This window comes from Lissotriton vulgaris, chromosome 8, assembly GCF_964263255.1.
Source record: "Lissotriton vulgaris chromosome 8, aLisVul1.2, whole genome shotgun sequence".
Classification (NCBI taxonomy): Eukaryota; Metazoa; Chordata; class Amphibia; order Caudata; family Salamandridae; genus Lissotriton; species Lissotriton vulgaris.
The window spans coordinates 1,142,648,029-1,142,792,207 of NC_141696.1; the positions used below are offsets into that span (position 1 = coordinate 1,142,648,029).

Below are 144,179 nucleotides of genomic sequence, written 5' to 3' on the forward strand. Positions count from 1 at the left end.
AAAAAAAAAATCTGTGCCGGCAATGTTGTTTATTGCAAACCCCCCCAGTGTCTCACGGTTGTACTAAGGGGTCAGTTATTTGAAAATATCTGACTGTTGCATAGAGGGACACGTTTTTTTTTTTTTACAGGAACGCGTCGTTCAATATGGATCACAAAAATGTTAAAATCTGTAAATGATCAATAAAAAGGCTTTAGTTACACGGAAAAGATCAAAGGTACAAATTAACAGTGTAGCATGATTTTTCAAACTCGTGTGACTAAACCACTGTCATATCAACACAATGATGGGATGGGGTTATAGTGGACAACAATAACCAGCTGTAAGATATACTCAATACTGTTGAAGAAGAACGTTGTGGGGTCACAACACTGTCAACCTCGAGTTACTGAAGGACAATGGGCTTAAATCATTAAACAATTTGAAAAACTGTAAATAAAAAAAAACAGCAATATGGAAAGATCCTGTTTCTATAAGATGTGAATCAAAAAAATGCATTTTGCCTCGCAAATGTTTTGCTGTACATGATGTGTTTGCTTACCCGTCATGCATGCTGTGAGGTGCATCACTCTATTAGGGGCTTTGGTATGGCCAGAAAAAGCCTACCCCTCTCCATCACCACCAAAAAAAACATGATCTATTATTAACTTAAAGGATTCCAAGTATTGCATTGTTTCTAAAAATGACTTCCACCATTGGAGGGGGCACACCACTGTGGTTTTGACTCCCAACCACATCCAAGGAAGTTGTCAGTCGAGGAGCCGACCTACCAATTCTCAGACCACCCTTGCACACTACACAAAGCCGCAAGGAAGGCCTCCACCATCCGCAGAGCATGGGGAAGTTCGACTGGCCCTGGGATGTCTGCGCTTGCACTGTAGTTCAGCCAACTAATTACCCACCTCCCAGCTTCACAGCCCTTGAGACCACAAAATGTTCCCTTTTCTCGTCTATGTGTGGCAAAGATACAAGGGTAACCCTTCTCATCAGAGGTAGGGGTATAGGTTCATCTTTCCTGAGTGAACCTACAACCCAGAGGATTTGATTAACTACATGCTAACCCTGTTTATTCCACCTGATGGTCCACTGAAGCCTGCTTCCTTCAAATGAGGGAACCCTGGGATGTAAATTGACCCATGCTTGCCAGCTCCAATTTATATCATCACAGCACCCCTTCTTTCACCACCTACCACCAAGAGCCATGTGTTACCCTTGAAACTTCAATCTTTACTGCTTCTTATGGGGCAGGCCCTTCACAGTCCTGTACACTATTTGCACCAATAAAAGAATGAAACATCGTCACATGAGGAATGCAATACTGTCATTGCAACGAATCTCCAAAATGTAGAAAGTCAGCCTGATGAAATCAAGCTGACAAAACTTCATGGGGGAAAATGTCAGTGGTGATATACCTTTTACATGGCACGAAAATAGATAATTATGTAGGAGAGATATACTTGAATTGGGATTGAATTCCTGTGCCCAAAAATGTCTCTTACAATTCCATAAGCTATATAAACTGTAAGAAATAAAGCTAAGGGAAAAGGATCAGGGAGGAGGGTTAAGGCGGTAAACGTCCCCTAAAAAGAAAAAACAAGCATTGGCAAGACAAATAGGTCTCGCCTTTGGGACTTTATAAGTGTTTAGCCATACAACAGTTGATGTTGTTGCACCAAGGCTATTGTGCTGCATAACTAAATACTTATAAGGTCCCAAAAGCGAGACCTATTGGCTATGTCAATACTTGTTTGTTATTGTTTTCACTGCAAGATGCATTGGTTTATGTTATGCCAAGAAAATTTGGTAGGGATTCAAAGGGCCATTCCTTGAATGACTTGGCATCTCTAGCAACCATATTAATCAAAGCCACTGATAAAATTGAGCATGACTTGAAAATATGTCAAATCTATTAGCTTTGCCAGTGCTTTTTAAAACTTGGCCTAATCGTTAAATTCACCCAAGTGGGCCAATGACAATGCTGTTTGACTATGACCATTAACTGACTTTCTCAACACAATTGCCTCTGGAGAATGTGAATATGGATTGCCTACTACTCGTGGGTACAGTGGGAGGCTGTGCAGATTACAAGGACAAGATGTGTAATACATGGCGGGACTGTCCACGGACCTCACAGACAAGCTTCCCTGGTTTCCCTGATGGGAGATGTTTTAAGGCTTGGGCAAAGTGGGCTCTGGCACAGGTTCCCCAACCTTTCAGGGGGCCCTGTGATACAGACAGCCCCGTTCTGCAGGGTCTTGTCTTGGTGACCTTAACTAATTCTTTAAACAGATTGTTCCAGATATCGTTTTCTTTTAATTTATTGTTAATGTGGGTGATGTGTGAGAATATATTACAAACAATTTGCGGAAGAATGTGTTTCTGTTTCATGCAACATCCATAGATCAAAACAGGACCTCACATGTAAGAAATGGAAGGGTGTCACAGAGATTATACACAGCAATATTAGTGAGCTGCTGCTGTGTTACAATATTGAAAACACACATCACTATCCCTGAATGTTAGATGTTAACACACTAAGAACTTGGACGAGTGTGTCAGTGCGCTCGCTGTCAGTGACCTAGTCAAAGAGGACATGAAAGAGCTGAAATTGGATCATAAATTAAATGCTGTTCCGAAGAGAGGGCCCCAAAATATGTTTGGCCAAAGCCCCACAATAGCCTTAAAATGTCCCTGTGCCTGATTGGTGAGTATCTGAGCATTTTTGAATGAGTGTAGAAGTTTCCAAGTGAAGAGTCACAGAGTATGTGACTAAGAATAGGGCAGTGCGTAGATCTCCTGGAAAAGTGTCTTTATGATGAGTGATTGGAGTTCAGGTCTTCTGGACACATGAGTAAATGAGAGAGACTGGCACTCAGATCTTCCGGAAAATTGAGTGAAAGAGGGTTCATGACTCCTGTAAAGGAGGGCTGTTGGGCATGTATGCCTCCTGGAATAATACCGGAATGAGGAGTGCTCTTTCAGCAAAGCCTGAATGAGGAGTTGTTGGTGTTCAGGTCTTCTGAATGAGTGGATGAATGAGGATGCACCATATGAGGATCTCCTACAGTAATGCCTGAATGAGGAGTGGTTGGTGTCCAGGTCTCCTGGATGAGTGGATGAATGAGGATGCACCATGTGAAGATCTCCTTTAGAAATGCCTGAATGAGGAGTGATTTGTGTACGGTCTCCCCGGTGAGTAGGTAAATGAAGATGCACCATGTGAGGATCTCCTACAGTAATGCCTGAAAGAGGAGTGATTGGTGTCCAGGTCTCCTGGATGAGAGGGTGAAGGAGGATGCACCATGGGAGGATCTCCTACAGTAATGCCTGAAAGAGGAGTGATTGGTGTCCAGGTCTCCTGGATGAGAGGGTGAATGAGGAGGCACCATGTGAGGATCTCCTACAGCAGTAATGCCTGAAAGAGGAGTGATTCGTGTCCAGGTTACCTGGATGAATGGGTGAATGGGTGAATGAGGAGGCACAGTGTGTGGATCTCCTACAGTAATGCCAGAATGAGAAGTGATCGATATCCATGTCTCCTGGATGAGTGGATGAATGAAGATGCACTATTTGAGGATCTCCTACAGTAATGCCTGAAAGAGGAGTGATTGGTGTCCAGGTCTCCTGGATGAGTGGGTGAATGAGGATGCACCATGTGCGGATCTCCTACAGTTATGCCTGAAAGAGGAATGATTGGTGTCCAGGTCTCCTGGGTGAGTGGGTGAATGAGGATGCACCATGTGCGGATCTCCTACAGTATTGCCTGAAAGAGGAGTGATTGATATCCAGGTCTCCTGGATGAGAGGGTGAAAGAGGATGCACCATGTGAGGATCTCCTACAGCAGTAATGCCTGAAAGAGGAGTGATTGGTGTCCAGGTCTCCTGGATGAGTGGGTGAATGAGGATGCACCATGTGCGGAACTCCTACAGTAATGCCTGAAAGAGGAGTGATTGATATCCAGGTCTCCTGGATGAGTGGGTGAATGAGGATGCACCATGTGAGGATCTCCTACAGTAATACCTGAAAGAGGAGTGATTGGTGTCCAGGTCTCCTGAATGAGTGGGTGGATGAGGATGTACCATGTGCGGATCTCCTACAGTAATGCCTGAAAGAGGAGTGATTGATATTCAGGTCTCCTGGATGAGTGGATGAATGAGGATGCACCCTGTGAGGATCTCCTACAGCAGTAATGCCTGAAAGAGGAGTGATTGGTGTCCAGGTCTCCTGGATGAGTGGGTGAATGAGGATGCACCATTTGCGGATCTCCTATAGTAATGCTTGAAAGAGGAGTGATTGATATCCAGGTCTCCTGGATGAGTGGGTGAGAATGAGGATGCACCATGTGAGGATCTCCTACAGTAATGCCTGAAAGAGGAATTATTGGTATCCAGGTCTCCTGGATGAGTGGGTGAATGAGGATGCGCCATGTGAGGATCTCCTACAGTAATGCCTGAAAGAGGAGTGATTGGTGTCCAGGTCTCCTGGATGAGTGGGAGAATGAGGATGCACCATGTGAGGATCTCCTACAGCAGGAATGCCTGAAAGAGGAGTGATTGGTGTCCAGGTCTCCTGGATGAGTGGGTGAATGAGGATGCACCATTTGCGGATCTCCTATAGTAATGCCTGAAAGAGGAGTGATTGATATCCAGGTCTCCTGGATGAGTGGGTGAATGAGGATGCACCATGTGAGGATCTCCTACAGTAATGCCTGAAAGAGGAATTATTGGTATCCAGGTCTCCTGGATGAGTGGGTGAATGAGGATGCGCCATGTGAGGATCTCCTACAGTAATGCCTGAAAGAGGAGTGATTAGTGTCCAGGTCTCCTGGATGAATGGGTGAATGAAGATGCACTGTGTGCGGATCTCCTACAGTAATGCCTGAAAGAGGAGTGATTTGTGTCCACGTTTCCTGGATGATTGAGTGAATGAGGATTCACAGTGTGTGGAAACCCTACAGTAATGCCAGAATGAGGAGTGATTGGTGTTCAAGTCTGCAGGGTGACTGGATGAGTCGGTGAATGAGAATGCACTGTGTGCGGATCTCCTACAGTAATGCCTGAAAGAGGAGTGATTGATATCCAGGTCTCCTGGATGAGTGAGTGAAAGAGGACGCACCATGTGCGGATCTCTTCAGTAATGCCTGAATGAGGAGTGGTTGGTTTGTAGCTCTCCTGCGTGAATGCCTGGTTGTGAGGTGTGGGTGCTGTGCAGAGCTAGTGGGAGGATGTTTGAATGAGGAGTTGATGGTGTGGATTAGGTGCAGATCTCCTGGATAAATATTTGAATAAGAGATGCTTCGTGTGCATCTCTTCTGGCTGCGTGTCAGACTGAGGCATGACAGGTGAGCAGATCGTCTGGACTACTGAATGAATATCTAGCAATGTTTTCCAAGCACAGACAATAAAATCATTGAAAAGTGCAGTATTCACAGATAATATGCAGTTAACATGAACACCGATTAATAGAGAGTGCACGTCAGCATAAAACATTTTAGAATGTGGAACACTCAGATTGAAAATTCAAGTCGTTCATGTCAAAATTATATTGAGTGAACCCAGTGAAAACACAAAAGTTGAACACAAATTAACCAAGTGTGGTGGGCGTTCCATAAGGGGATTCCAATGTTCCTGTGACAGGCAATGCAAAGTGCCAGATGAATACTGTGAAAACACATCTCATGACAGAACCCATGCTCAGCTAATTTGTATCCAATATGCTGTGTGCGTGGGCCGTACCAAACTCCAGTAAGACACTTCACTCTCATCGAAACGATCACCGTTTGCACATAGTGGCCACAACAGTTAATTAAAAGTGACAAAACATTGGGATGCCAGTTTAATAAACAGGATGACAATACACTCCTGCACGGGATTGACTGAAGCTGGAATCTTCTGACTTAGTGTGTGAATGAGCAGTACGAAATTGGTGTGCAGACCCCCTGGAGTAGTAGATGAATGAGGTGTGGCTGGTCTGTAGGTTATCCGGGGGAATGTCTGAATGAAATGAGTAGTGTTATGTGTGAATATCTGATAGATTAACGACTGAATGAACACTCAGCACAGCAGTGTCATCTATGGAATGATGAGGAGTGGCCGTTCTGCAGATTTCCTGGGAGATTGCCTGAGTGAACTGAGAGTGTTGGGTGTGCAGATCTCGTGAATGAGGTGGAGCGACTGTTGCGTGTGTCTCATGGATGAGTGAATGTGTGCCTGTTGAAGAGATGCTCTGAATGAATGCATGAATGAGGAGTGCCCCTGCATAAGTCAAGTTCACAAGACGCTCTTTTACCCATGCACGTGCCCTGTTCCGCGGCGGGCGGGGCGCTGTGGTCGCAGTAGAGCCCACTCTCCTCATGGCACGGGTGCACCTCGGAGCAGCTCTACCCGGCCTGGCAGGCGTACACCGGGCAGCAGGCACATCCGTCCAGCACCACGGGCACCCCGGGCACGCAGCCCAGGTTCTCCCCGTCCTCAGCGGGTAGGGCTCGCACTGTGCGGGGCACCGCTCCCCCTCCGTATGCAGGAAGGGACGGGAGGGAAATGATCAGCCTGTGAGCTTTCCTTACAGAGCGCTGCAATATGCATCATCCAATCATTCTGGTGGAGGCAGAGGCCGGAGAGAGCTGAGAGAGGGATTTTCCCAGGACAAAAGACTGAACCTATAGGAGTATGCAATGCCCTTCTACCCTCGGGGCCGCCACACACACCGGACATCCAGTCTTGTGATGCCAGGGGCTAGAACAGCTGGATCCAGTAGGATAATGCAGATACCTGAAATATCAGCCAACCAACCCCCTTTTCCGGAACAGAGGGCAGAAGCTACTGAGTTCTGTAGATTACTATCCCGAGTTTTTTGCCTTGAAGGGCGCCCTCCGGACAGCACTTCAAGGCAATGCAAAATCACCACTTTTGCACACAGACATACACGCGCACGCAAGGACACACACTGAGTAAATAAGTGGGGGGAGTGCGGCCGAAAGCAGGGACGCGCAGCGTTTCCCTTGCGGGAGCGAGCTCGATATATGCTACCAGATGGCGCCGCTCGCGCCTGCAAGGAAATCGCCAAACGTGCACTCTTTGCCATTGAAAGCAATGCAATGTGTGCAGGTTTTTAGCGCAAAACTGAATCGATTCCATGAAGTCTCTTCCTAAGCAGCGCATGCGCGCTGCATAGGCGAGACCTAAAAACAGATGGGTTGGGGGATAATAGGAGGAACCATCCCCACTTATAGAAACAAACAACCTGAATATTATTTTGTCAAGAAAGGCCTTCCTCAGGTTTGGTTTCAACAACAAGGTGAATCCCATCCTAAAACAGAAATTCGTCAAGATTGGTTCGACAAAAGCAATTCATCAGAAAAAATTTCTTCAAGTTAGTTTTTCACCCTGAACACACATAACTGTTTGGTTAACCGTTTTTGCTCCTGCTACGTAGAATACATCTGTGTTGATAGTACTTCTTGTGTAGGGTAGTTTATCGAAACTGAGCCTTATGTTGATGCTGTACTCTGTTAGCGGGAGGTGTGTTATTTTGAACCTATACTGCATCTGCCTCTAGTAATCCTTGGAGCCACTGGTGAAGCATATTTAGTGACCCACATATGGCCTGGTGGGGTGCACTTAGAGATACAACCACACTGGTGGCGACTGGGCAAAGACCGCGAGTAGTCCCCGCCCCTTTATTTTATCACCTCGCTGCGTTTGGGGAGCGTGTGCATTTTGTAACAGAATGTTATGATTTTGATAAATAGTGCTCATGATATTTTGTAATATGTTGGATAAAATCAATGTTTGGCAACATGCATCTTTACAACAAAATATTTTTTACACCTTAATGGCACTGCCAGTTAAACACATTGAAAAACATCTACAAATGCCCTGTATAATTTGCACGCCTCTCAGCGTCATGCACCAATTCATCCACAAATTTCATCCAAGAATGGTGACAAATAAAGAAGTATTAACACGAAAAATATAATTGAGAAATATCACTTTAGAGAAGAGGGTCGTTACATGTCATAGAAAGCTGTTACGATCTGCCCATGTACTATAGTGAACCTCATTCCGGCCTGATTCACAGAACTAACTTAAGACAAAATCCTAAACTTACTACCATTTTGGTGTTCACAGAAGGCACTTACTCATTTTGGTATTCACAGAAGGCACTTACTCATTTCGGTATTCACAGAAGTTAGGAGTCCCAACTTTAGGACTCCTAAATGCCTTCTGTGAATACCGAAAGTCTTAAAGTTAGGATTTTTCTCAATTTAGTAGTAGTAAAGTTAGGACTCCTGACTTTAGGACTCCTAAATGCCTTCTGTGAATACTGAAAGTCTTAAAATTAGGATTTTTCTCAATTTAGTAGTAGTAAAGTTAGGACTCCTAACTTTAGGACTCCAAAATGCCTTCTGTGAATACCGAAAGTCTTAAAATTAGGATTTTTCTCAACTTTACTACTACTAAACTGAGTAAAATCCTAATTTTAAGACTTTCAGTATTCACAGAAGTGAATATCAAAATGAGTAAGTGCCTTCTGTGAGTATGAAAATGGTAGTAAGTTTAGGATTTTGTCTTAAGTTAGTTCTGTGAATCGGGCCCTCCCTCTCTAGTTAACTTTACAATCTGTGAATCTACTGGGGGTACTCCATGTTTATGGTAACGCCCACCAGAAGACCACTATGCTCTGCTGGATAGGGGATGCAGCCAGAGTGTACCCCTTGGCCTAGTCAAAGTTTGCTACTGCCACAGCTAAGGGGAGACTGATGTCTGATGGCACATATGTTACATGGCACTAGTCTTTTTACGTAAGCCTACAGATGGCGATGTGGAGAGAGCCTGTTAGGCCATCCTTGCAAAATATGTTATGTCATCCAAAAACAGCAGGTCCTTGCTTCTTCTTGGTATGATCAGTGTGTGCTGCAGGTTACATGGGTACTTTGTTGCTGCAAAACTGTATGCAGTGTGAATGGTGAATGGTGTCTTGGGATGAGATGCTGAACAATGCGCAAAACTTTCATGCCGGCCCCCGAATGTCAAAGAGTAACTGAGATTGATATCCTTCCCCGAGGAATTTCAGATCACTCAGCCCTGCTCCTGCATCTATGAGAATCCCTTGACACGCTTCAATCAGTGTGGTGGCTAAACGCCTGGTTTGTACAAAAACAGAGAGTTCAAAAAAGCAATAGGAGAAGAACTAAGCCAATATTTCCTCATCAACCTAGAATCAGTCCTCTCCCCGAGCACCCTCTGGGAGGCAAGTGAAGGCACTATCCGGGAAGTAGCCAGAGGCCAGATCCGGGCACAACAGCTATCCCAGAATAGCCGACTGGCCCTTCTCGTGGTGCAGGCAACCCTCTTGGAGACTGGCTTATCCAGGGTGCCAGGCGACTCGCATGGCAGGCAGCTCGCGATCACACGCGAAGAGATTAAACAAGTCTTGCTAGAATCGGCCAAGTTGCTATGACGTTCCTCTGTTGCCTGTGTGTACAGCTGGGTTGACAAGAACATGAAATTGTTGCACAGATTGGCTTCGTACCCTCTGGCGAGCTGAATAATCCCTGAGGTCCGCAACCTCTCGGGGGTCACTCAACACACATCACCCAGGATCTCACAGGCGTTCGCTGACTACAAGGCCTACCTATATTCTGCCCATAGGCCTGAAGCCTCCCTTCCGGTTATGGTTGACCAGAGAAATGTCTGTCTCTCCTGCCTAACAGACACTGAGGCAGCCGGCCTGGAGCTCCCCTTTACCCCAGAGAAATAATCAATGCAATCTCCTCACTAGCGTCCGGGAAAATGCGGGGCCCAAATGGTTTCCCACAAGAATATTACGCCCCCTATGAAGACCTACTAGTCCCCCATCTCTCCAAATTATTTCAACACATCGCAGAGGTAGGCATTACCCCCTGAAATGGAAGTGGCAACCATCGTGGGTATCCCCCAGACTCAACTGCCCTCCTCAGCCTGTGTGCACTACCACCCGATTTCATCAATTATTACTAGGGTAAAGATATATGCCACGATCCTGGTCCAACGCCTGCGTCCATTCCTTAATAAACTGGTCCACCCGGACAATGCAGCTTCATGCCAGCGCAAGCGCACCAAGCATTGCTTATGATGCCTTCGCCTGGCTCTCGTGAACTGCCAGTTACTAACACCCAACCTAACGCTCTTCCTTGTCAACTTTGAAAAAGCCTTTGACACAGCCGATTGGCTCTACCTGGAAGACGTGCTAACAATGATGGGTCTGGGTCAGCCACTTCCGTTGTTTCGTCCAGGTCCTGTACTCCAATCCCAGAACTAGAGTACTCATCAATGGGGCCGTCACGGAGGCATTTCCGATTCAGAGGCTGTCCACTCTCACCCCTCTCATTCGCGCTGATGATGGAACTCTTGGCATGCCTTATTCGTACTGATGACCTAATCCAGGGCTGGTCCTGGGGGAGCCACCTCATCGACAAAATTGCCTTGTATGCTGACGACGTCCTGCTCTTCCTGGCTGACCCGGCCCGCTCTGGCCACAGCTGTCTTCAGACCCTTCACGCCTTTGAGAGTGTCTCTGGGCTTCGGCTCAACCTGGCAAAATCGACCTTGGTACCCCTTCACCTCTCAAGGGAATGTTTGATTGGCAATCAACCATTCCCATCAGGCAGCAGTCGTTTAAATACCTGGGAATATGGATGGCCTTACTTCCCAAACTAGAATGGGCACTAAATATTACCCCACTCGTCAAGAAGCCAAAGAGGATCTCAGACGCTGGCAAACCCTACCACTAAATCCACTCGGAAAAGTGGCCCTGTTCAAGATGGCGATCCTTCCCGCTTCTTGTACATCATTCAAAACACCCCATACCACTTCCCATGAAGCTGGTTTTAAGAACTGAATAGCATGGCTACTAAGTTTCTGTGGGGAGGGGAGAGACCACATATAGCCCCCACCCGATGCTGGATTTCGCCCTTGGATGGAGGCATGAAATGGTAGGCTTCATCTGTGAGATATAGCTTGGAACCTGACTGATCTCTATCTGTATTACTTAGTCACCCGGCTGCTCATCCTTCATGGCTGGTTCAACAGGGGCTTGTCAGACCCGGCCTAAACCGAGCAAACAGACATGGACTTCCCCCAAATCCAGGCAATCCTATATGGCAGTCCAGTACCCAGAGCACTACCATTGGTGACCCGGTAGTTCTATTGGCCTGGCGTTCGGCCCTACGATATACACAATAGGATAACAAACTGAGTTAGCAAACATCCCTCTGGCAGGGCGTGTGGCTGCGAAGGTGGCAGCACTAGAGATATTCAAAAGATGGGACCACATTGATTTATCACAGTTGGGTGACATATGGGTGGGGGAACACATTAGAACGTTCCAAGACTTGTAGCGACGCTATACCCTTCATGCTACACAATTTTACAAATACCTGCAGCTGCAACATGCCTTAGCGCTCATCTATTAAATGGCACCACACTTCCTGAATTGAGTCCACTAGAGGCACAGGTCATGATGGGAAACATCGGAAAGGGGGAGTATCGCGGCTATACCGCAACCTTACTTATAATGGCCCAACAATGCTCAACCCGCTCAGATGCCAGTGGGAGGGGTGGCTGGCCCTCTGGAAGATGAAGACTGGCACAATGCCCTTATGGGACCCAAGACCATAAGCACCTCGGCCAGATTCAGCCTAATTCAATTATTCTATCTCCATACCACCTACCTTACCCCTGAGCACCTCTGTAGGGCAGGCCTATGTCCCTCACCGACTGCACGCACTGCAGACAAGAGCCGGGAGACTTTTACCACATGGTCTGGTCCTGTCTCCGCCTTACCCTGTATTGGGATACAATAGAATCCGAACTCACAAACGTCCTGGGCTGGCAGGTGCCCCATAACCCACTACACCTCCTCCTGGGTGTCATGGATGGCTTAGATGGATCGTGAGCAGATAAATTATTCCTAAGGACTGCTACCATGGTGGCCAAGCGCGACATCGCCGCAACATGGGCACAGCCTGAATCCCCAAGAGTAACTAAATGACGCAGGAGAGTAGACTGGTGTGGCGCCCAAGAGAAGCCCTTATTTGATGCCATGGGGTGCCCAGCTAAACACAAGAGGGTCCGGGACAAATGGTCAAATCAGTTGAGATGAATGGGTCTTATGTCCTTTTACATGAATTGAATGTACTGTTTATGCATTGTGGATCTGGACTGAAACGCATATCTGCGCACAACCACTGCTGGTACACACTGAAGTGCCAATGGCTAATGATCAATTGTGCTGTAACTATGTTTTTGTTCTTCAAAAAATCAATAAAGTTGATTATCAAACAAAGAAAACAGACCATCATGTTCAAGACGTTAACTAGGGATGCCCAAACCTTTACCAGTAGAACAAAACGTGACGTAAAGCACCATGCTCATTGTACTAAAGTTCTTTGTTGGTAAAATCACTACAATTATTTAGGGTTGCATCCTACATATAACTGCTCCTACTTTGTTATATATAAATAAATGAAAAAGACATGACTGAAGATTGACTGTACTTATTTAAATTACTTGTGCCATAATGCATCTGAATTTAAAACCCTCTACAACTTCCTGGTGAGAACCTTGACTCCTCTCCCTTCCTACACAATGGGAATTAACAGGAAGTACCTTGGTTATATAGTGGAGTGCAGTTGTAGGTTAAGCCCTGTTAATCCGTGGTACATCAAACTCCCAATAATGGATAATTCCCAGAAATGACTAAATGCCCAAAGGTCTAGAGAAAATGCCTTACACTCATGTAGATATTTACATCAAATATAGTCAAATTATATTTTGGCATTACAGTGTTTTGGTTTTAACTGATAAAAACCAGCAAAACCCTATCAGAGAGAAATAGCACTTATTACTTGATATAAATATGCCAAACAGACAAATGAGATGGCCGAAATGCTTACAAATAGTCTAAGCCACTGACAAAAACTCTGGGTAGCATTCAAGTCAATCTCTTTTCACACACTGTTCATCTACGGACAGATGCAGGCCTAATTCAAATCAGCTCTGGCGCTAACCCTCAATGGAAAAGTCCATCTCAAAATGCCAGGAAAGGCCTTCTCCAGAAGGGAACACAAGCAATCCCAGACCAGTTTGAGCAGTGGTAGGCTTCATCAGTGAGATATAGTTTTGAACCTGTGGCACAGTGAGCAAGGGACTCCTGCATGTCCTTGGCCTCTTAGGAAGTCACAACGTACACACAAGCAATGAAGAAAGGAGTTAATGCCTGAACACATTGCCGCATTGCTGTGGGGGAAACACCGCCTACCTGCACAGGAGACTGGGAGATCGCTGCCTGCACTTGGGACCCCACGCTGTCGGTCTCCCCTGCCGCCGCTGCCTGCTCCATCGTGCGGCCATCGAGGGGGGAGACTACAGCTCCCAGGTAGCAGTGAGGTAGCAACGCCCACTACCGACCACCATCGCGCCCGGAGGCGCTCAAAGGGAAGAGGCAACTTCGGTGGAGCGGGGGACCTGAACACATTGCCGCATTGCTGTGGGGGAAACACCGCCTACCTGCACAGGAGACTGGGAGATCGCTGCCTGCACTTGGGACCCCACGCTGTCGGTCTCCCCTGCCGCCGCTGCCTGCTCCATTGCGCGGCCGCCGAGGGGGGAGACTACAGCTCCCAGGAAGCAGTGCGGTAGCAACGCCCACTTCCGACCACCATCGCGCCCGGAGGCGCTCAAAGGGAAGAGGCAACTTCGGTGGAGCGGGGGACCTGAACACATTGCCGCATTGCTGTGGGGGAAACACCGCCTACCTGCACAGGAGACTGGGAGATCGCTGCCTGCACTTGGGACCCCACGCTGTCGGTCTCCCCTGCCGCCGCTGCCTGCTCCATCGCGCGGCCGCCGAGGGGGGAGACTACAGCTCCCAGGTAGCAGTGCGGTAGCAACGCCCACTTCCGACCACCATCGCGCCCGGAGGCGCTCAAAGGGAAGAGGCAACTTCGGTGGAGCGGGGGACCTGAACACATTGCCGCATTGCTGTGGGGGAAACACCGCCTACCTGCACAGGAGACTGGGAGATCGCTGCCTGCACTTGGGACCCCACGCTGTCGGTCTCCCCTGCTGCCACTGCCTGCTCCATCGCGTGGCCGCCGAGGGGGGAGACTACAGCTCCCAGGTAGCAGTGCGGTAGCAACGCCCACTCCGACCACCATCATGCACGGAGGCGCTCAAAGGGAAGAGGCAACTTCGGTGGAGCGGGGGACCTGAACACATTGCCGCATTGCTGTGGGGGAAACACCGCCTACCTGCACAGGAGACTGGGAGATCGCTGCCTGCACTTGGGACCCCACGCTGTCGGTCTCCCCTGCCGCCGCTGCCTGCTCCATCGCGCGGCCGCCGAGGGGGGAGACTACAGCTCCCAGGTAGCAGTGCGGTAGCAACGCCCACTTCCGACCACCATCGCGCCCGGAGGCGCTCGAAGGGAAGAGGCAACTCCCGCGTCGCGGGACGCGGGCGGGCGATGCCGGGCTGAGCCCAGGCAGAGGGCGGGCCGTCTGTGGCCGTCCGGGGCCGAAGGAGGCCGGGCGGGGCCACCCCATTAACAACTGCCATTGACAATGGGTAAGCGAAAGAAGGCAATAACTATGGAGGAGGGTGGGAAGAAGGCTAAGGTCCAAAGACATTCCAACTCAATTATGACTTACCTAACATCAGTGGTGGGAGAACTAACCAAGGAAATCGCCAATGCTGAACTTGAGCTGGGCCTGACAGCTACCCCCTCATCAATTACTGTACCACCTTCCCCCTCAGAGCTGGGCAATTCTCCTGTGCTATGTACCCCCCCGGCATCACTCTATCCCACTGTGACTATTGCTACCCTCCCGCCCACATGCCCTGCAGTTGAGGTCCTTAGTCAAACCCCTCCAGTAAGCTTGCTTGAGCTGAGTCAGCAGACCACTACATCCACAACTAAGGGTGCACAGGATAACAACGCTGCAAGCACATGCTTATTAAACACAACAAATGACTTATTGGGTAACAAACTGGAGGAGCTTTTTGTCTCCAGAATTGAACCTCTACTTGTTGGGATAGCAAAAGACATTGTGGACACTTTGAATACTTGCTTAGAAGGTCTGCTTAAGAAATGCGCACTAATTGACAAACTTATTATCAATTCCCCACCCAACAAGGCCCCCCATGTTAACGCAAAGTGCCCCGAGGGTGAGGTCCAGAGGATGGAGGTTGGGACGGCGGAGTCGTTACAGGCACAGGTACCATGTGTGGTCTCACAACCCCAGAATGGTGGAGGGGTTATCAATACACTACCCCCAGCCTTGGAAGCGTTGCCCCCAATCTTGGAGGGGCTGCCATGTATACAACTTCCACTACGCATCCCCGACCCCGCGAGACCCTCTTATAGTAAATACAAGCTTAACTTACCACCTGAAGCGTCCCCTTTGGTCGCTGTCTTTATCGGGGTCCCTCCTCTAAGGGAAGGGGAGGTCGAATCCTCTAGGAACCTCATGGCCAAATCTAATAAATGGTGCACGGACAAATGCTGTGGTAAGAACATCGCAGATGAGATCATATTTACAAGGAGGGTGGGTTGGATAGGCAAACATCAGAAATCCACAAAAGGTGATTGCGTGGTTGTCAATTTTAGCAGGGCTGATCTAGCGGATAGACTTTTTTGGGATGGCTCCGATATATCCTATTGGGCCAATTAAGACCTGTTCCGCTGGGATTTTTCTATCCACCACCAGGGCGCATATTGCACTTTAGAGGCCCTGGGTCCAGTAGGGGGGAGGGCGTGTACCTCTAGGTGAGGGCATGTCTAACTCACACGCACCCCCACGACCCCCGAGGTGCCCAAATTTCACAGTGATTAACCAACCCTGTGTCTACCAGAACGCCCAGGAGGGTCCCGCGTTGGCTATTGCTAACCGCTTCGCTCCCCTGTCAGGGTTGGAGGACACAGACTGACTATCGGGCGACCCCATTTGTGAGACAGAAGAGGTAGGGAGCAGAACGAGTGATGCATGTAAGCTATTAAGCTGGAATGTGGCGGGTCTCAACTCTAAACGTAACGATAAGGGTTGGATAAGTTTCGTTTCGGGGCATAACATTATCGCCCTCCAGGAAACTTGGGAAACATCTGCTAATTTCTGGTTGGATGGGTTTACCAGCTTCGCCAAAGCGGCTACCCCCAGCTGTGCTGGCAGAGCCAAGGGGGGTCTGTTAACTTTATTTTCCCTAGATCTGAAGGGTTCCCTTAGACAGATCAATACTGCCTCGCACAACATCCTGATTGTAGAAAGGGAAATAAGTCCCTCTAGGAGGACCATATACATTAATTGTTATAACTCATGTAACAGGGACAATAGCGATAGTAATGTCGCTAGTTTAGATGCTGTTTTAACGCTAGTCAGTCAGAATACATATTTCGATGCAGAGTACATATTGCTGGGTGATTTTAATATCCACCCTGTAAGCTAATGTGTGGTATAAGCCACAAGGAAGGGGGTGAAGGAGCCGAAGGTCCTCATTTCGAACACACGACACGAGGGGAGGAACTAGGAGACTTTTTGGCAAATTTTAACTTATATGAACCGGAGGGAGGCCCAAGATTAGCTACCTTTACGGGCACCAACCCCGGAACTATAATTGATTATATTTTTGTTACACCGGGCATTCTAAATAGGGTCACTTCCTACTGTACAGCTCCCTCTCATTATAGTGATCACAATCCTGTTTTACTTGAGGTAGCCTGGGGAGACTTTATGGGGCCAATTCCAGGGCGAGCCAAGATGGAGCGCACTTTGAGCACCTCTGACCAGGGCAGAAAAGTCAAATGGGCTAAGGTGGTCCCGGAGAACTTTTATGCGGAAGTTCTTCCGAAAATTGAGGCTCAGGTGGCAGTGTGCTTAGATATACACGCCCAGGATCGCGAAATCATAGGGGCCTTTGAGTTAATTTGCGGGCAGGTGTCACAGGATCTTCTGGCTAAACCTAAGAAGGGAGCACCAATTAAGCATTGTTGGTTCGATGCTGCCTGCTCAAATGCACATAGGTCTCTGATGTCCGCCCTGAAAAAAACACCTAGGATAAGGGATGACATTGTCAGACTGAGGAAAAATTATAAATTAGCTATAAAAACCAGACAAGAGAACATCAAACGGGAAGCTTGGGAGAGCCTCCTTTCCGTGGCCGTCCTGAAGGATAGCCGGAAATTGTGGGAAATTATTAAACAGCCATTCTTCTCTGACCAAAATAATGAGGCCATGGACTGCGTCATCCCAGACGATAAATGGTTGGACCACTTTAAAAATGTGTATGGGGATAACGATCATGCAGGTCCAGTAGTGCCCTTGGTTACCCTGGACGCTACCCCTATCTTTTTTCATAGCTCAGAGGTGGAGAAAGCTATTCTTGCTACAACCAAGTACAAGGCCCCGGGCCCTGACGGGGTGCCGGCTGACTTCTTTATACATTCCCCCAAGTTATGGGCAGGGGTTTTGGCCATTGTTTTCTCTGCCGTTAATGGCAACCCCACACCCTCCTCTTGGGCCCTCTCTAACATCGTCCCTATTTTTAAGAAGGGCCAGCGGGACGATCCTGGGTGTTATAGGCCCATGTCCCTCTTGGACTCTACAGTAAAGATCCTAGGTAGAGTCCTTTTGTCCAAACTAAGGGATAACGTAGAGAGTTGTGGAGGGTTGGCGGAGATCCAGTATGGGTTTAGACAGAAGAAAGGCACGATCGAGCAGTGCTCTAACTTACACCTGTTGATTGCTAAATACACGGTGGCTAAGGAGGAGTCCTTGTTTTTAGCATTTATGGACCTCTCCTCGGCCTTCGACCTGGTGAACAGGTCTAAGTTATGGCTGACCCTGCTGAGGATGGGGATAGATGAAGCATTGGTTAAATGTATGGCATCTCTACACCAAGAGCTCTTTGCTGCGGTGCGGGTCAACAACGAAGGAAGGTGTACGTCCCTCTATAAGTCCATGCGGGGGGTTAGGCAGGGCTGTATATTAGCCCCCGTGCTTTTTACCATCTACATCAATGGACTGGGTGCTTATCTGGATGAGGTTGAGGGAGACGTTCCGCGTGCAGGAGCAGTTAAGATCCCCGCGCTCCTGTACGCGGATGACGCCGTGTTGATAGCGGGGGAGGGATATTTTTATTTTAGGCTACTCTCTTGCTGAAGTGCACACTTAGCGCTACATCGAAACACTGAGCATTGTTTTTCCTAAAGCTTACCTCAAGGATTACTGTTTTTACCTTTTGATACATTGAATCGATATATGCACATATGATTGTTTTCGTTTACCTGTTTCTAAAATAAATTATGCTAAAATCAAGAACTGTTTTCTGTATAGTTTAGCCTACGATGCTCTGTATATTCAATGAATTAGTTATTTTCATATTGGGGATTTTTCCCGGTGGGTTGCAAACTGTAAGCAATTCCCACTCAGCACTCCGAGGCTTTAATTATTTCACCCTTGCGTACGCTCTATTTATTTTCTCCAATCTCTCTGGTGTCCACAAAGGCCATCTTACTTTTATTTTTTAGAATCTAAAGTGCCAGGCATACGAAACATAACCTTGTGAAAAATAAAATATACAGAAAGCGATCTTTGATTGATCACCTAACTAGATTTCACAACAGCTTGGGCAATGAAAGAGAAAAGCCGCGTCCTGCAGCTGTCACGAGATGACCCTGGGGCCAGGGGGTCAGCAGTTGGTGTGTGGGCCTCTGGTCACACCTCGACCACTCGCTGGCCGCGTGCTCCATTCACAAATTTCAAGGCTTGTCGGTTTCCCTTCTCCTAGAGGCGTGCGCCGGCGGCGGTGACCGCCCCTCGGAGGCGGCGCTTGGCTGGTGCCACCTCCCCTGCCAATGGTATTCACAGGGGAGGAGAGGCAGGGATAGGACTCGTTTCCGCGACCGACTCCCCTGTTTCAAAACTTCCCCTGGTGCCACTGACGCCGGCTGCTACGTTTCCAGCCAGTTCACCTGCGAGGACAAAGAGGCGCAGAGCGCCCTGGAGTCGGTGCACCCGCCGCGGGTAAGTCTTAGAGGTGGGCGCTGCAATCCTGAGGAGGGAGCCGGTGACCCTGGGCAGGCGCGCCTTGTCTCCTTTCCTTAGTGTGCCCTGTACAGGCGCCGAACAACTACTTTATGCTTATTTCCTACCTGTGCCATTAGCTTGGAATGCTTACCCACCTTTGTTTCTGGTCAGTTCCAGTTTATTCCTACGTGGCTACGGCGGGAATTATCCCAGCCTTCCTGGCTCGCGGGTTTTGATACGTTGCTCACAAATTGAATATTTTCATTCCATTTTTTTGTTTATTATAATTCCTGACTTTTTGAGAGGGGGCGTAGATAGGTCTCTGCGGGGCAGGGAGTGCTGCTTCCAGGGGGAACCCATTCTATCTCATGCCTTCCCTTGGTGATGATATGGAGGGGGCGTTACGCCACTGCTTTGAGACTTCTGTAGTGCGCGCGGGAGACAGCATTCATACTTCCTTACACCTAAGCTGTGCCACTGTTTCCTTCGTAAAATGGGCCTCCTTGTTTCATCATGTGTTGCACCTGACCAGCGCGCGGTCTATGTTTACGTATGTGTTTTAGGTGTGTACAGCAGAGCGCCGCACACGTCACGTTTGCAATCCGCTCATATTGTGGTGGTGGTGCTGTACCCTGCATAGCAATTTTCCTAATCGAAAAAGGGTTCCAGTAAAGTTCGATCATTGCTCCGCCAGCTCCTAAATAAACCCGAAAATCATCCTCTTTCTTGGGTCGCTGACGAATCACTGGTTATCCCCTGCGAATTTGTAAACCAGTTGGTGCGTAGCCGGCTTTGCTGAGCTAGCCAAAGCTGGATTCGATTGTTCACGGGGACAGTTGATCGATGAAAGCGGGACACATCTATCTCGTATTTTATCGCTGCAGGGCGTAGAGCTGTACCCACACCTACAATGCATAAAATATCAACGGGAAGAAGAACAATCACACCCGGGCAGGAGGGGACATGCAACCGCGCGATTAGTAGGCGATGTTTTACGGCGTGGGGAGATACAAAAAAAAATCCGAGTATCCCCTTTGTCAGATTTCTAAGGTTGATCGCACCCCCCTCACAATCAATAATTCTTATTTGAATATTAATTATTAATCTAAAAAGTTCAATTAAAAACACATACGATGTAGCACACATCCTAGAACAGAAAAGCTATGAATGAATATACAGTTGTCCCCTCACAGCTAGACTCATTCATTACATTTATTCAAAATTATTCCAAAGAATAACATTCCCCCTTCTTGACAATCTGTGACCATTTTATCCCTAGCAAATCTCGCGAGACAGGTTCACTTTACTCTATATGAGGCAGTGGACTTACAGCTGCATTTTGGATATGTGTAATAAGGCAGTTTAAAGGTCCTAGAGCCACAGATAGTGTTGGAATGCACGGTTTCTGTAATGTTTTCTTTCGCTGGAACTGAAAGGAGAGAGAACCTGCAAACTGTTATAGTTTGGAAGTCTAGGTTTAGTTTGTCTTCAAAAATCCAGTGTGTTGTCTTCCTTTCAAAGATAGCCTTTCGGGCAGAGTAGGTGTGACTGGGGTAGGCAAAGGAGCATCAGTTAGCTGTTTGGCCCTATTACCATGTCTCTACTTTTTGCTCTAGAGTGTTTCAGCTCCTATAATTAATTTCGTAAAATAAGTTTTCTCCAATACATGAAGAGTTGCCATGTGTGAGACATGATAGAACATATTTTTGAGTGTGGCATCATTAACTTCTATAGTTCAGTAGGCTGCAATTTCCAGGATTTTGTAAAACTAGTCAGTTTCTGGAAAGTTCTAAATCATTAAGTTGTTAACTGCTCTAAGTACTACTTTGATTTGCTACAGTGTGAATGTTGTACTGTGAGTACATTTCAATATGAAAGTTTGCTGGTTTGGGCATTTGGGGCTAGAAGATGATTCTTTATTAAATCTTACCCCTCCTCGCACTTCACTCTTTTTTTAAGTTCTGATTAAATCAACAGACCCCAGGCCTCAAATGTACACTGAAATGTATCCTACAGCAACAAAGTGTGAATTATTCTAGAGGGTAAACAAAGGGCCAGAGGTAGAAATGCAGAGGCAGTCCAGGTCAATGATCATAGGATCATGTGATTTTTTTTTTTTTTTTTTTTTTTGTATTGTTTTGCAGGGTTTGTGGAGTATGGTGTTTTGGTGCTTTAGCCTGCAAACCCGAGTCTATGGTTGTGGGTTTTCTCAGCACGCTTCATTTGAGGGTTGGAACTTCAGTCCCATGTCCCCTAGTTTGTTGCTGTAGTTTCGTCTTTGTGGTGGTTTGGATTTTGGCCACCCACTTAAGCTCTGAACTTGCCAGTCACTTGTTAGGATATGATTGTTAACAGTGCTGATGTACTTCTCTACTGCCTACATGTGATATGAACAAGAAACCTAGTGGTGGTTAATAAATAGATCTAATCTTGGTATTATAGTCATGATTTTTGTTAGGGTATCCCAGCATACCATTTAGTACATCTGAGGTCCTTGTGTCTGGTTGATGCGTTCTTTACGTCCTGCTTATGTATTTGTTTTTATTCATTTTTATTTTAAGACAAATTTTGATTGTGTTTTTCAAATTGCATTATTCCATGTAGATATATATTTATAGACAATGCTCCCAACGGCTGGCGACTATACCGTAACCAGGGAACACGGAGGACCTGGAGTTCGAGCCGGTATTTGACTTTACAGTTTACACTTACTCTGGGGTGAATACCTGGGCTACACTACCTCGACCACTAAGGATTTTTGTGAATACTCTACTTGACAGACTAAGCTCTGGTGCAGTTCCTTATGCAAAAGGAACGAAACGCATTGGCTGATTTTAATTTGACTACAAATAAGGGAAGGATGATGGACTAATCTTGCTGTCCCGAATTCATTTCTGGTGCACCTTCCTCTCAAAAGTATGTGTGTGTGTATCTATCTATCTATCCTCCCTTAAAGACTTTGCTGTACAAATGGCAAAAGACTTTGTCCATTTCTATCTCGACAGCACTGTGCTAATCCTATGCTTAAAAACTTTGATAGAAAAGCAGACATTTGAGGTGAGCAAATTTAGAGTGTTGCTTGTGTTGAGGGTGCTCTATGCAGGAGCTGCCTTGGAACTACCCAGAGTTCTCTCCTTCTTTTTTGCATATATATATGTACCATGTCGGTACAGTCGTGGTTGCAGATAGTGTGTCAACCCGGTTTAATAAGAGAATAATTAACTAATACTAAGTAACCCCCCTAATGACGGGTGCATTCTGTAAACACTTAGTCAAGGAAAGACCTGCGTAGGCGAATTGTTCCCGATAGTAGGAAGTGGCAAAGGTTCCTATCTATTCAAGTTCATGGGATGGTAGGCATCAGGAAGACTATGTTGATACCCTTCGGGTTTGTGACTTCGTATCTAATAGTAAGGAAGGTGAGGGGGGGGAAGGTGGACAGGCAAACAATAATTGGTCATGTCATATATAACATGGCCTAGAGCTGTGAAGATAGCAGAACGACCTGTCATTAGATGTTAAATGTGTCTGAAGCCTTAAAGGACTTTAGTAATAGGTCCCATCTCGTTACCTTAGGTTTTTTCCATAGGCCCTTGTGAATAGTACAACTCTATACTAGCCCCTAGTTCTCCACCTCATTTCTCCACGCCAGTCTTCGGCACCCCTAGTGGGATGGGTATGTTCAGACGTGAGTCCCGTGCTCTCATGCCACTGGAATCAAGCTATCCTGGCTGATGAGGCACACCCTGATTCTTGGGAGGGGCAGCAGATTTCCACCTCCTGGTGATGCTGCGCTTAGTGGAGGAGTGTGGCTCAATGGTTAGAGCGGCAGACCCTGATGCAGAGTTCTGGCCAGGGACCAGGGTTCGATTCCCGCCTCGGCAGGGTCTCGGGCTCAATTTCCTCGGACCTGTTAATTCTCGCCTCGGTGCCTATTCTAATCACGGGCCCCACGCTGCAACTCTGGGCAATCGCTTGCTTAGCCTCCACACCGGCCCCAACAGCGCTAAGGATGCCTGGCTTCACCCTGGGGGTGCCCAGGAGTGGACACTTCACAGGGAAAGCCAGGAGGGGTTCCACAGCGGTATGAGTATCAGCGCCAGGAAGTCGTATAGGCGACACCGCAAGGTGACGTCTGGTGACAGTGCGCTCTATAAGTACCATGACATTTACATTTAGCTAAAATGAGAGCCACGTCTGCAAATTTGGCCTGGACTTCATGACCCTTCCCCTGTAGGTAGATGCCTATAAGGCAATTTTCAGCCTTGTGCCATGATGTGTCCCCCTCTACTTCCCTCGGGGCTGCTGTGACCTGGCTCTAATATTTGAGTAGGGCAGGCCCAGAGGATGGCGGTGGGAAAATCCACTATTTCGTTAAGCCTACCCCACCCCCCTTCCCAAAACAGAAACCTGCAAGAAGGTTCCTCTTTAGCTCTACAAAGAGGCTTTCCGCGTTGCCGGTTGTTGTTTCGGCCTTCATTTCCATTTCCGCCACTCCTCCGGAGATAAGAGACCCTCTCACAGTCACACGTTTGCTGTTTAGTCAACGTTTGTTGGAAGCAACTTGACGGACCACAAAGTGTGTGGTGGACTTCCTTCAGGACAGAAGAGTATGACGTGCACAGTGGTCATAGTGCCATTACCCGTTCTTTTCTGATAATGTTTAATCCCCACGGGTTTCATTCGGCTTCCCATTCAGAATCACTCCACATTACCCCTCTTTGAGACTCAAAGGTCCATTCAAAGGAAATGTTGGGACTACGGCTTTAAGTGGAGTGGGTCTCCCTGGTTCTTAGCCCGCAAGTCAATAAAAACTAACATTGTAACAGGCGTCTGTCTGGTCCTCGTGAGGTTTATGCTACAGGCAGACCCCTCGATTTTTTTTTTTTTTAACAATAACTGTACAAACGTTAAGGAATTCCATCTCGAGGATGCAGGCCCTGTTTACGTTTCAATTGTTTTACTTGGTCGTGCATTCTTTGATTGTTTGCTTTTTCCAGGATATTGTTTCTATAGTTTTTCGTGCAGCATGTTCTTGTATGGAGCCGAGTCTCTGTATCTCGGAGTTCTCTTTGTGAGTGGCTGTTAATCACTTGAATAATTGCTAGCGCTGGACCGGAGGCTGCAGACAGCGTTTGTCTGAAGGTGTCAGTCAGTCACATTGGGTCATAAAAGTGCGCAGAACACGTGCTCGTCAAACACTGGACTCTACAGAACAGTGGTCACGCGCTTCAATTGAATTTGTGATTTAAGTTTACTTTTTAGGCCATGTCCTTCATTACATAAGCCACGACTTTTGAAAATGATTCATAGCTAAACCTTTTAGCTCATGGCTTTTTTGTGTTTTTGAGTGACTGCCATGTATTATTTTATTTTACCCGTTCTTGTTTCTGCAATGTGTACATTTTTTATATTCTTCCCATGTAACGTACTTGGTTCTATTGTGAAGCGCTGTGACACCTTTGGGTAAAGTCCGCGATATAAAAAAGCATTAAATGAAAATGGCTAAACCTCTTAGGTCATACCCGTTTTAGAGGTCTCCTACTTATTTTATCCCACTTAGTCTTCGGTGTGGCTTCTTCTTTAGAAAGGGAGTGATCTTGGTGTTAGAGCCACAGCTGCCGACTTTGTAACTGTTAACCAGGTTCGAGTCCTGGCATTGCCTCAACAGCCTGTGATTTTGGGCACCTCACCAATTTTCCCCGTGTCTGATTTCGTGGTTACAAGCTGCTTTATGGTCTACCCAGCATGGTGTAAGTCTCGACGCTAATACGTTGTTGATTCGACACCATTGCTCGTGATTGAAACGGGATGTCCTTGTGAGGGCGAGGGGGGTACCACTAGCTGAGCGCGCCTTGCCCCCCCTGAACTTCCCGCCCGCATTCTTCTCCTAGACCGCTGTTTTTCTCACCTTTTTAATCCACCCCGTCCCCCTGGTGGTGTCGATTGCGTTTTCTCCCAGTAGCCAGCTGCCAGACTTTGCGCATACACTTTTATATTGTGGTCGCAGAAGTCTGTTGTATTTAGTGTTTTGGCGTAGCATTTAGGGATGCTCGCTGTCGACACTACAGACAAAACGGGTGTAGTCGTCCCATCATTTGATTATTTTAGTCACGAATTGCCTATGTGATTTTTTTTTTTGTTTTTATTGATTTCGCTATCAAATCTGGTGGCACCGAATGAGTTTTGATTGTGGTAGCTGCTCGTTTCCTGAGAACTTGTTAAATAATGTTTAGGCACCATGTACTTAGAGCTTTCCATGTGCGTAAATATCTGGCTGTGGGAGTTGAATGGTTGTCACAGCCACAAACTTACTCATTTATGGCTATTCACAAGCCACATAAAGAACTTTTCTAACCCTGAAAGATTGGCATTTACTCCTCTTATGAGCAGGAGAAAATCCCTTTACAGAGTAAAGTATTTCCGCTCATGGGTATAAACGTATGAATTTTGGGAATTCACGCACATTCCCAGCAGTGCACCTGTAAAAGTGGTCCTGGCGCAGTTTTTCAGGCATACAACAGGGAATGTATTGTGACCGTTGCTGTTTCCTTAACGCAGTGTTATACCGTGGGTATAGCCAGGGCACAAGTCGTAAAAAAAAAGAAGTGGGGGGACGCTGTCACCGCAAGTGACGTCACAACAGGAAGTGATGTCACGAAAGGTGCCAAGCTCCTCGTCCCAGAGAGGCCAAAGAGTGAAGTCCAGCTGTTTGGCAGGGGGGATGGCGTCCCAACGGTAAAATAAGCTGGGGAATGCCGTCCACCCGCGTGGTACCCCGACTCGAGCCCTGGGTATAGCACCGGGCTTTAAGTGAGTCCGGTCCCTCTGGGTCACAGACCCACCAGAAATTAAATAGTGAGCTTGTAACAGGTACCACCTGGGCCCGAGTCCATTTTCTAAACTTACCAGGCAAAACGCAAATCAATTTCTTGTGATTGTAAAACAAAATGTTACAGTAATCCCCAATTGAGAGCGCTGGAATTGAGGTTAGGCAGTGCCAGTTTCTCACAGTGGCTATCATTGGGTCATAAAGGTGTTCAGAACACATGCTATGGCCGCTCTGTAGGTAACACTGGGCAATTGCTGTGTGTGCCAGCTGTAATTGTGATTCTATGCAAAAGTGTTTGAAGGAGGTACACATTTCTGTTAAAATATTGACACAGAGAACTTAAAAAGAAAATTCAGTGCTCAGAGGTGAGTGGATGCGTTGTGGTGTGGGCGGATGCTGAAGAGGAGGAGGTGAATGGAAGTACAATAAGGAGGAGTGAGTGAAGAGGAAAGAGCCGAGGTGTGGAGGATTTCAAAAAGATGCAAGGAGGAAAAGGTGCCTCTAACAGAGGCTGTAGAGAAAGTGTCATGAATGGGAGTGAAGGGCTGGTAGGGAGTGTCTGAGGTTTTGGTTTTACTCGTTTATCTCCAAACTGCAAGAAAACATTGGCAATGCCAATAGGTCTGGCTTGCTTTATCTGATAGACCCTTACTTTGCGATATGCTTGGTTGCAAAAGATGGAAGCTCAGAGGCATTAAAATACTGGTATTGTGGCTCTCTATGGGAAGCATCCGAGGCTAGTTTACATGTGTTAAGCCACAGTCTTAATTCCATAGGCCAATGCTCTTGGAAATGATTCCTAGTTACCCTTCCTAGACCACATCCCTTTAAGAGACTCCCATCCTCTTACCCCAACATTTTTTCATCCCACTTCCATCCTTGGAAATAACCCCACATTACGGCAATGGAGCTACATTTAAAAAATACTTTTTCACCTACCTTCCCCCTGGGAAAATCACTTTCCCTTCATGTCTACAATGTTCAATTTCCCTTCCCGCTCTATGGACAGTTACTCTAATCTTCTATCTACCGGAATCCGGGTTTGAATGTTTCCAAGGTGGAAAGGGGTCTGAGAAGAGGTTGAGATAGTCACCTAAGTCACAAGTTGGTAGGTTTTCTCATATTCAGAAGAAAACCATGCCTCGACTCCCCACCAGCTCACACCTTCTTGCTCTGGTTTAGTGCTACGTACTAGTTGGCAGCGGTGGTCGTGTAAAATTACTCACTTGCACCTCACAGATATCCTTTTGTATATGACTTGTACCTAAATCGAACCATTTAAAACTGTAAGTGGCTTTCTGAATCATACCCGCTATGTGTTGTTCGAATGATTGGCTGGAGGGAATCACCAAGAAACAACACAATATAGTGTTGTTTAACAAGTCCGCCAAATCGAGTACCCTCAACATCTTCATTATCGGTCCTCGTGACCATAGAGAATTTTCAGTCTCTGGTTTTCTTCATCCGTGAAGCTCTGTACGTGTCCACACCCAAGCCCATACTTCTAAACCTGTCTTGGTTTCTTTGTTAGTAAGAGGTTCCATGTTCAGAGGGAACGCGTTTTTCTCAGTTTCACTTCTGTTTGTAGCGGGTCTGGATTTGTGCCTTGAAGAAGCGCCTGCGCGCAAAACACTAGCATGTGTGAGCAATGCGGCAGTGAGACTGCGCAAGGAGACATTAATGAAGGCCATGGAGTGTTCCATGTTGTATAGCTTGAGAGCTAACTTTCTACTTTCTGAATGTGATATTGAAAAAATATTTTTATCAGCGATTGGAACTAACCTCTTTTGTAAAACACTATCAAGCGCGTTAAGCTGAAGCCTTGCTCTGCAGATATCCGCCCCGCTTTCACTCACCTAAGGAGGTTGGCAGACTGTAGCTTGTTTCTACTGGAAGCCTTGTAGGCAAACCATGCTATGGCCTCCTGTCCTGAGTGTGGTAGGTTGGACATATTTCTGGGCTCCTGCTGCAAGTTAAGACGGGTTACTTCCATTTCAACATTTTTTTTAAACCATGGTTTACATTACTAGCCTCACAAACCGCCATCTGCTGCATAACGTGCAGAGTTCAACGAAAAAAAATGTGTTTTAGCTCAAACTCATCATAAGGTACTTTAAGGAAGTGCCACATGTCGGGTCCTGCTGTGGCCTGTTACAACTTTCAGTTGCTGTTTGCTGTAGTCCTGTGTTAAACTGGTGTTCATGCTTAAAAAATTTCGCCAGTCAGGATTCATGCATTTAGAAAGGACGAGCTAGCGTGGTTATACTGCCTTAAAGTGGGCTGCATTATTTACAATAATTAGCTTTTTGTTGTAACCTAATTAACTCAACCCTGTTAAATGAGGCGAAGCAGGTTGTATACATTTTTTTTAAATGGAATTATTCTAAACACTTGAAACAACTGCTGCATTAAGAACGCTGTGTTCTCTAACTGGAAGTTGCATAAAGGGTGAACCTCTACGTTTTCATGACAAAGTAGGAATTATCATTTACATCTTCTTTAAACTACATTTAAAGATGCAAGAGCTTTATATTACTGCTCTGGGCCTCTCAGTATTTTTTAGGACATTAACAGCATGTTGTCAAGATTCTCGCTGTTTAAAGTCTTCATACACTCGAAAAGAAGACTCGAGTTACTAGTTAACATTTAAAATGATCTGGGACTTGCACTATAACTTTTTTGTTGAAATCTGCCTGTCATGCAGCGGCTGATGGATTATGTTGCAAGTGAGAGAAATCATAATTACGCTGGAATAACATAGGAATTGTGTAATTCTAAAGGCCATGCATATAGGTTTTTATTTAGTAGCAAGTGTTCTAATGGGGGCTGTTGGGTAGACGTTCGGCATATGCTAGCAGTAGAGTTAGACTCCAAAATCAATCCAGTTTTACTGCATTAGTCATCCTAATCCTGTTATTGGCAGACAAACCCCTACAAAATCTAACTGCAGGTCAGTATTCGTTTTCTATTCTCTGGGCAATTGTATTGCTATATTTGAACCTGCCAATTAGGCACAAACAAGTTAATTTGTTTAGTAATCTGTTTCCAACTCTCATAGCTCACACTACCATATAGGTATCAGGCAAATGTATAAACCGTTTATATATTTTAAAGACTATCCTCAAATGCGCTAGAGTATTGTCATCTTCCTGTTTCAACCCCTGTATAAGGATTCTCTCTTGGGTCTTCATCAGGACATATGCCTTGATGTGGAGGTTGTATTTCATAGTTGGTGTTGCTAAACGTTCACCAAAAAGGAAGGTACATGGAGTTTATAAATTGTGCAGCGAATACGTTGGTGGCTGCCTCCCGGAACGAGATGGGCCGGCTTGTACAGTGGTCTGATTAGTTGGGCAGCAGACATGCATGCTAATGGAGGGAGGGATGAACATTGTGGTCCAGTTCTGTCCTCACTGCCCAGCCTGCAGCTTTCTTTAATGTACTCCCCTCTGCTCTCGGCTAGTCCCTATGGCATGCATGCCTCATGGCATCTCCGTGTATGACCCATGCCTCTGTGGTCGGTCCAGGACCTGCAGGCAGCACGGTCTGTCCTCTGGCTATTACTGCCTCAGACTGTGACCACACAGCTTCCTTCTATAACTGCCTCTTTCCTCGCTCTTCTCTCTGGCTGTGTTAATCCAGTACTAACTCTTCTTGCATTTCACTTCCATATTGGATATTGGATATTGGATGGGTATTTATAGAGCGCTAACGTTCGCTCCCAAGGGAGCATCTTGGCGCTGTAAAACCTGGGACCAGAACGACGGGAAGGTGGTGGGGGGCTAGATGGCTCTTTTCTCCCATCCCTTCATTCTTCTCATATTTCTCCTCTTGCTTTTTCTGTCCTTTATCCTGCACTCTCTTTTATCTGCTGTACCTTCCATCCACTTGCTCTTCCTGAGTCTGGTCTGGTGGCTTAGTGTGCTAATGCATTCACTGTCCTGGCCTGTGTTTGACTTCATGGTGACAGGTTCGAATCCCGGCAGGTCCACTTAGCCTTTCATCTTTCTGAGGTCGATTACAGGAGTACCATTGAGTTCGGTAGCAATAAACATCTGTTATTCAGCGCCAAGATACCCTTCGGGGTGAACATACGCTTTACAAATGCAGGTTATTTTTTCCCCTCTATATTTCCGTCTATATATCCCTTTACCTGTACTCTTCCCTTCAATCTTTGGTGTTTGTGTAACACTTCACTGCATCACTGTGTGTTTCGTTTTTATGCCTCTTCTGCCTGACATGATTCTGTTCTGTGATGTAGGGAAGCTTGAGCTGCTTCCATGCTGTACTTGCCTGAGAGGAAGTGAAGTCTGCTGCATGTGGTGTTCTGTGTAAGTGAGGGAAGCTTGAAGTCCTGCTGTAGGGGTAGGAAGGCGCTGAGGTGCGCTGTCACACTGCATCGTGTAAGGTTTTCACTGTTATTTATGTAAGGGCACCCTGCGCTACCCCCTGCTTGTACCTGTTTATATTTGGGAGCCTTGCACTTATGCTCTCCCAGCTCTACCATTGTTGTTTGCAAGTGGAGCTTGGTAAAAACCGTTCCACTATGCAAAATCAAACCGTTTGGTTTTGCAAGTGCTTTTTTAATAGGCTTTGCTTTCAATAGATTGTAAATGTAGCTTTAGGTATCTCTTATGCATGGGAGTAGTGCTGATCTCATTTAAAGGCTGTCCTTGTGAAATGTCTCAAACCTAGCACACGCCCTTAACTCGGGTGCTGTGCTTTATAAATAGTTATTAGTATGTCATGAAACACTGTCCACAGAAATCAAGAGCAGCTATTTTATTGTCCTTGGAAGGTGAAATGATTTTCACGACCCTGAAGAAGTTCTCATAAAGCTTTTTTTATTTGTATTTTTTTTTTCACCTGCTCATCTTTCTGAGCCCGCCCCTGCCAACCGTCCTCGAGGTCCCGTGGTATTAGTGACAGGTGTAGGCTTACCGTTTCTAAGAAATGTTTTTCACTGTTGAACTTTGTTGACTTTCTTTTTTTTCCTTAGAAGCATAAATTCCACTGCGCGCGCCTCCGAAGCTTCTCTAGTGCGTGCAACTGTAGAAAAACCTTACGTAATGGTGGGCATATTTAAATCCACGAAGGCTTTTAAATGAGCTATGTAATCGAACCCTTAAATAACAAGCATTTGCAATGCAATAGGTCTTGCAATCGTGAGATTCTGAGCTCTTGGCATTGTAAATATCCATGCCTTTTATTTGTGTTAAAAAAAACCTGCAACAATAAGACGTTGTCATTTTCAATACCAGTAGGTCAAAATTTCCAAAATTTCCAAAATGTGAGATCTTTTGGGTTGCAGATGATTGTTGTTTACAAGTGCCCCATGTTAAGCTTTTGCGTTAATAGAGGCCACTCCCCTGAAAGCTCGATTATGGGGCGCGTTTACCAAAAAATCATTTGTTTGTCAAGTTGACAAACAAATGCTTTTTGTTTTGTGAGAGTGCACATGGCATGCTGAATGTTGCAGGAAATCATGTGGCGCCTGCAGTAGGAGAAACGATTTAAGAAAATAGTGTTTACAGAGTAAATAATACGTACCTTGTAACAACTGAAGTAAAAGGGCCGGTCCGCATGGGAGGTTACAACTGAAGATAAGGCGGTACTAAGGAGAGACTAACAAGCCTATTAACGAATCGGAAGCCAGCATTTAGTAAGGACCATGACAAATATGGGCAGAGTCGGCGGAACTTCAAGTCCATACTCCAATACAGCATGGCTCGCAGAGCTGCGCATGTGCTGCCCAGACTCGACTTCAAAAAAGAGGGGCGGGGTAAATTTCCGTTGAAACATTCTTTTTTTTTTTTATCTCTAAATTTTAGTATAATTCTGCGCAGTGAAGATCTTGCTTGTTCAGTGGACTATTACATTCATTGCAGGACTTGGATTGTTCAACTAGTTGCAAGTTCGAATACCACTGCTTTGCTGCTTTTGTTTGTTTCCAGTTTTCTTTTCTTTTTTATTAAAAATATCTTTTATTGGCATTTTTATGATGTACATTGCAATAATATGATATTTGCACATTACAAGGATCACTTCTACTTTTGACATTGTTACAGGTAAAGTGTCATGCATTGCCACTGAAGGTTATCTTGGCCTTCCGGATCCTGTTTATATATTTTAACAGAGAAATACTCCATTCTGGGAACTTCTCACAGTGCACACTAGCATTCATAAAAAATGCAGACATCCAATTTTTCGATGATCATTGTCACCCTGGGCCTCTTAGACAACTCTTCTTCTTCTTTGGACCCCTATTTAGTCCAGAGAGCTCTGTGCAATAATTTAAACATCTCTACGTACTCCCATATCCATATCTTTTCCTCCGTGGCCAGCATCAAATACACCCCAAAGGCCTCTTCATGCCCACGTAGGGCAACTTCTCAATCATCAATTCTTTACTCTCCTTATCCCCTGTTGTCTCCACCTGTCCTCCCTTTAACTTTTCGATGCCAGCCCCGCCTCCTACATTGTCCGCAGAGTTACCTGGTTGATCCTTGGCTCCTCCATGCCTCTGTTCCCTGGAGGTTCGCCAGCCACTAATGCCTTGCCAAGACCATCAACCTGTCTGTCTCTTACCTGTCACATGCCAACCGGCATCTGCTCGCCCATGTATACTCCTGTCCCTTTACATACAAGCCCTTTTGCAACCTTGTACCACCACTCTCCAGTTCCACCAATGCATCCACAACTTGTAAAATCCATATTAGGGGCATGTGCCTCCACCCGTCTTGGCTTACCAATTATCCAGGTTGGTGCCTGCTCCGAAGCCTGCTGCCTAGCCAGCTGACCACCTCTCCTTCAGGATTGCATACTGCTGAACACCATCTGCTCCCCGATAGTAACCTGAAACACACTATGCACGGAAAGGTTAACCGACCTTTCCCTCCCCAGGGATTTTGACTGCCACCAGCTCTGTTCGACTCCATAGGTGCCTCAATCTCCACAATCTCAACCCCGATTGACGCACACCACCTACCGTACCCTGTGCAACTGCAAACAGTCTGCCGCCTGGCTCACCTCACTCTGTGCTGCCCTGAAAAGCTTCACCTACCTCTCCTTCCATTGTCGTCCCCCACCCCTTCAGAGTAGCTGCTGCTGTCCCCTTCCTCTTCCAGGAGTAGGTCCACTGAGGCTGACTTAACTCTGCTGCCTGACAATCTGCCGGCCACAACCCTGATGGCCTCCGCACCCTTTGAATGCTGCCTTCTTCCACCCCCCACCTCATCACAACTCCATTCAGCATTGCCACAACAGCAGAGGTCGGATCCCTGCCCTTACCTGGGGCTCTAGTGGGGCCAGTAGCCATCTTCCGTCCCTCCCTCTGACCGTGCCACCCACGATTCACTCTCCACTCTCCTTAACTCTATCCCCCCACACCTGGACATCCTCTCCTATTGTGCCACCACGCCCTGCGGGGGCCTGTCAAGCCAAACTTTCTTTTGCAGTGAATCCACCTGCAGCCATGTGTGCCCCAATCCCTCCCCCAGTGCCTGAGCGCTTGTCCCTGTGACATGCTGCTGCTTCTGCAGCACTCCCTGCGTGTCCTGCTGAGCCACGCCTTTACTCCTCATGCCCCGTCCACTCCATCCTCATGTTTACGGAGGACGTAGGCCCCGTTTAGCTATTGCTGAGCCTCCCTTCTGTATCTCCACGGGAGCTGGCGTCACGCTGCATGTCCTCCTCACTCCACCGCTCCCTTCATTCAGCCTACACGGGAGCCACCATCACTTGGCCCGCTTGGTGCCCCATGCCAGATACCCGTGTGATCACAGCCTTGTTTTTGGGGCCACTCTCTGCACTGGGGAGCGGCCTGTGTCACTCCCTCACCTGTTGACTCGCGCAATGGGGAACATGGCCACTATGCAGCCACTACTCTTTCTGATGCCCGGAGTGTTCAATCAATCAATCAATCAATCATCGCATTTATATAGCGCACTACTCACCCAGAGGGTCTCAAGGCGCTGGGGGAAGGGGGGTCCGCTACTGCTCGAACAGCCAGGTCTTGAGTTGCTTCCTGAAGGCGAGGTGGTCCTGGGTCAGGCGGAGGTGGGTCGGGAAGGAGTTCCATGTCTTGGCGGCGAGGTAGGAGAAGGACCGTCCCCCTGTGGTGGCTCTTGGGATGCGGGGGACGGCGGCTAGGACGTGGCCGGTCGATAGAAGCTGGCGTTTGGGAGCGTACAAGTTGAGGCGGCTGTTGAGGTATCCTGGGCCTTGGTTGTGTAGGGCTTTGTGTGCGTGGGTGAGGAGACGGAAGGTGATTCTCTTGTTGACCGGGAGCCAGTGCAGGTCTCAGGTGTCCGGAGATGTGGCTGCGACGGGGGATGTCCAGGATGAGTCGTGCTGAGGCGTTCTGGATCCGCTGGAGTCCCGTCTGGAGTTTGGCGGTGGTTCCGGCGAAGAGGGAGTTGCCGTAGTCCAGACGGCTGGTGACGAGGGCCTGGGTGACCGTCTTCCTGGTCTCGGTGGGGATCCATCGGAAGATCTTACGTAGCATGCGCAGGATGTTGAAGCACGACGAGGAGACGGCGTTGACTTGTCTGGTCATGGAGAGGGAGGAGTCCAGGATGAAGCCCAGGTTGCGTGCCTGGTCTGTTGGTTTGGGTGCGCTGCCTAGGGCGGGGGGCCACCAGGAGTCGTCCCAAGCGGAGGGTGAGGATCCCAGGATGAGGACTTCCGTCTTGTTCGAGTTCAGTTTCAGGCGGCTGTTCTTCGTCCATTCGGCTACCTCTTTCATCCCTTCGTGAAGGTTGGCTCTGGCGGTGGCGGGGTCGTTGGTGAGGGAGAGGATCAGCTGGGTGTCGTCGGCGTAGGAGATGATGTTGAGGTTGTGCTGGCGTGCGATGTCTGCGAGGGGGCTCATGTAGACATTGAAGAGGGTTGGGCTGAGCGAGGAGCCTTGAGGAACGCCGCAGATGACTTCGGTGGCTTCAGACCTGAACGGAGAGAGGCGGACTCTCTGTGTCCTTCCGGCGAGGAACCAACAAGCGCTGTACACGGGCGAAAGTACCGCTAAGGCGCTCAGGGACACAAAGCAGGAGGTGAGCCGGTAGAGTGGCGGTCCCGGCACACGCCTGTGCGAGGCAGCAGCGGGGGGGTCGGGGTCCCAGCACTCAGTGAGGGAGCTGCGCGGTGTGTGGAGCGACCAGCCCTGCAGGGAGGGGCAAAGGCCAGCCATAGCCTGCCTCGGCACCAGCCATCAAATCTCCCTACTTTGCGCAGCATTTGTAGCACCATGGCAACCTTGTTTTCCCCCTGCTCTGCCGTAACTCACCCCTTACGGACGTTCTCACAACTCTTCACCCCTTTTTACCACACCCTATCAGCTACCTGGTCACCTAGATTAATATGGCAGCTTAAAGCCCAACTGACCCAGGGCTATAAAGGAGCACCAACCAAAGATCCCAAATCTAGCAGAGTTTCATAATGTACCACCTCTCCCAGTAATCTCGGGGGGCAACCTACCCCCTAGTCAGCTGCCCCCAAGCACCTATAAACCCCCATTATTGATGCACACATTGCATCCTTTATTTCATTTAATGCTGAGAATATTCTGTTACACCCTGTGAAATATAGTTAAACGCGTAAAGCCTCAGTTTGTTGACCTTCTTAGGGAATAGTGCTAACCCCCCTAAGCTGACTGAATGGATGTTCAACCTCCATCTTCATCCACAGAATTTGAATAACCTATTTTTCATAATGTGTGCGTGGAGGAAGTGCTCACAACTTCCTTACTTGTGGCACCTGCTTCTCTGTCTTTAACGTGGCATAGTACTTCTTCTTCATTTGTTCAACCTTCTGTTGTAACCTAATTTGAACCCTTCTCACTTGGCTCTGTCTTTGGGCTACGGCATGCCGTGTGTTGTGTTAACATTCCCATAGGTGCCGTCTGTGACACAGCAGTGTCTGGTTAGTATTTTTCAAGGCCCTTCTCGCATGTTGTTGGTGAATGCTTGTATGAGTTAAGAGGGTCTCATGCAGGTGATCAAAAGGTAAGTGATGAGATGAATAGGGTGGAGGTAGATGTTTCTACTTCTAAAGATGCCCCCCATGTGGTATTTACCTAGAGGTGGATTTGCAGAGATGAGTCAGAACTGCCCTTCCTGTCAAATGTACTTCCCATTGTTTCTGCCCACTATTGCATCTATCCTCCACTATTGATGCTTCACTCCAAGTGGCTTGTATTCTCTAGTGCAGTGGTTCTTAACCTTGTCCGGGGTCCCCGGAAGACCGCAAAGCCTACTCAGGGGGTCCACAACTGCTTAGAAAATTAAATATTATCAGATTCATTTTTTTGATCTAAATAAGGAAGTAAAATGTAAAAATAAAATAAAAAATAAGTGTTCTGTAAATGTGAAGGAATATGAAAGTGGAGGTTCCATCTTTCCCTTTAGAATTTTGATGCGATTTTTTTAAAATAGGTTTGTTAGAAAATGTAATAAAATATTTAACAATCGGGGCATTTGTTTGAGGAATGCTTATTTCTGTGTTTGCTGTACAAATCAATTTGGAAAGAAGGGGACCCCTATATACAAATAGTGATACACTTGCTATACATAGGGAAACTAAACAGTTTGGTAAAGGTCTATAGTCCAGTTAGAGTGTGAGAAGTTGGCCTGATATGCAGCGTTCGCTATTCTAGCGACCACTATGTATCGTTCCAAACGACCCTTATGGTGATTGGTTGTAAGTCAACCTTAGACCAGCTATCCTAGTAGCGTGGATACAAGCAGTCTTCGGGCTAAATTCTAGAGGGCGTGTTAAGCCAGCTGTAATACCATCACATACCCCTTGAACACCAAGTGAAAGGACACCACACAAGTGTTATGAAAATAAACAGTATATCTATTAGAATCACAACAGCCCTGTACTCTTTATGAGGACAGGGTACTAAGCACAGAACCAAAGCTCTTAGAAAATACTTCAAGTGCACAATTTAAAACAAGTGCCCGAGGGCACGGAAAGTTTAGTGGTCTCGGGCGGACCCGATAAGGCAAGTCGGAAGCGAGGGACTCGGGACCCTAGAGTAAGGAGGCTATGCAGGCACCGAAATGCCGAAGTTATCTAGCCACGAGGGCTGCGGCTGCACAAGTCTTACAGGCGTCGGGGGTCTTCGCTGACGAGCCAGGAGCCGGAAGAAAAGGAGTTGCTGGCCGGCGACCAGTGATGAATAGTTCGTAGAGATCCAAGCCTGGATCAGTGATCGTTGATACCTGAAAGCAGAGGGCACCAAGTTCGTACTACTAGCCAGTAGTCGGAGGGTACCAGGAAGGCACCGGATGGCCGTCACCTCGACTAGGTGAGTGGGCGACGCTAGGCTCTGCAGTCTCACGGACCAGGAGGCGTTGTTGGCGACCAGGGTGGAGGTGCGAGCTGTCCCACGAAGGTTGATGCTGTCGGCGTCGCTGGGCCCAGGATTGGGGCAACAAGCCTTGGCAGATCTCAGGGCCACGTGGTGGGCCTAAGATGGCGTCTTGAGTGGACCAGGAGGGTCCGGGGTGCTCCTCTCGAAAAGGGAGCAAGGGCCGATCTGGAGCAACCAGACCAGCAGCGTTGGTTGTCGGATGTCGTCAAAGAAGGGCACAAGCCAGCGGCTAGTGACCAGACAACGTGCTGAGCAGCGAGCAGAAGGGCCCCACGCACATCGTGGAGATGCTGGGAGACTGCACTTCGGTGCTGGAGCTACTCAGGGTCGGGGCTTCTCGGACCCCAGAGCACTCACCAGAGAATTGCTTCGATGGTCGTGCTGGTTAAGAAAGCGTGCAGGTTTTGATGATGGCCGGTCCCTCGAGGTCTCGTCGCACCCACAGATCTCAGCTGAGCTGACGACGTGGGTAGAGGTCAGAGGTGCCAGGGAAGCCGGTTCTCGTCGAGCTGGGCCGTCGGATCCTTGAGGAAGGACTTGCAGCAAACTGCAGAGTTCTTAGATGGTGCCTGCGGATGCAGGGTGACTACTCCTTAGCCACAAGGGAGAAATCTTGAGAAGAGTCTCGAAGTCCTTTCGTAGAAAGTATTCTTGATTCAAATATGATCTAATTTGGAAGGGTCCCGCTCCGGCCTTTATCCTAAAGAAAGGGGCGGGTACATGACTAGGTCCTGCCCTAAGGGTGGGACCCGGAAGGGGGGTAGTTACACCCCTCTCCCCCTGCTGGACTTTCCCCAGGTCAGGGGCTGCGCGCCCCTGGAACTGGTTCTAGCCGGCAGATGCGTAGTGAGCACCGGGGTGCCACTCCGCAGTCACCTTCTAGCAAAGCCCTACCTACCCAGAATACACAAACTCTGTCTGGGACGGTGCGAACACCGCCCTTGACAGGAAACCCTTTGTCCAAGCTCTCCTCGCTGGAAGGACTCCCAGCAGCAGGAGGTCAGACTTGTGTCTGTGGTGGCAGCGTCCATTTTGTGGAGCTGAGGCTTCAGTTAACTTTAACCGGGGTTCACAGTTACGTACATGTCGTGTCCCTCTAGAAGGGCGGAATGCTAACCTCGTCGCCAGTATTAGTGAGGGGGCAGCATCCCGATTCGTATGACACCTTACTCGACATGTCTTGCTAACGCGATACCGAAGTTACCGATATGATACGCGTTATCATGGAACAGCCATTGGGTCTTGGTTCCGCAAGCTGCAACCGGGCTCGGCTCGTGCCAGAGCCCAATTCACACGGTTCCATGCACTCTGCCTTCAGGATTGTCAAGGCCTGCCATAGGGGAGACTGATAGGAACTCGGGTGTCCATTTTAAGGTTAGGTATAGGGATACGGTACCTATAGCAACGGACGAGTACGCCACGTTGCCCCAGCTGTCGTGCAGCCAGTTGTGTCAGATTTAGATGGCCATCCAGGGGTGGCATAATACATGCTTCAGCTCCTGGTAGGCCCTGGGTACACCGATGCCCTGAGTTACAGGGTCTGACAAGGTGGCCCAGTCCCAATTGGAAATGTACCTAAGGTACATGGAATCCATTTTAGAGAGAGAGCAGTGGGCCTGGGGTCCTGATTGGCAGGGCCCCAGGTCAACTAAGTCGGAAAACCAGCAAAACACCAGGCAAAAAAAGTCGGGGGTAACCATAGTCAGGTATCTACCTTCCTACAGAGAGTACAAAGGTAATGAACCACAGACAATAATAAACACCAATAGTGACTAATAAATGAACTCACCACCCACTAATGTTTAAGCATTAGTTTATATACTTTTATTTAGTCAAAAGGAATTCTTTTTTTCGTTTTTTTGAAAATATTCTTTGTGTACAAATGTATCTTTTTTCATTTTATGACTTAATTCATAATGAGACTGTTTATAGTTCATAGACATTAAAAACCATTAGCAAACTAACATAGAACACAACAAGTGATTTATGCAATATGGCAGGGTAGTTCACAACGCGCGTTTCGGCTGGCTAGCCTTCCTCAGGTGGCCATATATTGCACTAAAATAGGTTGTAAGAGGGCAACACGTCCTTTTAGACTTGTATCAGAAATTATATCTTAAGGGTTGGATTTCCTTCGGCGTGATATTATATAGTTTAGTTGAGTATCAGTTCCCATATGGATCTTTGCATAAACTGAAACGTGACAAATATTTAATATAAATATAGGAATGTCACAGATGTTCAAAGGGTACTTGATAGATAAACGATATTAGTTACGGATTACCTTTGTGGCGGGTTTGATGCTCATCCCGTATAATCACTACTAACAGGGTCAGGTATTCGGCGCGGTTTCAAAAGGCTCGGAAATAAATACTCAGATGTGTTCCTAAATAGCTCATGAGACGGTCCACGAGAGTCAGGGTTCAAGGGCAGCTTGATACTCAACGAAACTATATAATATCACGCCGAAGGAAATCCAACCCTTAAGATATAATTTCTGATACAAGTCTAAAAGGACGTGTTGCCCTCTTACAACCTATTTTAGTGCAATATATGGCCCCCTGAGGAAGGCTAGCCAGCCGAAACGCGCGTTGTGAACTACCCTGCCATATTGCATAAATCACTTGTTGTGTTCTATGTTTGTTTGCTAATGGTTTTTAATGTCTATGAACTATAAACAGTCTCACTATGAATTAAGTCATAAAATGAAAAAAGATACATTTGTACACAAAGAATATTTTCAAAAAAACGAAAAAAAGAATTCCTTTTGACTAAATAAAAGTATATAAACTAACGCTTAAACATTAGTGGGTGGTGAGTTCATTTATTAGTCACTATTGGTGTTTATTATTGTCTGTGGTTCATTACCTTTGTACTCTCACTTGACTATAGACCTTTACCAAACTATTTGCTGTACAAATCACATAAACTTATTGGGCCAGGATCTCCTGCTTCCAGTAATGGGTGTCCCTGGATTCCAGTAATTCAGTAGGGTTACCCAGATTTCAATAATGATTAAGTGGGGGCCACAGAAGTCAAAAGGCTAAGAACCACTTTTCTGGTGGGCCCAGTAGCAAGAGCTACTTGGCCCATCTGCTCCAACTGTGACAAAGTAGGTAATCCTGCGAGTCTGGGGATACCGGGTGGTCCGAGAAGCTGAAATAACCAGGTGAAAATCCCACCGGGAATAACCAGGGAAATTATATGTTAATCAGATTCTACTAGTTATGCCCCATTCCCCAGTAGATCCAACTCCTAATGGGCATTTTGTTCGGGGGTTAGTGGCAGAATTGCAGACCTACATCCCCCAGTTGTTCATACTAAGTGCCATATTGCTTGCATGTTCAAAAAACGTACAACTAGAGGTATGCACATTTTTGGGTGAGATCTCATGACATTTTGTGCAGTAAAATTTTTGGAGCAAAATATTCTTTGCAAGTATCATGCAGGATGTTTTCAAACAAGAGAATAGTTCTCGTTAAAAAAAATATACTTTTTTTATAATCACTCCAGTTTTATTGAGAATTTTCAGCCTAAATCGGTCTCCTATGGCTGAAAATTATATGAAATTGTAGAGGTAAAAGATTGCATTATGCTAAATTTTGGCATTTTTAAAATTCAAGTGGCGTCTTTTCAATTTCACCCTGGCCTACTTGCAACCCCACCTTGTCTATCTTTCCACTACGAGCAGTTTGTTGTAAAGTGAGTACCACTTTTAGTTCTGTAATGTAATGTTGGAGGCGTCTTTCTTCCCTGTGAGATGACCGGAAATACCACTATTGCTGCTGCAGTGTGTAGGCCAACATCGTGATGCTTTAGGGAGAATGGATGTTTAATTTCTGACTTGGTTCCCACATAATCCATGTGAATTGAAAAGAAATAGAGTAGAGTGCCTGTGTGCCCATCCGTAGTAACACATACTGCCTTTGACTTTCTAAGGTATTGGATTGGGTTGGAATCTCACATCTTCAGGTCCTGATAGAGCACAATTCAAACTATGAATCCACTTGTTTTCCATTGCAATGAGACTATGAAGACATCCTAGCTGTCTGTATGGCAAGTTGCTGATATAATGCTGATGAGGGTAGATAGATTGGCACGTTCTGATGCATGCTTTCTAGCTAGGTCATGTTGCACCGGGTAGATGCCCATGCTGTGACAGAGCTTCTGTGGCTGGTGTTCCTTTTGTGTGACACTACTGGTTTCTGTCTAGCGAGGCTCAATGGCTGAGGTTGTGCATTCTCCAGTATTGAAACTGGGATTTACCTTGCTGTGTTCTCTGGAGCCAAGACCTTGTGTTTCATACAAAAAGACCAATAATACTGCAGAGTAACCTTTGTCTTCTTTGACTTTGGGTGAGTACATTATAATCATTCCCCCATCACAGTTAAAAATCCATTTTAGGATTGTTTCAAATCTTAAATGTCTTTGGTCCTGTAATCTGGTCAGTGCCCTATGTTATCACACAGGAGGCACCTAATAAGGGGGCATGTTAGGACTACTGAGAGATTCACCACGCCCAACTCTTGATTGTCACACAGGCTGGTGTTAAGTACTCTGATTTTATGTTTCAGTTTGTTTGAAACCTTGCATCCTCCTCTCATCACAACATTGCATTCTTGGTTATGCAAGTTTTCAGCTTTGTCGTTTTTGAGATTAGTTTTATGTTTCTGTGGTTTGATTCCACTCTAGCACCTTCATATTGTTCTTCTGCAATTATTTCTTCTGTACCTTTGGTTCATTGGAATACTTCCACCCGGTGTTGTGCTGTGTCCCACACTGACTAAGTCTCGTCTTAAACAGCATCTGCTGATGTTTAATTTATTGAGAGACCTGATCTGTACTTTGCCATCTTGAGATGCACTGGTCTGTGATCTGTTAAATGGTTTTGTACCTGGTATCATTTCTTTTGTAGTACTTTGGTTAAAGGCGGTATATGCACTTCTGTAAATGCAAGTCCCAGAATGCACCTTTGGAAGTTGAAGATCAAGACCTGCTTGGACCATGGCCCCACAGTACTCATGCTCCACACACTCTTGCTATTTCCATCACACTCGCTGTCTCACTCTTACCCTGTCCCTCAAAGTGGATCACTCCAATTTAAAGATTGTCCATAAGGTAGCAATTGCTCAACAAGATTTGGCACAGCTCCTTAAAGAGAAAATTGAACGGGGAACATTTTAAGAGCACCAAGAAACCTAAAGCTTAGTTTAGAGTCTTCCTCCAGAGATTGCCCTGTCCTGTGCTTGGGCTTGTTCCCTGGTGGAGGACCAGCCCTGCCAAGTGTGTCCAACATTGCCTCTTGAAAAGTCCGCTGCTGCACTAACTATTCCAATTAAACATAGACCATGTACATTTCTTCCCATTTAAACAAACTATTTGAAGATGTGTTTCGTGTGGCTTTTCTAGTGTCTGGCATGCCTTAAACCCTCGAAGATTAACTGTTGGAGTCCTAAACAGCTATGATCATCAAACAAACCATCAGTAAAAAGGGAGGAGTGTGGTTGTCATGGCACCATAAAAACATGGTGTATATCTACAATAGCATGAGTGAGTTATAAACGCTCTATTCCACACAGGAAGCGCCCCTATTAACTGCCTTACTCCTCTCCTAAGCCACTTTCTACCTATCTCAATTCCATTCCCATGTCGAAGTAAAATCTTTGTCAAGTAAATTGTGGGAGGCCTCTGGTACCTGTAGGAGCATTTAATTAATGATCACTGGAGTGTCTGGCAACAGAGTTAGGGAATGCACGCCTGGCTCCCCAACTGATGACCTTCTTATACTTTCTTAACATAAACACGTGATTAATACACAGCCAGTGAGGCCACAATTTAGCAGTTTAAGAAATCAAATATCTTTATGAGCGATGTTGATCATCCATTTATCATACAAGTAAATCAGTTATCATAAGCGCATACCTAGGCTTTACATCAGCCATGGTAGCAGGACACCTCCAGATTTGGATATCCATTTGTACCTAATGGGCTTACCTTTCTACCTACTAAGTTAGAGCAAGGCTTACCTGCCCCAGTGTTCTAGGTCAATGATGCTTAACCCTTTTAACTTAAATAGACCCAGACATAATCAATATTGGAATCCAGTGACCCCCCCCTATGAGCCATTTTTGAATTAATTCACCAACAAATATATTTTAAAAAATGTAATAGGAAGGGGGAGCGTTTCTAGTTCCAGCTGAGACCGCCCATCATCCATACTGTATTCTGTTTGACTGCTCCATGAATTAATATGAAGATAGCAACTTAATTTTTAGACCCCAATTTAAAATGTCTTCACATTTACAGAACTTTTCGAAAAATTCAATTTTACATTTTCCTTCTTTATTCATACTTTGTTAATCTGTTAGTATAATTTACGTTTCTAAGCAGTCATGGAACGCATGAGTGGGTGTGCGAATCCAATAGTGGTACCGGGACGACTGTTTAAGAACCACTCTTCTAGGTCTTGTTTTAGCTTCTTTGAGACGCATTTCTTCCCTAATTCCAGAGTCTCAGTATTGTGACACCCACATCATCACCTGCACAATCTTTTGTCGTATCTCTTAGGCACGCAAAGTTCCACTGTCCTGGTTATGACCCCCGCTTTGTACGTACTATTGCTATTTGTTGCTCCTTATAAGCTATGTTAGCAAGCGTGCTTTAGCAACTGTATCTGAAACGTCCCTTCCAGCACCACTCCTAGCAAAACCATGACGCTTTATATGCCTTATTTTCTCCTAAATACCTACCAACATCATAACAATGATAGTTTCTCTCTCTTTATCTCTGTCTGATTCCATGGTCGGGTGCTCACTAGGTTTTCCTTAAATATAATGTATGGGGGGAAAATGTGTTGCAGTCCTGTAATATTCTTAGAGGTTCAGCTTACATCCTTGAGAATACAGGTAAAAGACACCGTATCCATCAGTTAGTGATGGTAATGGATTGGGTATACATGTTTTTTAATGCAGCCGAGCACGATCCTGCTTGTTGGTGGTGGATTACAAATTAGTTCAAGGATTAACTCTATCACTGACTAGTGTTGATAATCTACAGATTATCTCTAAAAAGGTAAGTACCATAGGTGTTGGATTTGAAGCTTTGACTGGGGCATAGGTAGGAGGAAACCAATTCATGCTTGCATCAGTGATGGGTTTCTTTTGCCTGCCTCGGTCCAGCATATCATCTTGACCCACCTCGGAGGGCAGCTCTCTTCCGCTTGGGCACTTGTCAACAGTGCTTCTCCCTTCAGTTGCCATAGCCAGCTCTGTGCTGATTATCCGGTCTCTCATACAGCTAATGACTAAAGCGCCCTGTTTAAAATCACAATATCACACAATTTCACTTTCACTGAGCTTCTCATTTACCACCTGGCAGGGCTTTTCAAGAAGCCCTAGCACACATTGCATCTATTCTTGTCCTAGAGACAGCCACCCTGAGCATTATAGGCGATCTCAACTTACATCTGGGACGCCTTGACTCCCAGGATATTACCAACTTTCTGGGAGACATGGATGCCTGCCAACTAATTCAGCTAGTTGAGGGACCATCACATCTTGCAGGCCACCTGCTCGATCCAGTATTTTCTAATATTTGATCTCTCAAAGTCCATACCCCTCTCTCGCTGACCTGGACGGGCCTTTTTCTTATCCCTATGTGCCTTGGTCTTGCCGGCGCTCCATTGCGGACCGCTCATCAGCCTTCCAGGAGGCGTCCCTGGCACAAACTGGACGCATCAACCTTTGTGTCCACCCTAAAATCGTGTCACCCCGATTGGCCTACTGATTTGGAGGCGGCTGATAGAGCCTTTAGGGGTTGGATTAACAGCTCACTCGATCACTGTATTCCAAAGACCCTGAACAGTCCCAAGTGTACGCAATTGCACGCTTGGTATAACGAGACCTTGATGCTGGAAAAGAAACATTGTAAAATTTTGGAACCAATCTGGAGGCTCACCTATGACCCCATTGCAAAAAATATCTCCTGGAAGGCTATTCAAGCCTACCACAAATTAGTCCAAAAGCCTAAAGCCGCGTTCTACACCAATCTGATCACATTGAGTCTCAACCCCTCTAAAACCATCTTTTCTCTTATGAATGATATGATAAAACCCCTGGCAGGAACTAACAAGATCATATCCTCCAACGTGCACTGTGAATCACTGGCACGTAATTTCATCAATAAAGTAGAGTGCATTTACAACGCACTTGACTCAAGAATGAACGCTTCTAAATCCTGGGCGACCACTAGTTCACCTGATCTCCCCTACTCTCTTCAAGACCTACCATCTTTGTCTCTTAAAGACCTGGACGTCCTGGCGGCAAAGGGTAAATCAGGCTCTCCTGATGATCCAGTAAAACTGGACACCTTTAGGAAGTTCCAGGACTGTCTGATGACTAAGGGCAGGGAACTGATTAATAGATCGCTCCAGTTGTCAGAAATCCCCAAATCATGGAAGCACGTCCAGGTTATCCCCCTGTTGAAAAAGCCAGCACTAGATGCATCTCTGCCGGCCAATTTATCTGCTCCCATATTTGGCCAAGATTATGGAGTCCCATGTTAACATCACCCTGACCAAATATCTGGAAGCTAATGAGATTCTAGACAGATCACAAAATGGGTTCCAGCCTAGACATAGTATGGAATCCGCTCTTCTGGCGGTCAAAGAGCAGCTGAGGGCAACGTTGGATGTGGGCAACACTTCAGCACTGATTTTACTTGATCTGAATGCGGCCTTAGACGCGGTCTCCCACAAGATTCTGCTTCATCGACTTGAGGAGATTGGGGTCAGAGGCAAGGCCTTGGCCTGGTTTGCGTCTTTTCTATCTGAACACTCTTTTCAGATCCAGGCCCCTCCCTATTTGTCCAGCATCTACCCCCTCAGCAATTGTGTCCCCCAAGGCTATGCCCTGAGCCCTACTTTGTTCAACGTGTACGTCTGCCCTCTGGCCCTCCTGGCCAAAGCCCGGAATATCAATATGATATTGTATGCTGAGGATACACAATTGATTTTCACTTTCTCCAACAATCCAGATCTAGACCAATTGAAATTCCGCAAAGATGTTTTGGCCATCTCAGACTGGAAGGCGGATAACTATAACTATTTACAACTCAACTCCTCAAACTGAGGTGCTCCTGGTGGGTCGTGATGGCCATAAATGGGACTATCAGTGGTGGCCTGTGGCCCTGGGTACCCTTCCCCAACTGAAAAGTGTAGTCCAGAACTTGGGGGTCTTGACAGACCACGCCCTCTCATTCGAGCTTCACGCCAAAAAGGTGGCCCCTACGCCGTCTGAAACCCATTCTGTGGTTTTTCACTGCTCCTACTCGACAAGTGATTAATCAGTCGGTGGTTCAGTCACGTCTTGACTATTGTAATGGACTTCTACTTGGCGTGGATAAAACAGTCACCAAGAGACTCCAGCGGGCACAGAACGCTGCTGCCCGCATTCTCTTTGCCCTCCCTAAGCACTGTCACACTTCCCATCTTCTGTGCCATATTCATTGGCTGCCTATCGAACAGAGAATCCAGTTTTAAAACTCTCTGCACCACTCATAAGATCTTACACAGATACTGCAGGGGCTTTGTACATCATATGTTCCAGTGCGACCTGCATCTGGCCTGCACTCCCTGGGTACGTAGGTGTAGAGCGGGGGGGGGCGCTCTTTTAGGTCTTTGGCCCCTGCCCTATGGGCCTCCATTCTACTTGCTGGATGCAGCACTCCAGATCATTGGGCATTTAGAAAACAGATTAAAACCTGGCTGTTTTCTTCCATCTAGCTCCACTGTGTGTGTGCACGCAGCACACAAGACCATCGTGCAGTTACAAAACCGATTAAATCCTGGCTGGTTTCGTCCATCTAGCTTCACTCTCCTGGCTGTTTTCTTCCATCTAGCTCCACTGTGTGTGTGCACGCAGCACACAAGATCATCGTGCATTTACAAAACCGATTAAATCCTGGCTGGTTTGGTCCATCTAGCTTCACTCTCCTTTGCCTATCGTCCGCCCTGCGCTGGGATGCCCCGGTGCTGTGGCAGCCATGCACTATACAAAGGCATCTAACATAACATAACTGATGGAGCAGGGCATCTCGGTATACAGCCCACTCAAATGTTTTCTGTGCCGAACTCTCATTCCATAGTTTCTCGAGCTTAGTCAGTAATCCTATTTATCATTTACATGCCCTCAGAGTCACTGAGGAGGCTGACGGTATGCAGCTGCAGCATGGCGACCATTTACCTGCTCCTCTAGACCCAAATCTCAGAGGTGCTGGCACCTTCTCTAAATCTTGATGTTTAATGCAAGTGTTTCTCTCTTGCCTGTGACAAGAACACACTGATGAATACCACAAGGTCTAATCTCGCATACTGAGTACAGATTTGCACAATCCATGCGAGCCTGGAGAGTGAAGATGGGAGCATCCATGTACATGTGTTACTTGTTACTGCTTATTCCTGTTCTCTTTGCTGCTTATTCCTTTTCTCAGACCAGCACAGGACTTATTAACTGAGATTAAGTGATGGCAAGGTTGGGTAAGATCAAAAGGCATATTGGCACATAGGCCAGCTCACAGGGCCTGGTCAGGGGATACCCACCCAAAAGGAATCTTTGCAAATACATCTTTAATCTCATTACTGGCGTCACCCAGGTGTGTTTCAGAGACGTTCAACAACACAAACTCCATAAGACATTGTCATCTCTGCAGTGTCCTTTTTTTTGGAATGAGATCATTAGGTCGAGCAGACCTACCCTCAATGCGTGAGCATTGAAGGTGTCTGCTTCAGACCTATTGTGGCCCGTATGGGCCTGTACCTAGGAATGTGGACAGTTACCAGACACGCGCTTTGAGGCTGTCAGATTTCACCTCGGGAGCGCGCTGCTTGCCGTGTGTGGAGTCTTCGTGTCAGTTTCACTTTTCATTACTTTCGTTTTTGCCTAGCCTGGCTCTCAATGAAGAACGCTTGCTGCAAATAAATGTTGTTTTATTTTATTTAATAACATGCTTGTGTTTAGCTTTATTTTTAATGCGCAATATTAATGCCGGCAATGTGATAACAGTTCAGCATGTGACTATTTAATATGCTATCTTTAACTGGTAATAAAATGCATAAGTTTTTAAAGTCGGCGTGTTGTTTTTGTCTAGGCTGGCTTTTAATGAAGAATGCTTGCTGTTAATAAATGTGGCTTCTTTTATTTAACGACATGCTTCAAATGGTAAAATTTGCATGTTAAACAGTAAATTAACTTGCAATACTTTTGGTCTAGGCTGGCTGTCAATGAAAAACGCTTGCTGGGAATAAATGTGGCTTCTTTTATTTAACAACATGCTTGAAATGGTAAAGTTTGCATGTTAAACAGTAAATTACCTTGCCGTCGTTTTGTCTGCGTTTGTAAAGTAGGCCCCATGCAAATGTGGAGATTTTGCCAAGCAAATGTGGAGATCTTTTTCGAGTAATACTGGTGCTGTGTTACAAGGTGTGCTTTTGAATCACTGTCCTCGCCGCCGTGTTGTCTGCAATACATTTCCCAGTAACTGGGTAGATTTTGAAGAAACGAAACTCCTATTTTAAAGCTTCCCCTTAACTTTTTTTTTGTATTAACGTTTAACCTAGACGTCGTGTTAGGTCTCGCCTGTCGATGCGCATGCGCATCGAGCAAGCGAGACTATAGGGGCTCATCGACTCTTTTCTAGCTTGCAAGGAATCGTGGCGATTCCTTGCAGTGCCCGTGACTTTTAAGGTCAATGCGCATGCGCATTAAGCTTATGCGCATGCGCATTGACCTTAAAAGTCACGGGCGCGTGCATGTCCGTCTTTGTTTACCCGCTCCTCCCCTCTCCGCCCCCGTTCCGCCCCCTCCCCTTCCCGCCGTGTCGCATTTCTCCTCCCCCCTCCCCTCTCTTCCCTCCGGCTTCTTTTTTTTTTGTTTATTTTACTCGCACCTCTCCCCTCTCCGCCCCCGTTCCGCCCCCTCCCCTTCCCGCCGTGTCGCATTTCTCCTCCCCCCTCCCCTCTCTTCCCTCCGGCTTCTTTTTTTTTGTTTAGTTTACCCGCCGTGTGACACAGATCCAGCATATACCCTTTCTAAAATACTAACCAGCTACCCCGTTCACTTGTTGTCCTAGGATCGAAGTACATCTCTGGTCTTTTTGCATGTCCCCTACATACATGCACAGGCCGCATGCTAAATCCTGAACTCACCAGCTATCAGCCTCCTCACCACGTCTTCTCTACTATGCTCCTTACGCCAAGGGAGCATCTTCACTACATGATGTCCTTCACAAGCATCCACACGTTGCAGCAACACTTTTCAGCTCTCCGCCCCCGTTCCGCCCCCTCCCCTTCCCGCCGTGTCGCATTTCTCCTCCCCCCTCCCCTCTCTTCCCTCCGGCTTCTTTTTTTTTGTTTATTTTACTCGCACCTCTCCCCTCTCCGCCCCCGTTCCGCCCCCTCCCCTTCCCGCCGTACATTTAAATATCATTGGGAACACGATAAGCAAAGGCGGCTTAGAGGTAAAAGTGATATTAACATCAGTTACGTTGCTCTGGGACGTGAGTTTTAAAGTCGGCTTGGAAATAAATGTTAATGCTCACTGTGCGTTCTCGCTGCAATTAAGGTGCGAGTGGAGTTCAACTAACTCATTTGTTTAAAATACATTAACACAGCGGAGCTCGCAGAGACACTTGCTTAGGAGAGGGTGCTCAAGGACATAGATGTTAAAGGCGGCTTAGAACTACAGTTTAATGCTGACTCGCCATATATATAAAGGTAACCTGTTTCATTAGGTTACATTTAAATATCTTTGGGAACATGATGAGCAAAGGCGGCTTAAAGCTAAGAGTGGATATTAGCATAAATTAAGCTGCCGAAAGACGTGAGCGTTGAAGGCGGCTTGAAAATAAAAGTTAGTGCTCGCTGTGCGTATTCGCTGCAATTAAGATGCCGTGCAAAGGTACTTGGGAAGGCTGCCCATCTATGCACTATCACTGGGTTATTGAAGCTGTTCCTTCTGCAACCGCAAGCACATGCTATCTCGATACACAGTTGTATTTGCGTGCTCACCCCCCCACGCCCTCTTCACTGCTTGAACCGTCCTCCCAACCCCTCTCTCATAGGGATGAGGGATAAAAACCCTCAACACACACTTGCGCTGTTCTGTACAAAATATAATTATCCCAACAACCCCTCACCCTCAATCCCTCACCCACCCTCAACCCCTCACCCTCAACCCCTCACCCTCAATCCCTCACCCACACTCACCCACACTCACCCTCACTCACCCTCACTCACCTTCACCCTCACTCACCTTCAACCCCTCACCCTCACTCACCCCCAACCCCTCAACCCCTCACCCTCATTCACCCTCACCCTCAACCCCTCACCCTCACTCACCCTCAACGCCTCACCCTCAATCACCCTCAACCCCTCACCCTCACCCACCTTCACTCACCCTCACTCACCCTCACTCACACTCACCCTCACCCACCCTCAACCCCTCATCCTCACTCACCCTCAACCCCTCACCCTCACTCACCCTCAACCCCTCACCCTCACTCACCCCCACTTACCCTCAACCCCTCACCCTCAACCCCTCACCCTCAACCCCTCACCCTCAACCCCTCACCCTCACTCACCCTCACTCACCCTCACCCACCCTCAACCCCTCACCCACCCTCAACCCCTCACCCTCAATCCCTCACCCACACTCACCCACACTCACCCACACTCACCCACACTCACCCTCACTCACCTTCACCCTCACTCACCTTCAACCCCTCACCCTCACTCACCTTCAACCCCTCACCCTCACTCACCCCTCAACCCCTCACCCTCATTCACCCTCACCCTCACTCACCCTCAACCCCTCACCCTCACTCACCCTCAACCCCTCACCCTCACTCACCCTCAACCCCTCACCCTCAACCCCTCACCCTCAACCCCTCACCCTCAACCCCTCACCCTCAATCCCTCACCCTCACCCACACTCACCCACACTCACCCACACTCACCCGCACTCACCCACACACCCTCACTCACCCTCACTCACCTTCACCCTCACTCACCTTCAACCCCTCACCCTCACTCACCTTCAACCCCTCACCCTCACTCACCCCTCAACCCCTCACCCTCATTCACCCTCACCCTCACTCACCCTCAACCCCTCACCCTCAACCCCTCACCCTCAACCCCTCACCCTCAACCCCTCACCCTCAACCCCTCACCCTCAACCCCTCACCCTCAACCCCTCACCCTCAACCCCTCACCCTCACCCACACTCACCCACACTCACCCACACACCCTCACTCACACTCACTCACCCACCCTCACCCACCCTCACTCACCCTCACCCTCATGCTAAAGATTTACAAAAAAAACCATTAACAATTCTAAAAGCACTAACTCTAATGCTGCGAGACCTATTGCATTTCTAATGCTTGTTTTTTATTTGGCAACAATATGCATATGCAGTGGTTCAATAAAGTTTGGTCTCTTAAAACACTAAGAAGTAGAATGGCCTTAAAATGATACTGCTGGGTGAATGCAAGAGCCTAAGGTTGGTCCAGACATTGACTTGTGTTCTCTTGCTCTTTCTTTCATCCAGGGGCCATGATGTTCACATTTTAGGTCTGTCTTAACACACATGTACCTGCTTGACCTATTGCTACCAGATCTTTAAATTGTATGTTCTGAAAGAGTGGCCTTTAGATTAATCTAGAGGAATAGTTCTCTCTCACGTCATGCTACTTTTTGCCTGCTGGAGAATCGAGCTTTGGCTGTGTCTAAAGGTCTGCCTTTAATATGCCAACACAGGCATGTACACATTCTGCTTGCATACTTTAGTGCATTAAAGTCACACCCTTTGACTTTGCCAGTGCTTGTTGTGCTTCAACTAATTATTTGTGTTTCAACTAATTATTTGTGCTTAAGCTGTATTTGTGCTCAGCTACTGGGAGCCCCGTCAGTCCTCAGTTGCGAGTCTGGTGAGCCAGCAGTGTATGCTGCTAGTCATTCCCTCAATACCTCGTTTCAATCAATCAATCAATCAGTGACACTTATAAAGCGCGCTACATACCCGTGGGGTCTCAAGGCGCTGGGGGGGGGGGAGCCGCTACTGCTCGAACAGCCAGGTCTTCAGCTTCTTCCTGAAGGAGAGGTGGTCTTGGGTCAGGCGCAGGTCGGTCGGGAGGGAGTTCCAGGTCTTGGCGGCCAGGTGGGAGAAGGACCTTCCTCCTGTAGTCGCTCTTCGGATGCGGGGGACGGCGGCGAGGGCGTGGTTGGCTGATCGGAGGTGGCGTTTGGGAGCGTAGAAGTTGACTCGGCTGTTGAGGTAGCTCGGGCCTTGGTCGTGTAGGGCTTTGTGTGCGTGGGTGAGGAGGCGGAAGGTGATTCTTTTGTTGACGGGGAGCCAGTGAAGGTCTCGCAGATGTCCGGAGATGTGGCTGGTTCGTGGGATGTCGAGGATGAGTCTGGCTGAGGCGTTCTGGATCCGCTGGAGTCTCTTCTGGCACTGACTGACCAAGTACATTTGAGGGCTACCCTCCCTAACTATCTCATCTGGCTGCTCTGTGCGATTCTGGTAATTGGTTATGATGAACTGGGCTGGCTCCTCTCGCTAGCTACCAGCATTCGCATAAAGGACGCATGAATGTCACCTCGAAGGTATTATGCCAGTTGTTGCTAAACCCCCAAACTCTAATTGTTTGATTATTCACTGAGCAATTTTGCATCCTGGTGTATTTTTTCTATTGATTTCCCTTTTGTAGTTTTTTTAAATGAATTTCCTAATTGGTTGGGTATCAAACGTGAAGGCTGGTTCCCCACCAAACAATATCACGGCCAGGGCCGGAATGGGAACAGCAACCAGCCCTAGCAGATTGCTGCTTGACCGGCCCTGGGAGTGGGGGATGCTAGTAAGAAGCACTGCTCCTGCTTTTGTTACAGGGGGTTGATAGTGAAAATCCGGCCCCTATGTCTCCTGCCCACTGGGGCAACACCCCATGCCTGCTACAGCCCTGGCCACAACTAATTGGATGAAATATTTGGATTGATGATTGCCCCGTCAAATTTGTAAGTGGGGTGTAAATCTTGTACCCTACTAAGTAAACCATATTATGTCTTTGTCCAGTTTTTATAGATGCCTGCATGTGAAGGAGAAATAAGACCATTGCCAGCTAATACTGTATCAGTGGAGACCTCATACAAGAAATTACTTGTTCACTGTTTGACTTCTCACTGTAGTCGTATAGCATTCTGCCTTCCAACTTCCCTACCACCCCAACACCCACCTCTGCCCCGGTCCCTTAGATTTCAAAGCATCAGCCCATATCACAGTGACATCACATATATTCAGCACCTCACCACTCCGCAGTTCTTGCCCTGGTGCCGTCACCTTAAGGCCATACTCATGCATTTAAACGGTCTCCTTTTCAGTGGGTAAAAGACTGAATACGTGGAACTGGTCCCTTGCCTCCCTACCCCTATCTATTTGTCGATTCATCAAATGGTAAAGAAAAGTGTATAAAATGGTGGTGGTCCAGTGGCCAATAAAAATAGATGGCCTATGTAAGTCTCATGTGAAGGTTGGACTTAATACTTTGACTTCCTTCTCCTACTTATGATAGTCCAGTTTTCTTAAATAATTAATCAATCAACGATACAATATGACTGGGGAGTTTGAAAACCATGCAATCCTAAATAAATTCTTCAGTGCTTCAATCCCGATTTGATTGTCAATTCTTTAATAGACAACAAACCTTGATCAAGGCAGAAACCTAAAAAAACAAAAATTAACTTTGCTCGCCCTAAAACGTAAACTAGAACTTGCAAGTTCCTCAAAAGTGAAGTAACGTTTACTGAAGCTGTGAATGTTGTGGTTTTAGCACATTTTAGGAAGTTGCATGAGTATTGCTAAACATATTTGCCCGAAAGTAGAGGGAAGTGTAGTCAAATGTTTTAAAATTGAGCAGAACCATTGTAGTCCATGGTGGATGTTTATTGCTGATGGGATGTTCCTTCTGGGCTGAAACAATAAGATTGTAGGAAACATTTGAAGTTAAGCTCTTCTTCACTTCTTTCGCACTCTAACACGATTGTCCGTTATGTGAGGATAGATGGTGTGCAAGTGATCCCACTGAACTCTGATTATTTCAGAGTAGCACATAACTGCGATAGCATTCAGATGTCCATAGCAAGGACCGAGTTGCTTTTTGGATGGAGATGGGCTGATGGTGAAAGGGACAGTTATTCGGCTTGACTGAAGTCCTCATCCGGCTTTTCTACCTCCTTCATCGAGCTATGTCCTACGTTAAATGCATATCTCTTTTTGTCCTTTTAAATATTAAATGGAGTAATTTATGGCCATAGCAGCTACATTGATCGAGGACAAAGCTGGATTTTCGTGTCTATTGTAAAGGAATAATAAGATGATACATAAAACCGCCCTTTTTCAAAAAGGGAAACTTCTTTCTAATACTCCAAAAACTCTATGCACCGATGACCTTCATTACACCCCTTTCCGTATATTTAGACTTCTGAAGTCAGTTCATGACAATAGCTCTATGTCTCTTTGAGTCTTCTTCATAGTACCCGAATTGTTCAAGAAATAACTGAAAGGGAAGATGCTGCACTTTGCAAAACGTTTTAATATTCACATGCTTTGATCAAATAAAACCAAAAAGGTAGTATGTTACTGAAACCGAAAAAAAACGTAAATTGCAAAGGATGAGAAAAAAGTTGTTGGCCAAGTTAAGGTGTGTTGCTTTCTGGTGTGTGTGTGTATATATTTTTTTTCTTTTTTCTTAAAGCTAAAAACGGAGACAAAATACACTTCACCTGGAGATTTAGAGATTGCACCCGGTGTTCAAAGAGGATTCAGTCTTACTTTAATGTTCTTAAGTTGCTAACCACTGAGCTGAAAATGCATTAATCTCTAATGCAACGAAGGCTGAAGTTCTACTTTATGCTTTGTTGAGGTTTGCCACACATAGAGCGCGGCCCTTTGTTGGGAGTTCTCCCTAAAACTATTGCATCTTGCAGTTCCACATGGATGCAGTTGTATACTATTTTACATTCACCATGCAACCTTCCTTGCTATCCCATGTCTGAGCTGTCCAATTAGAAACCTAAGCTGGTCAATGGTTATGTATGGGAAGTCAAACCTGCACATGAGACCCAAGTAGAGCAGTCAAAAGACTGGGCACCGATGACCTCCACAAATACGTATTGTTATCCTATACGCTTCCACCCAGGTCTTTCCCAACACCCTCCCACCCCACTGTATGCCCCATGGTGCACTTGAATTGCAGGATTTACAATGCTCTCACACAAACCAAGATGGATGGAAAGCAGTTGACTAAGCCTCTTCTTAACCATTGAATTAAAAAAAATCAAAGTATGCTATATTATTTTCCTCTGAATAAACTTATTTGAATACATTCGCATCATTTTGATATTTCTCTTCCTCGCAGACATCACACACCATGCTTTCAAGCATGTCTGTAATAGTCTGGAGAAGGGAATGTTCAGGGCTGGCATGTATTAAAGTTATATGCTTGATTTTTTTTTCTTATTAAACTGCCTGCTTCTCTTCAAGTAGAGTCAACTTTTGATCTTCCATTTTTTTTTTTAAATTTCAGCTTGTTGACACTATGAGTGCCTTGGCGGTCACCATGTCTGTGAACGCCTCAAATGTAATATGCTGCCCCGCAACAACAAGAAGAAGAAGTTTTACTCAAACTCCCAAAATGGACATCCCTTCAGGTATGCCTTGGCAACGTGTGAATATTTTCCCACGAAAAATAGTTTTTCCCCATGCTCCAAGTGTTAATGTCTGAAATGGCAGTGACTTCTTGCATATTAGTAAATGCCGATGTGTTAAGTTGTCATGGTTTTAAGATGCTCTCCTTTAACTGTCTTCAACATGTTTAAAGGGCATGGGGTACTTCTCTTTCCAGTAAACAGCATAATTGTTTTTTTTTTTAAGACAGTGTCCTACCCTGTGCACACGAAATACTCCACCCCCCACAAGTTATCTGTCTGCTGAGTACCCAACTTACATTTTTATGTCCAGGGTGGAAAATCTGCAATCACTTCTACAATGATGTAATTGGGGAGGTAGTGGGGCTTTACATAAGTACAATGTAGGTATGCAGTGACCGGCCCACGCTGTTGTTCACTGTAATCCTGTTCCTGCCACGAGTGAAGAAAATCAGAAAAATTATGCCCAGGTACATTTTTTTGGGATTAGATGACAAGATAAGGATTTTTTCACAGGTGGGGGGTCTCATGTATTTCCACAGGGTTTGTAGGTAATAATGATAAAGTCTCAAATTAGTTTGTATGATTTTGAAAGTTATGGTCTTTGTGGGCTTGAAACCCCCATTTGTCATTCCTCCATGTCGAGCCTTTTAAAAAGGGCCAATGCAAATCGATGAATTGTCGGTGCACATGATTTATGAGCCTCTTAGGCATAGATGACTGAGTTTGTTGGTATCCTTTTCGCATCAGATTTCTCAGGAACGTTCAACCTTGTTTTTGAGGTATAACCAATTCTTTATCTGGCGAATTGAAACACATTTATGAAAATTGTAACTCTCAACCTGCTCACTCGAACCTTCCCTACTATAATTAACCTTTGTGTTTGTACACTACTGGAATTTTTCAACTAGGTGCCCTATATAATCAGTCCTTGTGCTCTCAATGTAAATGCATGTATGTTCCTTTTACAACTCCTGGTCTATAGAATGTGTTTTTTAGGTTTCCGCAGAGCAGCAAATAGCTTACAACTGATTTTAATACTCTTTAATAAATGCTTTATGGACACAAAACACTTTGTGTAGCCAGTGCGTGTCACTTATACCCAGTGCATATACATTGTATAAATATCCTGTGAATATAGTTAACATTCAGTTTATAATTTTCTGCTGGTCCACCCCAGGAATCACAAACTAATGGAAAAAAATAAAGACAATTTGTATTGTAACCACATTCAGGTAAATTGTATCTGCACACATAATGTTAGTTTTGAGTAATTCAGATACACTGAAAAGTTGGAAATGCTAATTTAGGGGGAAGAGTTTAATTGATGAGCAGGGGCACAGTCTATACTTAGATAAGCTAATACTCATGAAAATGAAACGTACTCCTTCTGTATTAACAAACCAGGAGTGCCTACTTTAGGCGTGGGTTCAGGGAATAGTTTGACTGGTGCTTAGTACAAAAAGAATGGCAGCCGCACAAAGGAGTCACGAGAATGACACAACTGGGAGCACTGCCCATATTTGATAGCTAAGTCTAAGCCCCCTTCTTCCATACAACAAAGGCAGTTGTAGGTGGGGAGATAATAACAGAGAGGGTAAAAGGATAAAGAAATTAGCTATTCCGCACTTAGGGTTCCCCACACTAGAGGTTCCACTAGCCAACCTCTGTCATGTTTAGGAGGAGATTGTGTTTGAGAGGCACACATCACATAGATTGAATTCATGGTGTGGAGTGACCGCAAAAAAGAAAGACCGCTTTACAGGACTCTGACTGACTCTGGTGGATACACTGCCCCACCGAATATGGGTCCTAGTAAATAGTAGCAGAAAATCCAAAGGAGCAATGGAATTTGTGCTCCTTGTATTAACTGCCCCACAGTATCTACCAAGTCCAACAAATGCCAAGATCTGGCACCCCTGAAATATAAAACATGGTTCTGATACCAGATACTGTGGATTTGGTATCCAGCAGCTACCTTTATTGGTGTACTGGTAAGACTTTGAGAGAGTAATAGAGAGTGTTGTTATGTAGAGCTGTGACTATATGTCCCCTCTAGCTCTATGTTAATAATGTGTAATAAGTCCTCGCTTTCTTTAAATACAGTAAATCCAGATATCGAATTTGGGTGAGGTGCTGACATGTCTAAACATAGGACAAGCCAAGTCTACACATCACCAGCAGATACGTAAAGTCACTGACAATCTCCCAAAATCAAATATAGACAGTTCTGTACAGACTTTGCATCAAAAAGGCCTGGTGGTACATTTGCATCATTACCCCATATGACAGGAGGAAAAGAGGGGGGAGAGCTTTCCTAATTATTGCATTTGTGGTCTAAATGATCATTGTAGATCTTGAAAAGTGTAGTCAACCTACTATCATCTTGACTTTAACCTCATAGGAGCTTCGAACGTTCAGCGTTCGTTCAACGTTCGTCTGCCAGCGGTCTTGCGCAGCACTGGCAAGGTAGTGCTCATAACGACCTTTGGCCGATGGCAGCACTTAAGGGGTTAAAACTTTTCTGATGGAGTTGTGTTCAAAAAACCTTCATGACAAAGTACATTTTACAATTGACTGTGTATTGTCCTTAAAATCCACCCGTGTCTGGCGCTGTAACACACAGCACCCTCCTCTCAGATAATTTGCTTCCATTTTGTGTTAGCCTACTACAAACTATTAACCTGTCTCTGTTGGCATAACTTTCTGGAAAAATCCTGTATAGATCCCCAACCAGCTTTATAATGGGTTTCATTTGACTTTCTCGAAATAAACTGCAGTACTTGCTGATTGCCGGGTATTCATTTCACAAGAGGGGAAGTTCTGGTTCACAAATCTGTTTCTTTTCATAGTTGCCTAATGTGCTTTTGCCGCAGTGATTCAGCAGATAATGTGGAAATCCTGCTGTGCACCAACTCTTTGTCTTTTTACTCACAGCAGATAAGTTTGCCAGGCCTGCAGTAATTGGACTCTCTGGGTCTTGTGGGTCTTACCCAAACAGCGCTTCAGCAATCAGAGATATTCTTATGTCTGTTTTGAGTACATCTGATGGCGTGAAACCTCCAGTAATTTCTTCAGAGACTGCATCCCCAGGAACAGACTTTCAGGACCGAGCCATGGTCTACTGGGAAGACACTAGTGATGGCGAGTTGAACGAAGACTATGACAGCGATATTGATGGGATCAACATTGTCTGTAGAGCACAGGAGGACATAAGGTTCACAAGAAACATGGCATCATGGGATAACTCTGAGAACCATTCTTTCACATATCTGCCACTTAACTCACCAGTTCACCTCACCCGCTTCACAGATGATGCTGTGTCTCAGCCAATTGTGTGCAAAGCACAGACGGATGTAAGGTTCACAAGGAACCGAGCCTCGTGGGATAATGCACACAGTAACTCTTTTGAACCCCTGAGACGAAACTCAACAGTTAACCACCGCCGATTAAGCAAAAGGCGCCTCACCCCTTCTTTAGACAGTTTTTCACGAAGGAGGCATTCAACGGTCCTGAAACCACACAGTTTCGACGATGAAGGATTCATAGCCTCCATTACATCTCAAGTCACTTCACCTAGTGTGGATTTGGAAATGGCCTTCGGAAGCTTTTCCTCACCCGACCTTCCTGGACTGCGTTCCAAAACAAAGCACCAATCACACGTTTCTTCCTCCAAGAAACTCACTGCGCCGCCACAAAGTTTTAGAACATCACATACCTCACTGACGACCACACAGGACACCTGCACATTTCAGCGACGTTCTCAATCCTTTCCAACAATCCAGCAAGGTAAGTGTCCATTTTGCTTGCTTCGTTGTATGTTACAATGTCTGCTTTGGGTTTTCAGCTTGTGGTGGCACCTCTTGCAATGTGATCTCATAAAATAGCATGGTTGTGTATGTGGGTAGGTGTTTATTTTGAGTTTAACCCTGGGTTGCGCTACCTGTATCTCCTCTTGGTACAGTGGGACATGTCTCTGGGAATCTTACCTTTTAGAATATAGCTAATGAGAAATGTTCTGGTATAAAGGCGGGAGGAGTTAGAGGGGTGTGTGGTTGTGTCTCCCTAGCTGGAGAACTTATCAAAGGAATTTTCTCGATGAAAGTTTTTTGTTTTTTTTAACGTTGATTAGAAAGTTTGCAAAATGTATCAGTCACAACAGGCAGTAACTTTTCTTCTACCCGTTTTTGAGGAAACTCCTCTAAATGTATCCATCAAGTGCGTAGGCACTCTAGATTTTATAGATCTCTCAAAAAAGAAAACAAAGATTTCTGATTTGCTGTTGTAATTGCCTAAAGAAAAGCTTCATAACACTTATTTCACGACAATGAGTTATTTCTTAATAATTTGCGGGAATGGCATTCAGGTAACTTAGAAACTTCAAATGGTGCAGAACAAAGGGGCTTGGTTGGAGGGGAAAATGTTCCACAATTTGACGTCACTTGTAGCAGAATTATTAAAGGCTGATTTAGTTATCTGTAACCATTTCGGGCTGTCAAATTTAAAATGCTCATGTATCCTTTGCCTTTGCTTGTGATTTCTTTTCTGGTACTTTGACATTGCATCTTTATTTTCAAGAGTGTGGGTATAAATAGCCAATTGTTCTCTTTGTAGCTGTCGATAATGGTTCGACACCCAACAACGATGCTCTCATTCGGAGCCACTCATCACAAGGCCTTTTCAGACCAACTGTTGACCTGGAGAAGGTGAGCATATTGGGGAAATGTGGTTCCAGGAATTGGTGCCTATATTCCCTTTTTTAGTCTAATACATTTACAAAATGCATTGACTCATACAATTGTCGACCTTTATTGTTCAATGTATACCTCGGAAAAGTGTATCAGACTTGAAGTACAGAAAAAGACTGTTATTTTTTCAACTACATACTCTCACCAAAGTTTGCTTGAAGTTTAAGTAGCATATGCTGAGTTGAGATATAAAGATAACATTAACACTCACCCGCTCTTGCCCTCGAAGGGGTTCAGTATGAACTTCGATTAATTGCCAGCTGCTTATGCAGATTCTAATGCCTCCCTGCCCCCAAGATCTTTCCTCATCCCCCTTGGTCTCCTCCGGGAACATTTCTGGGGGTTCTACCTCGGCTCTCCTGCCTTGTATTGTCTCATCACATATGCACGTTCCACAGAGCACCATCTCCTGGTCCTCTGTCAGTCACCCACACAAGCATCCATCCATCCACACACCATCACCCGAAGTCTCCAGTCGTGCCCTGCCCCGCCTGGAAGTCCCATGGATACCTGTGCCCCATACCCCTGTACTTCGGGACTGCAGACAGGCAGTCATTTCCCTCCTAAACCGGCACCCTGGAGCGAGTCCCAGCAAGCACGCCCGCTTAGATACTGTAGGGAGAGGGTCCCCCATCTACTTTAAAAAATGTATTAAATACTCAACCATGCATAAGATTGAGCATTCTACGAAAGAATTACAACCATCACTTGCTTCATTTTTAAAGATTGAAATAAGACGAAGCAAGACTAAAGGCGCACCTCTGCTGGAATCTAATAACCTACTCATGTGCAAATAGTCTTTAATTCGTGGAACACCTTCTCAAAAATGGCAACAATTATATGGAAAAGACACTGAACCGCAGCTATTTTTGTTCTCCAGCTGCAATAAAACCATTCTAAATTGTAGAGGACTTTTAGCCTCTTTTTTGTGAATCCGGCTTGTTTACAAATAAGCCGCTTATCATGCCATGTGACTGACATCAGCTGGGTAGAATGCTAATAGTTTTACCCGAGGCACTTAAAATGGCGCTGCTGTTTGTTCAGCAGGGAATCCTGAGGAGGCCGAATAGTTTAATAGTTCCCGACTGTGTGACTCAGACGGTGGCCACTTGTTATGATGCACATTTTGTTCGATAAAGTGTTTGTCTTTGAGGTCTTTCACAATATTTGTTTGAGCCTGTGTTCTTTATAGGTCTGGCTAGACAGCGGCGCTGATGTTATGTATTGTTACCAATTTGTTAAAATACACATTCGGTCAGCTTTCGGCCCAGACAGAGGAGCCCTTCTCTCTCACCTCATGCTATTGGCTGGTTGTATCTTACTGCCTCCTATGGAGTGCTTGCATTTAAATGCTTCAGGGACTGTCTGTATTACTAAATATGTGCCCAATCGTTCCCCAAGAGGTGCTTCAGAAGTGGTGTGGTTCCTCATTCACATTGAGGTGTGCTCCCAATGCAGTAAACTTCCATTTCTGGTACTTGCACATCCTGCACCAAGAGCATGCGCACAGGCTTTGAGGGGATTGTACCTTGAGGGGATTGTACATATGCTGAATCTCTTCTAACTGTTCCTGAGAAGCTTACGCCGCACCCATACTCCTGGGGGGTATCTAAGACCACACCTCCCCACCAAAAGATCGGGGAGGACCCATGCACATTTCTGGCTCTGTGGAGTTACATGCAACTTCATCAGCCAGTTGTGGGCGTTCCCTTGCACACACATAAGCCATCTTTATAAGCCTGTGCAAAGGAGTTGGCCTATTATGTCATTACTTTAATAGAAGTGTGCCCGGCCCGACGTGCAAGTGGCACACCCCACACTAAGAATACAATAAATACTAAAGGATGTTTGACCCAAGTCCGAACCTTTCTATATCGGTGTTTTATGATCATTGAGCTGCCATTTCATCCCCTTGGCTCTTTGGAGACCGTTCTTTTAGGTGTTCTTTCAAATTGAAAAGCCACATTCTTTAAACCGATCTATGACTGACGTTTAAAGTAGGGGACCCAGTCTTGACACATTGTGGGGTCTTGGATGTCTTGTAATATTTTTACATCATCTGTCCGATCACCGCATTGGTGGAAAACGGACGAGTTATATTGCACAAGAATAGTATGGGTAATGTTACAGCAAGATCGGAGTCCAGAAGATAAAGCTGATGCCGAGCCCCACATTCGTTCGCATCGACCAAACTGTTCTCAGAATGCATATAACGAACTAAATGCAGAGATGATTCAGTTTTTTCTATCTTAGTCCTAACCCATTTCTTCTTTATTAAAAACAAAAAAAAACTTCTTTTTTTTAAGTTGCTAGTTTTAAAAACTATGTTTGCTGCCTGCTGGGATCAGGTCACAGTTTTCAGCTTCTCTTTCTTTATGTACATGGGTTTTCGACATGGGTAGCCGCCTCGGGTTATTGGGTACGGTGGTTCTGAACCTTTTGACCTCTGTGCACCTCACTTAGTCATTACTGAAATCCAGGGAACCCCACTGAATCATCATTGGAATCACAGGACCACCCCCAGTGAGGTATTATTGGAATCCAGAGACCGCATCCTAAGCAGTTTTGATGATTTAAACCACAAACCTGTACACAAAAATGCAGAAACATTCTTCAAACAATTTATAAATACTGAAATATTTAATTCACAAACCAATATAACAAATCAGACATTTCATTTCAATCTGGTGGTTGGAGTTTTTTTATTTCCATTGAGGCCACCCATCGGTAATACTATACTATGTGGATGGATGGAACGCAAATGGCGCCAGAACTATGATCCAGTGGCAAAACTGGCATATAAATCTGCTCTTAACAAATTCCAAACACTCAAACGCTCTGCAATGAGAACCTATTTTTCAAACCTCATTCAAAAGTCTCAGAACTCTTCCAAAACCCTCTTCACTATTGTAAAGGATTTTGCTACCCCTACGGCCACTAAAACACAATGCATTCCCACCCAAGACCTATGCAATGGACTCTCCGACTTCTTTCAGGACAAAATCGTTAAACTCGCCTCCTCTTTTGTCTCTGTCTCTCCCCACCCATCGTCCGTTGCTTCTCGCCCCACACACTGCTCCTTGAACTCCTTTAGCGAGTTAACATTGGATTCAGCCCTATCACTACTTCACAAAGTCAAGTCTGGCTCACCCTTGGACCCAGTACCAGCTAAAGTGATGGGCAATCTCGCCCCCGTTCTTATTGATCCCCTCCTTTCCATCTGGAATTCCTCCCTGACCCAGGGCCTATTTCCTTCAGTTTGGAAACACGCCAGGCTACTTCCCATCCTGAAGAAACCCAATGCTGACCCCTCCCAATTCTGCAGCTACCGTCCCATCTCGCTCTTACCTAAACCCGCCAAGGTGCTGGAGAAAGTGGTTCAGCAACAACTGGCCCAGTTTTTGGAGACAAACAAACTGCTTCATGACTCTCAATCCGGCTTTCGTACCGGTTACAGCACAGAGACTGCGCTGCTGGAAGTCTCCGAGACAATCAGGGAATCAGTGGATAGGGGTGAGGAGGCCATGTTGGTCCTCCTCGACCTATCCGCTGCATTCGACACGGTCTCCCATGTCATTCTTACAGCTCGACTGCAACAACTGGGGATCGATGGCACTGTCCTTGCATGGATCAAATCCTTTCTGTCCGGACGGACTCAAAGGGTTTTGCTTCACCCATACCAATCTGAAGACAAACCCCTCCTGTGTGGTGTGCCTCAGGGTTCAGCCTTGAGCCCTTTATTATTTAATGTTTATTTGGCCCCCCTTGCCGAGGTAGTTGAGGCTTGTGGAGTCAGGGGGGTCTCTTATGCTGATACACAGCTTGTTTTTTCATTTAGAGACCATTCTGACTCCCTCTTCTCCAACTTTCGAAACTGCCTCGGCAACATCTGTACCTGGATGGCGGCGAACCATCTTGCCCTCAACACTGATAAAACAGAGGTTCTCTTTTTCAGTCAGAAATCTACTCCCCCAGCAACTTTATGGTGGCCCACCGTCCTTAACCCACCACCCATACCAGTGCAATCTGCCCGCAACCTTGGCTTCATATTTGACAACACCTTATCCGGGAAAATCCAGGTCAATAAAGGTGCGGCTGCCTGTTTTACTAAACTGCGTATGATCAGGAAGATCTTTCCCTATCTCCCTCAGTCATCTCGAAAAACTGTGGTCCAGGCACTTATCACGGCACACCTTGATTATGCCAACAGCCTTTATGCCGGTGCCCCCCAATACCTTATTGACCGTCTTCAAATTATCCAAAACGCGGCAGCAAGGCTTATAGGTAACATCCCTCCCCGTAACTCGGTCAGAGCTTACCGTGAAGAGCTGCATTGGCTTCCCATTGCCCGTCGTATTGACTTCAAGGTTTTGATCCTGGCCTTCAGGGCAATTAATGGCACTGGCCCTGGCTATTTGAGCAAAAGGCTTAGGATATCCTCTTCAGTAAGGCATCTGAGATCCAACAGTCTTCACCTTTTGATCGTCCCCAGATTCAGGCTCACGCGTACTGGCGGCAGAACTTTCACCGTGACGGCCGCCAAGCTTTGGAATAGCCTGCCAGCGGACCTTAGGTTCTCTGAATCTGAACAAGTCTTTCGCCGCAAACTGAAAACATGGCTGTTTTCTAAGCACTAACCAGCAAGATTTTTGCAGCTTTGCTCTCAGACAGATGGATATGAACTAGGCAACCCTCTCTGGGAAAATAAGTAGTCCTAGCGCCGGGACACCCCCGCCGGAGGTAGCCGCGCGCTCTATAAGCTTCACAATAAATAAATAAATAAATGTGGGGATACAAACTATGTGCCGCTTAAGAGTTGTGGTGGCATGGTGGTCCTGCAGCCACCGTATTCCAAGGCAGCTTTTCAGACCATCGCTGGCTGCGCCCTGGCGGTGGTGCAGTGGACAATGGTATGCAAGGCAGGACTGCCACGGTCTGCTGAGCCTATTTTGACTTTACCCACTGCCAGCCTTGACATGTTTGTGAGCCCACCATGCATGCACCTCAAGTTCCAGCACGGTCCATTCCGTGCTGGATCTTCTTTTGTGTTCCCATTGGGGTGTCTGTATTCAGGGCACCGCTGTGGGAACAGCAAAAGAAAAACCCACCAGACACGAGTTATACTCTTAATCTAGTGGGCGGACCATGCATGGCTTTGGCGGTGCTGTGCTGGCGCAAAGCTGGCGTAGCACTGCACACGTTTTATTCAGGTCTTTAGTTTTTAGCCTTCAATATTAAATTCCTTCACATTTACAGAATGGTTTAAAATTTTACATTGTGTTTCTTTATTTATACACACTTTACAAATCTGTTATCATTTATTATTTAATATTCTAAGCAGTCGTGGACTCCCTTAGACAGTGTTAACGCCCTAGTGTCTCTGGACCACAGGTTAAGAACTGCTGCTGCATCAGTCTACTCTTCATAGCTGATCATCTGTACAGAGTTAGCTTATAGGATAGGACGCTGTTTTGTTAATTGCTATTCTCATTTTTCACAAATATGGGAAAAGAAAATCCATTTCCGCTGCTTTCTGTCGATTTGTGAACTTGGATGGGGATTCACAGTGGGGAATATTTAGGGAAACAAGTTGGTTTTGCATAAGCTTCTGTTACGTTCATTATGTTTTTTTAAACTGCTGAAGCTTTGGCATGTCTCATTATTTGGATATCTTTACATATGCAAAAGAAAGGAAGGTCTATCAGCATAGTATATTTCCACTGTGAGTTTTGTGTTCAGATTCAAAGGATTAGAATATCATTTGTTGATATTAGGAGGATCTTTAGTTTCTTCATTTATCTTACTTGTTAAAATCATTAGGATAGCTAATTACATTTGGCCTTAGGACATCACTCAAAAGAGACTTCCACTTTGTGGTGTGTGCCTTTTTAAATGACCTTTTCCACTAGGAGCAGGGCTGTATGTGAATCTTTTGGGGCCGTAACGCTGTTGTTACAAGAGGGTAACCTTTTTTCAGCATGTGATCTTTTGTTGAGTCAAATGCTGGGCAATAAAGAACCTACACAAACTGAGTAACAAAATAATCTGAGGACTATGCATTCTACTTATCGGGTGTTTGAGGACTGAAATTGTTTTGGCACGTTCGTAGCTCTAGACTACTTCTAGCCCCCCTTTATTGGAATTGCATCACCCACGTTCTCTCCAAGTTGGTGAAGGATTATGGAAGCCAGTTACATATAGCAGTTTTAACATTCAGTCGGTGCCTTCTTGGGTACCAAAGGCTTTAAGTGTGCCCCATCGGGAGCACCTGCCTGCTGGTGAAGCTGGGACCCGCATCATCCTGAGAGCTTCCGTACTTAATCATCTTTGCACATCTTCTTTAATGTTTCAAATGGTATCGCAGTGAATTAAGTAGAAAATGTGCTTATTCAGAATCTTTTTCAGCAATGTTCCCAGACAGTGGCCATAAATCCATGTATCTGGTCTTGCTTAAAAGAACTTACCAAAAAAACACAATTCTCACTCTAAAGAAATGACCCTTTCACAGGTGAAGAGCATCCACCTTTGGGTGCTTTCAGTAGCATGGTAAGTATGGGTGCTAACCTCTGCTCCAAGTTTGTATGCTTTGTGTTTGAGGACTAGGTGCGATCTGGGCCTTCGAAAGGTTGCGTAGACTCTACTGTGGTTGGCAACTTTGATTGCTCTCTGTTATCTCACTTGTAGGGCTCACAGACACAATCTCTGTCTTAAAAAATATGAAATGGCTCCTGCACAGGTCACCCACTTTGATTGCTGCTTCGAATTTTGCTCATTGAGGATCATTTCTTTCGTTTGAGAACTTTCTCTGCAGTGTGTCACCAACTAGAATGTTGACCCTTCCATAATTACACTTTTGATGTAAATGCACACTGTGCTCCACTGTGTGCTTTAAACCCAAAAGATGATCTGCAATTTTGATCTGTGTATATTGTCAGTGAGGGAGACAAAAAGTAACTGGTTTTCCATTGGTTTGCACCTGGAAAAGAAGCATTATAGGCATTTTAAGGCTATCCCATCCTCGGCTCATTCACATGTCTTAATTTGTATTGTACACACTGTACAAATTACTTTGTCATACATTTGATCGAGACGAATTGCCTTTGACAAAGGTCTGCTGACCACACAGTTCCAGAAAAGAAATATTTCGTATTACCTTACCCCTTAATTTTAGCAGCAACAAACACTGCAGAATTCATGTGAAATATATTCAAAGTTGAGTCTGCCTTGTTTGGGGCTCAAAATTGAAATAAACTTTTATGGTAAATTCCATGTTGGGGTTAATGAGTATCTCAGTTGGCACAACAAGTGACGTCAAAAGAAGTCCATTCTAGAATAGCTGGGATTTAATTCAAGCAAAATGGTTTTCGCTGCATAGTCAAGGTGTAAAGAATGTGGAGTAATACCTAGACAAGGTCACGAAGAGAATGTCAAGCCAAAAACATCAGACTCAAGATCCAGAACCAACTCTATCATATTGGCAACTTCGGGTTTAACAGAACTCAACTTTTCCACTGTTGGGATTTGCTTCTATCAATTATAGTTGACTGGCATTCTACTGCAATTGAGTGAACCGAAATGAGGCAAGATAGCAGTTGCCGGAATAAATTATAAAACTTTTTTTTTTTTCTTTTTCCTTTCTCAAAAGCTCCGGGTTTTGAAAGATGAGATTAGACTATAGCGAGACCACTGATAATACTAAGATATTTATGGTTAACCTTGGACTTGGGTCCCAACTGACAAGACCATTCAACAAGCAGTAGCAAGGAGGGTGAAGGATGTAAATGGCTGGACATAAAACAAGAAAGATTTATGTACAAAAATTAGACACATTTTCGTGAGGAAAGTTTATTTTTTCTGTACGTTGAGGTCCTAGTTTGCCATGGATTTCAATACAACTTTCTGTTCATTCCCACATTGTTGACTTTCCGAATGTTTCGTATTGCACCTCACCAGCCTAGTTTTGTGGAAATTACATTGTGTACCTCATTCTTGGTCTTTCTTGAATCCCTTGCCTTTCTATTTTATTAAAATAGCATTTTTGTATTTTTTTTTCAATTCTTCTATAACTTCCAAATGGAAAACAAAATGCCTAAAATGTATTAGTGTTGTGGGCAAGTAGGTCTACTGGAGGGTCAAATTTTAGTCAATCTGATTTCAACAAAGCATTTGTAATTGCAGTTTATAGTCTACTCGTTAACCCTGTAGTACAGGCATAATAGTGATAATGAAGTGTTTAGCCAATTTGTGATTTTTGTACATTTTGCATTGTTGCCATGTTACACTTGCTACCAGTTTGACAACTACATGTAATTGTTTGTTTTATGTTCTCTCAGGAAAATGAACACTTCTACGTTGCAGATCTGATCATCGCAGCTTTTGAGAAGCTGAAATGCAACCTGCAAGGTCCACCACCCGAGCACGTAACAGTAGAAAGAGTAGACTTGTTCTGTGCTTTTCCATCCGACATAGAAACTCACCGCTGTGGGAGGCGAAAGACTCAGTCGGAGTCTGCTGCTTCGATAGATAGTGGCTATGAAGGTATATTTTAAATACACAACCCATTTCTAAGCCCATTGTTTTCTCCACTTGATAATCCTCAGTTTCCTCTTCTACCCTCTTTTATACGCATTCTTTTTATTCATGCTCAGAATTTCTCCTGTCCTGTCCCTCAATATATTGTACTTACCAGAATGGGAAATTGATAAGTCCGTAAATGTCACACTTTTGGTCAGTTATTTGTGTGCAGATGTTTTTCGAAGCATCTCTCTTCACACTTTGAATTTCTGGGTATTATGTGCACAAATTGTTTACAGCAATAACAACTGCCTCTAGCACAATGAAAGCACCATTGTTTGAAATTGTTCAGTTTTATGCTTGCGCTGAAATGTTTATATAATTGCACGTTGAAAACTGGGGCTATAATCACATTCCTGTGACATTATCAAGTTTCCTTTTCCTGCTGTGGTGGTGGGGATATAACCTCAGACCCTTCCTTTCTTGAGTTGTTCGCTGTCCTTTAGACCATGTCTCTTTCTGTCCTTCTGTCTCTTGCCCTGCTTGCAGCTCTGACTTTTCCACATAGTTTTAACTTGAATGGCCTGAAGAAGCTTGCATCACTTTTGTTTCTGTACCATGCGACCAGCCTTCATTCTCCTTTCCCTTTCACCTTTACTCACCTTGGGTTAGCCTGTTCCTTGATTTTCCTATTTCACAGAGTTTTCTTAAAATCTCTGCTGGTCTCTTCTCACCCAGTTTTTTAGTAGCTCTGAGGCAGTGATGATCATTTATATATGATATATGCTGTTTTGAGTGTCTGTAATGTGGTAAAACCAGTTGCATTAGTAATGGTTTCAGTTACAAAAGAGCACGTGCAAATGCCTCAGCATTTATTGGCTCGTATGTTATTATAGAGTTTGAACCAGTGGCAGCCCAATGTTTTACAATGATGGAATGATTCATTGCAGAAGCACGTAGGAACTTAATAAACATGGGTATCCATTTTACTTTCCTGTAAGGTTGTGCTGTTCTGCAACATATGCGGACATCCAAGCCTATTCCAGAACAAGATGGCTGTACTTGTCCCTCAGACGTTGAATCCGATGACGAATATGTAGTTCTTGGTAAGATTTTCCACATTATTAAATGTACAATCTCCACCTTTTATTTATTTATTTATTTTCTTTTGTCATCTGCAGTTAAAAAAAAAAGGCATAACTGTTAGTGAGGCAGAGGGACTTGGAGCGCCTTTGGCACTGATGAAAACCAGTTTATTGATTTCTGGGTCATAGTTGATGGTTCTTGACTTCTTTATGACTACAAGTGTTGCTACATAATTTTTACATCACTTAGATATTGTACATACTCTATTTGGCAGTCTGAGGAAGATCACATTAGTTCAGTCAGGGCAGGACTTTATGGCAGTTCCCACATGCATTGGGAGAACAGAAACATTCCCTTGGGTACATTTCTTAGCAGGGAGGTACCTGTCTTCAAGTAACAGTCACCCTAATGCACTCTTACGGTCATTCATCACTATCAACACATTTCAAGATGAAACCATATGTAATAGGGAAGCGACTATAACACAGGATCTTTCTGTTCTCACTTTGTAAGTGCCCTATTCCCTTTGGTTGTAAGGGGCCCCTCTCTTCTTTCAATAGTTCCCACATGCAGCAAGGCTTACAAATGGGAAACAGCCATACCATTGCATGCCTTTACAACGCAGTTGTTACGCCGACTGCGTTGTTACAATGCGAACCATTACATCCCAATTCGTTCCAGCGACTTGCTGTAGGGGGCGCATTGGTGTTGGATTTACAATCAAACACCTTCCCTGCTGTTGCACAAACTGGAGTAGGAATAGTAAATTATACTATTCTTAAGTCCAGAGCGCCCCCTACAGCAAGTCGTTGAAACGGCTTGCAATGTAACAATGCGGTCATTGTAACAACCGCCTTGTAAAGGCATGCAATATAAAGGTATGTATTCCTTACAAATAGAATATGTGAGCATAGGCAGGCATCATGAATGATATGCCGGCTGCAGACACAATCTGACAATCAAGATACTTTTGAGACTGCTTATACTTTCGACTGTGGTGTGACGATTGACTAGCAGTGGTTCAGAGTTTGGAGGAAGTGAGGCTGGTTGTAAGTTTGAGGTTTTGAATTCATATACTTCAAGAACCATCTTCGTATTCATGCCAGGCAGGCAGGTTTTGAGGGACTGGTTTTGGTTCTTGATCATGCAGCATTTTTGTCAGGAGGGGGGGGGGGGTTGGGGGGTTGGGGGGTTGGGGTGGCATCTATTGAGTACTGGGATCATCCGAAGAGCCAGGTCTTGAGGTATTTCCTGAACTGGGGCAGTGTGGGCTCTTGCGTGTTTCGTTCCAGGCCTTGGCTGCGAGGTAGGAGAAAGACTTTCTTCTCATTCTGGTCTTGTAGATGCATGGGATGGTGGCCAGAGAGAGGTCAGCTGATCGGTGGTGTCTCTTGAGTGAGTGGAAGGAGAAGTGGTTGTTTAGGTATGCTGGTCCGATGTTGTGGAGGGCCTTGTATGCGTGGGTGAGGAGCTTGAAGGTTATTCTTTTGATGGGAAGCAAGTGGAGATCGCGGCAGTGTTGGGTGATGTGGTTGTGACAGGGGATGTCTAAGATCAGTTTGGCTGTGGCTTTCTGGACGATCTAGTGTTTGCGGAGGAGTTTCTTGAATCCGGCGTAGAGGGTGTTGCCGTAGTCTAATCTGCCACTGGTGAGGGCTTGTGTGACCATTTTCCTGGATTCGTGTGGGATCCATCTGGATGTTTTTAGGAGAATGCGGACGGTGTTGAAGCAGGCTGAGGGTACGGTGTTGAACCGGTGGTTCATCGTGAGCGTTCTGTGTATGGTCTGTCTGGGTTGAGGTGGGCTTTCCGAGGGCTGGGGGGCCACCAGGTGTTGTCCCATGCCGAGGGGGTGGAGCCAAGGACAAGGACCTCTATTTTCTCAGAGTTGAGTTTCAGGCAGCTCTTCTTCATCCAGGTGGGGGATGGCTTTCATCCCTTCTTGGAAGTTGTCTGCTGATGTTGGGTTCTTTGGTGAGGGAGAGGATGAGATGGGTGTCATTGGCGTAGGAGACTATGTTGAGCCTGTGGTTTCTGGCGATGGTTGCGAGTGGGGCCATGTAGATGTTGAAGAGGGTAGGACTGAGAGAGAATCCCTGGTGCACTCCACATCTAGTCTCTTTAGATTCTGAGAGTTAGGGCAGGAGTTTGACTCGCTGAGTTCTGCCTGTGTGAAATGAGCATACCTTGTCCAGGACTTTTCCGCGGATACCGGCGTCATGGAGTCTGGTGGCTACTGTGCGGTGGGAGATGGTGTTGAAGCCAGTTGAGAGGTCCAGGAGGATGACGGCTGCAGTTTGGCCCTTGTCGAGGAGGGAGCGGATATAGTCTGTGGCGGCATGTAGGGGTCTCTGTGCTGTAGTTGCTGTGGAATCTGGATTGGGAGATGTCCAGGACATTATTGGCTAGCTGGGTGTTGACTGCCTTTTCGATTACCATGGCTGAGAATGGAAGCAGGGAGATGGGCCAGAAGTTCTTGAGGTCTGCCAGGTCTGCAGTGGGTTTCTTCAGGAGGGGGAAGACTTCGGCATGTTTTCAGTCGTCGGGGAATGTGGTGGTTCCGAGGGAGCAGTTGATCATCTGGCGTAGTCAGAGTGAGATGGCCGTGGCGGCTCTGTGAAAGATGTGGGGTGGGAAAGGGTCTGAGGGTGCTCCCGAGTGGATGGTCTTTAGGGTGTCTTCTGTAGTGAGCGGGGTCCAGGTGAGCAGGGTCTGTTGGGTGGCATCGCTGGGGGTGGGATCTGGAGCGGTGCAGAGGTCTTGGTTGTTGAAGTTCTTATCATCTTAATCTTGCAGTAAAAAAAGGTGCTGAGTCTGTTGCATAGGTCTTGGTGGTGGGACGTCCGTTCTGCTCTTGTGTTTGGTGAATTCTTTGATGATGGAGAAGAGTTCTTTGGTATTGTGGACGTTGGTGACGATTCTGTCTTGGAGGAACTTCTTCTTTGTGGACTTAATGAGTTGGTTGTGTGCTGTGGGTTGTGATAAGCAGAATCTTGTGATCAACTATGTTCAATCACATAGCAACATAGAAAATTACTGTAAAATCAGAGCTTGATTAAAATTACAATAATGCATCAATGTGAGGTATCTGACCTAAACTAGGGCCAGTTCTCAGTTCATTTCATAAAGATAGTGCTGAATTAAAGAGGGTAAAAATTGGCTACTAGTCTTTAAATCATGTTTCAAGGGTACCTTCTAATACGTATGCTTCCAGAACACTAGCCTCCCGTCATTAGAGCGACAAATGGTAATTCAGGGTGTTTACCCATTTTTTACCTGCGGAAACTAAAGAGTTTTTGCCTCTCGTGTTTTCCCTTCCTTTTTGCAATGTGTTGTCTTGGGGATGAAAGCATACAGATGTTATTTTTAGCTTTCTGCTGTCCCTTGAATTGCAATATTTAAGATTACCAGCGGTTCCAAGAACATGTAGCCCAGTACTGGACTGGCCTCTTGCAAGCCAATTGAATCTGGTAATTTAGATGCATTTGTTTAATATATGCCACTAAGGGCTGAGACTACCACATGTTTGTAGAGGCTTTATCTTGATGAGGACAATCCCAAGCTCGCAGGGGCAGGCCTGTCACACAGCAATAAAGATGTGCCCAATTCACATAAAGCCATAATCAAAAGGCGTGAGTTCCAGCAACCTGAAAGGATGCCTATTTAAAGCTCCTTATACTGAGCATGCTGTTGTAGGTTCTGGGAAGTGTCCGACAAAACACTAGCATCATGTACTACCTCATGGTCTTTAACTCAGTCAAAAACATAAAGTTAATTCATTTGTGGCAGTCCGGACCCCTTTAACAACAGCCTTTTGTCCTTAATGAAAGGTTGAAAAGTTGTGTTTATTGATATTTATTGAAGCTGGTGTAAAAGTCCCCCACAATGGAAAACTGCCATAGAAATTGTGTAAGATGGTGTTGCAGCATGAGTGACACACCTCTGTTTGTATTTTTGCATAAGTTGCCCCTATTCTTCACATTCCTAGCAGCACCAATTTTGATCTTGGCCATATCCAAAGTAGAAAGTCAGGGTGTAAGGGCACTCAGAGTGTTCAGGACCTGTGGATTTGAGTCTTTGTTGAGATTCACTGCTTTAGTGGGACATTTGTTTTAGTTAGCTGTTGTTCCCATGCCAGGTTTGTTTATTTGCTGTTTTCCTAACATTGCTTCCACTTTTGAACAAACCTCGACGTTCTGTCCAGTGATCATACAACTGCTAACTAAGTTTAGTATCTGGGCACACCAAATGAGAACATGATTTAATGGACTAGATGTCCTTCAATTCCACTGTCTGAGCTACCAATTGAATTTTTGCACAGGTTGTCTCATTCATAATGAGGTTTCCTGCAGTGGTTCAGGTATTTCCTATTCGAGTCTTTTCCGGATTTTGAAAAATCTGGCATCTCTGGTCACAGGTGTCCCTGGTAAATAGTACAAATGCAAAAACAACAATTGATGGGCGGAATGTTGCACAATGGCAAAACATTCCCCCCCAGTCACAGATCTGGGTTTAATCCATCGTTATTTTGCTCACCACACCACCCCAGTTCAGACATGGCCATATGCAATTCAGTCTGACCCTGTGCCTCATGGGAACAGTCCAGCCCGAACTGCCAAGCCATGTCTTTCCTAAACCGGCATCAAGCATCCTAGGACCGGTTTCTGGCTATCAGTCGTCATCCGCCAAGATAGCTTGATTCCAGTGGCATGGAGAGCACAGGACTCACGTTTGAGCATACCCGTCCCACCGGTCTAGGAAAGACATGGCTTGGCAATTTGGGCTGGACTGTTCCCATGTGGCACAGGGTCAGACTGATTTGCATATGGCCATGTCTGAACTGGGGTGGTGTGGTGAGCAAAATAACGATGGATTAAACCCAGATCTGTGACTGGTGTAACAAGAGTGCATCCTTGACCCTGGGCGACCCCTGAGTCTACCCCCAGAACCTCAACTCCCACTACCAAATGCATACCTCCAAAATCGAGGATAACATTGACTTTTTTCTGTGAAAAGTTTTTAAGTGTGTTTGAGAAACTAAAGAAATTCTTTAAAATTGCATAATCTAACAAAAACGATTTTATTTACCTGTTTTCAGGAAATGTGCCAGAGTAGTATCTAAGTATACTACTCTGTGTAAGCCTGGTAATCTCAAAAGTTACTTTCCTGCTATTTTACTAAAAAGCCTATTCAAGTCGATGTCCTACATTTACCAAGTATTGCATTTCTCTGCATCCATACTGTAAATCAAACTAAACATAGTTATCATCCCAACTGTATTTCAATTGCACTGCTACTGTAAAGTACTTATTGCTTACCTTTGCCAGGCTTGCTCGGTTCTGGAAAATAAAAAAACTACAACAATATTTTTATACAAAAACAATTGGTCTCAAGTTCAGTCTGAGTGTGTGAACTCATTTGCTGACTGTGTGTGTACAACAAATGCTTAAAACTGTCCTCTGATACTGCCTTACTGCTCGACCACACTACCACAAATGGAGAGTAAGGTTCTATCTAACTTTACCTCGTCCTACCTTTGGGGTTCCACTGGACTCTGTGCACACTAGATCTCACTTTGGTATAGAATATACAGAGCCAGATTCCTACAGTCAGGAATGCTAAACATTTGTTGGCCGGGGTTATTTTGGTCCAAACAGTCACTGAAGATGGAGATAGAGTAGATCTGGGAAAGCTCAACCGTGAGCATCCTCATCATTTGACTGGTGTCTCAGGAGGAGACCGTGAGTGATTTCTGTTTCAAACCTGCCAGTGTCTCTCACCAGCTCCTGTCTTAATGTAGTGTTTCTAGCTGAAGTAGGAAGGAGACTATCTGGCAGTAATAGTTTTATTTAACAAAATGTTTTGCATGAGTCCTTCATAGGTAGAGTTTGACTTAATGTGAAATCTTCCATGCAATGCGATTTTGCAAAAATGAACAAGTGTCAGTAAGTAACTGGTGTCGCAAGTGTTTTTACATGCATATGTAGTGAGTTAATGTTATTATTTTTCCCTCCAATAGAATTGGAAGATTATGAAAAGGCAGTGTCTGTGTCTCCATGCCCTCAAGACTCAGCGGAAAGGTAGTGTTTTTGGCTTATTGGGGTTTTCCTAAATATACAGAAATATATCTGAGATGCAAAACCTTAACCAGCACTAGTTACAACAAAGCAAGTAATACTTGTATATTGAATTTCAGTTCTCATTTCAGATCCTCTTATTTGCCCGTCTCAAACTCTGCTGAAGTAACTGCACAACAGCTGTATAGGAACTTCCGAAAGTGCTGGAGGCAAGCAGAGACAGACTGTCAAATGGCTGCTCCACTAAAAGGCACGAAGCAAAATGTACGTGTTCAAAGAATGACAATAGGGAAACATAGGTGATATCTTTAAATTATATTTCAAGCTTCCTGGATGGTGGAGCTTGTTTAATGGATGCCTTTCCTAATTATTTTCAAGCACATCACATGTTTACTCTCACATAATTTATGAATGCTGTAAATTGTAGTTGAAAGTCTTAGTTTGTACTTCCTTCATGCTTGGCATGCTGATCTGTGTACAAAGTGGATGCATAAGGTGTAAGCTTCCCATAATAGAATGAGTAAGTCTGCCTTCACTTAGAGCGGTTGAAGAAACAAAATGCAACTGATTGTTGATCTAGTAGGCTTGCTTCAATTTTGTCACCTTCTGTATTTGATTTGGTTCTTAATATGTGACCTCTGTAGACAAAATTGCGTTTGGGCATGAACCGTTGCAGTTAACCACATATTAGCTCAGCGCTGAATTACCTAATAAGAGTTTCCAAAAAGAACTTGTATATAAACACTAGGAATGATAAACCTCTGAAGTGACTACACTGAATACCTACATTTGGTTGATGGCTGAACAAGACATAATTAACTACGTTTGTTTTACTCCAAATATTTTCTTGTCAGTTTAGACTATTTTCAATAAACCAAAGCAAATGCTTCTGTACTACTGAGTTGGTCCTCCTAATATAATCTAAAAAATTGTCCTAGTTTTTGTAGTTTTGCAGCCTCAGTTATGCTAGACTCATGCTTTGAATACTTCTGCCAAGGTGTGGTTGGGTGGGTGGGTAAAAAGTCTCTTGTAAATTTGAAAAAAGATTTTGTGGTAGATGTTGACAGAAGCAAAAATTACAGTTGATGGACGGAATGTTGAACAATGCAAGCATTCTCCCCAGTTACAGAGCTGGGTTTAATCCATTGTTTTTCAGCTCACCACGCCACCCCGTTGAACCCAGCCATATGCAAATCAGTCTTGACCTTGCTCCTCATGGGAACAGTCAAGCCCCAACTGCCAAGCCAGGTCCTCCCTGGACCAGAAACAAGCATCCTCTGACCATCCAGGCTAGCTTGAATCAAGCAATTTAATGTTGGGTTCGGATGTTTGCAAGTTGTTTTTCTTCGAAGAGGTCTTTTTCAGGTGACTCCTCCTTTCAGTGATACTGCTCATGGGCATCGACTTCATTATTAGATTGTTTTATTTCCGCCATCAGGTTTGGACGTGTATTGCGATGCTCCGATTCGAAACCGTTAATTGGGATCTCTTTGGTGCGCAATTCACTCTACCCTCATCTGTATTGTTTCAATCGCTTCTTCTATCAACTGCTTATCGAAATTCTGAAAACTTAAGTTATCGAATCAGGACACTCCAACCACTACCTTCGGGCCTAGCCCGTTTCCTTTATATAACTTCCACTTGAAAATCCATCATTGAGTCTTCTTCTGATGGAACGGACGCTGATTACATTTTGTCCTCTGTGCCATTTCAAATACCCGTGCACCGACCATAAGGTTTGTAACCTCCACCTCTTCCCCAAAATATAAAGAAGAAGACTGTGACGTTTGCCGGTTGTTCAGATCCAAAAAGACTCTGTGGGGCCGTCGGGCTCCACAGAGAGAAATGCAGCGGCATAGTATAGAGGATACCCCTGATATCTTCGGAGAAGATATCTAGCAAGAAGAAATGGAAGCAGCGGAAGAGGAATAGGCTTTCTACATCCAGGACTCTGATTCCGAGTTGGATATCGAACTAGAGTCCCTCGACGTTCCAGCTGGACAGGAATTCGTGAGTACCAAAGCCCCCTTGCCACAAAACCCACTCCCACCAAACCAAAGTATTCTGGACCACCACTGCCATCAGGCATTGATTACAATGCCCCACCCTTTGGCTCGGCACCGGAACAGCAAGTCAAGCCTTCCGGCTCTGGTTCGAGCAGCGATGATACCCCTTTGGTTCCGAAAGATGAAAAAGGACAAATCCAGCTCGGTGCTGAAAATTTCAGCACCAAACAAGAAAGATGCTCCTCTTAAGCCTCCGGAGTCAATTCTGGAAACTATGAAACAAAAGCTGGATCCAAAACAGAAGAAAGTCTATATAAATCTGACACTGGACATATTGCAGCGTAGCGAGTGATACCGTCCTCCAAAAGGAAAATAGACACTAGATATAAAATCCCTCTTAAAAAAGACCTGGCTACTAGCCCTCTTCACCACATTCCTCAAATTTCTTCACCAGTACATATTATTATACCAGCTTCAGACCCTCTACACATCACACCACCAGGCTCTCTGGGTACAGATCCTGATATTGGGGATGACACTTACGAACAGCCACCGCCAGATCCATCGGATGTTTATAATATCGATCCACCTACAGAGACTGATCCAGATCTGTACCCTGCTAAACCTTCCCCTCCAGATAATAATGCTTCATATCTGGAGTTAAATACCAGGGCAGCCACTTACCTTGAAGTGACTTTACACAAGGAATCTCTAGAAGATTTCCTCTTTGAAACTTTATGTAACAGACATGGAACATCACAGAAATGTCTTATGTTGAAAGGTATGGTAAGGCCATGCAGTAGATATTTTTAAAGATCCAGTGAGGGCATGTATCATTACACCAAGGGTGAACAAAATATAAACCCCCACCATCTGACCCAGTTATTATTAAGGGTCAGCTTCCTTTAGATTTTTTAGTTGTCATTAATGCTTATATAAGAGCAAATTCACAAACCTTGGGGAATGTACCAGCTCCAGAGAAAGAATCAAAATTAATAGATGCCTCGGGCAAAAGGGTAGCTGCTCAGTCAGCCAACCGTTGGCGTATAGCCAATACACACGGTCTGTTGGCTTAGTACGATAGGGCCCACTCAATGAAATGGAAGATTTATTACAATATCTCCCAGAAGAACACAAGAAAATAGGACAGGAACTAGTACAGGACGGGAAACGTATTTCTAATTCCTTTATTATATGCAGGTTAGATGCTGTGGCTACTACAGCCAGAGGAGTCCACACCAGTAATCTCCGCAGAAGACATGCATGGCTAAGAATCTCTGGTTTCAAACCAGACGTTCAACACACTATCCTTAACGCGCCTTTCGACAAAGAACACCTCTTTGGACCTCAAGTGGACGAATCACTTGACAAAATTAAAATAGTGGTGCAACGTAAAAAAACTTTTTACAAAAATAAACACCTTGCTGTGTCCGGATGGGCAATTTGACAACAATGTACTATGTACAAAAACCGGGGGGTGGGATGGGGGCATACAGTCCCTTTAACTGTCATGCCTCTCTTAGTCCATTTGGCGTTGAGTGATTCATCACAAAAATTAAACTCATAGTAGAACACCTTCAAAGGAACAGACAACGGCTTTTCTGAAACTCCGCAGGATACGGCAACAACAAGTCTGAGTGGGAACTCCACACCCAAATTCTCTTTCCATACTTCCAAAACTGGGGGTTTTCACAAATAGATTTCTTTGCGACAGCAGAGAACTTAAGACTTCGCCTCCAGGTTCCCACATCCTCTATCCAAAGCCAATGCTTTATAGTTGAACCGGTCCGGGATAATTGCTTACGCTTTTCTGCCTCTCCCTTTCCTTCCATTTCTGTTTCGGAAGATATCAGGCAGACATCTCATGCTAATTCTAGTGTCTCCCACATAGGCTCGTCATCCATGGTTCACCACACTACTGGAACTGTCAGTAGTTCCACATCAGCAGCTTCATGTCACTTCATACCTTTTCCGCTAGCAGCTACATGGCCCACACCACACACATTTATGAAACAATATTGTGTGGGTGTGTTAAAACGACAACAAGCTAATGTGTAGGACAGGCTGTGCTAAAAACCCTTTTTCAAACAGCTGCCACACCAACTGGTTAGCCACCACTTTGGGAGAGTACTACTATACAGTCTATGCAACACATGTGTATCTGCAGCACACATACCTTGAAAGGCTTATGTTACTTACCCTGTAAGCGTCTGTTCTTGGCTTGTAGAGATGTAAATTCACATGTGCCCCACCCTCCTTCCCGGACTCCTATGGTTATTGCAGTTCTGATTACTTACATTATACACGCATGTATTCACTTATTTACTCCATTCTCTCCTTCTCATGCTCATGCACAGTATCACCAAAAAGAAGAGTCACCTACCTCATGACTGAAAAAGACTTCTTTGAAGAAAAACAACTTGCAAACATCCAGACCCAACACTGGATGGCAGGAGTATGCAAAGCATGTGAATCTACAGCTCTACGTGCCAAGAAATGATGTTTACAGGGTAGGTAACCTAATCCTTTCATTCCATCAAGGGGCAATGACAGGCCTTTCTATACATGGAAAGTGATAAAACTGTAGGTGGCTGACCAAATAAAGGTCCCCACCTCTTAACGCATGCTGTTAACTAATTTAAATATATTATTGACAAGCTATCTCCATGTACAGTGGGCTAGAATATGACGGCTACAATAGTACTTGCCCCAAGAACTTTGCACAAGAGGGTGTGTTGACAAGTAAGAACAAAACATAATTAGTAATATTATCAAGAGTGCTCAAATGAGGAAGAGTCATGGAGTACAATTGTGCAAAATATGCATACTGAAGGCTTTCTTTGGTAGGCGGGTAGACGAGTGTATGGAGAAAATAACCTTAGACAATGAAAACCCTCCCACAGAGTACGAGTAATTCTAGGGCATCTGTACATTATGCTAACAGCATCTTTAGGTTCCGCAATTTCTCTCCATTTAGTCTCTAGCTTGCTGCATTCCCTCTTCGGTTCATCATTAAACAGCTACACAGTTCCTGACCTGTCCTTTTTAAAGGTTGATATTGAAGAACTAATCTCTCAAAAATAATTAACTCTAGGGCTTCAAAATAATTTTATGAATAAATCGCATAATGTATGCCTTTTTAGGTCTCGGCTAAAAGACGCGCGTAAGCGCGTCTCCGCCGAGATCTTATGTCAGCGAGTGGCAGTCCCAGGAGACAGTCCAGGTCACGCGCATCCTTCCAGGCGATTTGTAGCTGGAACGCGCGCTGTGGCCAGGCGCTGTCTCCTGGGAAGCGCAAGCACAACACACGCATGCGCATACACACACACACACGCGCCCACGCACGCACATACATACATACAGAGACACCACCCCTGACTCATACTCACGCGCGCGCACACACACAAGTGCACCGAGGCCCCCCCTCCCCCGCCGTCACGCACATACATACATACACACACACGCGACCATACACACACACAAGTGCACCAATCGCGCTCCAGACCCCCCTCCCCCGCCGTCACCGTCGCGCACATACATACATACACACACACACGAGCATACACACACACAAGTGCAGCAATCGCGCTCCAGAACTTACCTTACCTCAGCACGCGGCGCCCAACCTCCTGCTGGCGCGGCCCCGGGGCTCTACACCGCTCACAGGAGCCCCGGGCCGCGAGACGCTACGACTCCGCCTGCCTCCTCTTCCGGTGTGAACGTGGCCCCGCCCCCGTCACAGGCGACCGTGCCTGACTTCCGGGGCGGCGAGCTTGGTAACGAATCTGGTGCTATCTCTTGGTTTAGAAGACGTAATTGTGTCGTCCATTGTACCCCTTGAGACATGTGCACGATACTGGGATAGTTATGCCTCTCCAGTCAAGAAGGCATGCATTAACAAATCTTTCAAGGGCTTTTGGAGACTCAGACAGACACCATGCCTCAGCTGTCGATCAATGAGAACACATGCTCCCACTGCAGGTAAGGAAGGACAACAGCCAGCTGAAGCACTGGAATGCAGAAGACCAGCCAGCAAGAAACACAACAAATATATGGTGTTAGGGTTCTCAAGTCCTCCTTTGCCCATTAGTTTCTATCTCACCCAAAGTTGCTTTGATCTTCTGTTTCTGCATTTCGAATAAACACAGAAAGGACTTCCCACTGCATGCAGAACACTGGCACCCAGCCTGGGCGATGGCTGTAAATAACTGCTCCCACGTGCCTCTAATTTCAACAATATTAATTACACTAAACAGCTTTATCCTGCCCATCTGCTTGCACGACATGGCAGCTTGGCATGGCACCCTGGCATTGCCATCCACTGAACTTGGATCCGCAGCTTGTCAGGCACCTCCGCATGTGCAGGCGCTTCAAGACTTTGAAGGGGACCATATTGGCCGCAGACCAGCAGTTGGCGAAGAGCTCGCATCATATTTTACTTCTATTACAGTGATGGAGCAGACAGATGGTGAGTGCAGAGTGGTGAGTGCAGAGTGGTGAGTGCAGAGTGGTGAGTGCAGAGTGGTGAGTGCAGAGTGGTGAGTGCAGAGTGGTGAGTGCAGAGTGGTGAGTGCAGAGTGGTGAGTGCAGAGTGGTGAGTGCAGAGTGGTGAGTGCAGAGTGGTGAGTGCAGAGTGGTGAGTGCAGAGTGGTGAGTGCAGAGTGGTGAGTGCAGAGTGGCGAGTGTGCAGAGTGGCGAGTGTGCAGAGTGGCGAGTGTGCAGAGTGGCGAGTGTGCAGAGTGGCGAGTGTGCAGAGTGGCGAGTGTGCAGAGTGGCGAGTGTGCAGAGTGGCGAGTGTGCAGAGTGGCGAGTGTGCAGAGTGAGTGTGCAGAGTGAGTGTGCAGAGTGGCGAGTGTGCAGAGTGGCGAGTGTGCAGAGTGGCGAGTGTGCAGAGTGAGTGTGCAGAGTGAGTGTGCAGAGCAGTGAGTGCAGAGTGAGTGTGCAGAGTGAGTGTGCAGAGCAGTGAGTAGAGCATTGTGTGCTGTTGAGTGCAGAGTGCTGTGTATTGGCAATGTTAATGACAATGGCCATTTATTTTTGATTTAAAGAAAAAAAAAGAAATGTCATGAGCAATGCCAATAGCTCTACCTTTAATGATGCCGAGACCATTGCATTGCAAATGCTTGTTTTTTATATAATTACTTCATTTATTGAGCCCAGATTTTGCTAAAACAACGAGAAAGATTTCCTAGCCTGGGGAATGCTAAAAGTATTTATTATGCAATATTGAATATGGCACTTAAGTCAAATCACTAGAATAGTAAATGTCCATATAATTAAGATTTCTGGAGATAAATATCTTTTTTGAAAGAGACCCTACGCAAAGGCAATGGTGCTGATCGACATCTACATAATCCATCATCTGTTTTAATGCAGTTATCTAGTCCAATATTAAAATATTCTAAAACGAACAAATGGGTAGGCCCAACTGAGCAAGATACAAAATCCATAAACTATTTTAAAGGACTGGTGGGGTTGTAGCAAATTAGCATTGTTAATTTTGCAAATGTTTGTCTATAGTTTTTTTGTAGCTGCTCTTCTAATCTTAAATACTTCTTGTAATATAATCGCTGGTCTCAGGAACCTATTAACTGGTGCACGTTCCTTAGCTAAGTAGGGTTTGCTAACAGCTAGTCAATGCAAATTAAGCTATTACACCCAGCTGAGCCTAAATTTGGTGGTTTCCATTCCAGAATGTAAAATAAGCAAATTACAATTTAATCTTGCCTGTGAGACCAGATTTAATTGCAAGGATATTTGTAATACTAGGTCACATTTCGTGTTTCTAAAGTTGTTCCAGCATTTTTAAATGCCAACAAGGTATCTCTAGAGTATAGCTACTCATTAAAGCCCTTTATGATCTTCAGTATTTATTTTTGGTATGCTTGAGCTATGTTGTTCATTAGTTTCCTGTTGAAATGATGGTAGTTTCCTTTTATTTAATTCACCACAACATTGTGGGCACTTTCTGTCTTTAAAAAACAAAGACCTCGGAGGCAAACATATATACGGTTAAACTTCATCCCAAAGTTATTATCCAATGATGATTGTTGAGACCTAAGTGCTGCAAGGTTTACATGGTATCTTTTTGCAAAGGATGTTTCTGAAGTAAACTAAAAAACAACCGTTAATGTTTTCTGCCAAAAATAGTAGACAACCAGTGTTTTTACTGTTTTAGGTTGCATGTAAAAGTGAACGGACGATGGAATTTGAGTCCAGTGTAAGCCTGGTCAAAGAGATAAAATTGAAGTCCAAGTGTCGAGGTTCTTGTGAATGGGCCCCACCAAGATTTCAAATTATATTTAATATTCAACCATCTCGGAAGTAAGTATTCCAGGACTCGCTCACAACGTGTTTACTTCTGTTTAAAAACTTTTTCTGTGCACATCTTTTTGTGTTTTATCAATATAAACAAGCAATGTCAGTATATAAAAATCTAAAGTATTTGATGAAAAAGGGTTTTCAAAAATCAATTTGCTGGTGCTTTTTTTCTTTATTTTTAAATCTTTTATTTTTTTATAATTGTGAATACATTGAGCGAATGCAGGGTTATCTCATTTCAGGCCCGAGGTCAGCAGTAGGATGTTATTTATTCTGCCCTTTGTGCATTTTGTCTGACTGATTGTACCAGTACAGAATTATTTGTGCACTAGCAAAGGAGAGCTTTTTTAATCTGATATTGCATGTTTAGCAAATCCTTTCTATACTAAACACATTTTCAAAACTGGTCATGTTTAAAAATAATTCAGCAATTAAATATCTTATAGTTCTGGTAGAAAATCGCAGTTAAAATCAATATGACAAACCCATTCAATATTTTGCAACGTGCTTATGTCTTGGAAATCATTGGAACTTTACTCTGGAGTTACCAGTATCCAGATGAAAATGTATAACCCACTCCCTAAATTTAGTTGTGTATTTAAATCTGTTGCTATGTCCTAAAATCAGCGGTCTTCAGTGCCAGGATACTCCATGAAGGCGCAGTGCGCTTTACAAGTACAAGTACACCCACATTCACATGAGCATTTGGAAAAAGTGCTAGAGACATGTTGGCATACTCCATATGCTTTTGCAAGATCACCTTTGCCAACCATCACATCTTTGTATCTATAGTTTAGGCACAGAGCCACTATGTAGTGGGCCATCAGTTACCTCTATTGTCCATCATGTACTAGTTGTCAAAGTTAGCAGGGGAGACTCCAAATAACTCTCAAAGCCCCGTCTCCCTGCCCTTTCTAATGAAATACTATGTTGTGGATATGTTTATATTTTTAGGGAGAACATGCTGCCAATAATATTTTGGCATCAAGTATTTGATTGCATTTTTTAAACGGATAACTGAATGTAGTTCCAATGTTTAAATTGGTAACTTTGTTCAGAGCTGCAGATTTTAAAGAATTATTGTGAGTATGTTTCTGATTCAGGGTGGGCAATGACATTTTTTTATATATACGGGAGGGGGCCGGGATTAGGGGCATTGCATTGAAAGATTTGAAGATCATTCTTGTAGTTGATAGATCTCACCAGGATATACACGTATCAGACTTCAGATTCAGTACAGAAATGGGATTGCCTCTCTTCTGGTGAACTTGCAATTAAGTTAAATAAATGATTGCTGGATATTATATAGTTCATTTTTGTTTCCTTTATGCAGGAGAGATGATGTGGTAGCAGCACAGTATTTTCATTGTGCTGGTTGTGGTACCGAGGTAGAACCAAGTAAGTATTTTCTTGCAGAAAATTAAATCTTTTTTTCTGTGTCTGTAAGTGTCCATCCTACTTGTGTTAAATGGCTTCCTGATGGTGCGATAACCAGTATAATACATTGTGAATTTTCTTCTGCACTGCCTGCGGTCTGGTAACATTTGCATTTAAAAACAAAATCATGAAGGTGGTAAACAGGCTCTTACTGCGCAGTGTTCTCTTTGAGTAAAAATCATTGATAATCACATTTTTGCAGCATAAATCTTTTTCTGGTATCACACACTGCATTATTCAGCCATCTGGTGATTGGGTCCAAAAAACTTAGTTGGTCCTCTTTTCTTTATTTTGAGCTGGATGTTGTCTGTGGCCATTTGGTGCTCTATCCATCCCCATCCTCTTGTGACATCAGACGTGCACCCTGGAAGCCTCTGCCATGGCCACCATCTTCAGATTCTTTTTTCCACTGTTGCATCTGGAAGCATCAGCCAAAGCTGCACAGATGCTGAAGAGAAAAGCCAGAAATGTGACTAATTTGTGTGGGCCGAGCGAGCTCTACCACATGTGACATCAGGGAAAGAAAAAAGGACCAGTTTGCCCAAAAGGACAACCATCGGGTCTGTAACCTCCCCTTACCCAGGGATCATAACGCCATCATGCTGGTGTAGAAGAAAGAGTTCATCCTTCAACACCTCTCGCTGTCCAGCGAGGAAGAGGACAGTGGAGGCACCGAGGCAGCGCAAGCCAAAGAGTTGGATCTCGAGTGAGAGGTCGTTGAGATGGTACCTGGCCCTTTGAAAAAACATGAGGAAGACCCCCCATAAAAGATCTGTGATCGAGAAAGCAGGGGGAGGGGGATTTCAACCAAAAGTCAGCAAACTAAGAATCCTGAAAGACTTCCTCAGTGACAAAATTTCCATCCGCCGAAAGAAATTCAAAACACAAAGAACCCCATGGGTCCCTACCAATGCTTGATGTTAAAAGATGAGTTAGGGAGGCTGAAGGAACCAATAGACCTCAAGGTCCTGGCTCCGTAGAAAAGAATGGCAACCACGATCTATGCGGACGAAAAGGTGCTTGAGGTAGACAGAAAGAAAAGGTGTCTCAATACAAAAATGGCAGCGATCCTGCACAATAAAACTGACTTGATGGCTTCCCTTCTGGAATTTGGATTCCCGCCAACCTTCTGACCGAATAGAGCGGGGGATGGACCAGAGGAGATTTTTTTTGTTTAGTTTTTTTATAGTTTTATATAACGCGAACAAGACTCGAATCGGGTATCGGAGCGCTTTACATTGCACCAGTTGCGTTACATGAGGACACATTAATTTTTTTTTTTTTGTTAGGCACGGTTAGAGCTAGACCTGCCGACAACACCAGAGATACAAGAAGAACAAGAAATGTTCTTGACGAATGAAGAGCTCAACGGTGATCAGAGACTCTATGTCAAGAGTGTCGACGAATGGCAAGATATTTAAACCGACTCTCCTTAAGAAGGAATCTGCTCCTGTCCTTCAAGACAATCTCTTCCAGACAACATCACCATGTACAACTCGGTGGTGAAAAGGGCATCAGACAAATATTGAGCACAATTTGAGGAGGAGAAGACACAGACCTGCTTCCTCCTTGAAACCCTTGTGCCTTTGCAGAGCAGGAACCCCTACCTCCCCGTGCTACCCAGCACAAAGAGTAGAGGAAAAAGAACAAACCCTCCTCCAGAGACCCACAATACATTGGAGGCAATGCCATGACAGTCTTCATAATAGTGGCCACAGCAAGGAAACAAGCCAGCATCTCCACTTCCACAAGTCCTCCAGAGCAAGAGGGTGGAGATGGCAAGACGAAAAACAGAGGAGTGGCCACACAGTGGATGATCGCAAACTCCAACGACTTCCTAAACCGGTATGCCATCAGCATTGGGAAGAAATGGGCAAAATCATCAAGAAGGTCCAAAAGTGGGAAGCAGCCCTAGTGGAAGAAGGCAAAACCATCGCCAACACATGCCCGATATCCGCCCTCGATGCCACAGACCCTGCCTATTAACAGATGGTCATGGACACAAAACTGAGAAGACACGTCTGGCTACGGGTGTTGGGGTTCAAAAGCAAGGTGCAGGCAAACATCATTAACTCCCCCTTCACTGGTAAGCACCTATTTGGCACTCCAGTGGATGAAAACCTCCAGCAGTTAAAGGACAACAACTGCCTGGGCATGTTACAATTACACCACATAGGGGGCTTCCCCATGAGAAGGCCAGACGGAAGAGGAAGCTTCCAGCACACAGCATCTCAGACTTCCTACCACCACAATCGAAACCGAAACCTCCTGCGGCACAACAGTGGCAGCTACAGACAGCACGACTGCCCTTTTGTCGTGGAGCAAGAATATTACTGCTTCCCAGAAGAGCCAACTCATCAGGCAAGTGACTCCGCAGGTCAGCACAACCTTTGGGGGTGGGGAGAGGGTAGAATAAAAACCTTCCTCCAGGACTGGAGGGCAGTCCCATCTGACAAGTGGATCCTCAACATCATCCAACACAGATATTGCATAGAACTCCTCAAGACAACCCACCCCCCAGGAGCCAAACCAAGAAAGAAGGTGCACTCGAAAGAAGAGAGACGCTGCCTAGAACACAAGGTGCAGGACATCTTGGGAAAAGGGCAATAGAGTGTGCCCTCAACCGAAATAAACCAAGGGGACTACTCCACATACTTACTCGTCCCAAACACAGACAAATTCTGAACCTCCATTCTTAAACTAGTTCATAAAAGCACAAAAAATCAAGAGGTTTTCCCATGACTGCAGGAAAAGGACTACATGGTAACTATATAGTTAAGACATCTACCTACATATCCCCGTCAACTGCAAGCAGAAGAAATGCCTGTAGTTAGTTGTCCACCAAAACCACTACTAATTCAAAGTGCTCCCTTCCGGAATCAAGTCACCACGAAAGGTTTTCACAAAATACCTCACCACTGTGGCAGTCTACCTAAGAAGAAGAGGAACCCACGTATACACGTACTGGATGACTGGCTGGTAAAAGTGAACTTCTTCCGCTGATGCGAGAAGAAAATCGGAATTGGCATGGTCACCCTCTGCAAGCTGGGTTTCACAATCACCTAGAAAAATCATCCTCAAACCCAGAATCAGAATACTACTACTACTAATCTCTTATGTCCCCCTAATCATGTAAAGCGCTCCGTTACCCTCACAGGTCATGTTGGCTCTATATAAAACGTTTACATTTTTTTATTTATAAACTGACCATCACTACGGATGTATCCCATATGGGCTGGGGAGCACACTTGGGAGAGCAAAAAATCTGAGGACTGTGGATAGCTCAAGAAGTGATCCAACACATAAATGATCTAGAACTAAAGACTATATAACCCTAAAGGCTTTTCAGACACAAGTGAAGAAGAAAACCGTACAAATACAAACCGACAACACAGCCACAATGTTCTATCTGAACAAACGAGGATGAACAAAATCATACATGCTGTCCATACTATTTCAGAAAGTATGGACATAGGCTATCCAAAGAAGAAGAATCCTAATAACAATACACCTACCAGGAGTACAAAGTGAAGAGGCAGACCATCTATTCAGATAAGCTTCTATAGACAGGTGCTCACTGGTGTACACCAGAGATTTACCTCTTCGCAGCACCAGAAAATGTAAAAATAACAAGACTTCGTATCCAGGCACACACACTACTACTCCAAGGAGAAACCTTGATGAAATCCTGGTAAGTGAGACTTGCATGTGCCTTTCCACCAATTCCCCTCATGCCCCTGGTAATAAGCAAGTGCAAACAATCGCTCATGACAGTGATCCTCATTGCTTCTCTGTGGGCAAGACAAAAATGGTTCTCGGACCTAGTGCATATGGCATAGGAGGAAAAGAACCCTACACACCATGAACATATACGCAGGACTGTGATGTACTACGTGGCAAGAACTAAAGAGATCAGAAAGGGAAACCAGTTCTTCGTTTCCTTCCCTAATTCAAGCAGATGATACTAGTAATTCAGGGCACCATCTCAAAATGGATGGTCCATACAGTACAACACTGCCACTAGAAGCACATCTGGTGGCAGGAACTAGAGCTCATTCCCTAGGAAGAAAAGAGCCTCCTTAACATTCCTAGCAAACGTGCATATACGCCACGTATGCATTGCTGCCACCTGGTCATCGGTTCATACCTTCACAAAGCATTATTGTGTGGACATCCAGTTAAACAAAGAGCCGAGAGTGGGACAGAGTGCTGAAACATCTATTCACAAACTCAACCTTATTTTAACACCACCTCCAGGCTACAAAATTAATGGTCCAGAAAAGGATTCATAGTGCAAAACGAAATGGTCATTTACCAATAGTAGTTTTGCAGCTTGAATCATTTTCTGTGTTCGCATGCGACCCTTTGCCTCCTCATAAAATTAGAGGTTTCAAGGAGGGTTATATTCTGTGATGCCTTAAATCATCAAGAACCTTACAAAGACAGATCACCAATGGAAAAAAAAATCATCCTAAGCTGGCGACCATGCAGAGAGGCATCTGGAGCGCACGTCTGATGTCACAGAGGTTGGGCATAGCACCAAATGGCCACAGAAAATGCCCAACAAAAGAAAAAAGGATTAAGACTAACAAAAGTTTCTGGACCCAACCACTGAATGGCGGAATAATGCACAGCATGTGAATCCAGAATATTCAAGCTGCAAAACTACTCCTGCAGTGATAGCTCTGATAAAAACCTAATAACAAGGAAGGTGTTTTAGTACATTTTTCTAGGCATAAGTCCCATTAACCCTAAAAGTGCTTTGAGCTACAGTAGGTGGGTACCATGAGGACTACCCCGCCCCTGTAATGCCTCTTTGGAAGACTTGTTTCTAGCAAGGGGGAGGCTGATTCAAAGAGCACTATTTTTAAGTTGTTTGACCCATGCACCATAACCACAGAACGTATTTGTATGTTCAAAAGTGTAGAGGAAGAACTTATTAAAGCTATAATATTAATGCAATGTAAATTTAACTGATCAAGCGCGGCTCATGCCCAAAAGCGTCTTGGCAGCACTGTCTTATTCTGATCAAAGGACAGCAGATATTATGGTAGATGGGAGCGAGAACTTTCTGTCCTGTGTAAAAAGCCACGTTTTTAGTGACTTCCCCAATGGGAAAAGGGAAGTAGTTGTTTTTAACGAAAGTGGCAAATCATTCCAAAGCATTGCCGTTGTCCTGTAAATACTACCACCCCCCCCCCCCCCCCCCCCATGTGCTCTTTTTAAATGGGGGGGAGGGGAGACCACCATGTTCCTGGCCGAGCATGAACGCAGTGTTCTTGCCGGAGTATACCATTTAAATCTTTTCATAAGCCGATCTGGCCCTAGTCCGTGCAAAGACAAACACCAAGCAGATTTCAGGTTACATTAATTACATTGATAGGAAATCAAGTGATGATTTACCATTCTCATAGCAGTGAAGCAGAGCATAATGTTAATTTAAGGAAGGATTTGGTTGCTTACTTTGTAAAGTTATGCGGAGGGCAAATGTTTTGGTTTAGTTTATTTTGATCAAAACTGCAATTTTAGGACACTTACTCTTAGTGGGTAGCAAGTTATAAAAAATGCCTTTCCCACGATTTGGCCTTTCCTAGTCATTAAACCTCACATAAAGTGAGCAATTAATTATGCTGCTAAGCCTCTGTTCGGGGAATTACATTGCTGACAGTGGGGGAGCGATGACGTACATTTGAGCAAACAATTATTCTATATTTATGAATTAAAACAGTGTACTCATGATTTTCTTGCTCATTTTTTCCGCATGAAAAAAGTTATTTGCGAAAAGGTGTTTCCCTTGTTTAAAGGTGGATGTACAGAAAACTACATCCCCTGAATTATTTTTGTAATGCTTCTTTCCATTACCTTTTCCGTTCATTGTGTCAAGATAAACTTCATACTTAGTTTAGAAAAGATCTTTTGACATTCATTTAGTTTCATATCTTTTTCTTAATTGGGGCCGCTTGCGGAAAAGGTGTGTGTGTGTGTGTTAGCGATATGCCATTGCTGCATTACGAAAGCACAATTAATTAAGTACTCTGGCCAGTTTTTCATTTTAACTTAATTCATAAAATAGTTTGTAAACTAGAGCGTAAGTAAAACATATGTTTTATAAGTTATTTCAGCGACTCTCCTGTGACCAATAAGCTTGATTTTGAATATCTGATTTTTGTCACACCTTGAAAATTGCTCCTTTCCATTTGGAAATATGAAGAGATTATCGTTGGATTCTGGTTCACCAGCTTGAAAGCAATTTTTTAACTTGCTTTTTATTTCAAATACATTTTTTAACCCTATAATCGGGGCCTCTGATAGAATGCAATTCTGGATAATTTTGGATTTGCGACATAATCCTTCACCTGCTGCATACTCTGCAGATTTAGCAAAATCAAATGTACCTTGCTCAAAAGGATCAAAAGCTACTAAAAGCATAGCAACACATGTTGCTGGGCAGAGGAAGGCTCTTAAAGGTTGACTGGTCACCTTTGTGTTGCTTATTGCTTGGTTTGGGTGTCGAACTGGTGCCAATTGAGAAAAACCTTTGCCCATAGATAGTGTTAATATGTGTAAAAATGTACTAATACGGTCACAAATGTGCTGCATTGTGCCACATAATTTAATCAACCCAGCCACATAGTTTGGACCTCCCCTGCTGCATAATTCCAGTGGCCCTGCCCCTAATGAACATGTGTTAATGTGGTGCTGTCTTCTAACCGCTGCAGTTTTAAATTATATATTAGTATGTGTGTACGAATCCTGGAACTTGAATCTTGCAGAAGAGTTCACTGTGAACGAGCTGATAGCCTTTAATTGTTGGACATTTTATTTTTATGCAGAATACAACAGGAGGCTCCGGTACTGTGACTATCTTGGGAAATATTTCTGCGACTGTTGCCATAGCTATGCTGAGTCCTCAATTCCAGCTCGGATATTAATGAAGTGGGATTTCAGCAAGTACTGTGTCTCCAACTTTGCCAAGCAGCTCATAGAAAGCATATGGCTGAGCCCTGCATTCGATGTGCTGTCCATCAACCCAAACCTTTATACAAAAGTAAAGGAACTGGAAAGAGTAAGGGTAGGTATCCTGTCCCTTTATAGACGAGGGGTGCAGTTAACTTATGGGGCCTACTGGTCAATGCTAACACATTAAAGTTTACCTAATCCTTTGTCAGAACCATTTCTAGATGTATCATAGAACCAGTTTCTCGTCTTCTAACTTTTCCCACTGTTTCTTTCTTACACTTGTAGCTCAGGTCAGGTTTTTTAGTGCGGAACTGGAAGCAGGGCTATGAGAAATTATCAAGGCATTTTTATGTCTTTGATCTTTATCATTTCTAGATGCTATCTTTCAATTCTGTGAAATCTTGATTTGCTGTTGTGCTACAAGAGATATTACGCCATTCCGCTGCTGGCATTAATAGAAAAAAACACAAACAGCTGAAATTTTAAATCCTAAAATGTATTTATAATTTAGACTATCACCACCAAATTGGTGTAGTGCTTAATATCAGCCAAGATATAATCTAAAAATTATGGCAAAGCATGCTACATTCTTGGTACTTCCACAAACAAGATAATTCCAACTAAAAAGCAGTGACCCTTCTATGCACGTTAGTTATTCTAGATTGTACAACCATATTGATCACAGGCTAACTCTCAAAAGTGCGGTTAAAGTGGTAAAATGGCTACACTGTGTCTTACTCCAACTCAGACTAGAAAGATAACAGCTGATGCAGAATGTGGGGCTATGTAGGTACGCCTGTTAAGATTTAATAATCTATTCAAATGAGACCACCAACCATACAGTGCTCTAAGTGCCAGCTACTAGGCCTTCGCGTTTCATTGAGACACGACCAGCAGGCAGTCCATGGATCTGATAGTTGAGAGTTTATAATTTAAGTCCGCTTTACCATTGTCACCACCTTCATTCATATTTATACCCACGATACTCTTTAATCGATGCCTGACTTGTATAAGTAGTCCTCCGCCTTCTTGGGAGGTTTTATGAATGTTAGTCCGCACTAGTAAGAATAACACTAGTTTGACTTGTGAACAAGAGATGGACACACATCCATCAGGTTGTCTCAAAGTGGCACTTGTAGGATGTAGATCTCCAAAACAAAGTGTGCACAACATTAACATTCATTCCAACCTAATATGATATATATAAACACTAGAAGATTTCCAGCGTATGTTTTAAAGCTGTTTTTCTTGCTCTTAAATACTTTTTGTTGCATGATGATTCGGAACAAATGGCCATATCTGGAGTTTGACATGCCATTCCTTTCGTGGTCACTGTCCTTAAGTCCTTAGTTTAGGTATTAGTGGTGCATCAAGATGCAGGGCTTCACTCTATTGCTGAAGATTTCAGGGATTCCGTTATCACTATATGTTGAAGATAAGCTATAGGGTAGATAACCTAAACATATTTAGAAGAAATTCAGTGCTTGAAATTTACCAGTGGTACTTTGCCCACCTCAGTGTGTCTCCCACCCACTATTTTGAATTTTTATTTGTCAAGAGAACAAGACTGTGTAGTCCTTTCTTTACCTGCATCCCCTTCTGAAGATCTTTACTCAACTCACAAAAGCCTTTGTGAAGCTAAATTAAAATCCCTTCATTAAATGCATTCACACTGTGTGCAGTGTGACAGGTAATTACAGCATTTGTTTTTTCAGGGCATTACCATTCTACAAAGTCAAACAATCTTCCAATTTAATCCCATTTGAGCCAGTTTTCCATTGATTGGTCAAGTTGAAGATAACGAAATTTGCACAGATACTGGTGGCGTCTCAGAATTTCTACATGGAGGCCCATGTCCTTCAATCGTTTATCTGCTAGTGGTCTACTTTGATATCTGAGTACACGGTTTGAAGAAAGTTAGTGCTTTTCAGTAGTACAGTACCTGCTACTCAAGTCCTTTCCTACTAGAGTAAGTGCAGTTTTTACCAAACTACCACCTCCAGGATTTTCATTGTAGGCCTAAAACTTTTAAACCTTATGTAGACTTCTCTTTTCTTTCAATTTTTTCAGTTTTTATTAGGCTTTCAAAGATTTTAAAAAGACAAAGGATGCATATGTTATAGAAAAGCCAGAATTCTGGAATAACTCTCCAAAATCATTGTACAGGAAGTGGTAACCAGCATAGGAACGGCTGACTAAGGTCTTCCTATCTGTGATGTTGTAAAAAGATAAAAAAACGGTGTATTGGAGCGAGCTTCAGCGAGCACGCTTAACCAAGAATTTGTATCTAATTGAAAAAATACATGTAACTTTAAGTGCATGCTGAGATGGGGTATCTTTTCATGTGCCTAAAAACATAAAAAAGGTTACAATTGTGAGGGGATGCAGTTTTGTATACTACTGCACGTTTTCTCCCTAATGTTTTTGCAGGCATGCCCTTTAACATTTTGCAGTTATACAATAAAGTGTATTAAAATGAATGTGTTTGCAATTGTCCTATTTTGTACATTTAAAAAAAGTAATAATTGTGTATTTTATTAATTTCCTAATTTTTCCTATTTTAGGAGCAACAGAAACAACTTATTCACTTAAAGAAAATGCTTAAGTCTTGTAGATTCGCTGAAAGGTAATAGCCTGCATGGTTGCTTTAAAAAAAAATAACTTGTCTCCTAAAATATTCATTTTTTTAAATTTGATTAATCTTCTACACAGAGGTGGGTGGAGGTGGAGTTAACAGAATAGTTAGTTGGGCTTTTTTTAAATACTATAATTGGTGTATAATGCACAGGGCTTTAAGTGGAATGAAAAAAACTGGGGGGTGTCGTCTCATAAAGGGGCGTGGCCAATGTAATTAAGGGTGTGGCATAAAACACGTAAGCTGAAAATCTGCGTTTAGCATAGTGTGCTGCTTGACTTGTATTTTACTGTTTCATAAGTCATACCTACAATAAGTCAGGACTATTCTTTGTCAATGGTTGTTAGTTGCATAAGATAAATAAGCATCAACTATGGCTTGTATATAATATTGAAAAAGCTTCCACTTAGGAACCACACAGTGTTGCCGCTCCTGAGTTTCAAAAAGAGAAGGGAAATTCAGAAAGAAAATGACTCTTTAACCCCTTCCATGCTCATGACGGAACGGTTCCGTCATGAGCGTAAGGTGGCCTGTGCTTATGATGGAACCGTTCCGTCATGGTTCCATAGGCCCAATGGAACGTTCAGCACCGGGGCAAAATTTGCGCAGCACAGAAGGGGTTAAAGGATTTCCCTTCCCCTAGAATGCTCAAATGGCATGACGTCATGCCGTAACTTCTCCACTAGTGAGAAGTAAGCAAAGTGAGCACGCGAAAATGATGTGCCTACTGTCACTGCAGTGCTGGAAAAAACGGACCTCCTGTGCCAGGACACAAAACCGAGCCCGATAGAGACCCGTATCGAGGCCCTCTTTAAATAAAACTGCCAGTGCTCAGCACCAGTGAGGCCCGGCCCACTTAAAGCCCCAATAATGCATCTTTCTACACATTATACACGGTCTATGATTGGTGAAGATTTGGCCATTTTTGGTTATTCACAAAACCTTACAACCTTGAAGAAGGTGGTTTCTTTAATAAAACATGATGTCAGGGGGCAGTGTCGCATTAAAATGTTTAAAACATTACGACCTTAAATAGAACTTGGCAAATACCATCATGTGCAGACGATCAGTCCAGATTGAAAGTACATAAACATATAGATAATTGAACAGTATTATAGTTTTCTTGTTTCTAAAATGTATTTTTCTCCGTGACTGCTACAGATATGTAAATACTTCTCTATCCTAGAGAGATGACTGTGGGTATCAGACCCCAGCTGTTAATTTGATCTTGTATGTCTTCACACAGTCATGAGACCCACATTTACAATTTCTAGAGTTAAATATTTCTCCAAAGCAGTTCACTGAGGCCCACCGGCAACAGATTCCAAGAGCACCTCACTCTCTTCCTCAAGTGGTCCACATATAATGACTCATTACCGTGCCAGTTTATAAACCATCTTATACCAACTTCAACCCCTTACTTGTTTTAGAGATCCATTGCTCTGCCTTCATCCAAGAATAGGGTGACCAAATAACTCATAGACAACAGGGTAGGTTAATACCTAAAGAAACCCTGTTCCCAAAAGAAACACTTTATTTTGTTAATGAATAATTTCCTTACTCGCAAAGTATAAGAACTCAATTAGAGTGTATGCCATTCATGAATGGATTAGTACTGTGCAAGCCTAACTATATAACAAAAGAACACTATTTAGGTTTTATGGGCAGGAGGTGATGATTCACAACAGTTTACATAGTTGGTCTGGTGCCAGAGATCTCATCGTAGCTCCACCCGGGGTATCCGGGGACAGCGAAACTAGAATATTTATTCAAAGATGTTGATGCATTTTCAGCTCCTTTCTGGTCTGGAGGAAAGAGGAAGCAAGTCTGACCTAAGACAGCAGCATGGCTTGATAACTCCTTTTTTCAATGTTACCTTTTTTTTGCACCTGGATTTCTCTTCCTAAAATTGTATGTCTTTGGATGCAGTATCGTCTTACAGAGAAGGGGCCCTTTCCCACTAGTTAGCACTGTGTTGTTGTGTTGTATTTGCCTGTCTTAAAGATGATGCACGTTTGTGGAGGGCGTTTTGTCTGGGTATGTGTTAATCTGGTGGTACTTTTGCCCCTGAGGTGGTCAAAGTACACTTGGGAGGGGAAGATGGGTGGGGTGCTAAAATATGATACTGTTCAAAGAGGCCTTGCCGGAATCTGGGATGCCTTTCTGTGGGTACTGTCCATCATCTCAGATACATTGCTTACGTGTTCATTCTTCGATCTAGTACAGGAATGGTTGGGTTTTGTTCTGCAGGGAAGGAATAGCTGGTACGATGCTTTCAAACTTTGCTTGGGTGATGTGGAGGCTGAAGGAGACCGTTCTTTCAAAGATGACCCTCCGTGATTGTTTTTGTGACAAATTGCGGTTCAGTTAATATATCTAGCGTCCTATCAGAGAGCCGCTCCTGGCTCAGCCTTTCTTTAAAACTGATGGTGGTGAGCATCGTGATCCTTTGTGGAGTTTCATTTAGTGTAAGTGACTGCAGGATTGGGGTTTGGATTAGGCAGTCTTCGACTGGGTGGAAGTGATTGCTTGTGGAGCCGTGTATGTCAACTTGTGTGTCATGGCATACTCTGAATAGGTCCTTTATATAGGTTGAAGCTCCGGGTAGACTATTTTGTTTCTTTGGCACTTCAAGTGTTGCTGGTATTTGCTCTGATTTGTATGTCCACTGTTCACACTAAATAATTGCAAACAGTTGGAAAGGTGGGAGGAGATCTTGATAGATGAATGCATTGAATGCTACAAAACAATTGAAGAGGACCAGTAGGCAGTGCCCCCCGTTGTCTTTGAGCAGAGCTCTGTCAATGGCCTGGATGTTCAGTCAGCTTATCATGTAGCTTGATCTGATTCCAGATTGATAGTTGTGCAGCTATTTTCTGTTTTAGCTTTCTAATGAGGGGTAAGTGTGTGATGGGTTAATAAGGGAGAGTATGTGGCGAAACGGCCAGAGCTGCCTACTTTGGAGCAGGGACCCAGGTGTTAGTCTCTCTGTTGACTCAACATCCTGTGGTTCTGGGCAAATCACTTAATCTCCCCGCGCCTACAAAAAAATGATTGTGTCCTTGTGTAATGTCACTGGTTCTTATGTAAAGTGCTCCAATACCTTTAGGTTGAGGTCGCCCAATATAAAACTTCAACAAAACAAAAGTTATGATGTTGTCTTAGTCATTGGTGGCTTTTTTCAGTAGCCAGAGAAGCTGTCTTGTTTTCAGTGAAGCTGACCAGATGAAAGGTGCGAATGGTGACTTTGAGGGCATTGAGGATTTTGGGGGAAGTGAATACAAGGGGGGTCCAATTAGATGTGTTTCATTGAGCAATAAGAATAATAGTGGTTGCTTGCTTGTTTGATCTGCTTTCACTGATTTGTCTGGCATGACCATCCCCTTGTGAAGCCCCTACTGTGTATCATTTAACATACTTTTTAAGTCTTACTCCAATATACGGTTTACAGTAGTTTGAGCCAATGCAATTGACTGATGTTATTTGGATGTCTCCTTCCTGGTGACACTAATGTATAGTATACAGAAAGTGATGAATCGAATGCTTGAATTCATCTCAGCCACTGGTAATTTCTCTAGCTGTATCCCAGTCCATCGTTAATCTGAGCATCATGCCGCCTCAGTTTCGACCCAGCCATATGCATATCAGTTATTACCCTATTCCAGTGGAACAGTCCAGCCTGAATTGCCAGGCCAGATCCTCCCTGAACCAGAACACAAACAAACAACCTAGGACCGGTTTCTATCTAGTTGGGACTCATCAGACAGTTATAGCTTGGTTCCAGTGGCACAGTGTGCATGAGACCCACTTCTGGGCATACCTACCCCTCTTAGAGTGACACACTAAAGTGATTGATTGCTTAAATTAATCTCACCACTAGTAATTATTCTGTTCACATCCGAGTCCCTTGTTATTTTGCACACCAGACCACCTCAGTTTGGACCCAGTCACATGCAAATCAGTCTTCACCCTAATCCAGTGGGAACAGTCCAGCCCGGACTGCCAGGCCAGATCCTCCGTGAACCAGAACCAAAAGCAACTTAGGACTAGTTTTGCCCTACTTAAGACTCATCAACCAAGTATAGCTGGTTGCAGTGACAGTGGGGCGGGTATGCACAGATGTGGGTCCTGTGTACACTGTCAATGGAACTAAGCTGTACCTGTCTGATGAGCCCTAGTTAGGGCTCCTTCGTACACCTGGATGTTTTTTCACTAGAGTGATCATTAAATGTAATTCGTTAAACCTCAGTCTAAGAGCCATCTAATGTTAAATTTGCATCTGTTTTTTGATAACTGGCGGGTAATACAAAACTATTTATGATGAATATCCTATTTTTAAAACTCTACAGCACTTTGGAGAAGTTTGATCAAGTGTCCTGTAACTTGACTGAAGAGCAGCACCTGTTCTCACTGGACGACCTTGTACAAGTGAAACGAGGACTTTTGCTTCCTTTGCTCAAAGATCTTGTGAAAACATCTGTGCTGCATGTTCAGAGCTGTGAGGTAATAAGATCTCTTTGCAAACTGAATATTTGAACTGGTTGATATTTCTTTTTGGTGAATTAAAGAGTTTTTAGGAGGTAACTTTCTACACATTTTTTCCTGATGGGAGCACAGCCTCCTAATCTGGTCCCATACTCACACATTGCCTGTGTTAATTTGAGAATAAAAAAAAACAACATATGGGCACCTTGGCTGATTTCTCTATGGGAACAGTGGTGGTTTACTCTTATGTACAGCAGCTCTGCTTCAGAATACTGTGCACCAAATGCACGGATACTTGCTTTACCTTAAATTAAATGCTGAATGTGGTATCTTAAGCTCTTTAAACTGTGATACACGTCTTTTGAGGAAAGATGGTTATCACGCTGGCTGGGAAAGTTATAACATTACCATGCATGCAATTGTCACACAAGTAATACTACTTGTTAACCATTACAACACGTGACATTACAACATGAACCTACCCACCCTTTAACACTAAAATTACTTACCTCCCATTACCTCTATCCAGTCTTTTTCTATTGTTTAAAAAAATACTTATTTGCGTGGCAAAGCTGTATGGTGAATGTTGAAATACTTGCCTGTGTGGTAAAGGTTCATGCCTAGTATGTACATGCGTGGGAATAGGTGTCATTTAAAGGCTGTTTCTCTGTTGGAAATGCATCATTTATTTTTGTGTTTTATATCTAGTGGCTTCGTACTGCAAATTCCATATACCTATCGAAGGGAGCGGTGTGTTGTTCTCTGGGAGTTTTGTTGATCATTATTTGCCATTGTGACGGGATGCTGTTGCACATTTTCATGCTTCCTTTGGCAACCAAGAGGTCTAATGCGAAATTAATTGTACTATTTTCAAACGCCTGCACAGTTTCTTGTTATAGGTGCAGATGCATGTGAACATTGAGGCCTGTAATTTCAGATTGGACTCCTAATCGCGCCTCGTTTTACGTGTATCTCTCAAGCTGCTGAAATCGCATAGAGAAACTGAGTGGGATAATGGGGAATTACATAGGAGACCTGACTTAATTACAGATTCTTCTCATAATTCCTCCTTGTTTATGGTGGATTAATTCAACACCCTCTGAGTTAACACATCTCCTTTATCCAGTGGTGTGAACTAAACGTATCTGTATCAGGGAACCTCTTAATAGGCCAATAATGGTATAAATAATTGTTTGCCAAACGTGTCTCAGTTGTGTAATCAATTGTTACACATGCCAGTACATAGAGGGTGATTTATTGAAGTCCACAGTCCTAAAATACTGTGTTTCGAATTGTGAAGTGGCAAGAGTTAGTCTGTGGAGACATTTGAGCAAAGTCTGTTTTTCTTTACAGCTGTGCCAAGCCAAGGGTTTTATCTGCGAATTTTGCCACAGTTCGAAGGTAATCTTTCCGTTCCAGACTGAAGTGGTGACACAATGTAATGGTAAGTTTCATCATATCAAACCTTTAATCTTCAATGAGCTGTGGTATCTTTAATGTAGGACTAAGAAAGAAGAAAGTGAGACCAGGATATTTGCAAGTATTCTCAAACAGACCAATTTCTTAACTCTAGCATCATGCTAGAAACTAAGAGTGGTAGTAAAGAGGTATGTAAATCAGAGTAGAAGTGGAAGAGGGAAAGGTACTTTATAAACAGCTGCTTATTCCTGAGAATGTTCTGTCCCTTCAACCCCTTTGGGTCGGATTCTAAAAGGTACATTTACACATGAAGTGTGTTTACTAAGTTTCGGCATGCTCAGTGCGGAGTTTTACAACTTTGCCCTCCCTATCCTTGTGTGTGGAGTTCTATGCAAGCAGAGAGTCCGAAGGCTGGTCTAGGTTTCCGTACTCATGAGTATAGGGAGTGCAGAGCTGTAAACCTCTGCACGTAGTTTGTGAATTGCATCTTGTAATAAAACTACAAAAAGTACTACTTAGTGCAGTTTGAGAATCAGGCCCCTTGTGTTTAGTGTAATCACAGTTGATGTGATAAAGTTTCCAAGTGGCAGTAGAGAAACTTGAAAAGAAGCTTAACTCGTCATACAACCATTACCAAGATGCAAAAGATGAGAATGCCCTTCCCAAAATGTGCCCTCACAATGTGCCACCTTCAAATATTTAGCCTAAGAACGTACAGTCTGTCAGGTAGAATTTTGTACTGGTAAGTGTCTTTAGGCGAATACAACATTAATCGAATAGTAGGCTAGTAAAGATTAATATTTAAATGCTGGCTTTCCCGTCTCAAATACATTTACCCCAAAACTTGTTAATGGGTCCACAAAGCCTCTTAGATTATTGAAATCAAAGCTGTTATGATGCTTCTCTTCTATATTTCTTTTGCGTATTTCTTGCATTTGTACTGTAACAGTTGTGCTGAATTGTAGTTTAAAAGCATATTTTACGGTTTAGAAGTGCTTCTTAGTCATTTCTTGTACTTGCTGTTTATTGACTACAGAACTTTATTCCTTATGAGATAATTCATTCACCCTTGAAATCATCTTCTTTCAATGCCTGCCATGACTACCTTTTTACCTGACAACAGATTGAAATGCGTTGACCGGTCATTTGGCTTAGCTTTGTTGAAGGGCATACACAGACCGATTAAAGGCTCATAAGGCAACATTGCATGCACGCATCCACTTCCAGATAACCCTAGAGGCATGTCCACATATTAGACAACATTGCTAAAAGCTTATTCATTTCTGATTTATACTTGAATAGTTAAACTAAATTATAGTTCATCCTTTTTATACAGCTATGTTACTGGGCGAGGTGACTGGCAGGAGTAAAAAAGGATGAACATTTAAGGCATACCACTCATCCTGCTGTCTGCAGAATCTGAAAAAATGTGCCAAAATTGTAAATTGATACTTGTATAGTGCACTACTCACCCGCAAGGGTCTCAAGGCGCTTGTACGAATATCGCTGTGGAACCCATCCTGGCTTTCCCTGTGAGGCGTCCACTCCTGGGCACCACCAAGGTGGAGGCCAGGCATCCTTAGCGTTGTGGGGGCCGTTGTGGAGATTAAGCAAGCTATTGCCCAGAGTTGCAGAGTGGGACTCCATGATTGGAATAGGCACCGAGGCGAGAATTATCAGGTCCATGGAATTTTGAGCCCAAGACCCGCCGAGGCGGGGAATTGAACCCTGGTCCCGGGCTAGACCTCTGCATCAGGGTCTGGCGCTCTAATCATTGAGCCACACTTCTCCATAAAAATACACCCATCAATTTAGTTCTGAAGATATTTTTTCAGAACACCTGTATCGTGTAGTATGAAACTGATTTCCCTTTTTGTGTTCCTCGTGGATTCCAGAGTTCCTAAATAGCCAGGGTACCTTAGTGGTTTAATGTACCTACTAAAGAAAGTCTGTGATTTACACATCAACGGTCTTAGTATGACAAAGTAAACTAAATTTGGTAATTTTTTTAATTCATATTTCGAACTAGATTTTTGGATCCGAAATTTGCTGTATCTAATGTGTAATACAACAGTTCTGAAAAACCATATTCTTAAACTTTATTCTATATTTCCAATGAGTCACCATTCTCTCTCCTTGGTCTGAATCACTGGAGTCTCAGTGGAGAAAGCCCTTCTGTGAAAGAGTTTGGTCATGGTATAGAGATGAAAGGGCAACCTATGAAAGTTGATTTCAATTTCCCCCATGTTCTGTTTCTGCCGAAATTGTCAAAGATAAAATGCATTTTAAAAGATATTCTTGATGCGTAAGTTAATCACTATGTATTACATTCACAAAAGCTTTGTAAAATTGCATTTCCAACAGTTGCACTGCAACTACTAAACTAGTCACTAAACAATTACTGAGTGAACGAAATAATGAAAAGGAGAGTATTTCTGATGGCTTCCAAAACATATTAAAATTCTGCTCGCACCTTTATACTTTGGTGCTCTGATAATACACCAAATGCCATGAACCGCAGTGGAGATCAAGCAATAGCTGATGAATGTGATGAGAGGCAGTTACTCAGAACCAGAGACAAGGGGCGGGGAGGTGGCAGCTGAGCTCAATGCCTCTCTCTGTATAAGCTACATTGGCTCTTTGAGACCATTAAATAAATGGTTCAAGCTTAAAATAGATGTAAATGACACTGCATCAAGGAATCTTACTTAATAATATGATACACCTCAAGTTCTTAAATGTTTGTTTTGCCTTTGTACATCATTACTGTTTTGAATGGTCTCAAATGTTTTCATATATATTTTAGTAAGAATTACTTTGTTATGAAGTTTTGATTTCCGTAAGTTCCTATAGAAAACTAATTTGTGCTGCATGATTTCAGACCTTTTTACAGCGTTCCATAACTATATTTTAATGTTTGGAAACTATTCAGACTACGCTTTCCATTGCTGATAATATCCTGCCGTAATGTACCAGATAAACAGAGCCGTCAAATACAATTCTGGCCCATATGTTGCTTTTTAAAATTTATATTCTTTAACTGATTTTTGCCTCAATACTTCTGTTTTTGTTCCGCAGTCTGCAAAACCTGCTTTCACAAACGGTGCTTTAAGTCGGAGGTGGACTGTCCAAAATGTCAGCGAATACAGGCCAGGAAACGACTTTTGAGTGCACCTACATTTTCTGTGGAAGAAGATGGCCAACAGAGCAGACCCGGGGACATGGATTCTTGTCGGAATGTCTCTTAACAGAGGAGCCAGTTCAATTCCTTCTAGTCATATGTGCAATACTGTTGTTTTAAACATTCCCTTGTTTAAGGGAGTATTTTAATGCAGATATTCTGGACATTGGCAAGGCTGAAGTGCCAAACGTGTACATTTTGTGAATTTTTAAAAAATACTTTTAGATGTCTTTTAAATTATTTGTCGCACAGATTCCTTATTTTAGGAATGCACCTTTGTTTACTTGAAATTTCACTTCTGGAGTTTTTGATGTCTATTTTTTTATATATCTACTTTTATTTAAATGCATTGTCTGGAGGTTCTGAGATCATCTTTGGAATGTAGCCACCTATGTCTATTTTCCCACATTTGAAGTGAAAAAAAAGAATACCCATAAGCCAGCTCATCATTAAAAACAATTTGATTGGAATCTTTGGTTGCTTTGCTTATTATTGAATAGTGATCTAATAGATAAATGTCAGTGTTCTATCATAAAGAGATGCAATACTTGGACAGTGTGTCGAAAGACAGTATAAGGTGTAGAAAACCTGTAAGTCACAACCAATAAAAAGATGCCAAAGTTTACAGAAGTATTCTATGGAGGGAGTATGTGAACATTTATTTCAGAATCCCAATAGGGTGTTTGATAACCAATCTTGCACAGCTAGGATGTGTGGTTAAACTCTGGGATAGAAGAAAGCAGGTTGGCAGTTATAGTTATTTCAAGCAACTGTAACTCGCACCCCAGGTATGCACTGTGTTGTCGTCAGTGATGTCATTTCAGATGCCGTATTGATGCTATCAATAATGTGATAGAATATGCTGAATGATGCAATATGAGAGCTCATAAGCAGGACATTGGGAGGGCATGAGTTATAGTTACTTAAACCAACTATAAATGGTGAATTTCAGAGTTTTCTTTGTATTAAATGTTTAGTTTAAACTGATATTTTCACCGAACTGTCACTTTAAGCCCCTTGGTTTTTTCAGTGATGAAATTATATATTTTTAAAAGTTTTTTACATGAAGTAATATTTTATTACCATACCAAACTATGTCAACCCCCCTTTCTGCATGGCCTGTAGCTGTGCGTGATGTGGGATTGGCCACAAGGCCTTTGCCTAACCCCTGCAGGCAGCCAACTGCATACTGTGCACAGCCTTTGGCCATGCCTCCTTCTACCCGATAAAAAAAAAAAAAAAAGGTTTTCAGGGCACGAGGACAGAGTCCCTGTGTTCCGAACTGGTGGCCACAACATTACTGCTCATGTTGTAGCCAGTCCATCGCAGCGCGAGCTCCCATGGGACTAGTGGGAACCTCCTCCTGTGGAAGGGATATGGCTGACAGGGAAAAGATCTGCTCCCTCCGCTAATCCTATCATTCCATTATTTGAAGTTGCTTGCCCGCGGGATTCGCACGAGAGTCCCGCCAACCCAACTGTCCAAATGTACATAATTGTTGAAATTTAATTTTTCAAAAACTATTAAACAGACTTGCACCAAATGCCATAAAGCACACGTTTTGTGTATAGATCTCGCTTTCTGCCAAATCTGATGCAATTCTGTTCAGTTTTTAGGATGTAGCGCTGTTCAAAAATCCCTATCGATATTGCATGAGGTAATTCCATTTGGGGGGCCCCCTTTTTTCTGGGCCTACTTGACAGACTACTTGGAACTTTTCCAGGAAGTATCTGGACTCCTAGTGGGAGGAGGAGGAGGAGGCTCCTTTCCAGGAGCAGGAGGGCAGACATCCCTGGGGCCTATTCTGGGCCCGGACGGGGTCCAAGCAGGAGGTTGTAGGCCCCCTCTTTCAGTCTGGATGCTATTGTGGAAGGTGCCACTGCAGTGGCTGGTGGCAGAAAGTTTGGAAGCAGGGGTCCAGACCAGAGCGGGGGATGGACTTATCCTGGGCCTTGTAACAATGGGAGCTACAATCCCTGGTAGTGACGAGTTATCCCCCGGTGGGGAGCCGGGCAGTGATGGGAGGGGGGAGCGATACCATTCTTGACTCTGAGGGGTCGGCGACAGTCAAGCCATCAAGCCTGGCCTAGCTTGGCAGATCAGCTGTGGTGCTTTGTGAGCTCTTGGGCCCGATGCCTGGTGGGTAAGAAGTCGATGCAGTTACCAGAAAGCCCCAGAAGTGTGCGGTAGCTAGCCGGAATCCGCTCCCTGCATGCGGAAGGTAATTGATGAGGGACCTTGCAGAGGTGTTATGAGATTATGGTAGCTAAAGCGGAGCCTGAACTGTGATCCTGGCCCTGTGGACCCAGAGATAGGCTCAGGGGGCTCGTGCATGCGACGGGTGCATTGTCCAGTCACACCCCCGTGTATGCTAGCCGGGCTGCAATAGCTCCTGGATATTGACTGAAGAACTGGCCCTTCCTTTGGCCAGGAGAGGAACTTGTTCAGGGCCTAGGGCCTCAGATGGGAGATGGTTTGTTCTAAGGAACAGAAGATGGGTCTAACTGTGGAGCTTCCAGGGCTGGCTGGCGATTCCACTGTGCAGGCCCCCCAGAAGACACTTGTGGGTTGGGGGCTCACGGCTACCATCCTGCCGGCAATTAGAGACACATAAGAGGCTCTGGAGGGCAACATAGATAAGGTGGCTCTGGACCTGGATCTCCTGTAGACAGACAACAAGAAATTGGCGAAGGTAAGCGAGACCGAGTGAGTTTTGGCCGACCTGGGACCCAAGATCAGGGGAGGGCCATAAGGTGATCTCCTCCCTACAGCAGACTATTGCCCAACTAGGAGATAGGGTGAGGATGCCGAAGGACACTCCAGACGGAATAGTGAAAGGGTTGTGGGTGTTCTGGAGACATTGGAGGCCCCCAACATGTGTTTTTAAAGGCTTGATTTCTCAAGGAGGTGTTTTGGGGTGGGGTCGGAGCTGTGTACGATTGAGAGGGCTCTTAGGGAACCTGGCAGAGGCCCGGCACATCTCTGTCCAATTGTGGCCCAACTGCTCACTTTCTGAGACTGTGACCATATCTTGCAAGTGCACTGACTCATGGGCCCGGGCAGTGGGGAGGGACCTTGATAAACATGTATCCAGATTATACCACTGCTGTCTAAAGGCAGTGCAGAACATTCCAACGAGCAAAGCTTCATCACTGATCGGTGAACCTCAAGTATGCCCTTCTCTTCCTGGCAAAGCTACCGGTATGCACGGATGGGGAGGTGCACTACAGAAGTAGCAAGTGAGGAGGCCCAGAGGCACCCCCAACTAAGTCCAGGCATGCCCCCATTAGTATCCACCACTAGAGACTCAAGTTGACTTGAGTTGTTGTTTGTCTGGAGGCGACCGACACCTCGGGCATTGGGGGGGAGGAGCGCGTATTTTTACATCCGCAACTCGAGAAGGGAAAGATTAAGGGGAATGTTAGTCACTGAGGCACTGCACAGTTGGCTGGACAATGGCAACACACCACCTGACAACCCCAGGCCTCACCCTTCGGGTCATGCCATGGAATGTCAATGGCCTTGGTAGTAAGTTGAAGAGGGGGGCAATGTGGAAATACTTTGTGAGAAAGAATCCAGACATCATTTTGCTTCAGATTACGTATCTATGGGGAATACCTGCAGAGTGCTGAACCTTGGCAAATACCGCATCTTGCTGCATGCCGGCTTTTCGTACGGCTGTAGGGGTGTGGGAATATTGGCTTGTGTGTCGCTCCCCCTGCAGGTGGCTCATATATGGGTAGATCGCTTGGGTTTCCATGCCCCAGTAAGTTGTCAGTTGAATGGTATGAACCAGACTTTTGCCACTTGGTACTTACCTCTGGGTTTGCAAATGGAAGCTTTGGAGAAATTCGTAGTAGCATGGTTGGTGGTGATACCATAGTCCATACTGTTGGTGAGGGGGGCTAATCTAGCTCCATATGGAGACCTGAATAGAATGACCAAATCTGGGGCGCAGCCCATACGAGACAAGCGCTCTGTGTCCTTTCTGAAAACTATGGGTTTGGTTGACTTATAGTGGGAGGAGCATCCCGGGGTCTGCCAATACACAAATCTCTAACCAGTCACGCCCCATGTCTAGGCTGGATGACTTGTTGCTGCAACGCCAGTTGGGCTGTTTCGGGCAAACAGATATGTTGGGACAGGGCCTATCTGACCAGTCATCTCTGACGACACTCCTACTGGCAGATATTCAGAGATCAAGGGGGGAGTGGAATTTGGACCCCTGGGACCTGACTGACCAGAAAGCGTGCGGTGGAGGCCTACAACCCTATACTGCAAGAAAAAGAAAGGGAACAGAGGTTCTGCGTGGCTCCCTCAGCCCACATCTCCAGCAAACATAAAGAAAGAGATAGAAAGATTGTGGAACTTGAAAGACAGGTGGACCTGTGGAGGCCAACTATGTGTCCGACCCTACCCGGGGCCTCGTAGGCAGGATTTGGAGGGGGGCGTGGGAGATCTGCGCTGCCTTCTCAACCATGAGGTGAGGGAGTGGTGTATAGGGCAAGAGCAAGGAAAACTGTACGAGGTTGGTAACAGATCCAGCAAATTGCTTGCCTGGCTGTCCAATAAACAGAAGAGGACCAGAAGTGAGAGGCAGCTGTTAAGTGGGAGGGTGTGGTGAGGGTGGTGACCCCGAGGACCATACCACAGGCCTTTGTGACACATTTGGAACATCTCTATTGGGTGCGGTGGAATGGAGACCAAGGAAACTTGAAACGTTCAAACGTGACTTGCCGGCACGTTGGCTTCGGGGAAACATGGGTGACAACCTTGATGTGGAGGTGTCTGAGACAGAATTGGATGAGGCTATAGGTCAGGTGAAGAGTAGGATGTCCCCAAGTCCTATTTGGTTCATCCTGAGCTGTTCAAATGTGCAAAAGTCTCAATTTAACGGGCCCACTCCTGTCTATGCTCAATAGAGCGCAACAGGAGGGTTGTTTGCTCCGGACCTCCAAAGGGCGACGATGGTGGTGATGCATAAGCCAGGAACGCCTAGTGGGGAATGTCCCTCCTACTGTTCCATTTTCCTCCTTAACTTGGAAACAAAGATTTTGGTGAAGGTCCTGGTCAATCTACTAGTGCAGGTGATTGACACATTGTTGGCCCCGGACCAATCGGGCTTCATGTCTTATAGGACTGCCAGACAATATCTCACTGGCTGGCCGGTTGCCTGGTGCCTTGCGACTGGTTTGCAGAGTAGGTGATCCTCCATTCTTTAGATGCGGAAAAGGTGTTTTTACTCCCTCGAGTGGCCCTTTCTTATGGCTATATTGTGGTAAATGGGGGTAGGTGAAAGGTTTATGTCATGGGTGGGCCTGCTATACAAAGACCCTGGTGGCTTGGATTCGGGTGAATGAGACCTTCTCCTGAGACTGCACTCTGGGTAGAGGCTCCAGGCAGGGAAGCCCACTTTTCCCTTTGCTATTCGCACTGGCGATCAAGCCATTGGCTTGCTCGTTGCAATCTGTTGCCCTGTTGCGTGGATTGAGATAGGACCCGAATTGGGAGGATGTAGTATCCCTCTATGCATATATCATTTTATACTTGGGGAATCCGCAAAACTCATTACCCAGCGCGCTTGAGATCCCGAAGTTATTCAGCTCCTTTTCAGGGCTAATGATTTATTGGCACAAGTACATTGCATTTCCACTCTCTGGATGGACTAGGGGGTGGGTGCAACCTGGCATCTCCCCCTGGTGTGGCGACTGAGGGGTTTTGGAATCTGGGTGTGTGTGTATGTATGTGTATATGTGTATGTATATATATATATATATATATATATATACATATATGTGTGTGTATATATATATATATATATATATATATATATATATATATATATATATATATATAATCGAGATTTGCTCTTTGCAGAAAACCTAGGGAACAACATGGAATTGTATGCGTTAGAGGCATAACGATGGAGGAGGCTCCCGCTTTCCTTTATTGGCACAGCGGCCCTTTAAAAAAGGATTTACTTCCCCAAAATCATGTATATTTTTCAAAATACTCTGTATGAGGTCCCTGAGGAGTTCTTCCGGGAGGGAGCAAGTGCAATGCGCTGCCTGTGGTTGGACTGGGTTTGGGAGGGAGTGGCACCAATGACCGCATGGATGTCCCTTACTAGGAAGCTGGTTTGATGGGGGCATAGCCCCTCGGTTGTATTATTTGGCTAATCAACTGCAAGTGGTTAATGGCTGGTCCTTCTCTTTCAAACAGGAGGCTCCAGTGGTGGCCGACAAGTGGGCAATAGGCCCAGAGGGATACGTCTGCTAGTTATATAGTGGAAGTGTTGGTTGTCGGTAACCCATGCGGCTGTAGTCAGAATGTGGCATGAGGTGACCAGAGGCCTGGTGTGGAGGGATAGAATGACATTGGCAACACCATTGTGGGCCTCCAACTGGTTTAGGTTGGTGTGGGCTCGTGATGGCCATGCCAAATGGGATTGATTGGTACATCTTAGTAGAGGGGACGTAGGAGGGGGGTGTCAGGAGATATTACAATTCAATGAGTTGCAAGATCAATATGGTCTGTCTTGGGGCCAATATCTTTGTTACCAACAATTGAACTATCTCTTCTGGCCAGATCTGCAAGCCCTTAGTGAGGCCCCTGGAATAGAGTACTCAAGGCCACCTCCTTACCACACACAGTGTCCAAATTATATTCGATGCGCCTCCTCTTGATAGTCTCCAAGGGCAATTGGAAGGAGACTTGGGTAGACTGGAGGATAATGATTGGGCGATGGGGGCCGCATGCAGGTACTCTCAAAAGGAAGCCATAAGGGCTTGGTTCCAGTTGGTCCAGCTGAAGCTCCTCCAAAGGTCCTACTCCACTAGAACCAGACTGTTCGGATGGGGAGTACAGCAACAGAATTGTGTTTGATGGGGTGTGGGCAGAGAGGTATGGTCTTGCATATCATTTGGGGATGTCCCAAACTTCAGGGGTAATGAGGGGCGGGGGAGGATCAAGAGGCGTTCCTTCATGTTGTTAGACTGCATGATGGAGTTGACCCCCAGTTTATGGCCCTGGAAACATGGGGGTGAGCAGAACCTGGGTCGTTATTCCCTGCTCTTATGCAATACTGTACTAATGGTGGCAAAACGGGATGTGGTTGGACCTTGGGGTGTGGGGAACCCCTGACGCAGTGGGCATGGAGCCCAATATAACTTGGTGTGTGAGATATGAAAAAATTATATATTGGGCCCAGGGATGCCCTAGGAAGTATGATAAAGTGTGGGGATCATGGCAGCACACTGGGGTAGATGTATCTATTAGGCAGGAAGGAAAATACCCAGATCCACTAAGAGTAAAAGGCCGCTTTATTAGGACAGGTATGAAAATTAGCATTTTGCAACCTATTATTCATCACCTCACTAATACATAGTATATCCTAACCCCCCCCCCCACCCTTAAGCCTTCCCAACAATAAAAATCCCCAAACCATACATCAGAGATACCATCCTCACCATCCCCTTTTTTTTCCATCCACTGACCTTTACACATGCCTCAGCCCTCGCTCCTCTGTGTTACCTATGCCCGCACCTACTCTGCAATGTCCCCAACCCTTCTGACCTGTCTCAGGCTCCTCAATTTCTGCCACTTGTCCAAGCGACATCAAATGAAAACCTAACAAAGGACCTCCTAAAATGATTCTTGAATAAATAAATACCGAATAAATGAAAGGGAGGGTTAACTAAAATGTCTCCCTACCTGAGGACCACAGCCTCACGTGACACACTAAACATTTCCAACTGGCAAACATTTCTTTAAGCCCTGCCCCCTGCATACCTACAGAACACTCTTTATTGAGAGAGCGCAACTTTTATCCCGGAGGATATCACGGCGCTGAGGATTACGGTGATGAGTAGGGTCCGTGAGGTTGATGAATCGGATATCAGTCTGTGGGGAATAGGTGTGTTTTGAGTTTTCTCCTGAAGACGTTGTAGTCTTTGGTCAGCCTGAGTTTGACTGGGAGCTCGTTCCAGTGCCCTGCTGCCAGGTGTGAGAAGGTACGGCCTCCCGTTCTGGATTTTTTGTTTTTTTCTTTCGGCAAGAGCGAGGTGTTGCGATCTTAGTGGTCTGGCGGGAGTATAGAAGCGTATTTTGTTCTGGAGGATCATGGGGCCTGTGTCATGGAGTGTCCTGTGGGCATGTCCAAGGAGCTTGAAGCAAGCTCTGACGCATGGGCAGCCAGTGGAGTTTTTTAGGCAATCTTTTGCTGAGCTGTATTTGCCTTTGTTGCATACTAGTTTTGCTGCAGCATTCTGCACCACCTATAGTCGTTTGAATAGGTAATCTGCCGTGCCCACGAAGAGGGCATTGCCATAGTCCAGCCTGCTGACTAGCAGGGCCTGTGTGACTGGATTCCTGCTTTCCTGGGTGATCCATGGGAAGAGCCTTTTTATAAGTTTCAGGGTGGCGAAACTTTTCCCGCATAGGAAATGTGGGCCTGCATAGATAGTGTCATCAATAGTTACGCCCAGGTTTTTGGCACAGTGCTTGGGTGCAGGGGTGTCTCCCAAAGAGTGAGGCCACCAGGAAGTGCACCAGATATGTTTGGCTTCTCCGAGGAGCAGGATCTCGGTTTTGTCTGCATTTAGCTTTAGGCTGTGGTCTGCCATCCAGTTAGCCATTTCGGTAAGGCAGCTGTTGAGTTTTGTTTTGGTGTCTTCATGCCCCTTCCCCATAGTGATTGTGAGTTACATGTCATCCGTGTAGGAGCATACACCAGAGACTCATTTTGTCCCAATTTGTGCCAGAGGTGAGACATAGGCATTGAAAAGCGTGGGGCTGAGGGATGCTCCCTGAGTGACACCGCTTTTCAGTTGCTTAGGTTTGGATGGGAAGGCTCCTAGCTGTACCGTTTGGGTTCTGTTGCACAGGAAAGAATTGAGCCATTCAAGGGCTTTTCCGTTTATCCATTTTTCATGTAAGTTTTCTAGTTGAAGGTGTTGAGAGACCGCGTGGAACGCTGCCGACCGGTCTAACCGGTTCAGGGCCACAGCTTTGCCCAGGTCCAGAGAATTTCTGATATTGTCCGTGACGGCCAGCAGTGTAGCCTTTGTGCTATTGGTGGCCCTGAATCCTGTTTGGGAGGGGTCCAATAGGTTGTTATCTTCTAGGTATTTGGACAGCTGTCAATTAATCAACTTCTCCAACACTTTGGAGAGATACGGAAGTTGAGAAATAGGTCTATAGTTGACTAGGTTCGTCACATCTGTGCCTGCTTTTTTAGGTTTTGCCTGGCGAAAAGATGCGCACTGCGAATCTTTTTTCGCGCAGGCGAAAACCTCTTGAGATGTATACGGGAGACGGGAACGGCCTCCGTCTTTCATTGGCTAGCTCCATAAATGGAGGCTAGCCATTGGAAGACGGGCCTGTCCGTCAATGCCTGACCAGATTCGGGGGCGTTCCCGAGAATTTTTGGCTTTTGGCGACGTCACGCGACGTCAGCCAAAAGCCGGGAACGCCCCAGAATCTGGTCCGGCATTGCCGGTGTTCCTGCCTTCCTGCTTCTTCTCCGTGGTGACGTGTCGGGTCTCCTTCTCCGTGGGTCTCCTTCTCCGTGGCTAAAGACTTTCAGGTAAGCGGTTCCGTGTGTGTCTGTTTGCGCCCCCCCCCCCTCCCCCTCCGCTGTAAGTGTGTGGCCGTTCCCGCCCCCCTCCCGCTCTCCGTGCCTTTCCGCCCCCCCTCCGTTGCATTGTAAATGCTTGTTTATCCTCTTGGGGCTTGACGGGCAGAGTTAATTAATGTCTGTGTCCAAATCCGCTTCTTCTAGTTCTCATGGCACTTCCCATTCCTCTGCAGGGGCATTATCTGTGATTTGTATAAGGATCCGCTGGTGCATGCACTAGGAGTTATATTTCATGTTAGGACGGCCTTTTCTTCGATTGTTGGTCATCGTAGAGCTTACCCTTGTCTGGCAATCAGATCTCAAAAATCCCCATCCCAGCTGCCTCACCAAATATTTAGAGACTTGCAGTCCTCTCTCCTGTAGAAAATCCTCCCTCCCTCACATCAATCCCAGAATAGAATCGAAGTGACGTGCTCTTGTCCAAGCTAACTTAATTTTTGTTACCAGTCTTCGTGACACTGTAATTAGCTGGGAGCCGGCTTTGTCCGCAATTCAAGTACCTGCCAGGAATAGAATATTGCTGGCCAGCTGCACGCGGATCTCCGCAGCACACGACTAGTTAACCCTGTGATGAGTCTCACTGACATAGCTTCTGAATAATCTTCATCTGACTCTGGACATGCAGCCGTCCGTTTCGAATCTCGGGTGTCCTTGCTGCTTTTATACTAGTTACTCGAGTGTCATGTTGGGAGTGGCCGCCTGCCAAGCCTTTGCACTGTATGAATAGCAGTGTGGTTTGTTGAGGCGGGTATTTACATATTCAGTCTGGGTGTGACGTGGCGGTCTCAGCTTTTTTACTTGCAGTTCCGTGACTTTCTGGTAAGCGGTTCGGTGTGTGTCTGTTCGCGCCCCCCCCTCCCTCCCCGTCCGCTGTAAGTGTGTGGCCGTTCCCGCCCCCCTCCCGCTCTCCGTGCCTTTCCGCCCCCCCTCCGTTGCATTGTAAATGCTTGTTTATCCTCTTGGGGCTTGACGGGCAGAGTTAATTAATGTCTGTGTCCAAATCCGCTTCTTCTAGTTCTCATGGCACTTCCCATTCCTCTGCAGGAGCATTATCTGTGATTTGTATAAGGATCGGCTGGTGCATGCACTAGGAGTTATATTTCATGTTCGGACGGCCTTTTCTTCGATTGTTGGTCATCGTAGAGCTTACCATTGTCTGGCAATCAGATCTCAAAAATCCCGATCGAACTTAGAATATACAAACGTGCTATACGTACTGCTAAGGCCTCCTTCTATGGGGAGAGAGTAAACCATGCTGCGTCCTCATCCAGGGAAGCTTTCTTAGTGATGAAGGCGCTTCTTAAACCACCTGAGCCCACTCCTGTCTATGATAGACCACAGGAAAAATGTCTGGAATTAGCCACCTACTTCAAAAACAAAATCGACATTATTATTAGTTCTCTCCCCTCGGTCTTGGGAACATCGCCCCCTTCTGAGGACTTCAGCATGTCGGAAAATCGACTGACTTCATTTGGCCCTGTATCTACAGGTGAAGTACTGAAGGTCCTCGGGAGCATGAAAAGTGGCTCACCTCGGGACCCTGTCCCGATGAGGTACCTTAAGCAGGCCGCCCTGGCGATAGGAGAGCCCCTGACCGATCTGATCAATCTCTCGTTCACTCAGGGGACAGTGCCGCCTGACTGGAAAAGTGCGGTTGTCAAAGCGCTTCTGAAGAAGCCGGGCTTGGACCCGCAGAACTTGGCCAATTTCAGGCTCATCTCCTTACTACCAGGAGTGAGTAAGATTGCCGAGAGGCTGGCGAACCATCGGTTATCAAACTTTCTTGAGGAGAATGGCCGGTTGAGGGACTCCCAGACGGGATTTCGACCAGGCCATGGTACGGACACGGCTCTGCTAGCAGTGGTAGAGGAGGCCAGAAACACTTTGAGTGCAGGGGGATCAGTGGCAGTGATCCTCCTGGACCTCAGTGCGGCCTTCGATACCGTCAACCATGGGGTGCTGATACAACGTCTAGCTGAGTCGGGTGTCACAGGAGTGGCCCTGGAATGGTTGGCCTCCTTTTTGGAGGGGCGTACCTTTGAGGTTTGGGAAGGAAATGCAAAGTCCCCTCCCCTCCCACTCCACTGCGGGGTGCCACAGGGCTCATCCCTTAGCCCCACGTTATTTAACGTGTATATGGCACCCCTGGAGGGTGTGGTGTCTCCGTTTGGCTTTAAGACCATAAGCTACGCGGATGACACCCAGCTAGTGGTGAGTCTTACACAGCTGGAGAAACAGCCTGAGACACTCCATGCTTGCTTGAGAGATGTGTTTGATTGGATGTCCAGGTCATCGCTCAAACTGAATGGCTCAAAAACTGAGCTGATGATCTTGGGTCATTCAAGTTTTGCCCTCTCGCCAAGCAGCTGGCCCAACTGCATGGGCACCCCGCCTGACCCAAAAAAAGAGATCAAGAGCCTGGGGGTCTGGCTGGAGCCGGACTTGTCCTTTAGGACACACGCCAAGAAGATCGCGGGCGTTTGTTATGGAATGCTCCGGTCGGCCCGTAAGGTTCTCCCCCTGTTACCAGAACTCTCCCGGAAGCTGTTAGTCCAAGGATTAATCATCTCACGCCTGGATTACAGTAACGCGCTCTTTCTTGGAGCACCAGAGTCAACGTTTAAGATCCTGCAACAAGTGCAGAACGCAGCAGCAAGGCTGCTGCGGAATGTTCCGGCCAGGCAGTCAGCCAGGCCTGCTTTAAAAGCACTCCATTGGCTCCCTGTTAAAGAGAGAGTTACCTTTAAGGCCCTGTGCATCGCTCACAAGAGCATACAGGGGAAAGGACCAGCTATTCCGAAGGACATGATTCGCCCTTATAAGTCTATAAGAGCCTTACGCTCTGAAAATAAACATTTCCTTCAGACTAAGAGAATCAGGAGAGCCCGCTCAGGGGGCAGGAGTTTTTCTATCCATACAGCGCTCGCCTGGAACTCCCTCCCATTCTCGCTGCGGTCCGAACCAAACCTTCTCAGATTCCGGAAACATCTGAAAACGTATCTGTTCCCAGAATAACTGTAGCTTCTCTGTTTTCTATTAGTAGCCTGCTCTTGGTTTCTATAAGCGCTGGGATGCCCCATGGTAACCGTGCGCGGTACAAAATTCAATAATAATAATAATAATAATAATCCCAGCTGCCTCACTAAATATTTAGAGACTTGCAGTCCTCTCTCCTGTAGAAAATCCTCCCTCCCTCACATCAATCCCAGAATAGAATCGAAGTGACGTGCTCTTGTCCAAGCTAACTTAATTTTTGTTACCAGTCTTCGTGACACTGTAATTAGCTGGGAGCCGGCTTTGTCCGCAATTCAAGTACCTGCCAGGAATAGAATATTGCTGGCCAGCTGCACGCGGATCTCAGCAGCACACGAGTAGTTAACCCTGTGATGAGTCTCACTGACATAGCTTCTGAATAATCTTCATCTGACTCGGACATGCAGCCGTCAGTTTCGAATCTCGGGTGTCCTTGCTGCTTTTATACTAGTTACTCGAGTGTCATGTTGGGAGTGGCCGCCTGCCAAGCCTTTGCACTATATGAATAGCAGTGTGGTTTGTTGAGGCGGGTATTTACATATTCAGTCTGGGTGTGACGTGGCGGTCTCAGCTTTTTCACTTGCAGTTCCGTGGCCTGATGTAACCAGCCCGCAGTGGGACATCTGGTTTTCATCCGCAACAGGAAAGCCAGATAATTCCATTGAAATGGACTGAAATTCTTTGTGAGTTTTGAAAAAATACAAATTGATTTTCAGCAGCTACCACTTAAACTGTGATGAAAAGCTGATCCGAGCGGGAAGCGAGCAAGGGATAAGTAAATCAGCACACATTTCCCGTAGAAGAGAGTGGGAGTGGGAGCTAAAGGGTAGTTCCGTCTCGCAGATTATTGAGGAAGAATGAACTCGAAGCTGCTTTTGGATGAGGGGCTGAAAGAAGTCGCTGTTCGTCCTGATTGGTGTGGGAGCTCAGTGCTCCTCCCGTGAGGATTGAACCCCACTGTGGCCTTTCTATTGAGATGCTTCTCCAGTGGACGTGCTCATACTGCGAGCTGCCTCCCTCCGCTCCCTTCGATTGTGCTGGGAAGAGTGAAGGCACCTCATTGTGTCCTGCTGGGAACAGGGTGAATGCCACGCATTGTCATTTCTGGGGAAGGATGAAGGTGCTTCAGGACACACTTCTGGGAGGGGTGGACACTGTTCATTGTAGCCAGGAAGGCTGAAGGGCACGCACAAGTGCTTCATCGTACCCTGCTCCGAAAGGCTTTTCTCTGTATTTGTGGGAAGTAGTGGTGTTGCATTTGCTTTAGAAGTTAAGTATCAGTACCGGAAACTTGCTCTGCTTCTGATAGGATTGTGCTCATTCTGTGTGTGTAACCTGCACAGATGGTATAGAAAACAGAAACCAGAAGGCCACTTAAAGTCATGGCACGAAGCACGCAGATGTCTAGAAGTGCTGGGACCTCTGTAAATGAGTTACAAACGCGAGAATCTGAAATTGTGTCCTTCCTGGCAATTTCTTTAGCACAAGAGGCTGACCTTGGTTATTCTGGGTGTGTGGGTGTGTGTGGCTCTGGGTGTGTGTGGCTCTGGGTGTGTGTGGCTCTGGGTGTGTGTGGCTCTGGGTGTCTGTGGCTCTGGGTGTGTGTGGCTCTGGGTGTGTGGCTCTGGGTGTGTGGGTGTGTGTGGCTCTGGGTGTGTGTGTCGCTCTGGGTGTGTGGGCGTGTGTGTGGATCTGGGTGTGTGTGTGTGGCTCTGGGTGTGTGTGTGACTCTGGGTGTGTGTGTGGCTCTGGGTGGGTGTGTGTGGGGGGCTCTGTGTGGGTGTGTGTGTGTGGGGGGCTCTGTGGGTGTATGTGTGGGGGGCTCTGTGGGTGTATGTGTGGGGGGCTCTGTTTGGGTGTGTGTGTGGGGGCTCTGTGTGGGTGTGTGTGTGGGGGGGGGCTCTGTGTGTGGGGGGGCTCTCTGTGGGTGTTGGTGTGTGTCATTTGCGAGAGAATAAGCTATTGGCATTGTAAATGACAATGCCATTTATTTATGTTTAAAAAAAAACATAAATAAAAATGTCAAGAGCAATGCCAATAGCTCTAACTTTAACAAAGGCAAAACCATTGCATTGTAAATGCTTGTTTTAATAGTGGGGTTACTATGGCTTGTTTCCATGTCTCCAGGAAGATTGCTGATTCTAGGGAGTTATTAAAAAGCTGCGTGATAGCTGCGGTGAGTTTGGATATGATCTGTCTTTAAAATAAAATGTGGGCAGGGATCAAGGGGGGGATCCAGATTTGATTTCATTCATGGTTCTGACAAATTCTGATCCTGAAATTGGGGCGAAGTTATTCAATTTAATGTGATTTTTAGAAGACGGATCTGATTCTCCCCTGCTAGTGGGGTTCATTGGGGTGTTTAGGTTAAATGTTGAGTAGATTTCTCTACTTTGTCTGTGAAAAAGTTACTGATCATTTCACAGTTTTCTGTTGAAGGGTGCAACGTTTGGGACATGCAAGTAGGTTTGCAGAGTTCTTTTATGATTTTGTATAGCTCTTTGGTTGAGTTTCCGTTTTTGTTTATTCTTTGTGCATAGTGTCTTTTTTGCATTTTGTATGGCATGATTGTAGATTTTAAGAACCGTTTTGTAGGTTAGCTTGTCTGCATCTAGTCTGGACATTCTCCAGGTGTGTTCCATGGTTTTGCATTTCTTTTTTAGTGCTTTGATTTCTGGAGTATACCATTTTTCAGAGGTGGTTCTTTTTACGGATTTAGTTTTAATTTGGGGGCACATAGGTTCAAGGTGTGGATGATCTCTGTTTCGAGATTCAGAGCGCCTTTGTTGGTGAGGGGAGTACCTAGATGTTCTAGGTTGATGTTTGTTGACCAGTGGTGTTTGAATGATTCCGGGGTGACCAGTTTCGAGGGTCTTTAGAATTCGGGCGTAGGTAGGGAGGGTCTGGTGGGTAATGCAGGCTGGGCAAATGAGAAGGAGACTATGGAGTGGTTCGTCCATGTCACGGGTTGAATCTCCTCGATCGAGGTAGTTTCAATGTTGGAGAACAGTAGATCCAATGTGTGACTTGATTTGTTTGTGGGGCCTTGGATCCATTGTTTGAGTTGAAGAATTTGCATGTCATTGTTTAGATGTATGGCCGCTGGGTTGTCTGGTTTGTCAAAGTGAATATTAAAATCTCCAATCACCAGGAAGTTTTTGTATTTGAGGCAGGCGGGGAATTGTTGTGTGAGCAGATTCGTAGCCATGTGCGATACAAATGCCAATAACATAACAATCACAGCCCAACCAGCCCGGAATCCACCACCCCCCAAAGCTGCCCGGCAGTGGACAACCAACCGATGCCACCCTCAGGAGCCCTCATTTCTCATATATGTTTCATGTGGCAGCTGTTTTTGGGGTAACAGCCTTTTTAACGCAACCCTTACAATGCATGAGATTACATTGCATGCTGTTGCAACCCACAAGGTGTGGAGCAGTGGGTAGAAGGTGTTGGATTTAACTCCAACACCGTCTCTACGGTTGCACACACTGGAGTTGGAATAGAAAATTAATCTATCCCAACTTCCAGCGCTCCCCCGACAAAGTCGGGGTAAAGTTTTGCGTTGCAACAGCATGAGATGTAATGGTGTGCGTTGTAACGTCACATATTCCTATTTTGGTAGCCCTCCACATTAAGGGCCCAGTGCTAGGATCGCATGCTAGTGTTTAGGCGTTCGTGAAGCCGGTGATGCTCACCGTCATTTAAACGCACTGATGTGTGGACGTGCCGAAGGCAAGCCCGTCTGAGTGTGGATGGGGCCAGGGATGCTACCTGCATAAATATGGATATCCAGCTAAGGATATACTCGAGAGAATCTCTGTTAAAATTCCAATGTTAGGTGAAGTGCGGTGCAGGAAAGTGGTGGAATGGGAAAGGTAAGTGTTGGACCCCGAGGTAGAGCGTGGATGGTGCTGTAAGCTATGTAAGTGATCCATCAGGAAGGAAGAACAGGAGGGAAGGCTCCCCCTGGGGAGAGCCTTTTCCGGGATTCAAAGGAAGAGAATATAGAAAGGACACTAATGATAAAAGAGGTGGTATGTTGTGCATTAGTTAATGTGTGCTTGTTCATTAAATACAGTCTGGAAATACATGAGTTGATTGTAGATGCCCATTTATATTGTCTATTCCTTAGAGAGAACTGGGCTATGGAGGACTTTGTCCCTGATTTTGTAGCTGCTATGCCACCAGGGTACACTAGTAAGACTTGATCGGGACACTCGTTGTGGGGGGCAGCGGGAATTATCAATGATCTTTAGAGAGCAACTGAACTGTGTCTTGAAGGCTGAAGGGCAAACAAATGAGAGGGGGTGGTTCCAAATGAAAAATAAACAGCCTGTAGTTCTGGCCAGCCTACTGAACTGTCGCCTGCCAGGACTTAAGCAATTCATCTCAAATTGGCACCATGTTTTGGGATCACACATTGCGCAGGACATCCTTGTGATTCTGGGGGACCTCAATTTGCATTTGCATGACGTGACTACCAGTGATACCAGAGCGTTTCTGGATCTCATGGGTCATTTCGGCTTCAGCCAGCTGGTCAAATCCACGGCTGGTCACATGCTGGATGGGATTTTTTCTAGTGAATTCAAAATACACTTCCAACATACAGAGCAGTAACCACAAAAAGCTCGGTGAAGAGCTCCAGGGAAATGGGATAAAATCCGGTCAGAGAATCTTGCAGCAGCTCTTGAGCATTCTAAAGATTATAATCTGAGAGGACCGGGCACCATGGTAGAGAGGTGATGGTGGCAACTGAGGTGGTCGCCCCTCTGCAGAGTGGTAGTTTGAGGGAGAAGAAACCATTGGCCCCATGGTTCTCAGCAGACCTTTAGGACCTACAAAGGCAGTGGAGGAGGCTAGAATGCAGCTGGAAACTGTCCCTTAGGATAGAGGAGAAACGTGCGCATAGGGCGCTGATCCTCGAATACGAATGCAAGATCAGGGAAGCCAAAGCGGTGTACTTTTCTCATAGAATTTATTCTGCTATCAATACTCTCAAAGAACTATTTAACACAACTCAGATGTACCAAGCATTAGAGAACTCCCTAGATTTTTCCAATAAGGTAGCTGTATTTTTCAAAGGGAAAATCATGACGATCTATGCAGATTTTACTGACTACTTCCAGAATGCTAGCATGGTATGGACAGGTAGGGGGAGAGGCCTCTCCGGAGGGCTACATAATTTCTCCCCATTACAGGCAGCTAAAATCAAGAGTTTATTAAGTGGGTCAGTCTTGGGTCCCTTAAGGACCCTTGTCCCCCCCCCCCCCCCCCAGTATTTTGCAGCTGGTTCTGGATGTAATGTCAGGGGGCCTTGGAGAAGGTATACAAATATTTTGTAATTCGGGGAATACCCTTGTAAGTGGAAGGAGACAGTAGTTATTCTTTTGAAAAAGAAGTTGGACAGGGATTCCAGAGACCTCAATCTGTGCCCAATTTCGTTGCTGACTGCTCCAGCTAAGATCTTGGAGAAGCACCCGAACCAAGAATTAACCCGGTATCTTTCGAGCCTTCATCTCTTAGACTCTCCACTGAATGGCTTTAGGAAGAATCGTAGTATCGAATCTGCACTTATAGCAACCACTGATTCCTTCCGGATGAAGGTGGACAAGCGAGGTGCAGCAAAGTTAGTATTATTAGACCTATCCGATGCCTTTGATACCATCTTTCCTGTATACCGGTGCAAAGGTTGAGGCAAGCAGGGCTGAGGGACTCTGCTTTGACTTTACTGGAATCCTTCCTGAGGGAGAGAAAACTCAGCTGCGGGGATTTTAGGGCTAGCCCCTTTCAGCTCTCCTACGGGGTTCCACTAGGGTTTGCACTCAGTCCAACTTTATTGAATCTTTATGTGGCTCCGTAGCAAGCTTGGTGTGCTTGTTTGGGTTTCATGTGGCCTTGTATGCAGATGACACCCAGATTATGGAAGCTATTGACAATGATTGGAGAGAGGTGGCAGACAGATTTAGGAGGTGCATTTCAGAAGTCAGTAAGTGGATGAAAGATAATTGGCTCAAGATGAATGGGGAGGAAATGGAAATCATGGTTGTGAGAAGTTGGCCCAGGCATATGCTGTCTACTATTCTAGTGGGCACCTTGCACCAGTCCAAACGACCCTTATTGGTGGTAGGTTTAAAGACAACCTATATAGAAAGCTATCCTAGTGGTAGCTGTGGAAAGCAGCCTTCAGGCTAAGTCTTGAAGGAATGTAAAGCAGCTTCTTTTACCAGTCTATATTCTCATGAATGACCAAATGAAAGGAGAACCACACCAGGTATATTTTATATATATATATATATATATATATATATATATATATATATATATATATATATATATATATATATATAATAGATTTATTCTAAACACCTACCTCTAGTCTCTTTATGAGGCTACAGGCAAAAGTACATTCAGTAAACTTAATTAGTACACAGTAAATTAGCACAATATATAGTTAGAGCCTTAGGGGCGTACCAAACCATATATTAAGAAAGTGGTATAAGAACCACGACTGACATTCATACAAGGCCTAGAGTCTTTAGAACTGCTGGGGCCACCAGGAACCATATTATAGCAAAAAGGAGCTAAGAGGGAAACACAGGTACCTATGGGATAGCCCTCCACTCAATACAGTTCAATAACAAAAAATCCCTGTACCTTAGACATTAGTTAGCATTCGTCTATTAGGCATGAGAACATAATATACTGGAAAAATCTATCATATAGTTCAGACTCACCCCCTCTCAATTCTATGGTTAGGTGTGTATTCTCTAATGCCCTACTGTCCATAACAAACCACTGTTTGTAACTGCAAGCAGGAAATTCCAGTGTGTATTCAACTCTACATATCCTATGATGTCTGCCCCACTGAGACAGTCCATCCACCCACACTTAAGCAGTCAAAACAAAAAATGTGTGGCGGAGAGGAAGGCACCTCACGGGCGAACAACCCTCGGGGAACTTGGCAGATGTTACCAATACTATGCCCCTTTCTCATCATTGGTTTCCATGCCTTTTCCAGAAAGAAAATAGTGTCAAAGCAAAGTGTGCAAAACAAGAAGGTGCTGAACAAGGAGCTCAAGGGATAGCTCCTTGACGTGACAAACAATACAGAGTGAAATTAAAATCAACAAACACACCAATTGTACCACTTTATTACTGACTCAGGTGTGTGCTGGTGAGTTAAAAAGGCTGGTAGCTTACTGTTGCATACCACTACCTGTAACCAACATGTTTCACTGCCCGATACATTTTATGGCAGATTCATCAGGGTTCACCACTCTGTCACCGCACCAGTGTTGGACATCTTTAAACAGGAAACTGTCGAGTTGAAAGACACATTTTAAAACCATTTTAAAACCAATTCTGGACCAGACATATCTCCACATTTGATCAAATAATAAAACAAAAAATTAAGGGGAAAATTACCCTCAACCAGCCATGTCCTCTCATACCAGCTGGTCAGGAAATTATCCGCCCTACTGTAGATTGTAGTATCAATCTGCAAGTAATCAAAATGTGGTTAGAGAAAAAATACCTAGCCAAGCAGTCCCGCTGCCATGCTGTGTACTGATGTTTGAAGAAATGCATCAAATGTTCACTGCAAATCTGTCCCTCATGAGTTTCATCTAAAATTCTTATCTGAAAACCCATGAGAGCTGTACCGCACTTCCGGCACGGGTTTTTATGTTACAATCATAGCGTTATGTTTTGAGGTATAGATTCTAACCAAATAAACAAGTAGACAAGTTGCGCATAAAAGTTCCAAACAATGCGGCAAATTCTTACAGAACCAGTGTCTACCAATGTTTGTTTGTAATCAAAACACGCGTTTACAACACTGCACTTCGATGTTGGGCAGTAGCCTGTGTTCAAATCTATTCTCAAAGGCGCTTTCATCAAATATCAACTTTTCGATACCTGCCCCAAGGGTAATGCCATATATAACTTTCAATCGGGAGTTTCCCTGTTATATGCGCATAAATCCTACCCGACGCCCCCCACTCCTCACTGTAGAGATATGGTAACGGGACCTTTAATCATCCCAGGAACGCCATGCAACACGTATCCGCGTCTTTTAAAGTTGCACGATTGTTGTTGATCACGAACGCGTCTGGTCACGTGATCGAGAGAGCGCGTTGACATTGCAACGCAATGGTAGAGCTCTCGACCTCCACGCATTAGTGCGGGCGCCATCTTAAAGTGGAGTTGTATTGAGTAACAAACCACTGTCTTGTTATTCAATAATATCTATGCATCCATGTTATCGAGCCCCATCTAGATGTACATTCAGCACTCGTGAGATATTAATTGTATCTTGACGATGAGAAATATTTTTACCTTTGATGACTATTTTATAAAAACGCATTGAGCGCCAATTCAGATCTTTTATTCATAGTGCGCTAGTCTTCTACTCACATCATCCTCACAGGCAGATACGATGTTAGTGCCAGCTGGTATAATACAGGAAGGAGCATAACCATAAAGATAAGATCGTCTGTTGACAATATCTAAAATGTAACTCCTCCCGTGTTGACAACACGCCATGTGACTCCCTTAATCTGTAACAGCCGCTGGATTCCAAATTGAATAAATTGCCAAAAGAGTATGTACCATATGGCAATTGGACCCATCACTTAACGGGTTCAGGCGATATTCCATTATGCAGGCTGAAAGGATAGCCCTTCTATCAAAGATTTAGTGTATGGTATATAGCCGTATACATCCCACAAAATAACCTAAGGAAAGCGACGTATCTTCAATTCCATTTCAGATGTAAGGCCGCAGGTGGAATACACAATTATGGGCCCTACTGCAGTTTAATCTAGGTGGACAGCAAGGGTACCAGTCAGAGAAATATATATGGGAATGGAAAGACCAAACACAGAGGTTCTACTTGACTCTGTTCCATTCAATAATCTCGTTCAGGCCCTGCCTATCACTTCCTTCTCTAAAAATCCATCTGGCTTCTTTGGTGATTAACACAGCCTCAATGTTGTTCGGGTTGCCCTTAACTGTCTACAGTACAGTGCATGTAAAGCTATGTTTCTCCTGGTGACAGTGTTGAACCAGTTTAGTAGTTCATTTACCTGAGGTGTTCTTGTATGCAGACCTTTATTTTTCTCGTGGTAAGTCCAATATATTGGAGGCCGCAGCTGCACAGTAATCTATAAACCACATTAGTGGTGTTGCAGTTACTGAATTGCTTCGAAAACCATTTCTTTCCTGTAGACAACATAACACTACTGCATTTCTTGGTCAGTGGGCAAACTGAGCACATCCCACACGGATAGTGCCCATTAGGCACGGTTGCAGATTCATTTCTGGGGGGCAACCGGTCCGGGGTGTGAACAAGCCTAGCCTTAAGATTACCCGACCGTTTGCAGGCAAATCTAGGTGGGGGCATAGAAAAGTCTTTATTGCTTAATAGATTCCAATGCTTTCTGATCGACTGCCTGATCTTGGTGTCCATGGGGTCAAATGTCATCACTGCTGGTATACAATCTTTTCTTTCTTTGTTAGTATGTTCAAGGAGGGCGCTGCGTGGGGTGTTAAGTGCCCTCTTCCTTGCATTCTTGACAACCTTTCGAGGGTAGTTTCGCTGTTCGAGTTTCGAGGAAAGTTATCACGAAGAGCCCTCAGATGGTATGAATTGTACAGAAGGAGGGAATTTCTATCAGTGAGTTTTTAATGGACCCGAGTACTTAGGCCTCCCTCTCCGCCTGACTCTATGTCAAGATCCAAATATGTAGCACTGGTACGGCTATAAGAGCAGGTGAACTTAAGACTTTGATCCTGTGAATTTAGCCAGGTTAAAAACTCCAGCAAAGACTCCTCCGAGCCTGACCATATGCAGAGCACATCGTCTATATATCTCTTCCAGAGACAAATCTGACTCTGGAAGGGGTTGGTATCTGGATACACGATGTGCTCTTCGAATTGGCCAACATATATACATGCCAGACGGGGGGCCATAGTGGGCCCCATAGAAGTTCCAGAGGTCTGCAGGTATAGTTGGTCTTTGTACATAAAGTAGTTACAAGTAAGAGCCAATTCAACACATTCCATGACAAAAGATTGTGGAACGTCATAGAACCATTCGAGATCCCCCAGGGCGCGCGCTGCCACCACCAGCATCGCGTCCTGGGGAATACTAGTGTACAGGGACTCGACATCAATTGTTACCAGCCACTGTACATCTGGGTTATATGGGACATTCTCCAAGATGTTCAAAACATCGGTGGTGTCCTTGACAAAGGACTGCTGTTTGACCACCGCTTCGCGGAGAAAGTAATCCGCACATTGAGAGACGGGCTCCAGAACTGACTGTATCCCCGAAACTATGGGTCTGCCGGGTGGAGGACGGGTTGGTTTATGTATCTTTGGTAAGATATAAAAAATATAAAACGCAGGAGGCCTGGGGGTATCATTCACAAGAAACTCCACTTCTTTAACAGAAATCCATTTATTGGTCTTAGCTCTGCTCACCATTTCGCGGATGGTCTTCAAAAACCACATTTACAAATTTATACAAAACAATTCATTATAAAAATCATAGGTGGTTTTTATAATGAATTGTTTTGTATCAATTTGTAAATGTGGTTTATGAAACTATGTACAAGGCTAACACTTTGTTTTTAAGAATAAAACTGAATCAATTTTTAACAGTATTGGTTTGTGTATGATAACTCAATGCTCTTATAATAGCGTCTGGGCTTTACAAATATATTGTTGGATAATAGGCATTTGATGTGTTAGATTATAGGGTCTTACAGTAAGATTGGTTTGTGTATCACAAGTTGCCTGTTAACCTCCCATAGTTTTACTGTGGCAGGCGAGAGGATACTTTAGTAAGAACTGGCCATAGGCCTATTTTTAGGGACAAAAAAATGTATTTGCAATTTCTCACCCTGTCCTTCATTGGATTTGAGGGTATCTCCCTTTGTGTGGTGTTGAAAGTTGCAGTTGGTAATTTAAAGATTAAGGACACTTAGAAGAGGACTTTGAGCAAACTCCTTTAGAACTAGGAGGTTCTAGAGTCAACTCCCACGTGAGCACCGGAGTACTCTAGTTAACTCACCCAGGGAAGCCGGGTGCATAGGTGTCTTTTTGTGTCTGGTTTTGTCGTTGATTTCAATGGCGAGCTGCTGCAAAGTGCTGCTGGCGACCAAGTGGAAGTGTCCCTGTGGATCCAAGGCTGGATTGGAGGTGTGAAGAACCTGAAAGCAGAGGGGACAGAGTCTGCGTAACTTGTCAGTGACCAGGAAGGCGATGAGCGGATGCCCACCGATGTTTGGTGATTTCAGGTGAAAAAGGTGAAGCTTGACTCTTCAGCCAGGAGGTGTCGACGACAACCAGGTGCTGGATTCAAGCTGTCCCATGAAGGATGTTGAGTGCTGCGGTGTCTGTATCCGGATTGGACCCAACAAGCCTTGGCAACAGCAACCCACACAGAGAGCAAAGATTGGCTTCGGTGCAGACCAGCAAGGTCTGATGGACTTACCCCTTGGTGGGGAGTCAGGGCACGTCTGGAGCAATTAGGGAAGCCCAAAGGAAAGAAGAGTTACCTTCCTGGTGACCCACCAGTCGACAGACCAGGGATCGCGAAAGGGCCTCGAGCAGAAATGCTGGAAGCGGGCTCACGGAACACTCGTGGAGTGTAGGCCACAATCTTCAGTGCAGATGGTGCTCCGGGCTTGGACTACAAGTAGCCCAATGCACAACATCGGGAAAGCTCAGGAAGTGGATGCACTAGCAAATGTGCACGGTGTCCAGGGGTTCCAGTCCCACGTCACTCGTGAGGGCTGCAGGTCTCAGCTTTGCTGGGATCTCGTGCCGACCTCTGAGAAGTCTGGAAGTCCATGTCCTGAGTCGCAAATACTTTGGGGTCAGGCGGGAGTTTCGGAAATGCAGACCGGCAAGATGCTTCTTTGGTGCCTGTTTGAGCAGGGGAGTCACTCCTTGACCCCAAGGGAGATTCTTCCATCTTCTAGTCGTGTAGAATGTCGAAGTTCCAGGATATATGTTGCACAGTTTCGTCCAGATGTAATCTGAAGTCCTAAGGACCGAGATCCCATACTTATACTAAGAACGGGGGTTGGACATACTCTGGGGACCCACCTATGGGAGGGTCTGGGAAGAGGGGTGGTTACACCCATTCCCTTTGTCCAATTTCACACCAGAGCAGGGGCTGAGTGCCCCAGCAACCAGTTTGAACTATGATATGCACAGGGACACCAAGTGTGCCCCCAGCACTGTCTGAAAAGCATTCTCTGAATGAACCAATCAGTACAATACACTAAAGCCTGTCTGGGAGGTGGTTACACCTCCCTGTGACCGGCAACCTTTTGTCCAGGCCTCACCTGCTGGAGTTTTATCCAGCAGCTGAAGGTCAGACCTGTGTCTGTGGCTGCAGCATCCATTTTGTGATGCCAGGGCTCTTTTAAACTATTACCGGTTAGGTCAGTGTGTACATGTCTCTCCCTCTAGAAGGGTGGAATTCTACCCCTGCCGCCAGGACTGGCGGGGGGGGGGGGGGCAGTAGGATTCCAAAGTGTTTGACACCAAACACAACATGTTTCCATGCAGCCATTCCAAAGTTAGCATTTAACGCAAGGTTATAAATATAATGCACTTAGGAGTATATGGACTGACTGCATCACAGAACAGCCTCAGAGAATTGGCTCTGAAAGCTGCAGAGGTGTCCAGTTCATGCATGGGCACCCTCTCACACAAAACCAAGCACTCTGCCTTCAGGATTGATAAGGCCTGCCAAAGGAGTGACTTATAGGTTTATATGTGTTAGTGATTAAAGGAAGATATACGTAACCTATATCTTAGTTAGGAGTGCATGCACCACCTTACCCAGGTTGCAGTAGCAGACCTGTGGTGCCTTTTTGAAAGGCTTCCCAGGAGTGGCATAATACATGCTTCAGCCCCTGGTAGGCCTCTGTGGTACCTATGCCTTTGGTACCTAAGGTACGATATACTAGGGACTCACAAGGGTAACCTAGTAATCAATCTGGGGTGTACCTAAAGTACATGCAATCATTTTAGAGAGGAAGCAGCTAGGCTGGGGTCCGGGTTAGCAGGGCCCAGCCAGGCTAAAGTCGAAAAACAGTGTGACACCAGCAAAAAATGGGGGTAACCATAGTAAGCAGATCCTACACTCCTATACAACCCCCCCCCCCCGCAACAAAAAAAAACAGGGACATTAAACTAACCGTGACCAGTTGAGTCTTCATGTTCTAAGTGGAAATATCTGGAGAGTCCATCTGCATTGGCATGGTTAGTCCAAGGTCTATGTTTAACTGTATAGTCCATCCCTGTAGGGAAATGGACCACCTCAAAAGTTTGGGGTTTTCACCCTTCATCTGTTTTAGCCATAAGAGGGGCTTATGGTCAGTCTGAACAGTGAAGTGAGTGCCAAACAAGTATAGCCTCAGCTTATTCAGAGCCCAAACTACAGCAAAGGCCCCCCTCTCAATAGCTGGCCAACGTTTCTCTCTAGGGGTCAGCCTTCTGCTAATAAAAGCTACTGCCTGGTCCTGACCTTCATCATTCAATTGTGATAGCACAGCCCCTACCCCCAACTCAGATGCATCTGTTTGGACAATGAATTCTTTGGAGTAGTTAGGACTTTGCGGAATTGGTGCAGTGCACATGGCCTGCGTCAGGTCATCAAATGCCTTTTGACAGCTAACTGTCCACCAAACTTTCTTTGGCATTCTTTTAGAAGTTAATTCATTCAGGGGTGTTACAATGGACCCATACCCCTTGACAAATCTCCTGTAGTACCCAGTCAGGCCCAAGAAAGCTCTGACCTGAGTCTGGGTAGTTGGAGCAACCCATTCCATGATGGTCTGGATTTTGCTTTGCAATGATTGAACCTGGCCTCCACCTACAAGGTGGCACAGGTACACAACCTGAGAATCTGCCCTATCTGGCACTTAGTAGCCTTTATAGATAGGCCTGCTTTCCGCAGAGCCTCCAAAACATTTCTCAGGTGGACCAGGTGATCCTCCAGGTGGAGCTAAAGACAGCAATATCATCTAGATATGCTGCACTATAGACTTCCAGGCCAGTTAGGACTTTGTTCACCAACCTTTGAAAAGTGGCAGGTGCATTCTTCAAACCAAAGGGCATTACCACAAATTGATAGTGCCCACTAGGGGTAGAAAATGCTGTCTTAGGCTTTGCATCATCAGCTAATCTGATCTGCCAGTAGCAAGCTGTAAGATCAAATGTGCTCAGAAATTTGGCTGAGGCCAACATATCTATAAGCTCATCTGTTCTTGGGATTGAATGGGCATCAGTCCTAGTGACTGCATTGAAACCCCTGTAGTCAACACAAAACCTCATCTCTCTCTTACCACCCTGGGTGTGAGGCTTTGGTACCAAGACCACTGGACTAGCCCAAGGGCTATCTGAGGGTTCGATAACTCCCAAATCCAACATTTTCTGGACTTCTGTCCTGATAAAGTCCCTGACGTGGTCAGGTTGCCTGTAAATCTTATTTTTAACAGGCAGACTGTCCCCAGTGTCCACTTCATGAGTGCACCAGGTGGTCTGACTAGGAGTCAGAGAGAACATATGTCTGAACTGATTGAGCACCTGTCTGCAATAAGTTTGCTGCTGATCAGTGAGGCTGCCTGCCAAGGCTACACCATCTACTGACTCCTCATCAGGGTTCTGTGAGAATAGGTCAGGGAAAGGGTCACTCTCTTCCTCCTGTCCCTCATTAGTAGCCATGAGCAAGCCCATGTCTGCCCTGTCAACATATGGTTTCAGTCTGTTGACATGAAGCACCCTATGGGGGCTCCTGGGAGTTCCTAGGTCTACCAAATAGGTAATCTATCCCTTCTGCTCAACAATAGTGTGGGGTCCACTCTACTTGTCTTGGAGAGCTGCTGGGGCCACAGACTCCAACACCCACACTTTCTGTACTGGCTGGTAAACAGTCAGTACAGCCTTTTGGTCATGCCAGGCTTTCTGTAATTCCTGGCTAGCCTCAAGTTTGCCATCCTGGAGCAGAGACCAAGTACATAGTCCACTATTTAGAGGGTTTGAGAGGTAACTCCCGTCCCTCCTTCACCAGACACAATAGGCCTCTTACAGGATGCCAAACAGAAGTTCAAAAGGGCTGTAGCCAACCCCCTTTTGAGGAACCGGTGGAGAATCTTCAAATGCATAAACAAAATGGAATCCACTCTGGTAGTGGTAGTGACCCCTACAGTGGTAGGGACACACAGTGTTGTTTTAAATACCCCTCACACACCAACAGGCCCCTTGGTGTCATGCTTCATCATTGGGGTCTTCGCACCCCTCTACGGGATGCGGCGTGCTGCGACTCACGACTACGTGGGAGCACTGAAAGTGAACTATGTGTTGGTGTGTGTGAGGTAAATAAGTGTGAGTGGTGAGGTGGTGAAATGTGGTGGTTAAAAGATACCTGGCTCGTAGGTGAAAAAATAATAAAAAGTTTTTATTAAGCCCTCGGCTGGTATCGTTAAAAGGGGTGCAGGGTGAGGTTGTTTACTGTATATTGGGGTACGTCAACCTCAGAAAATGCGTCGACATGTTTCGGAGTATAAAAACTCCTTCTTCAGGACAAGGATATGCACAACTATCCTCACCTTACTCACATGAAATGTAGATGTTAAAGTGAACTCTACAAAAAATAAAATAGGTGAAATGTACCTAATAGTGTTTCTAGAATCAAGGTCTGTTGCGCCCAATTGGCGTTTATAGGACAGAACCTGTAAGTAGACAAAAGACATGATAAATCATACCATCACAATGTCGATTCTGATCAGGGAAAATAGCCTGTTCAATATAAAGAAGGGTAAAGTAGAACCAAAATGAGGTCCAAAAACCCTGTAAAGGAAAAAAGGACATGGACATACACAAAGACAGAGACACACATATTCACGAATGAAAACGCCATAGTAATCCCTAAGGTGGAATTCTATAGGGAGAAAAACACATGTTTATAGACAGTGCTTACTTATGGACAAAGGCTAGCTGGCCTCATGAGCCTATGTGTGATATTGGGGGTTCTCTCCTCTTGCTCAGTAAGGCAACCGAAAAGATGTCAGAGAACTCAATTCAGGATCGGATAGTTCATACTCACGGGTAATGTAGAAACTACTGCCCTCAATAACAAGGCAACCAACTCACGGATTCTGCAAGACCTAATGGGCTGCCTTCCCCTCAACCCGGCTCCGACGTTATGTCGAGTCATTGAAACTTGCCCCCTTATATATTGCCAAAAATTATTGCTTGATTGATTGAGAACGGATGAAGCCCAAAGAAGGAGTGAGTTCTTCGGTAGATGTTCCGGTACTGCGCGCAAGTGTTGGGCGTATCCCAGTCTAATGCGCATGCACGTAGGGGAAGTGTGTTGGAGTTATGCCTTGCATGCGTGAATAAACGCTAACTAACCGCGCAGGTACTGTGCGGTGGGGCCAGAGTAATTCTTTTAGACATTAACCGTAGCGCAACAAAATACAAATCTCGGGGATAATGCAAAAAACTTGCATAGGTTCTCATCGTCACTGAGTTTTTAAGGACGCAAAGGATATATACGAAAGAGGATTTTTTAAGAATAAGCGCTGTGTTAACATACAGTCGCTGCAGTTCCAACTTGTCCAGTATTTATCAAGATCCGTCCATACCTACGTATTGAGGCGCGAATCCAGGATGGATATGTAGGTATCACTTCTAGATGGATGCATAGGTATCACTTCTAGATGGATGCATTAAGTGATATAGCAATGGGGTTGAATTTTGGTAAAATAAGGGTTAGCTACTGCCCGAACTGAGAGTTCTTATTCGGATGTGAGCCCATAGGTCATCGCAACTGGCTCCATGGGATGGAATCATTGAGTCCAGTGGTGTCCGTGCCAAGACGGAAAACCCACCGCTGCTCCTTCTCAAATAGACCAACATCTGTTGGTAGTTGTTCAATGCCAGTCCAGTGTAGTTCGTTGACACAGTGTTGTACCTCCAAGAAGTGTGCTGCCATTTTTGTGGTCAATTTTCTACACCTTACGTTGCTCTTGTATCCTGGTTTTCACTGCTCGTGTAGTCATACCCACGTACTCCATGTTGCACGGGCACGTAATAAGGTAGACAACGTTCCTGCTGTTACAGTTAGCGAACACACGTTGTTCCCACTTTGTACCATTCTTGAAAGTGAGGGTCTGACTTTTTTTAGTTAGGTGGCAACTATTGCAGTTACCACACGGATGGTGTCCACGTAACCCTTGCAACCGGGTTTGTTGGGTCACAGGGGTTTGAGGTCTGGTATGCACAAGGATGTCTTTAAGATTTTTCCCTCTCTTGTGGGCAAACAGAGGTTTCTCCAAATCAAGGGTGCCACTCGTTAGTATGCGCCAGTGTTTGTTCACCAGTTTGGAGACCTGGTTCGAGACTGAACTGTATGTTGTAACACAGACCGTTCTGTTCGCTGTGTTGTCTCTGGGAGTTCTGTCTTCCAGGAGAGCCTCTCGGTTATTGTTCCATGCCCTTTTCATTGCCTTGTTTATCACCCTGTCTGGATATTGTCTCAGTTTTTTGCTCAGATCTTGGGCTTGGGATTTATACTTGGCTATGTCGCAACAATTGCGGCGTAGTCGAAGGAACTGTCCGTAAGGCAGATTCTCTCTTAGGTGACGAGGATGGAAACTGTCAAACCTGAGAAGGCAGTTCCTCGCCGTTGGTTTGAAGTGAGTCTCTGTTTTAAGGAGCCCTGCCTCATGGTAGATGTTCAAGTCCAAGAAAACCATTGACTCTCTGGACATCGAGTGGGTGAATTTGAGAAAAACGTTCTGTGTGTTCAGCCAGGTCATAAAATCTGTGATTGATTGGCCATCACCCTCCCAGATGACCAAGACATCATCAATGTAACGTCGCCAAGTGCGGATTCTGTCTCTGAAAGGGTTACTAGGATGGAGGATCTTGGTAGACTCCAGATGGTGCACATACAATCCCGCCAGGCTCGGCACGAAAGTGCCCCCCATGCTGGTTCCATGTTGTTGCAGATATAGGGTGCCTTCATATTCAAAGAAGTTTTTGGTTAATGCTATGGAAATACACTCCATTACCACTCCACGTGGGGTCTGATATTTCCATGAGTGGGAATATAGTACCTCCTCAATGATTAGCAGAGTTTCATCGTGCGGGAGTCTCGTTTGGATGGCCACTACTTTCGGGGAGGAGACTGCCTCCCTCCAGTCCTCATCATCTAATTCCAAGCCATCAGCGCCCCACTGCTCCCTAATGGTCACCAGCGGATCCCCCATATTGTTAAGTTTTTTATATATTAACAAAATGGTCTTTTCAGGAAGAGGATCGACCAACACCCGGTCCTCCAGGGGGGAGGCATCTGGGGGTGTAGTACCTCTGGGGATATGTGCAAGTAGGGCATGTCTAACCTGGAGTTATCGATAACGTTCACTCTCCTGTAGATGATACTTTTCTTGGAGAGTGTCAAATGCGAGGACCACGTCCTTTCCCCAAATGTCCTTGGTCTGCGAGATCCCATTTGTCAAAGCCTTTAGTTTTCCACAGGCTACCCTACCTCTCTGAATTCCACAGCGGGTTCGCAAGGGTGAGTATTCCATCCCACTTCAGATGTCGAGTAGGCGCATGCCACACTTGTACTGCGTGAGCTGACGGACCGGCAAGGGGAAATCGGCCGGCCCTGGCATATAGAGCCCTCATTAAGTCCCCCCCCCCCCCGGCACCTGCCCACGATCCATCGCATATCCGGGGTCCACGGGAGACCCATAAATAGCGTGGTTTAACGCCGCTAGCTGGGAGGCCCAGTAGTACTTCCGCAGGTCTGGCAAGCCGATCCCTCCATCATACCAGGGGAGTGTACGTTCAGAGAAGGCAATACAAGGTTTGCCCTCCCCAAGGAGCTGCAGTTTGGAGGGACTCAATTTCTTTCAAATAGGAGGACGGCACCGGGTCCATTGCGTTTTGAAGCGCATATAAAAATCGAGGGAGGGCCATCATCTTAAATAGCACCGCCCGACCGAGAAGGGAAAGCGGCAATGCTCTCCACCTCACCATATCTTTCCTAAGTCTGGCCAGCGGGGGGGCCAGATTATTATCAAATCTCAACTTTGGATCCAATGTCACATAGATGCCGAGGTTGCGGAATCCCACTGGCTCAATTTGTAACGGGCAGGACCTCGGAATGATCGGGTGATCTCCGCTGAAGACAAAAAGCACTGACTTTGACCAATTAATGGCGAAGCCAGAGTACCTCCCAAATATAGCCAGGACATCAAGAAAACAATTCATAGAGTCCCTAGGAGTGGTGAGATAAAGCAAAATATCGTCAGCGTAAAGCGAAATCTTATCCTCCCATTCTGGCGTCCAACGCAGCCCTTCAATCGATCGGTTCCAACGGACCCCACGCCACCAACGGCTCAATCGCCAGGGCAAAAAGAAGTGGGGACAGAGGACACCCTTGGCGTGTGCCTCTACTCAGAGAGAAGTCGGCGGACCTGCGTTTGTTTACCACAACCCTGGCAAGGGGACCCCCATACAAGAGACGGACCCAGTTTATAAACTCATGGCCAATGCCCATCTTCCCCAGGACTGCGAATAAGTAGGGCCACTATGGCCTTTGACCCTGTCAAAGGCCATAGTTGCATCCAATGAAACCAGCACCGCTGGCTTGTGTATCTTTGAGGCGGCGCCTAGTATCCCATGTAGCCTTCGTAAATTAAGGGCCGTATTCCGACGCGGCATAAAGCCCAATTGATTCGGGTGAACCAGGGTGGTAATGACCTTGGCTAATCTAGTCGCCAGTAGCTTCGCTCAGCGTTAAGCAGCGAAATAGGCCGATAAGAGGAGCACAGTGTCCTAGGAGTTCCGTCTTTATGAATGACGACCATATTCGCAACCCGCTGATCATATGGGAGCTGACCCCTCTCTTTACTCTCAACAAACATGGCGCAGAGAAATGGAGCCAGCACATTTGCATTTAGTTTATATAGCTCTATGGGGATTCTGTTTGGGCCCGAGGCCTTCCCAGGGTGGACACCTCTAATAGCCTGTGCTACTTCATCATTCGTGAGAGGGGAGTCTAGGTATTTTCTATCTTCTTCCGATAATGAAGGCATACGAATGTTGTGTATCATAGCCGCACTATCTGCCTCCGTATAGATTCCTGCAGACCTATACACTGAACTGTAATAATCCGAGAACTCATCTGCGATCATTTGCGTGTCTGTCATCATACCCAAGTCACCATTCTGCAATTCTGGCACCAACCTCGACGCCCACTCCCCCTTTTCCAGCCGCGCAATCAATTTCCCGGCCTTGTCGCCGTGTTCATATATCCTGCTCTGGGTGTCAGCATGCTGTGCTTAGGCCCTGTCTCTGGCCAGGCTCTTATATTCGTCGTGAAGGAGTTTCAATCTGTGTGTTCCCTCAAGGGTCACATCCCGGGATACCGCCATCTCAATCTTATTCAACTCCGCCTCCACCCTGTCCACCTTAGCCCGGCATTTCCTCTTTTCCCCTGAAACTAATGATAAAACTTCCCCTCTAATAACAGTCTTGTACGTCTCCCACAGAGCTTGTGCAGAATCGAACGTTCCCACATTTTCATAAAAGTACTTTTCTGTGCTCTGTATAATCTCCTTCTTGGTGTCAGGGTCTCTCAAATGCCATGCATTTATGGGGGCAATTCTGCCCGTATCGCACTACCCATCCTCCACCCTGAGCCAGATCGGAGAATGATCAGAAACACCCCTACCCACATGTCGCACCTCTCGGACCAGTGCCCCCTGTGCCACCGGTATTAGCACATAGTCTATTCTGGATAAGGTGTGATGTGCAGCAGACGTCTGTGTGTAATGTACCCCGTTTGGGTTCCTCAATCTCCACCCATCTGTAAGCCCTGTTTCTAAGAAGTCGGGCAGCCACCTCTGGGACGGCATCAGGATTCGGGCAGGGTACCTATCCACCTCACCATCTATCACAGCGTTGAAGTCCCCTCCCATCACCAATAATCCAACAGGCAAAGTCAGGAAAATCACACACAATCTCGGAAGGTGTCAGTCTGTAGGCCCGGTGGAACATACACAGACACAAAGGTCCTCCCCTCCCACAGCCCCGAAATGCCAATATATCTGCCTCGATTGTCAGTCCATGTGGACTGGATCATTAGTGGGAAGGAGTTCCTCACCAGGATGCCCATCCCCCTGGACCCCGTAGTGAATCCGGCATGTGCCACCAGCTTATAACCCCCCTTATGTAAGGCCATGCAACGATTACCAACCAGATGTGTCTCCTTCAGCAACACCACATCCGGGGAATGCCTCCTGACCAACTGATTAACCATCCCCCTCTTAATTTTATCCCGAGTCCATCCACATTCCAACTGAGCACGGTTATCCCCAATCCCTGTCTACCAGAAGAAATTGTAGTGGTAAATCATAGCTAAGTCACCTGATGCAATGAAAAAATAAAAACGAATTGCAAATATATCTGCACACAATACAATCCCAATTAAAAAAAAAAACTAACTCTCAGTCCCCCACCCCCTCCCTGCACCCCTGCATATAGCTGACGCTCATCCCCAACTAGCAGTGTGCCTGTCACCCCCAACACTAATCTACAAACTAATTAAAGGTAGAAAATGGAAGGAGGGCCCGAAAAATCCGCCTGACCCCCCCGCCTCATTGCTAGTCCTTCAAAACGGGCTGGTCCACAGTAATTTCTAAACTGTCAAGTCAAATCAGGAGAACCGCTGTAGACCCGCCCGCCCCGATCATATTATACAACAACTTAAGTTCTGTGGTCTTCATTGCGCATAGTCATATTGTTTATCTGTTTCGCCTTGATCCCGACTCTCCGCCTTGTTCAATTATTATTATTATAGGGGTTTGTAAAGCGCCTTGGGACAGGGAGATCAAGAGTTGAGTATCGTCGGCGTAAGAGACAAGCTCTACGCCGAACGATTGGACCACCTCTGCCAATGGTGCCATGTACAGGTTGAACAGGGTGGGACTCAGGGCAGAGCCCTGAGGTACCCCCTGTTCTAATGTCATGCTGTCCGAGAGAAAAGTCCCTCTTTGGACCTGAAAACTCCTGTTGGTAAGGAAGGCTTTCAGCCATCCCAGGGCTTCTTTAGTGACCCCCGCTCTGTTTAGACACTGTAGCAAGATGGAGTGTGCTACAGTGTCAAACGCGGCACTGAGGTCCAGCATGATCAGGGCCATGGTTTTGCCCTCGTCGGCTCCTTCCCGCAGAGTTTCAGTTGCTCTCAAGAGTGCTGTCTCTGTGGAGAAGCTCGATCTGAAGCCCGACTGTGACGTATGAAAGGCATTTTGGGCTTCAAGATGGGCCATAAGTTGGACATTGGCTACTTTCTCTGCTAATTTAGCGAGATAGGGTAGCAGGGAAATAGGACGTAGATTCTCCAATATGTCCTGACTCATGTTAGGTTTTTTTTTGATGGGGAACACTATGGCTTTTTTCCATTCTGCAGGTAAACAGGCCGTGGAAAAAGATATTTGGAGCATATGTCTGAAGTGGGGCTCTAAGACCGAGAGGCTAGCAGCTAACATTTTGGGTGGCGCGGGATCTCGTGGAGAGCCGGATTTGATGCTTTTGCAAATTTTTATCAATGTTTCAGCGGGAGGAACATAAAACACACATAAACAGGATTGTGTGCGTATGTGGTCTTCATTCTCTGTAAAGTCAATGCCAGGTTTTATGTTACTAGAGAAATTTGCATATATGTTTGTGATTTTACCAGAGAAATACTTAGCAATTTTATTGCAGGTTTCCACTGAGTCATTATGAGAAGTGGAATTGGAGTCGATTATAGAAACTTCTTTGTAAATCTGGAAAAGCTCCTTCGAGGAGTTATCAGCTTCCAGAATCCGGTTATTATAGTGAGAAGCCTTGGATATGCGTACCTTTTTATTATATTCTTTTTGCGCTGCTTTATATCGGGCTTTGATTTCAGGGCAGAAATTAAAACGCCATTCTCTTTCGAGCTTTTTACAGGCTGTTTTAGCAAACTGGAGCTCCTGACTGAACCACGAGGCCGTAATGTCCAGTGCTTTCGTAATGCAGTCTTGTAGGTGACCATATGCTGTCTCACAATCGGATCCTTTAGGAGGGCCCGCATCATGGATGATTTTTATAAAAGAGTCAGTAGAGAAATGTTTCCATTTCCTGCGTTTATATCGCTGTGAGCTTTGTTTGTGATGCTCAGTTCCTTCTAGTTGTAGTAGTATAGGGATAATGAAGTGATCGGACCAGGGTACTGGCTGGGGAGATAGGGTCTGAACTCCCTTCCAGTTTCCAAAAACAGGGTCTAATAGATGTCCTTGTTGGTGTGACGGATCGTTGTTTTTTAACTCTAGTTGTAGGGAGAGTAGTTCGGATTTGATGTCAGCCGCCTCTTTGTCGAGGGGGTCGTCAAAATGGACATTTAAGTCACCAAGCACTACTATTCGTGTTTTTCTGAGTGCTAGATGGGTTAAGGCTTCCATAAGAGTAGGAATAAAATCATAGAGCCTTCCGGGGGGGCGGTACACTAGGATACCTGAAAGAGAGTGATTCGGTCCAGTAATGATGGTAAAGGAGGCCGCTTCACTGTGGTCAACCGAGATAGGAGAGAGGGTGCATTCTAGAGGAGCTTTAGTAGCAATGGCAATGCCCCCACCTCTACCATCCTTCCTGTCCAGTCTGGAGAGGGAATATCCGGGAGGTAGGGCCTGAATAATGTCGGGGTCTGAGTATTCGTCCAGCCATGTTTCCGTGAGAAACAGGATGTTGATTTTATCATCTTCGAGTAAGTGAAAGATTTCTAGACGATGTTTTCGAAGGGATCTACAGTTAAGCAGGGCAGCTTTTACTGTGTTTGTAGCACTGGTAGTAGTTACATTATTATCTGGGGCAAATGTGCATGAGGTACAGTTTTCTAGCGATATAGCATGCATAGAATGTTTGCAGCATAAAGGAGTGTTGGGCTGGATATCCAACAGTTCTTGTCTACCATACCTAATGATGGTAGATGTAGATGAGCCAGGGTTTATGGCCCCGCGCCCCGTCCGGCCGCGGACGGGCGCAGACGGGCTTGACTTTGGCTCGACTTCGGCGCGCTTCCAGCGCGCCCGCTGCACGCGTCCGCTGCGCGGTCGCTGACCAAAGCACATTTATAGCGTAGGGAAAGGTTGCTAGAGCGCTGACCTGTGATCCCTGAGCCCGGAAGTGCAAGGCTCCTCCTCACCCTCCGCATCAAACGCCCATGATTGGACGCGGCGGACCGGGGCGGGAGTGGGCGGAAACAAACAGCGAGTGCACACCTTTCAACCAGTCGGACGCCGCCTCAGGTTTATCAAAAAAACAGGCCTTCCCGTTAAGTTCCACCCGGAGGTGGGCCGGAAACATCATGGCGTATTTGAGCCCCTTGTCTCTCAATTTCTTTTTCACCGACAAGAAGCTCTGCCCCTGTTTCTGTACCATTTGTGTGAAGTCCGGAAAAAAGGAGAGGGTTGCATTTTCGTACCTCAATTGGGTCCCGCTCGTGCCGCCTGTAGGATAACATCCCTGTCAGGGAAATTCAGGACCCTCACAATCATAGGGTGAGGGGGGGGCCGGGCTGGGGCCTACCCTCCGGCACTCTGTGCGCACGTTCAATCATGAAGAAGTTACTTAGTCCTTTAGGCGTGAGGTGATTAAGGACAATGTCTTTGACGAACAGATCCGGTGTTTGGCCCTCTGATTACTCAGGCACACCAAGAATGCGGATGTTGTTCTGCCTGGCCCTACCCTCATAGTCATCCAGTTTGCGATCCGTTAGAACTTTTGAGGCCTTAAGGTCCTGCACCTCTTGTTGCAGCAATGTCACATCGTCAATCAGGCTGGCCGTCTTCATTTCCAGCGTTTTCACTTTCTCACTCGCCTTTGTGAGATCCACCTGTATCAGCTCCACCTCAATCATAACCGTTTCGAGTTTATTGTCCAGGGCCTCCATCTTTTGGCCCAGGGACGCCTGAAGTCCATTTATGGCTGCCATGAGGTCCGTTAATGTTGGTTCAGTGGGAGTGAGTGTTACATCATCCCCCCCGACTGGGTCTTCTTCGATTCCACTGGGGACCCTTTGGGCATGGTGTATCGATTCAGTTTGTTCGATTGGATGCTTCTGGACCCCTTGGAGGACCTGGACTGGGATCTATCAGTGTCTCTTTTAGTGCGCATCTTGCTTCCTTATTTGTCGATGCTGGATATTAAACGGGGGACCACAGTTAGGGTCAGGTTCACAGGGCGTCTGCATGCCCCTGGCATGCACCAACTTCGGCCGTCTCAATCCCGCTTCCCCAGGAGCCTCTGCTAGCCCATACCTGGTCACCCGGTCAGTAGGCAGGCAGGACGGTCTTCACAGCTACCAATCCAATTGCTCACACACACAGGGAGCAGATCACCAATCGCCAGTGTCCACGCCACCGCCCGCAAGTCAGGTGAGGCGAGTCAATCCTCCAGCCGCAAGGCACAACCAACTCAGATGAGAGCAATCCACTCCATAGCGAGGGTCCGCCTCCGCTGCCAGCGGGCAAACCAACTAGGCCCCAGTGTCAATACAGAGAATGAGAGCATCCTTCAAAAGCTTAATCAGCATTGCGGCTCCACGTATATATAATCTCCCCCTTAAGCGTCCACGAAGAGTACCACAGCAAGGCAAAGTGCGCCGAACCTATATGTCTCCAGCGCCATCTCTCATTCAGTGCGGATGATGGGCACTCCCCCTCGCGCCTCCTGCACCCAGTATTGGCTCCCTTGATATATAGCAGTGCAAGGTGGGCAGAGGAGTCCCTCCACGACTGGCCCCACCAATCCACCGACCGCTAGGGCCGGAGGCTACTAGGTCTTCTTTTCCGCCACCTCAGCATGACACGGCACCTCGCAGCTCCCCAGGCAGCACCAATCCTTAATCCTCGGGGCCGGGCAGGCGAGACATCTAGCACCCAGGTCCCTCCGGTTCGGCCCCACCTCTCTCCCACTCACCGCGGGCCCGTCAAGAGTCGCGGGAGCGCTAGGGCTGCCTACTGGGCTGGACTGGTAATTTCCGGCCAACGGCCCCCGATGTTTTCCAACTCAGCGGCGGCCACCACCTCCTGGCGAGTCCCCGGTTCCAGCAGACGATTAGGCCGACGTAGACGGCCCGGATCAACAGCGAGAGGTGTCGCTTCGTCTCCCGAATCCGGGAGTGGGGCTCAGACCCGAGAAGTACTGCAGGATGTTATGGCTGAGAAGGGAGGTCGGCTCCCTCCCTTCTCAGCCATAACATCCTGCAGTGGCCATCTTGGTCGCCTGTTAGGCTCCTCCCCCTGGTCCAACAATATCAATCCCCACTCTCTCAAAGGGAACCCCCACCACAGGTAGTGGTATCAGGGGGGCCTTTGTTGTACCACCTGCCTTACCACTGGCTTGACAGGTGACACAGGAGCGACAAAACTCCTTTCTGTCTTCAGACATGTGGGGCCAATGAAAGTGAGGGCCAATTCTGTCCCAAGTCTTGTTTTGACCCAGGTGTCCTGCTAAAGGAATATCATGGGCTAGTGTCAATAGGAA

At 45.5% G+C, this 144,179-nt stretch overlaps 1 protein-coding gene across 4 annotated transcripts; it reads left to right on the plus strand.

The window, feature by feature from the left end:
• Nucleotides 1-18,900: 18,900 nt before the first annotated feature.
• RUBCNL (rubicon like autophagy enhancer) lies at nucleotides 18,901-105,366 on the plus strand. 4 transcript variants are annotated; one of them, XM_086934999.1, is made up of 15 exons: nucleotides 18,901-19,061; nucleotides 55,907-56,030; nucleotides 58,968-59,816; nucleotides 60,642-60,733; nucleotides 69,109-69,313; nucleotides 70,291-70,395; nucleotides 76,395-76,455; nucleotides 76,584-76,716; nucleotides 84,637-84,782; nucleotides 86,113-86,177; nucleotides 93,050-93,288; nucleotides 95,741-95,802; nucleotides 100,161-100,314; nucleotides 101,650-101,740; nucleotides 104,794-105,366. In XM_086934999.1, the coding sequence occupies exons 2-15, from the start codon at nucleotides 55,919-55,921 to the stop codon at nucleotides 104,961-104,963; spliced, it is 2,484 nt and encodes an 827-aa protein (XP_086791125.1). In that variant the 5' UTR covers nucleotides 18,901-19,061; nucleotides 55,907-55,918; the 3' UTR covers nucleotides 104,964-105,366. The 4 variants fall into 4 exon arrangements, with proteins under 4 accessions (XP_086791125.1, XP_086791124.1, XP_086791126.1 ...); XM_086934998.1 differs by having other exon boundaries at nucleotides 18,912-19,061; nucleotides 58,965-59,816; XM_086935000.1 differs by having other exon boundaries at nucleotides 18,923-19,061; nucleotides 58,965-59,816; nucleotides 76,572-76,716.
• Nucleotides 105,367-144,179: the final 38,813 nt, after the last annotated feature.

Coding starts and splice junctions, on each gene's coding strand:
- RUBCNL (XM_086935000.1), top strand. CDS start 55,919: ATGAGTGCCTTGGCGGTCACCATGTCTGTGAACGCCTCAAATGTAATA. Junction 86,178..93,049: donor TGGTACCGAGGTAGAACCAA/GTAAGTATTTTC, acceptor ATTTTTATGCAG/AATACAACAGGAGGCTCCGG. Junction 101,741..104,793: donor AGTGGTGACACAATGTAATG/GTAAGTTTCATC, acceptor TTTGTTCCGCAG/TCTGCAAAACCTGCTTTCAC.